The following is a 144,179-nucleotide window of genomic DNA, read 5'->3' on the forward strand; positions in this document are numbered from 1 at the left end:
TGTGTACACACCTTTAAATAGGTTGTATTAATGCATGTGCAAAGTGTCGTGCTCATTCGGTATGAGCACATTTGAATAACACACCTCATATACTATTCTTTAGCAGTTGTGCATAACACTTGGTGAAAAACGGGGTTTGTGGCGTGTTTAAACATCCAAAGCATATTCAATGGGCATGATGTTTTTCATTCACCTCAAAATAGGTTAGATTCACATGTATGAAAAGCATCATGCCCTTTGGGTATGACCACATTCGAATTATACACCTCAGATGCTATTTTTTGACAGTTGTGCATAACACTTTTTTTTGGCGGTTGTGCATAACACTTGGTGAAAAATGGATTTTGTGACGCATTTGACCAAATAATATGCGATGGGCATGATATTTTTCACATGCCTCAACATAGGTTTTATTAACATATGTGTAAAGTATCGTGACCATTGGGTATTAGCGCATATGAATGACACACCTTAGATACTATTTTTTTGCGGTTGTGTATAACAATTGGTGAAAAATGGGGTTTGTGGTGACTTTGACCATCTAGAGCATATGATTGGCATAATACTTTGCACACAGCTCAACATAGGTTGGATTTATACATGTGCAAAGTATCGTACCTAGCGGGCAAGTGTACATTTGAATAACACACCTCAGAGCATGTTTTTTGGCAGTTGTGCATAACACTTGGTGGAAAATGGGGTTTGTGGCAAGTTGGACCATCCAAAGCATATCCAATGGGAATGATACTTTGTATAGTCCTCAACATAGATTTTATTGACATGAGTGGAGTATCATGCCCAACGGGTATGTGCATGTTTGAATAACACACCTCGAATACTATTTTTTGGTGGTTGTGCAAACACTTGATGGAAAACGAGGTTTGTGGCGACTTTGACCATCCAAAGAATATACAATGGGTATGATAATTTCTATGTGCATAAACATAGGTTGGATTCATGTGTGTGCAAAGTATCACGCCCATTGATTATATGCCTATGGGCGAGTGTAGCTCAAACACATTTATGAACTCTTTATCTTTAACAATGATATAGGACATATGGAAAACCTTAATGGGAGTTAGTTGTGCAACCGCTGATGAGGCGCATATGTAAGTTAGTAAGCAACTACCATATGTAGAAAGTTAGTCATTCGGCTCATATACATGTCATGCAGTATTTCGAGTGCGGATACGATGCTTCTGATCGGACTTTGTTTTGTCCAGTTCTATGCCTATTCTATATATTCTGTTGTGATAGAAGCATTTACAATACAAGGAATATGCAGTTGTTTGCCTTAATCAACTATCTATGTTGCACTAAATCCTAAGTTGATGTGTTCTCTTTCAGAAGTTCTGAATGCATTCTTGAAGATGTTGTATTTCTACTAATAGGTAGATTTTGGGATTTAATCTCTACCTATTACACTGGTGATCCTACAAATAAATTGGGCATTTCAACCGAATGTGGCAAAGGAGTTGAAAGACAAAGAAGGCAGTCAAAATGTTGAAGCCACAGGCATTCTACCTACAATGGGATGGACAATCAAATCCAATGAATCGAATCCTGAAAGAGTTAATGATCAAAGCGGTTAAGTCAACACAATCCGCGCCTACAAGCAATCCGACCCTGCAAAGCAATTAGCCACTTTTGATTGTGAACATGAGAAGAGTGAGCATATGGCTCCTTTGTGCAAATTTTGTGGAAACGGAGCGCATGTGGTACAATACGCACACACAGTGTCCAATCTGTAGAATCCCGTAGGATAGAATAGATGCATCTTGGAAGAGGACTGAGAGCGCAATGAAATCAAAATGTAATTCTCTATTATGGATTGTGAGAGAGGTGACTCTCTCTTATAGAAAGGGGGAGAAGGTAACACCTTCCCTACATAAGTGGCAATCAGCCCCTACATTAGTGGGACTAGCCTAAATCAAAGGAGCCTTCCATGTGGGGGCCTTTGGCTTACATCATCACTTAGGTCACATACTAGACACATCATAGCACTTGATGTGCCTTTACAACACACACAAACACACATGTGACTCCCCTAAATGCACACATGCACCATAGAGCAAGCCCTTGATCACACTTATCCCAACATACCCTCCCTCAAGGGTTTGCCTCTTGCAGTGTCAAGGATACATCTAGTCTCATAGTTTCTCATGCCATCTTATGGAGGTCAAGGATAAATCTATGGCTAGGATCTCATGCTAGCAAGGGTTCCCAAGGGTGTGAGGTTCACAGAAATGGGATAGTCAAAACACATATCACATGGTCTACATCATATGGTGACCAGAAGTGATTTACAAAAGACATAACATATGATATTCTTTTTGGAGTACTACTCCAGGCAGAGAACCTCAAAATTTGACCAAGTGATGATAAACAAAAATTCAAAAGACAAAGTGCTTAAAAAGCATAGTCTTTATTTTCAAAGTTTGATTCGTCATTTGCTGATGGAGTTCTTCCTTCAGCTAGATTTGCTTTGTTGTTAAAGTAGTCCTTCTTCACAAGAAATGCTTGATTCTCTTTGTTGTTCTTCATGCAATAATTCCAATTGTAGGTAAAGGAGCAAGATATATTTGAAGCATTTTCCTTGTGCACCAAATACTGAGAGAAGATGATCCCAAGCTTCATGTGAAGTTTCAAAGCCATCAATGTGGTGAATGTATGAGTCTCTTAATCCCAAAGCAATGATAGCAAGAGCCTTCTTGTCTTTGATCAACCAATTAGCTTCTTCTTTTGTAGACTTCTTTTTCTTTCCATTCACAACATACCATATCTCCATAAACTTAGCTTTTGTTTGCCAAGTATGGAAACTAGTTCCAACAAACTTCTCTATTTGCTTGGGCTTAGTCATCTTTACAATTCAAGTACTCATTAAGAGAGAATCACATAGTCATCATTCTAAATGCAAAGTATAAGGACATGATTGAGTTCTACTACTCAAGTACAATCAAAGCAATGAAAGTCTGCAGTAAATAATGAAAGCCCCAAACTTATGGTGATTGCTCAACACCCTTTGACCAAAATATGCAAAATTCTATCAACAGAGACCATAATAGATTGGAGGGTGAAATTCTCATAGCTCATAGCTCTATTCAAGGGGATTTTTATGCAAAAAGAAAGGCTTATACTAGAGAAGGTCAGAAGGTCCTCCACCAAGGAAGAGCGCAATGTTGTGCCAGGTCACCATAGCCAAGCTTGAGAAAATTGACTTGTTTTTTGTCTATTGCGCCTCCAAGACTTGACCAAACTGGGTCAGATTTCATCAATAGCTTGCCTGTAGTGTCGTCCAGCTTGAGCTCAGAGGAATTTGTAAATGGGTAAGCACAGAGGCCACATTATGTGATATATCGGTGGACAGTCTTCATGTTGGCATTGCATGTATAGAAGAAATCTCCCTAATTGCTTGCAATTGGAAGGTTGCCCATACACGAGGAGTCTACAGCTCAAAGGGTTTCAACAATGGTCACGTATAATGGGAGAACTGAGCCCTCATAGATTTGGGAAAGAAAGAGGAAAATGGAGATGATGAAGAAGCTTTGAAAAAAACTAGTAGTTTATGCTAGAGAGAGCATCTAATGCTAGGCTAGGCTAGATCTAGAACCTAAAGCTCTGATACCAAGTGTAGAATCCCATAGGATAGAATAGATGCATCTTGGAAGAGGAGTGAGAGCACAATGAAATCAAAATATAGTTCTCTATTATGGATTGTGAGAGAGGTGACTCTCTCTTATAGAAAGGGGGAGAAGATAACACCTTCCCTATATAAGTGGCAATCAGCCCCTACATCAGTGGGAATCAGCCCCTACATCAGTAGGACTAGCCTAAGTCAAAGGAGCCTCCTATGTGGGGGCCTTTGGCTTACATCATCACTTAGGTCACACACTAGCCACATCATAGCACTTGATGTGCCTTTACAACACACACAAACACACATGTGACTCCGCTAGATGCACACATGCACCATAGAGCAAGCCCTTGATCACACTTATCCCAACACAATCTATGGAACGAGAACGTCCAACACTTGCAAAGAGAAATCAATATTCTCTACCGTGCTCTCCAAGTGCTAAGGAACCTCCAACAAGCAATGTTGAATGGTGGGGATTGTGAAGCACTTCAAGTGATCATCATCAATGTGCGGGAATTAATCCGTGATTTACACCAAAAGATGCAAGAATTCCTTGTAGGTGAAATCATGGATGGAAATGTCGGGGAGCATTGAGGTTGGCACAAACAATTCAATCTCAAGACCGAAAGGAGAAGGAGTCGAGCAATCTCATAGAATGTTCATGGAGAGAGTGGTAGCAGATGTGAAACACGGAGGAAACGGAGTCATCTCCTCGGTGTATCAATCATTTGTACTTTACAAGGGCCCAAGCAAGGAGTCATATTGATGCAAATGAGGAAGAACTTGTTGAGATAGTTGGAATGCAAGAAGAGGTAGGAGAACCATCCAGAATCCAACCAAAATTGGATGAAACTGCTCCGAGTTCGGGAGATGAAGACTGGGTTCTTGGTAACACAGTGTCTGATGAAGATCCTTCCACTAGTTCTAGAGGAAGTTCAGAATACCAAGATGTAGTTAATGCAAAAAATCTCACATGGTCTCCATCAGAAACATTCATTCGGTTGGGGAAAAAGCGGAAGGACCTACTTGTGCCTCATTCTCCCTGTGATGTCCGAGGGTTGTCACTTTAGTTGCAAACCTCATAGTTCTAGACTTCTAGGATAGAAACTGAGGTGTGCTACCTTCATCTTCAGGACTAGATTGAAATCTCTCCTAACACTCTTTACCACCTCCTTATACCTTAAAGGCATAGAGTGATCACCCAAAGATGAGGCACTTTGGAGTTTGTGGTAGACCTTAATAACTGTGTGCCCCTTCGAGATTATTTCTGAATCACTATCAGCAGCACAAGCAAGGGCGGTCTATTCTTGGGCATACTATGTACCTTGGAGGGGGAGAATGACCTTGGTGGGAGAACACTTGCCAAACTGATTGGTGCTAAGGTCTCCGGCATTGACTCTGAGTCATCCTTACATTTGTCACCTTTTGTTTGTGACCGTGTCACAACGCCCAACACTATGCCAATCAAATAAGGGTTGTTGCTCTCCCCCGCCACTACTACATCAACCATGTTCACTTGGGATGCAGGTTCTGCTCTTCCATTGGGACAATCTCTGGTGTAGTGGTTGTTTGTGTTGAACTGTGTACGAGAGGGTCCCCCAAATGGATGTGTACAATCATCTTGGTAGTGGCTGTACTTGCCACATCTATAACACATGATGGATCTTCAAAAGTTGGTGCCTCTGCCTGCACCTCCACGTCCACCTTGGTAACCAGCCCGTCAACCTCATTTTGAAAAGGGGGTCCATAGCCACCACTTGGCATAGGTGGTTGGTATGGTGCATAGTAAGGCTGAGGGTAGAAATAAGGGGCACCAACTAAATTGGGTACAGGAGCTTGGAGCAAAGGGGGAATCAAAAGTAATGGAGGCAGCATGACAGGAGAAGGTGGCTTAGATGCTCTTGCAAGAGGAGGAACATGAGGTACTAGTGCTGGGGCTAGAAGTTATTGGTACCACTTTTTGACTATAGTAGCTAGAGTTTCCCCTGAAGTATACTCCGGGAGAAGATTCCTTAATCCTTTGAGGTACCTACACTCAGAGGAATCATGTCCATGGATCTCACAAAATGTAGAAAATGAGGTAGAAGTAGGTACCTTATGCTTGGAGGGACACTCCCAATGACCGTGGTTAGAACTCTCGCATTCTGTGCACCAAAGACCACTTCAAATCTGGGCCTCAAAGGACGACTGGCCATCCACCTTTATTCTATCCTTCAGACCTTATTTGATTTCTTCTAACTCTTTCTTGTGTTGCTGCCATGCGGATGATCCCTCCTCTCTTGGGAGCTGGGTGGTCGTAGTCGATGATGAGGCAAAACTTCACTATGAATGTTCCATCTTGATGGCTTCCTTTAGGAAGTCTTGGAGTGAGGCATGTTTAGGGAGTATTTCAACTAGCCTTATAGCAATGGTAGGGGGTAATGCTTTCAAAAACCACCCCTTCATGACAGCATCATTAGGTGGCATAAACACCTTCGCTACCAAGACCCTCATCCTTGTGTACATCATAGAGATGCTTTCCCAAGCTGCATGGTGTCAGTGGTGGACAACTCTTGGACAATCATATGTTCAAACTTCTCCAATTTGAAAGTCTGCAGAGACTCCTCCCTTAGAGTTGTCCAAGTTTGAAAATGGTCAGCCAAAAATTGGCTATACCATACATCGACTGCATCCTCCAATGATGAAGCAAAGATGTGTAGAAAGGCATGCTCATTCTCCACACCCCTGACTTTGCATGCTATGAGAAATTTCCTCACATGAGCTTTCTCATCCTCATGTTCGTGACATTTGAACTTTTGAGTCTTCACATGACTTTGTTGAGTAACTCAAGAATTCTGACTTTTTCTCCAGGACTGAGAACCACTGCACTCACATCGGAAGCTGAGGTGGAAGGAAGAGTAGAAGAGCCTCTCGATGGAGCAATACTCAATGTGGGTACTATGGAGACATATGGTGGAGTGGTTGATGAGACAACACCCCGTGCAGGAGACCACATTGGTGCTAGTGATGTAGCCATAGTGGAGATAGATGGTACTGCATATGCTAGAGGCACTACCATTGCGAAAGTAGATGATGAAGACATGGGTAACATGGGGGTCAATGGGGATGCAGAGGCAATTGGGAAGGAGAAGGAAGGGGTCAAAACCATGTAGGATGGATAAGAAGCAATAGGGAAGGATACAGATAAAGGCAATGGTAGGGACATGATCGAAGCAAAAGGTGAACCCAGGGGTGTCACGGATGTAGAAACTAGACTCAAAGCACCTGTGTTATGCATGGCAGATCAAATGGCAGCTTGACCACTAGATGTCAAGTCTAGTGCTGAATTGGGTACTACACCGTTGAAGTGGTTGTAGTGGCTGTTGCTGAAGACATCGTTGCAACAAGAGATAAGGGGTTGTCTTGACCTTGATGCACATCTGAGGAGCCCTCATCCTTAGTACTTTCCTCTTTCACCCATTCCCCACTTTGTACTTCTTCTTCTCAGGAGTCGATATCTGACCACCACTGATCTTGTTGGTCCAAATCGATCAGAGTCTTGATGAAGTTACTTGCTTCCTCTCACACTCTCCTCTCCCTCGCTCCAATGCCGAACGCCAAATGCTGAATGCTGAATGTTGAATCCCCTTTCCCCCTCCTCCTTCATCCTCATCCCCTTGCCTTGGAGGGTCTCCTCGTCACTAAGAATCTCCCTCCTTTCTCTCGATTGGTCATCCTCATATCTCCTTAGGTGTTGAGGATAGTCGTTGTGCCATTGGCTCTCATGATGGCTCTGGCGACTTCCTCACTCCCTGACTTGCCAGCCTCTTCTAGTTAGGGTGGTGTAAATACTCCATGCGTAGGTGAGCTGGATCACCGCACCACTGCACCACTGTACACGTCTTCACCATGTGTAACTGTAATTACTCCCGACTGCTCCATGTGCTAAGCTCACTCTCCATGTGCACAACTCTTGATGAGATTGTTTTGGGCATGGTACTCCTAGTTGACATTTGTCCACTCTAAACTCACTCCTAATCTCCACAAACAAAGCCTAATGCGATGTGCAATGGGTGGTTTATGAAAGCAAGCAAATGCATCACAAAAGCATACCTCTATCTCCTCGGCAAACGGGGCCAAAGATGTGTACTCCACGTCACCATCGGAGCCACGTCATCAGCGCCACGTAAGCAGTCCACGTCATTCTGCCACGTCACCTCTGCCACGTCATCACTGCCACATCATCACTGCCACGTCAACTGCCACGTCATCACTGCCACATCAGCACTACCACGTCATCAGGCCACGTCATCTGCCACGTCATCTGTGCCACGTCATCACTGCCACGTCATCAGGCCACGTCATCTGCCACGTCACTTGTGCCACGTCATCTGTGCCACGTCATCATTGCCACGTCATCAGTGCCACGTCATCAGTGACACCTCAGCACTGCCACCTCAGCACAGAGCTTCACTGGCACACCTCTTGCTAAGCACAGTGCCACATCATCACTGCATGTGACTCACAGTGACACATCATCATAGACTTACCTGCATTCACATCCACAAATCCTAAAACTGAGAATCTTATTTCTTTTGTCCATTCATATTTTGGGAAACATTTCAAAGAATGCCGTCGGAGTCTCCACTCCCGAGCTACTCCTTGTGTCATGCAAGTGCCTAGTGGAATGTGTACAAGTAATTCCAGGAGAAGAGGAGGGAGGGAGAGGGAAGGGGATGAGAGGAGAGGGAGTGGTGATTTGTACGGTGTTTTTCAAGCATTAATAGAAGTCTCCTTTTTTTGGGGGGGGAGAGTGATTGCAAATGTTGCAACACTTGCCCAACTAACACTCATTTGTTGTATGGCCATCTAGCTTACAATTGTGGCACCATATTTTGCCTTTTTTGGGGTGCCTCTAATTCCCCTCTCTTTTAGAAGCTTATTTAGCTTCTGTTTTTCAAACTTGGTGTCCTTTTTTACCACCAATTTGTTTTCATCCTCTTCTTTGTTATCTACTTCTCAAAAAGCACTATCTTCTATATTTGGGATTCTACATTTTTGTCTTGACCACAATTGCTATGTGGAGTGATTTGTCATAGGTCTTCATTGGGTAGGTTAGCTCCATGTTGCACAACTTTCCATGGTTACTAAGGCCACTCATCAACTATGGTCGCAATGTCGTTTTATCTTGCGCATTGTTTTACTAATTGGTTAGCACCCTCATTTGTGCTGCAAAGCTGTACATAGATTTGCCCGCCCGTTGATTTAGTTTGTTGACATTTAGTACAATACATCTTCCTTACTAAATTCAAGCTACAACCTCTTCAAGAATGCAACTTTCAACTCATCCCATGTGGCAAATTTCTCATCCAGGTATTGTTCATACCACACATATTACTTTCTCCACAAATGTGGTGGGGAAGTCGATCAAGTGCTCTTCCTCCATATTGACTTGCAAAACTAATCTATGACCATCGCTCCCAAAAAACTCTACAGATAAGACTACAGATGAGATTGGGGATACTCTAGTCTCATCCCATGGATTTTTAGAATTTCATTTGTATATTTGGTCCTCTTGTTACCTCAACAAATCTTGGTGGGATTAGTGGTGCACTAACTCAAAATATATCCATTTTGGCTTATTCTATTGGATTTAGTTTTTTCCCTTGTCATAGATGAGAGGATCCACGTCGTTATTCTTCTTGAAAATTGCCCAAATTTGATGGAGGTTGGAATCCTTGACTCTCTTGGTCATCCCCTTCTTCCTCTCTTTGTTCAACATTGTTCTTGGTGATCTATTCAGCTTTCTCACGTCCTCTACTAGGGTTTCTTCTTTAGTCACCATCTATAGCCATCTTGCTTGAGCTTCAATTTTGGCAATCCACTATTCTCTGTTTTTGTTCATATCTTTGCCAACATCATGTCCTTGTACTTGTTGTCTCTACTCTTAGCACTACCTTTTCTAGTGCAAACTACTTCCTTTCCCTAGCAAGATTGCCTTAGGCTATTTTGTTTATAAGGATTTCAAGAAATAACTGGCAGTTCAATAGTACTATTATGTGTGCTCAGAAAGCTTTTTTGAAATGGCAAAACACCTGTGGCCTTTTAGTAGGTAGCTAGCCTATATGATAATCATGTTTAACACATCATTGTACTAATCTGGTCTGTGTATTATCTCAACAAGCCAAGTTGGACCTAGACATACTCGACTTCAATGAAGCTCTATTCTAGTTATACAAGGAGAAGGATGATCATGGTAAGCTGTACACCCAGTGCCCTGAATACATGGAAGAAGAACAAGATGAAATCCTCAAAGTCAAGCTAGAGGCCTTTGATGATTAGTTTTGCTTTTCATGCACTAATGCTACTGCTAAGCCTCTATGGTTTTGGAAGTTAAATTCTTATCTTGTTTTTAGACTAATCAGAGGATTTGTAGTGTAATAAAGCTACAATGTAAAATCTTTTATGACATATTAATATGATTATCCTTTTGTGCAAAAATAAAATAAAATTAGGCTAATGCTAACATCGAATCATGATACTATGTGCTAGTGCCTTGGGGTAGAAACAACTCTTCACTTTGCTCCGAGTATGAGGGTAAGTGTTCCTTTCCATGATGGTTAGCTTTGCAACACGTGTCATCCTATCACATTGATGTACCCATCAGGCCATGAATGAGTGGTGATAAGAGAACTTTGCACATTGATCATTGTGTCCTATAGGTCAAGTCGCATGCACTCACACCTTTTTGCAAGCCATTAAAAACATGGGTCCTGCTCCCTGAGGCACTTAATGGAGGCCAAATACCATCTCAATGCTCTCTCATGCACATTAAGGAGGTGGCACTAGTGAAGAGACCAAGACTGAAGCTTCTCGCTACTCCTCTAGATCGCATTTGGTGCGCACATGGTCCAACCTCCCTCTGGAATGGTCTCAAGCTGCTGCCAAATCTTTATGACCACCTCTTGTACCTCCTACTTTGTAGCAAAGCATATAGAATGCAAATCCTTCTCTAGGGAAGACCACGATGGGGTTGCTCAAGGTGAAGAACAATTGGGGAGTGGTCAGGCATTGTGGTACTTGCCAAAATGCCAGTGACTCCTCCCTATGCATCACCCAATCGCCCACATGGAACCTGACCAACGTCTCTAGAAGTCCATCATGCCGATGTTTGTAGGAGAAGTCAAGGCTACCCGAAAGTCTAGAAAACTCCACTTCCTACCAAGGGTCCCTACCATAAATCATGAAAATAAATTGCTCTCACATCCTCCTCTCAGGTACTGGCATCTCCGAGGATGCTCTGCCCTACTCGTCCTCCCCAAATTCTAAGTTGTTGAAGTCACCTCCAACAATCCAAGAATCCACATCTGGGAGGCTCTTAGTCAACCACGTCCAAAATGCACAATGCTACTATTTACAAGTTTGCCATTAAAAACATTCAACATGCCTATCCTAAAGTGACTTGTAACAAATGTCATCCAAACTTCCCTCCCTATGATCAACCCTCCTTTATCATACTCGTACATTGCCATTACCTGTGAAACCAAAATGCAGAGCCCTTCACTCCTACCTATTGCGGGGGACCACACCTCCAAGCCTGTCCTGGGAGAAGGTAATGCCGGCGTCTAATATCTGCTGCCAAAAACATACGTTTCTAGATCATGAGAAAAACCACTGCATGTCCAGCCATGGCTCTTGTAACTCTTGGCAAAGTATCAAATATTGTCGCTACTGCCATGCATGGTCGTGGAGCCAATGCACATTTCAACTTATGAGATAATCTAGATCATGGGGAGGAGGTGTGGGAATATAGAGCTTGCTTATGAGTGGGATCCTACACAACCATCTTGGACTTCTACATTTTTTAGGGGTTTTAGAGGGAGAGTAATTTGCATGTGTGCAGCATCGCACTAGAGGTATAACAAGTTCTGCACCTACCTTTAGAGCCCACTGTATCATGAATGAGATCTCTCTCCCAAGCTTGGCTGCATGCTAATGAAGAGTCCACTGCGTAGCCTGAGGGAGTTCCACCTTTGGCTTCAAATGGATTACACCCATTGCCATGCCTATGTTTGGCCTCTCTGCAAAGAAACCAAGCTAGAAAGTAGCTGTGCCTGGAAGGTTGAGACAAGGATCTATCCCTTGGGTGGCTATTCATTTCGCCATCGTGCGTCCAAGGTTGAGATAAGGATCTATCCCTTGGGCAGCCGTTCATTCTGCCATCATGGAAACATCTACTATTTTCATCATACACAATAAAATAAAGTGAGAGTCCACTCCTTTCTCTTGAAGGCAAAGTCAAAGTCCCAAAAAGGTCAAGTGTGAGAACCAACCACGCTAATGGAGACCCCTTTGCACGGCTATAACATGATTGTCATCTTTGAGGCAATGGGATACTCGTTTGGAATCTCAAGGTAGTTTTGTGGTCCAAGTCTCCAGAACTCCCTTGGCAAGGGTTGCCTAGGGTGGGGCCTCAATCCCATGCTTCTTTGAGGAGGTTGAGTCATAAAGATGAGAGGGAATGGATTACGATTGAGAAACTAAAGCCTCAGTCTAGGGGGCCGGTGGCTTGGACGCCCTTGTCCATGAGCTTTAGGGTCAGTGTCTATTCTTGGGAGATGAGAGAAGAAAGACACTATTTTAATGGGAGAAGGAGAAGAGGGAGGCAGAGAGGAGGCGGAGGGGGGGTGGTTGGTGAGATGACTATAATTGGGGGGTCGGCCGGGAAGAAGAAAATGTGTGTGTGTGGGGGGGGGGTGGACAAGAGGGAGGAGGAAGACATGGCAAGAGGGAGGGGTAAGCCATTAGGGTATAAGGGAAGGGGCGGTTGGGGCAACAACCACCAAGGCAGAGGGCCCCCCAGAGTCGTGCTACTATGTCAGCACTTGGGTGCTCTTAACCCCAACTGTTGGGGGGTCAACCTGGACATCGAAGAAGTCTCATCCTCCAAGGCATGGAGGTTGTCTGCTAGGGCATTCCTCTGACTACTTCCCCTGGGATTGGGATGCTTACTCACACTCTACCTCTCACATTCACGAAGTCTGGCATGCCGCACACAGTTCTTCAAAGCCTACTTGCTAGGCTTCTTACACCCCACCCTCGTCTAAAGGCTCTACCAAGGTGTTTGGGACTCCATGCACTAAGTGGACTCGTGTTGTGCTCTCTCTAGGGGAGTTTTCCTCTGCTACCAACAAGGGTGAACGAAATCCCTACCCCAACCCCTCCAGCAATCAAGGGCCAAATGTTCCATCTGTCTACATCGTAAGCACTATATCGGCAGACCCGAGATCTCAATGTGGTAGTTGAACTCTTTGCCATTAAGAGTCTCGAGAATGATCTCCTCAAGTAAGGTCTCTGGGCACTCCACGATCAATCTCAGATGGGGAACTCCATCATCTACTACCACTAACACTGCCATCTAAGGCAGAGACTCCATCACTAGGGTAACGTGTTGGCATGACAATAATGACAAGTTCCGATTATGTTAAGTGTCCTCTCACGTTAGCATGATTTATTCTTGAGTAGTAGAATAAAGTCTAGAGTAAACATTATGCTAGTCAACTATTGGATTACAACATTATAGGAGTTGGTGAATCAAAGAAATATAATCACTCAAGCAATACCTTGAGGAGCTTCTGAACCAAATTGCTATTTACTCTATTGGCATAATCAAGGTTAAAAGTCCTAAATACTCTATTCTGAGTTGTCTCAAGTGCTATTTACATTTAGAAACCACTTTCTCTTCATTACTCTTGTGATTCCATTTGTCCTACCTATTAAGCAATTGTATGCCCACCATAATTCTCATGTGAAAAGCCAATGATGTTATCAAAGAAGATTCAAAGCACTTACCTTAAATATCTGAGGCCCTTAAACATGCACTTGGAGGTTAGGATCACACTCGATGACCATCATCCCCCACTCTCTTCAATACACATAGGCGTTTTTCATACAGCTTCGAACACAATAGGCATAAATTGATTAACGTCCGTGACAGTTGATTCACACCTGCTCAAGAGCTTTTGAGTTGCCATTTTCTTGTGATTAAGTGCGAATACATGTTTTATCTCAACTTAAAACTCTTAGTTGATTTACACCTGCACAAGAGTTCTAGAGTTGAGACCATTTCTCCTGATAAAGTGTGAAGGCTTCATCTGAACTCATGCAAGAGTTCCCAGAAGCATGGAATGAGCTTGTCTTTTTGTTCTAGAGGGGAGAGTGAGAAGGAATATTCTCTGTTAGATTAAGAAATTAAAGGTATAATTAGGGTGTTTAGAGGCTAGAGCACCATACACAATACCAGCGGATCATGGAAAGGTAAAGTTGCATGCCCACGTCCAGCCCATGTCTCAGATGCATTCAACACACCATGGATGGGCATGGGTAGCTCTAGTCTTGCATCTAAGGCTGTTTACACACCACCAAAGGGTGCCCCAAGTACAACCCAACATGTGGGTGCCCAAAAAGAGTCCCGAGCAGAATTGAATGGGCATACCCCATTACACACTATCTGCCCATAGTGGGTTTTAAAAAATTGAGTGCCTACCCATGGGCACCCCTTTACACATCTCCCAACAATCGCCCAACAATGGTTTTGTAATTTGCAGGACCCTGTACACACACGTGATTGGCAGATTGGAAGAGCCAAGCTTGTTGGCTGCCCGTGGAAGAACTTTCCAAGGGCAGGACGTGGAGTCCAGGAAGTAACGAGATGCTTGTCCATTGTGCGCCCATGGTTTAACATCTCAAGTCGGGTTGGTTGGTTCGATCCAGTGTGTAAACACGCTTAGATCAGGTGTAATTAGGGGAGGGTACGTAAGTATGTGCATGTGTGCATGGCGAGATTTGTCGTGAGTTGGCGATTGGACGATTGTTACGAGGCGTGAACGACGAGCACTTACGACACATGATCTTCATCGCTCGAGGACTCTCCCAATTTGTAAAATCGTCGTTAATCACCTTCATCACTTGCCCTTCGCCTGCTGGATCATTAGCCGGCAGCAAGCCGCTCCAATTTGATTATTATTTTTCCGTCTCTAGCCCGCAGCTGCCTGGACACGACAAGCTCCGGGATCCAATTTGTACACTCACGAACTGTTTCACCAGCTCTTTCGGAAGAGCAGCAGCTGCATGGGCTCTTCTCGAATCAATGACGAGTGCCGGTGCATTCGAAGATAGTACCTAGTTGGTGCCTATGCATTCGAGCTTTCTTTCTGATCCGCTCCACAAGACCTTTCACTTCAGAAGTAATAGCCTTAATTTACATCTCAGATAGTAGTGCTCTATTCAACGTTACGAGGCAGTGATACTCCGGTATTGCAGAATTCTGAATCCTCAAGCTGTCATAGTGTTTGAGAGGCAAAACACAGGCTGCAAAGAGAATGACTGACAGGGACACGTCATGACGTAGCCGATAGACCAAGCGAGACCAACAGAAAAAGATCTGAACATTCTACAACAAGATTGTCGAGGCTTATAATGACATGGGCCAGTGTTGTTCCAACCACGTTAATACCGCCGATGCCATGCAGAAGAAGAATAAAATCGAGTCAGAACGCCCCTCAAGGTCCTCATCCAATGACGCAAGTTTGATCGAGAGGAGTAGCTTCTCCTTTCGGTTAACTCCTGCGCGAGGATTAACAAAACCATCGCCTTCCAAGCATATTCAATCCCTTCTAGCCGACAGACACAAGGAGAAGAATGGAATTGAACAAATGAAACTCCCAGAAATAAATTTCGGATTTGCAAGGAACTTTTCGGCCAAGTATGACGTGGGAGCTGAGGTAGGCCGTGGGCACTTTGGATACACATGCAGTGCTCTTCCGAAGTCTGGCGAATTTCAGGGACAGACAGTCGCTGTGAAAATTATGTCCAAAGCTGAGGTAAAACTGAACTCGTGTACCCCTTTTTAAGTTCTTCTGGGTAAGTATCTCTCAACTACATGGAAGCGATTTGAGAGTTTGAGATTGCCATTTATGCTTGCGATAGCAATGTTCAACAAAAGCATTCCCAAACAGTGTTGTTATGTGTTCAAAACTAAGTTATTCTCATCCCTGGCATCAATCCCCCCACGTAATTTTCCAGACAATCAAGTATGTTTGACTTCAGAAACCGATCAACTACGTCCTCATAGGTATGTATACAGGCATTCTCAGCATGCAGGCACAACTTTAAGGGTGTAAGTGCTTCCTACATTCAAATACCTGTTACTAGAAAGGACTGTTTCTTGTTTAGAACTTTATAAAAAGTGTATTACGTCTCAACAATGACAACGTAATAGGGGAGAGAAAACTACTCTTGTACGATAAGTTCCAACATGAGGGAAGGGGAGAATCCCTATTCTAAGCACGTAAAACCGCAAAAAAAGCATCTGGTCCAATACCCATAAAGAGCCAATGAGGAGGTGCATAATGCCAAACATACCCCAATAAATGAAAAAATGAAACCTCAATCCCACACTCTAAAAAAAAGCTTTTCTTTGACTCTGGGGATCTCAAAACACCTGTCTCATTGGACCCAAAGTGTGGATGATTTTGTGACCAAATCTGATTTGTGGCCAAATCTGAGATAAGGTCTCTCTCCATCTAGTGAACACCTCCCATCACCTAGGTACAAGGAGCACACTGTAGTTTGATCAGAGAAACTACTGAGAATTCCTCCAAAGCAAGATGCTGTAGCAAAAGGCTACAATCTTGGAGAAACTGGGGAGTCGCAGATTCGAATATGTGAATTAAGCCAGTAATGAAATAAAAGATCTTAGCTAAAGGTCTCTGAGGACCTGAGGTGGAGAATGTCCAGTTACATACTTCTACCTTACACAGGTATGCTTACAAATTGTCGCTGTATTATTAACTGGATGCTATACAAAAAATGGTGTAATGTGCCAGGCATGCTTATTCTTCAATCTACAGTAAATACAAAACCAACCTATACAAGTGAAGATGTTAAGCTGATGCCATAATATGATTTAAATCTTCCAAGAACTTACATTGAAGTCTGGTCTAACTTTGTTGAGTTAACTCCACCATCATGCTTCAACAAAACTTGATGCCCACATGCATTTGTAATTTGTTTTCCTAAAATGCACTTAGTGAAACTTACAAAGACTTGCATTTAAAACCCCCTCCCGACCCCACGATGCCTTCAATGGTGGGTACTGTGTATCATTGGAGACGAATGCTGCTTCAACAAAGTGGTGCATCTTTGTCAAGTTACAACTTTGTAGCACATTTTCTATATCAGATTATAGGGACTCCTATGAAAATCAAGTGCATTGTTTTTTTAGGCATAGTAACAATGCATTTTTTCACAGTCAGAGAAAATTTTCTCCTAAGCCCTGTCAGGGGACATTTACAGTGTAGTTCTGTTCCACTACCGAAGCAGCACAAAAACATGTAAAACATATATGTGATATGGAAATTTGTCTTCTATGTGAACAGGCTTAAGGTAAATCTCAAAGATTATGACATTTGAGGTGACCAGCTGACCTCTTGTAGATCTGAGTGACTAGATGAGCTCTCATAAATCTGAGGTGACTAGGTGACCCCTTCCTTATACATGTGGGGTGACCCCAGCGACCAAATGACATTTAGTAGATTTGATGTGACCAAGCAGCCCAGGGTATGGATAGTGACTAGGATGATTACCGTGAATTAGAGGTGATGATGATGCTGACTAGGAGGTGATGACAAAGAAGTTGGTGACATCCAAGGTGATTTGGCACAGATGCTACTTGCTCGGCCACAGGTCATCAAGCTGGCACTCTCCCAGCACCCTGAATCACCAATTGCAAGTCAGCATCTCCAGTCACGAGAAGACCGCTCATGGAGGAGTTATGACACCACCAAAAAGATAGAGCATCACTTAAAAGTGACAGGATTCCGGTGCACTCAAGGAATCCCAAGTTCATCGAGGACCGACCAATGGAATGCAACAGCTTTAAAATGGAGGAGGAGAGGAACCAATGAGAGCTACGGGTATTCTACAAATGGGAGAAAGCACTGATCATTGCCAAAGGACATTAGAGGGTCAAGGCGAGGAGAGGGAGATCACTAGGTTGATTGTAGGGAAAAACGCCAGACCTACAATCTCACCTGTGTAAGTGTTATAGAGTTCTTAGAGGAGTTTTGTTTCCTATTGTCTTATCACTGATGGTAGAACTAGCCTGTTGTGATTGTTTTTAGTTTTAGCAACGTGTAGGTGATCACAATCTACAAAACCAGAGGTTGTCGGTTTGATGCCCAGCAGGATCACCAAAAATGTACTAGACTAAGGCCTGAGTCCAAAAAAGATATGATGAGTTCACAACATGCAGAATGCAAAGAAAGTGGTGTTCATATCCCAAGACATTCCCTGATAACCACTTGCGTGGCCACCCATGCCTTTACTAGAAAAGGGGGAAAATTTGCAAGATCAGTGACCAATGACCCAGTATGGGAAGGGTTGGTCTGCTAAAAGAAAATGAGAGCATTGTTCATACCAATGAAAGCTATTCAATTCTCAAGCCCCATATTAAAGAATCTGAACCAAGGTTCTAGGTCGCCAGCCAGGGCATTAATCTACATGCAGACCCCAGACCCCTCCCTAGACATTCTGTATTGTGAGCAAGTCCAAAGATACTGCACAAAATCATCATCAAAACAACATCCCTGCACACATTCTTTGGCAACCCACAGCCCATACGAGAGTCTCGAGTGGTATTTTCTTCTTGTCACAACTTACACACTTCACCTTAAGAAATATATATCTGCACATACTCTTTAAGTAACATAATGGAATAGAGCCATGAGAAACCCTGCTGAGAGTTTCTAATGGTGTGAGATTGTGGATTTCTTCTCACAAAGTTTTTGCTAATTTCTCTTTTCTGGGCTTGACTATAATTTTCTCCTCATTAGGTCATCATGTATTGTTTAAAATATCTTTTGCAGGGTACCATCCAACCCAACACGGACATTTCAAACAATGTAGAAAATAGCCCAGTGCCTCTACTACTACAAAAAGGAAGAGGAAGGGAGCGAGGGGGCAACCCTACTGAGAAGAGTGAGAAAGAGAAAAGTCCTCATCCATGTGCCCCCCAATAATCATCTGCTGGAACTCCCTACGTAAAGGGCTCAGACCCTTCTGATCCACCTCTTCAAGAATTCTTGTCTCTGCATGGTGCACTCCAAAAGGACCACTCCACTCTATCATATGCCTTCTCAAAATCCAAGAGAAGAATGTCAAGAGGCTGCAACTCCTCCTTGGCCCAATCCATTGCCTCCCAAAACGTAAAGATGTTGTCCGAACAAATCCTGTCTATGTGTCATGAATGATGTCTGGCAGGTGGGGTCTCAACTGCAAGCTCAAGACCTTGGCAAAGATCTTATAAGCCATGTCTAGTAAGGTGATCGGTCTGCACTTCCTGATATCTGATCTATCTCCCTCCTTTGGAATCAGGCAAATCCAACCTCGGCTCAAGGATTGCGAGAGGGAGTCTGATTCAAAAATCTCCTTGCAAGCCAAATGAAGCAGAGCGCATATGTGCTCCAAAAACAACGAAATAAGGTCGAAGTCAAGCCGTCCTCTCCTGGGCACTTCTAAGGGAGAGCCTTGAGGGCCTCCCAAAGCTCTCCATCCGTGAATGGAGCCTCTAGTCAATCTCTGCGGGACACCGTCGGAACCTCCAAATTGCCTCTCGGACTATCAAAGTTGTGGGCCACTCCACCTCGGACTGAAATAACTATCGGTAGAAATCCATGGTCAGCTTAAGGGTCTCCTGAGGGTCCGTCTGCATCTGTCCGTGCTCATCCCGTAGTCTCTAAAGATGAACCCCAGCTGATCATGGCCGAGTGGTATGAAAGATCTACTTGGTCATCTTGTCTCCTTGTTGTACCCACATGACCTTGAAGGAGTGGTACATGAACTCAGCCTTGCAAATCTCCGTGGCCTAAAGTCAAGCAGTGCGCTCTCATATTTGTCTTTGAGCCATTGGGAACTTGGGTCTTGCTCTCTAAGTCTCTCAATGGAGGCCAGATCACGCCGCAATGCTCTCTTCTGCTGTTGAAGATCATGCCTCCGCCAAAGGGCTGAGGACTGCAGGTCCTAACTACGCTAGATCGTATCCGCCACCCATGACCCCCGACCCTCTCTGGGTCACCCTGCTGACTACCTCTAGATATCGGCTACTGCTTGCTGAACTGCAAGAGATCATATGGGATGCGAACCCCCTTTTGGGGTAGTCCATGGCAGGGCTGCTTTAGATACAATACAGTAGGAGTGTGAATCTGACATCGTTGTACCTGCTAGGATGCCCATGGAGTCTCCCCTATGCAGTGCCCACTCCCCAACATAGAATTTGTCGAGACGATCCAACAAGCTATCATGCCTCCTCTGCCCAAAAGAAAAATGAAGGCTGCCAAGAAACCTAGTAAACTCTGCCTCCCTCTGAGGACTCTACCATTGACCATGAAAATGAATTGCTCCCAGGTCCTCCTCTCTACTGTTGGCATCTCAGCAAAAGAGGCTCCTCCCTGCTTGTCCTTCGCAAACTCTAGATTGTTGAAGTCATCTCCAACTATCCATGAGTCTACATCTGGAAGATACTTTATCAATTGTCTCCAAAAAGAAGGGCGGTGCTGCCTGCAAGTGGGAGCATACATGTTTAGGATCTCGATCTTGATGATTTGGAACTTTAACCACGAAGTACTCATAAGTGGCTACACGACATCCCAGAATAGTACGAGTGTGTAGAGAAGAGCATGATGGAATAGACAGGGGCATTTGTGACATAAAATCTATTTTGTTATTTGGCATGTTTTAGGTATGTGTAGCTTTGTGGATATGTATGCTCAAGCAATTGGCCTCATAGGGATAAGGTTGCCGCCGTGATCTGACAAGAGGAGGAGCTGCTAGACTTAGAGTTTGCAGACGATATAGCCCTATATGTGGAGGGATCAGCAACAAGCCTTGAAACAATCAAGGGGGCCTTGGCTATCTATTGTGACGACATGGCCCACATCAATTGGACCAAATCTATTGGCTTCTTCAAGGACAGAGAGAAGATTTAGGAGGTTCGAGACTGGGGGGCTGATTTTGGCTTTTGTTGGATCCCATGGATATCTTAGCAAAGTAGCAGATTGCTCTGGTTTTAGAAAGTATTCCGTGCAAGCTCTTGTATTGGAGCTCGACCAAACTCTCCTTAGTCACAGCAGAGGACCGGTAGTCAGCCAGGCCCTTCTTGAATGGCCTGGTATATATCCTCCTGCCTTGCTTCCATCGAGGATCCTACCTTACTTCCTTTGGGTAGGATCGGTTGGCACACGAAATACTAGAGCTCGAGTGGCTTGGTAGACACCCCGCAAGCATGTGGAAGTCTAGGCATCATCGATTCGGAGATGCAGAGCAGAGCCCTCTTGGGCAAGCTGGTGGTATGTGGTCTCACCACAGGTGTGGTGCCCTGGAAGCTCCTCTTTTGGTGGGGGCTCCTTGGGAACACTCCTCGCAGAGGTGGATAGTGGCAGCATTCCCACAAGTGGACTTTTTCGATGGCCCTCCTCACGGGGACCCCTCATGAGGAGCCTTTTTAGGTTTTGCTGGTAGCAGTTGGTTGGGGGGGCTCATTCAGACCAACTCCTCCTGTAAGGAGAAATTCAAGATGCAACCAATCATATGGCACCCAGAGGTCCGAGACTCGGAGGGGCATATGCTAGGCTAACATGTGCATATTGGATGGGCGCAATGGGACAATGGCCCAGCTAGGTCCTTCGAGATGTGGAGACAGCTCCCTAGGGACGTAGAGACTAGAGGGTAGGCTCCACTCAGTAGGATGTCTTGTTACTGCAAGTTGACACTACCAAAGCATTTGACACAATTCAATGGGATTTTATATCGCAAACCATGCATGCATTGGGTTTTGGATAGAAATTGCAGCAGATTATTTATCGGCTTTATTGTGATAGCAAAGCCTCTTGCATACTCTCTGGGGCTATCTCTAAAGCATGGACCCTCTGCTGTTCAGTTCATCAAGGCTGTCCACTTAGTGCGCTTTTATATGCCATAGCCACACATACCATGCTTCAACACATGGATCATCCGGTAGCAACTAACATGCTTCATGGCTTGTGGCCGGGGGAAAATTGTTCAGCCCACTTACTTGGTTCGTCATCTTGGTTATCCTCTGGGTTGGACGATTATTTATTGCCAACAAGCTGACTAAAGAAAAAGCTTGAATATTGGAAGTTGGAAATTTGGCCTATGCATGCCCGGTTATGAATTGTCCAATCTATTTTGGTGGCTTATATTCAGTTCTACTTGCCTTTGATTATGTTCAGCAAGGAGGATCTTACATTTTTTATGTCTATTGTTCTAGAAACTTTCTAGCATTCAAAATATGGCAAGGAGAGCTTGAGATGCTCTCGGCACAGCATCTCTGTTCGCCAAAGATGAATGGAGGACTGAATATTCTGAACATTCAAGTCCATATTCTTGCCCACAAGGGGAAAATGATGCTGCACTTCTTGCAGGGTTCTCAACCTTGGGTTGCCATGATACACCATTTGCTTTTACAACTCACCACTCCTACTTTTGGATATTGGCAGCCTACACAATGGGATTTTCTTTTGGGTTGTGTTGATGGCAAGATCAAAGGTTGTACTCTGGTCTCAAATATGTTACTGGATTGGAAGCCTGTCCTCTTGCATTTGAAATGGAATGGTTGGGATTCATTGCAAGGAAATTATGTCGAAGCTAAGAGCATACATTGATCAAAGGCTTTGCCCTTCCGTTGGCATTACAGGAGCCTAGACATCATATTTCCTCAGTTTGAAAGGAATCCATCCAGTTGTGGATGTCATTCATGATGATGGAACTATCCTTCTTGTCCTCTAGCAGCTGCAAAATTTGGTCTTGGAATGCATTACCGTTTCATGTGGCAAACTGTTACTGATATGCTCCAATCTTTTCAACCAGTTTTGCCACTAGAGCTTGAGGACTGTCTTCAAGATTGGACTCTTTCTTTACCAAGGTCATCTTGCCGTCCTTTGGGGCTGTCACATATTACCGTCTCTTCTTTATATAAAGTACTTCTGCCTCCGCCATGGGTTTCTCAAAAGGCCAATCAGCTTTGGCAAATGAATCATCCTGCAAAGTGGTAAGAGATTGAGACAGATTTGGAATTCAAAAATTTCCCTCCGACAATGGGCTTTTTTGTGACAAGTTCTGCTGGGGTTCTTCCATCTGGGCAACTTTTGGCATGCAGAAACTATTTGCCGTAGATGTTTGGTTCCGCGGAAGTTTGTGCCTCATCTTATTTGGCATTGCCCCTATACTCGTGATTTCTTGAGCTTCCTTGGGTTTGAGAATTTGCTTTCCTAATGCTACCTTTGGGAAGTTTTTCTAGGTTTTCGAGATTCATCCACCCAGACAGGAATTTGATTTGTTTTTTCTTTGGGTTCGTTACTAGGCACTGTGGACTCTATGGAAGGATAGAAATCATAGTCTTTGGTGATCCTACATTTTCTACTTTCTCTTTGTTTAGGCACTCTTTGCAGAAATCTCTCTTTGATTGTCTACAAACTCATTATATAGAACGTGATGTATACTTGTCATATAGTGAGATTTTCTGTTGATGTAATTTAGCATATCTTGTTTTTTGGGATAGCCAAACTGTAATATAAAGTATCAAAATTTTCACCCAAAAAAAAAGTGTGGAGAGAGAGAGAGAGAGAGAGAGATGCCTCCCATCACCCAAGCTCCATGCTTAAGGCTGCCTCACCCTCTTCATCGTCAAAGTAGCAGACCAATATGACAACATGGCTCCGATCACATAAGTGCTAATGATACCACCATAGCTGATCCAATTCCAAACCCCTTTCCAATTTCTGCCATAGTGTTGCCAACGGCATCCAAACCACCAGTCCTTTCGAGAATATTGCAATTCTACTGATCTTGTCGTTGATTGGCCCATACACATCGATTCCCATGCACATGGCAATGGTGCACAACACACCCAATGCTCGTATTCCTAGTGAAATACTTAATAGTGTAGCCAATGATCTCAATAGTCTGGCTCCCATGCAGAAAAACAATTTCCACTACTGCACCAGCTTTGGGATGCCCCGATCGTATACGTGGAATGACGTTGGGAAGTGCAAGCCAGCAGATAAGAAGGATGTTGATGTCATCAATGTAGAAGAGATGATCAGCTGCCTCTTGAAAGCAGGCTCGATTGTTTGACGTCCTTGATTTTGTAGAAACTGGTAGCAAGCAAAGTCATGATCAAGCACACAATGATACCCATGGAGCTGATTAGTAGAGCTGTAGATCATGAGCGATGCCAAAAGAGATGGGAAAGGGACACCCACAAGATTTGGACAACCCTGTCCAAATCTGCTCCCTCAAAGAAGATCTAGGGACTCAACAATGTGAGGCAAGCCACAAATCCCCAAGTGATGTAACAAGTTCTTTTTTGCATTCTAGCGAACAAGTGCACAATGCCCTACTTGACGCTTTGGGGGCCTCTCCAACCCCAAATGCAATGATCACAAACTCTTAAGGCTATGAAGGATCTTGGGCATCTAGGATCCACACCACAAGTCTATCTCCACAAGTGTTGTGGCTGGAAGTCCACCATACTAGCAGAGCCAAAAGAATATAGAAATATGTCTCTTCTAGTAGGTTCTTTAAAGTTGTCTCCAAAAGTGTGCCTGCATGGGAAGAGTGATGCCATAGGTCTAGTGAGCTTTTCGGGTGCACTCTGAAACCGGCCTTGTCTGGCATTCTGAATGGTGTAATCAAACAAGGGAAGTGTCGTGTCACTCTTCAAAGTCCCATGGTCGTCCTCAAATGCTAGCCTTGGTATTTGTAAGATGACACCAATCTTTTTCCTTCAAATGCAAAGGAGACTTGTTTTTTGTCCCAATCATCATGACTGCAATCTTCATTTGAATACTTTGAGATTGCAAGTTGCCATTGTAGGCCAAGGAGGGAGAGAGAGACAGACAGAGAGAGATTATTAGATTCTTGAAAGACCAAAAAAATGAAGTTTATTATAGTCTGTGGAAGAACAAAGGATCTATGAGATTGAAGAAAACCAGTTACATTTAAAAACTAAATGATGGATCCACTAAAGCTGGCATCCACACTCCAAGACTGATACCTAAAACAAAAAAAAGAACAGGTAGGGTGTCTCTATAGGAGGCTATACATAGCATATCATGTCAATCCTCAAGGGAGCCATGGAATATTACTATTGACGAGCCGCTTTTGTCATCAAGTATTGAATCCTTTGTATACTCGCTGAGGGACCAAGGCCATAAATAGTAGAGGATACAGAATATGATCTTGGACTCACTAAAGCACGTGTCCACTCCCAAGAATGATATCTAAAACCAAAAAAAGAAAGTAGGGTGTCTCTAAAGGAGGCTATACATAGAATATCATGTTAGCCCACAAGAGAGCCATGGAAGATTGCTATTAAGAAGCCGGTTTTGTCATCAAGTATTGAATCCTTTGTATACTTGTTGTTGGGGGACCAAGGGCAAAATTTGGTAGAGGATAAAGAAAATAATCTTGGCATGCAATGGCTCTAGTGAAGGCTAGTATCGTTGATGAATGAAGTCAATGATAGGACATTGGCTATGATTAATGTGGGTAGCCTATCTGTGGCCCTCTCTCCTCCTCTGTGGTCTATGAGAGAGAGCTTGTTGCTTGCCAAGTGCCACAAGCATTCCCATTGTCTGTCTCCCCAAGTCAAACATAAGGAGGGGATATTACAATGTCATGCTCTCTAGGTCTCAGTTGTATATTCTCTTTAGTTACCTTTGGCCAATGTCTCTTGAGTGGATTATCATCATCTGGCGAGGATCAAGTACTTATGATCTCATCTTCGCACTCTAAGCAATCGATCTCTATGTTGTTAAGCCTAGTGTAGAAATTTTGCGACACGTCTCTAATCAAGGTGGACCAGGATGTGGGTTTCTATTGGTTAGCTTTCCTTTTCACGTCCTCATGTATTTTACGAGAGGCATGACTCTTCTTATGCTTTCTCAATTCGGCAACACTTAGTTGAGTCATGCCCTCTGGATGATGTACTAGTCTTACCTTTCAGAGTGGTACATGCTTTAGTGTATTCCTCTTGGGAGATTCTAGATAGCATTTCAGGTGGCAAATCTGGAGGGCTAGATGCACAGAGGCCTTAGACTATTCAAAAGTCTAAGGCCTCTCATACTTTGGCTAGTATTTGGACAGATACCATACATAGTCTGATAGCCACTTGGATGAGCTTGTAGGGATCTTCTCGAGCGGCCTCTACTAGGAGGGCTACTTACCTTAGCAAATGGAGAGGCTCCCCTTTCTTCTCAAAGTCCTCTATAGAATGGGTGGCATTTTGCAGCCTCAACCTTGTATTTTTTCTACCTCCTTTTGAGGAGTAATTTTGTCCATCTTGGAGCCTTATTTCATGCACTAAATATTTGAGTATGGAGAGATTGAGGCCTTATTTCTGCATGTTTGAGCATACTAACGTCTCCCTCTATTGCTAGTACCATACACAAGGTCAAAACCAACCGAGACATCAAATTCTGTCTTGATGTTGCGGTGTCAAAGTGCTTAACTCTATGGAGATATGTGGCTACCTGAAACGTTGCATCAAGTTGTGTAGGAGCGGCTTCAAACTCTGCCAAAAGAATCTGATGTGGAATCGATGGCTTGTTTTGATCATCATGTGCACAATAAAACTTGTAGCACTCTCTTAGAGACTAGTCTACCTCTGATAGGTTTGGGTGCTAGATGAGGCTGCCATTCATCCGAGCTAGGTAAATAAGGGAATCAAAGAGGAGATTTGGTTTTGGGATCCTAAAAATGGGACTAAAAAAATGATCGCTCAATTTTGGTGAGTGAGTGTAGCATACCCTTTGCTTGTTCGGCATGTATAGCTAGTCTTGTCACCAAGATTGGGCATGAAAAAAGAACCCCTAGGTTAGTAAAAGACAAAATTGTTGCCCAAATTATGTTGAAGATCATAGTCTTGGTTTTTCGAATCTTGACCTTCAAATCATGTGTCCCACAGAAAGTCTAGAGTGTGTCTAAATGTGAGAGGTCCTTAGGGAAAGAGAAAATAAGGCCACAAAATCTGCATATAGGAGAATCAAGATAGGGAATCTAGCTAAGAGTGAATTTATGCCGCCTAGTGTCACAATGAATGACTCAAGATCATCAATGTATACTCCAAACAAATTTAATGATAAGGGAATCCTTGCTTGACCCTTATCGTATTCATCACCTCCTTTTTCCAACCAACTATCTTCTAAAATCTTACCTGATACCCACTCATAGGGTGTCATGGCTATCCAAATAATATCTTGACTATACCCTAAGTCTATAGGATGTCAAAGACCTTGGCATTGTGTCAACAAGTCTTGTAGAAATCCACAAAGCAAAATTAAGTTCTCTATCTGAATACCTTGAGAGAGAGAGAGAGAGTTCTATGAACATTTCTTGAAGACCACAAGTGATCTATGGGACCAAAAATCTTACATATGTAGAGAAAATCCAATATCAGAGAAGACCATCTCCAAGTAAAAGATCTTAAGAAACATGAGAAGAGAAAAACCACCAAACCTAAATGGACTTACAAAGACTTCCAATGAGACACAAAAACATCAAACCTAAATATACCTACAAAGACTTCCAATGAGACACAAAAACATCAAACCTAAATATACCTACAAAAACTTCCAATGAGACACAAGAGTACAAACATTACATTAGTTTGAGTCTGAGAGTCAAGATTCTTTGGCTTGAAATCCTAGATAATAGTATTGCCATCTCTTTATATTGCCCATTTTTCCATCTTCCTTGTGAAGGAACATGTGGCCAGCTATCTCTAGAAAGGAAAGGAAAGATTGCAAGCATCATGGAAATGAACTCAAATGGAAGTAGGCAATAGCAATGAACCAAAATACTCACATGTAGATAGCTTGATGGTGACTAATATGAAAAGACTCAAGACAAGTACAACACTATATAGTGTGAGCCTCTAGACTCTATAAAGTCACAATGCATATGGGATAATCTTCCATATGACACATGGCACTGTCTAGGACTCACTAGACTATAAAATAAGTGCTAGGGACCTAGGACACACAAATACACTCACTTTGACTTCATATTCTAACATCCCCCATGAAGGAAAGGTGAGGGACTACTGGAATGAAGCCAAGAACAGAACATGACAATGATGGAGTCTACTACTCTGTGCACCCCAAATAGCTCAGAGGCTCAAATGAAGCATGGCTACTTGACCCAACAAATCGGTCTTGGGAAATGCACCAACATCCTGGAACTCGTCCAGGCCTGATAGAGAGACCCATCAAAGCCAATAGAAAGGCTTCCACAATACATCCCCCCTTGGCTTCATAGCAAGACTTGCTGGGAAGCCACACACCACTCATAAAGGAAATAAAACATCATTTGAGGAGGACTTTCCAAGGTTGAGAACCTTTATTGACTCAAGGACACAAGACTCATTATTACAAGCATTTTTTGGGAACTACCCAGCGCAGAGTACCAAGCACACATAGAATAGATCAGAAACAAAAGTCCTGATCATCAGGTACATAGACCTCTGAATGGAGAGAGGGATCTCTGATGTCGGAAGAGCATGAGTTAGTGTCGAAGCATCATCTTCTTCTTCGTCTTCACTTGTTGCAGCCCCAACCAAGTTAGCATGATCCTTGTGTTGTTGCTTGGCAAGCTTCTAGAAGCAACGAACCTTGGTGTGACCAAGCTTCCCATAGTGATTGCATTTGAAAGGCTTGAATTTGCCTTTGCCCTTGGAGTATAATGCAGTGGAGTCCAGAGTGTCTGCATACCGTCCTCATTATCAATGAGCATAGCAACCATATCATGATAACCCATTTGTGTCACACATAATGCTGGTATGATCTCCCAGTACTTAGAAAAATCCTCAATGCTCGAGAGGAGCACAGCAACTTTCATCTTCCCCTACAAGGGCCTTCAGACTAGCAAGCTGAGTTCCATATGATTCAAGAGAGTCTTCATGCTTCATTTGTAGCTTGAAGAATTCATACTTGAGGAATATCTTTGAATTGATGATTTTGTTGCGGAACAATTCTTCAAACTTAGCCCATAAGTCATGAGCAGTGGAGTCAAATTCAAAATGATGAATAACTTCATCACCCAACCCCAAACCAATGAGAGAAAGAGCTTTGTCATTCAGATTTTCCCAGTGTGCAATTTTCTTTTCATCTAATTGTGGCTTTTTCTCCTTGTCACGAACAACATGCTACACTCCGTACAAGATGCATCTTTGTTTGCCATTTAGGGAAGTTCTTACCACTTTAACGAAATGGAAGTTGATTTGGAAGACTCCATGGCTGAAAAAGAGTAGAAATGCAAGTGTAACTATGGAAAGATCACCTTGGTAAGTTATTCATGAGCTGGAGAAGGTCTGGAACTTCTTCATGGCAAACAGAAGTAGAAGGATAGAAACTGTAAAATCAACAACAGCTCCAAGAGAATGACAGGCAGAATACGGGCACCAACTTGCAAAAAGGAGGAGCAAATGGTGGCCTGGAGTAGAGGTTAACGATGAAGAGGATGGATAGCCCCACGTTGAGCTGGCTGCATCATGCTTGGGTTGTCAAATCATTGAGCTCAAGAACAAAATCCGTGCACAAAAACAAAATTCATCACTTCTTGCAGGAGTTATAACTTGTCACAAAAAACTCACATTGCAATGATGTAAAAACAAAATTTGTAGTACTCAAGGTCCTCTACAACTTTTCTGAAGACACAAAGCTGTGATTCTGCTTCCAGATCCGGATAGAAGCGTCACATAGTCTACAGGTCACAGAAAGAGCAACAGAAGGGAAGGAGAAGAGAGGTTGAAGATGCAAGACATGGAATGGAAAGGAAAGTAGAAAAGCATGACTAGGCAAACATAAAGAAATGAAAGAATGCTAGAAAGAAATGTACAACCAAAGAAAAGTACTTACATGACCAAGAAAGTATTGAGTCTTGATTTTCTGACATGAGAAAGTACAATGCCTTTATAGGATAGGCACACTCACTATGGGATAAGTCCCATAGTGACACGTGGCACTCTAGGATATAAATTAATATAGTACTACTCTAGAACTCAATAGAAACACACTAAAAGTCACTCAAATTGGCTCCATTTCCTAACAGAAGTGGTAGATCATGGCATGGTGAAGAGAGCCAATGGTCGATGTAGATCACCTTCTCCAAAAGCTCCAAACAATGGTGAGGCTAAGGGAGGGGAAAGTGGAAAGAAAGGAGGAGAACTAAGTGCCTTCCAAGGAGGAGAAGGGAGAGTAGCATCATTGGCCTTCCTCACCTCATCCTCTTGGAAGGGAAAGGGAAAGAGAGAGCAGGGCTAGGAACATGGCTCTAATACCACATGAAAGAACATGTGGCCAGCTATCTCTAGGAAAGGAAAGGAAAGATTGCAAGCATAGTGGAAATGAACTCAAATAGAAGTAGGCAATAGCAATGAACCAAAATACTCACATGTAGATAGCTTGATGTTGACTGATATGAAAAGACTCAAGACAAGTACAACACTATATAGTGTGAGCCTCTAGACTCTAGAAAGTCACAATGCATATGGGATAATCTTCCATATGACATGTGGCATTGTCTAGGACTCACTAGACTATAAAATAAGTCCTAGGGACCTAGGACACACAAGTACACTCACTTTGACTTCATATTCTAACACCTTGCTTCCTTCATTTTAGAAATCTCCCCATCCTAATTCTTCAAATGTGTGGGTGTGTGCGATTCTCCTGTGATCCGGATATTTGTGCCTTTGAGCTTATAGGACTGCCTTAGGAATCTTATCCTCACCCTTGTTGTTTTAGATGTAATGACTATGTGGGAGGTAGGCTTGCCATGTCATCCTCTTAAAATTTTAATTTTGAATAGAGATATGATTTTGGATATTCTCCTTAGCTATGGCAAGACATCGATCTAGTTCTAGGAGTGAGTCTAAGCAAAAAGGCCAAAGCGAGACAAGCTTGAGTGGAGTGGAAGGGGCTTGAGTGAAGAAGTGATAGTTGGAGAGAGAGAGAGAGAGAGAGAGAGAGAGAGAGAGAGAGAGGAAGGAGGGAGGGAGAAGATATAAGTTTATTAAATTCTTCAAAAGGCCAAAGGATCTATGAAAATTCAAAAAACCAAATACATAAAAGCTAAGAGATGAAGCCACTAAAGCAGGCATCCACTCGTTAGGCTGATGTTTGAGACAAAAATAATAGGGAGAGAAGTACACCACAATGTCTCTATAGGAGGGCTCACAGCCTGGCATAACTATCCTCATGAGAGTGATGGGCCATGAGGGATCCTTACAAGGGAACCAGCATTACCACCAAAGGTGTTGGAAGCTTTGTATGCTATCTGGGGGGATGTCTACTGACCAGATGAGGATAGAAGAGATGGTCTCAATTGAGAGCTCTGTTAGTGAATGCAAGTATTGTTGAGAGAAGAAGTTAGTGATAGGATGCAGTTGATGCTCAACTTGGCCAACCTACCTAAGTCCCTCCCTCCTCCTCTGTAGACTTCAAGAGATAGCTCACCGTCTGGGAAGCACTACCATCACTCCCATCATTTGTCTCCTCAAGTCAAAGAGTAAGTAGGAGATATCTATGGTCCTCATGTGTGGATCAACACGAAATGAGTGCATTGCATCATGCTCTTTGGATCCCGATTGCGTCGTGTCTCCTACGGCCTCTATTTACGGTATCCTAAGTGAAGGAATTTCTTATCATCCTTTGGTTTCTCCAATAGGCCGTCTTGGTCTCACAATAAGTTGTATCTATGTCATCCGGCCTCAAGTAAGAAATGTCACCACGCATCGTTGATCGAGATGGCTACAAAAACTGAGAGAGTCCAAATCTGCTCATGAATAGGCAATGGCGACATCCTCAAATCTAATAGGACATGGGGCATCTATATTCAAAGTGCTCTGTTGACTCAATCTATTGCAAGTCACATAAGATATAGATTCATTCCTCATCGGGATGCCCTCTACTCTCGATATGCAATTTGTGAGAGGATACTCAGAATTGCCATGTCAAGATCCTCAAGGCATGTGGGAGATGGGTCTGGGCATAGCTGGGGGATTGAATAAAACCCTTTTCCAAAATCTAAACTGTGTAGAAGCTCAGTTTTACCAAAAGCTCGTGGGGTGCTAGGTAGAACCTATATGTGTCGAGCTATAGGAGATCCTCTTTGATGACTTGCATGGATGAGGCCTCAAGGCTATAAAACGGTGGCAATTTATCCATATGGAGTACTAGGCCTACAAACCATCTGCATGTTCAAGCATACCAATTCCTCTAGCCTCCCTCTGCCACTAGAGAGAGAAGAAAGAAAGAAAAAAGAAAGAAAATTTACTTGCATCTTTGAGAGACCAAAGGTACTATGAGACTAAAAAAACAAGATACAATAAAAGCAAAGAGACACGGCCACTAAAGTGGGCATCCACACCCAAGGCTAATGTTTGAGATGAGAAAATAAATGGGGAGATACACCACACTTGTGGGAGAGTACACAAATGCAAAGGACAAAATGAAGAGAGCTCCCTCTCAATCGGCCATCCAATCAACTAACCACCTGAGTGATGGGACTTGTGTATATTGTTTGTGGGGAAAACTCTTAAGGATAGAAAAGATGATCGTAGCTGCAGATGCCTTTGGATCTGGTAGGGCTGGCAAAGAATGAAACCAATAATAGAGCGTGTTGATGCTCATCTCAATTATTCTTTCTGGGCTCCTCTCTCCTCTCTAATCTCCGAGAAGTAAAAGAAGTCTATGATCTTCCTCTGGATAGGCTTTGATGGGCCCTCCTGGACTCTCATCAACACTCATCTCTATGCCATTGGGTCTTGAGAAGGAAAGTCACCACACATCGTTGATAAAGATGGATCAAGAAATCTTTAAGTGGACCAAATGAGGTCATGAATAAACAATAGTGCCATCCAAGGATCTCATAGTACAAAGGGCATCTGGATGGTCATACGGTACCTCAACACCATGGGACCATCATTGTAGGGCTGTGCAATACCGGCCTCGTATACAATAGATCCATCATTGTATCCTATAGTACTATGAGCATCATTTTGACCAATATCCTCCATGTCGACCACTGGACAATCCTCAATGTTCACTGCAGTACCATCATTGTCCTCAGTACGATCAGTGGTGTCCACTGTAGTACCCCTAGTGACCATTCTCTTATACATGTGTGGACTATTGCAAAGTCCAAAGGGCATCCTTTCATAAACTAGTTCAGCTAGACCCTGTGCATGTGGTTCTAGGTGGATTTCTGATACTACAAGTAGATGTTCTTTGGGATCTTCTTGTTGGCATAGTTCCACCATGTTGACGGCTAAGGAACCCAGGGCTCCCATCCAATCCAAAATGACAGCTTCCTCGTCTTCTTGATCAGCCCGATCCAACAAGTAGGTCAAACTTTCGAATCCTTCCAAGGTTGTCTCCTCATTGATATCTTGGTCACCACCCATGAGCCAATCCCCACAAGCCCAATGCTCCTCTTCGGCTCCGGCTTGTTCTTCAAAATCCTCCTCTCCTAGTTCTATTGGTATGTGCCTTGCCTGTTCTGTGACCATATCTATTTCGAGGGATGTGGATCCCAGGGGCAATTGAACTTCATTAATTGACCAATCCTGAATGGCCTTTGTGGATCACAAACATGGCCTACCAAGAAGTAGAGGGTAAGTCTGTTCATTTTCGGTCATATTGACAAATCGAGGGATCGAGCTCTCCTAGTCATGAGACGACATCCTAATACAACACTAATCTAAGGAGGATGCAACCTAAGTGCAAACATGATGAAGAGAGTGCCCATGACATGTACCTCAAGTCAATTAGGTTCCAAGATAAATTAGCTTGGACTCATAAAGAGAACCTTGAGATAGTGCAAAGTGCTTGATTGATATTACTTCAAATGAACCTCCCTTTTATAGGTAAGGGTACTTACATCCATATGCTTGCTCACATGTGGGATATCTCCTCCATGCCATGTGGCAGCTTGCCCTTTACACATACCTTTGCTCTACATGTGCTCATGGCACCACAACTCTCAACATCTCCCCTTGGTGCCATGATCCTTTGGCTGCTGCAAGGTGGTCAGATGTGAGTTACAAGATCAAATCCTCCCGTGGGTGCTTACATAGCTACTCTCAGGTGGTCAGGTTTGATTTACAAAACATAGGCAAGGTTGGCAAGGTTTTTGTTTCTCAATACATGTTATTCCTGTCATTCTGCTCATGGCTTGATGACGATGGCGTTTGCTTCTTTGCTTGACGTAGCTGGATGCATGATGCTTTGTTCTTACATGTGCCTTGATGCTTTATGTGTGGATGCCATGCTTTTTACTATGGTCATCTCATGCACTTGTGCTTTTGGCATGCTTATGACAATGGTATGTGCATTCATGCTTTGATTTGTCATTTGTTGCAAAGGTCTTACCAATTGATTTCTTTCAATATTGGCAGTGTCTAATTGCATACAATGATTCTGAACTAACAGGTGTGTACAGCTCAAAAAAGTGATCACTTTTTTTTTTTGGAGCGTGTGCAAATTCTTCCTGGATTGGAAGTTACGCTTTATCGAAGTTTTTGTGAAGAAGAGGGGGCCTTGATGATGTGGCGCAGGGATTCACATGCTGAATTCCATACTGTGCTTAGCAAGAGGCTCTGTGTGCTTAGGTGGCACTGTGGTGACCTTTGAACCCAACTTGGTTAAACCCAAGGTTTACACAAACTTTACCATAGTTCAACTAACCCAAGTAGCTGAACCTAACCATAGTTAATTTTGACTACCTTATTTGCCACCTGGCATTTTTGCGTGGCCTAAGGTAAGCCTTGGAGAAAAAAAGAAAGAAGCTTGAAGCTTTCTCTACAACGCGGACGGCGAGATGCGACGACGACGGAGCTTGGAGCGCATTCTTTTTGGAGCATGTGAGGAGTTGGGCATGGATTGTATATGAGCATTATGCTACTTGAGCAGAGATGGTCGAAGGCAGTTGCTTGCTGCACTTGGGAGGCAGATGCATGGCTGTTGCAGGTCGTGCTACTGAGTGGGTCGTTGGCTGCCTTGTGCAGGGAAGTGTTATTGAGATGCGTTGTGGGAGCATAGCAGCCCATGGCTATGGCTACCTGATGGGGAAGCTTGTTTTGCAGAGGTAGCCGCTATCATTGTAGCTGTGAGGCACGCAGAGTCGCTTTGTTGCTTGCAATGAGGCAGCTGTTGATGTCGTAGCATTGCTCTATCCATGAAGGCTGGGTCGCTGGGAACTATGGATGCCGTAGCTGTGGTCGTTAAAGTGGCATTCATGCAGGCTCGTTGAGGTGCTACGAGCCACGGGCGTCGCTACTGGCGAAGCTTCCGTTCAGTCGAGGTAGTGGGCTGGCTTGTGTTGCTTGATGTGGCTGAAGGGCCGATGTTGGTTGCAGAGATGGACCTCGACGAGAGGCTATTTGAGGTGCCTTCGCTACTCAAGGAGCGTGCTATTCGAAGCTTTGTAGTTGGCCTCTCCTTTCGCATAGCCTGAGCTCGTCTCCCATTCCCTCGCAACCCATTGGTGTGCAGTCGCCTCTGTAAGGGAGTTCTCCACCTCAGTTTCTCCATCGCATCGTCAGAGGCCTGCAGGGAAGGTGGCTGTCATCACAGGGGAATAGGCAAGGCCACAGCCAAGCTTTTTGTGGAGGAGGGCGCTATGGTGGTTCTTTCTTTTCACAAAACCGAGGGACTAGATCTCTCTCCAAGATCTCTCTGCAAAGCTCTCTTTCCCTTAACAATGGAAATTTCCTCATCCGAGAAGAAGAAGAAGAAAGGGCACAATGGAAATGAACCCAAGAAATCTCTCTCTCAAAACTAGAACTGATAAACTCTCTAATCTTACATTCTGAAACTAATCTAGGAATGGAAGCAATCCTAGTGAACTACTAATAAGCTAAACTAGGAGAGCTAAACCTATGCTCTGATACCATGACAAATCGAGGGATCAAGCTCTCCTAGTCATGAGACAACATCCTAATACAACACTAATCTAAGGAGGATGCAACCTAAGTGCAAACATGATGAAGAGAGTGCTCATGATATGTACCTCAAGTCAATTAGGTTCCAAGATAGATTAGCTTGGACTCATAAAGAGAATCTTGAGATAGTGCAAAGTGCTTGATTGATATTACTTCAAATGAACCTCCCTTTTATAGGTGAGGGTACTTACATCCATATGCTTGCTCACATGTGGGATATCTCCTCCATGCCATGTGGCAGCTTGCCCTTTACTCATACCTTTGCTCTACATGTGCTCATGGCACCACAACTCTCGACACATATCAAGGACAACAAAATTGGAGAGAAAAGTTACTTTGCCAATCTTCGTGTGAACACCTTTGACTGCACCCATTGGTTTTACTCTACGTTGATCAACCATGCGTACTTGAAAGTGAACATCACTTGTCAACTTCAACCCCAGTTTTTGGAGTGTACCTTTTGGCATAATGTTCACAGCCGCCCCACCATCAAGGAAGATGTCCTTCAGCTCCACTCCATGAATCTCCACGATGAGCTTGGGACTTTGTTCACAAGTGAGGGCAACATAGGTAGAGAAGTGGTCCGGTGTAGACCCATGCTGAGCCAGTAATGTCTCTGGTGTTGGCTCACTTGGAGTAGATCCCTTCTGTCGACGTTTTGGGAGGTAATTAAGAAATGTAATGGTTTGATGCTTGATTTGGGGGGACAATAGACACAGTTTTCATAGAGTGAGATTGGGCTTGAAACTCGCAAAATCTTCAAACAAGGAGTAGTGGTGGACACTAGCATTAGCCTTCTGCAACCTCATCCTCCTAGCCTCTGGCCGAGGGTCGAAGCTTACACAAGGATGCGGATGTACGTCTGAACTGTGAGTCATTGTCTCCTGTGGTTTCTCTTCCATCAATCCTTTCCCTTTTGCCTGGGCAAGACTAGAGGTCTTGTCCCCATAGCCCCTTCTCTATTGAGTGATGTTGGGGACAAAGTGGAAGAACCTACTTGTGCCTCATTATCCCAGTGCTAAACCTCACAGTTCTGGACTTGCGGGATGGAAACTGAGGTGTGCTACCTTCATCTTCAGAACTTGTTTGAAGATCTCTCGTGACACTCTTTACCACCTCCTGATACCTCAAAGGCATAGAGTGATCACCCGAGGATGAGGCCCTTGTAGAGTTCGTGGTTGACATTAATGGCTGTGTGCCCTTCAAGTTTGTTTCTGAATCACTATCAGAAGCAAGCATGGGTGGTCTATTCCTAGGTGTACTGTGTACCTTGGAGGGGGAGAATGACCTTGGTGGGGGAACACTAGTCGAACTGATTGGTGCTGAGGTCTCCGATGTTGACTCTGAGTCATCCTTACATTTGTCACCTTTTGTATGTGACCGTGTCACAACGCCCTCCCCCACCACTACTACATCAACCATATTCACTTGGGATGCGGGTTCCACTCTTCCATTGGGACAATCTTTGGTGTAGTGGTCGTTTGTGTTGCACTGTGTACAAGAGGGTCCCCGAACGGCTGTGTACAATCATCTTGGTAGTGGCCATACTCGCCACATCTGTAATACATGATGGGTTTTCTAAAGTTTGTACCTCTTCCTGCACCTCCACATCCACCTCGATAAGGGGGTCCATAGCCACCTCCTGACATAGGTGGTTGGTACGGTGCATAGTAAGGCTAAGGATAGAAATAAGGGGAACCAATTGAATTGGGCGCAGGAGCTTGGAGCAAAGGGGGAGTCGGAAGCAATGGAGGCGACATGATAGGAGGAGGAGGTGGCTCAGATGCTCGTGCAAGAGGGGGAGCATGAGGTACTCCTGCTAGGCCAAAAGTTATGGGTACCGTTCTATTGACTGCAGCACAACTAGAGGTTCCCCCGAGGTATACTCTGGAAGAAGCTTCCTTAATCCTTTGAGGTACCTACACTCAAAGGCATCATTTCCATGGATCTCACAAAATGTACAAAATGGGGGAGAAGTAGGTACCTTACACTTGGAGGGGCACTCCCAGTAACCATGGTTAGAACCCTTGCATTCTGTGCACCAAAGACCACTTCGAATCTAGGCCTCAAAGGACAACTGTCCATCCACCTTTATTCTATCTTTCAGGGCTTCTTTGATTTCTTCTAACTCCTTGAGTTGCTGCCATGCGAATGATCCCTCCTCTCTTGGGAGTTGGGTGGTCGTAGTCGTTGATGAGGCAAAAATTAGTTGTGACCGTTCCATCTTGACAACTTCTTTTAGGAAGTCTTGAAGTGAGGCATGTTCAGGGATTTTATCAACCAACCTTATAGCAATGGTCTTTCAAAAACCATCTCAAAGATGCTTTCTCCAGGCTTCATGGTGTCAACGAATAACTCTTGGACAATCATGTGTTCGAATTTTTCCAACTTGAAAGTGCGTAAGAATTCTTCCCCTAGGTCTGTCCACATCTGGAAGTGGTTCGGGGAAAATTGGCTATACCATACATCCGCGGCATCCTCCAATGACAAGGGGAAGATGTGAAGGAACACATGCTCCTTCTCCACACCTTTAGCTCTACATGCTGTGAGGAATTTCCTCACATGAGCTTCCGCATCCTCATGGAGGTGGCCTTTGAACTTTTAAGTCTTGACGTGGACCTTCTTGAGTAGCTCGAGAAGTCTAGCTCTGTCTGGAGGACTGAGAATGGCCATGCCCACTGGAGAGGCTGGAGAAGATGCAAGAGTTGGAGGGAGTCCCGATGGGACTGTAATGAGTGTCGGTGTTCCAGAGGAGGAGACCACACCGACAACTCCTCCTGTGGAGGACCACAATGGGGAAGTCACTACTGATGTAGCCATAGAGGAACTGTACCCAGATGGTAGCACATATGCGGAGGGTCTCGGTGTTGCAAAGGGAAAGGGTGAGAACATAGAAGATGTGGGGTTTAAAGAGGATGGGAGAGCATTTGGCAAAGAGAGGGATGGAGTTGAAGTCATGGATGAGTAGGCAATAGGGAAGAAAGGAGGTGGTGGAAAAGGCAACACTAGTGTGGATGGAAAGGGAGATGAAACTATCATGGCAGATAAAGGCACGGCCGGAGCAAAAGTACCCCCTAGTGGGACAGATGTAGAAGATAGATTAGCTAGGAGCCCGGAGCTATGCATAACAGTATTGTAACAAGACCCATGCTAGCCTCATAAGAACCTGTAGCCACAATCTCATACCCTGTCTTTGGATCCTTGATCCGGCATTGATCATCCTGGAATTCCACAAGCATGTGCTGATCATGAGCCATGGATGGAACGAAAACAAGGTTTTTCCACAAGTTGGGAACATACCAAACATCACGGATATAATTTTTCTTTCTTGAATTCAGAAGGATGGGAACATCTCCCACTCATGTGATGTCCTAAGTAGCATCATTGGCACAAGTAACTTGTCTGCCATGAACATGTTTGATTTCTTCAAACCACTCTTTCATGTGAGTCATGTGCTTTGATGCACCACTATCTAGATACCAAGTATCTTTGGCAGCAAATGAAGGATACCCACTCTAGTCTAAATGATTGTCTCAACTTTTCGAGACATATCATGATAGGCTATCTTCCTTCTTGGAGTTCCATTTTTTGTAACCCTTTAAGGATCCTTGAAACTTCACAAGATTCTTGATTGAAAAGTCACATACTTATATAGCTTCCGATTAAGGCTACACTAATATCAACATCAATGCATAAGAGTTAAAAGGTAATGCTTGCCTTCCCATTGTAGTAAATATACGTATATGAATGGTTACGATCGTCCCATTTATAACCAAAATTATGATGGGAATTTCTCTATGGTTAATGAAAAACGTTCTTTCTTTAATGAAGATGAGTTAGCTTGGTTGCTTTACACGCAACTTATGTGACTACAAAGCCAACCAAAAAATTTCCTGTAGTCAACCCCTTCCATGCAGGGACCAAAGAGACACACTTTTTTTTGGTGAAATCTTTGATTGATTATATTATATGAGCAGCAACCTCAAAATAAGGTGCTACAATTACATCAACTGAAAATTTCAATATGTGCCAAAGAGTCACACACACACACACACACACACATAAAATTCCATAGTTCCAAATAGTTTGCAAACTATCTTGATGCTTTCATTACTTCATAACTTCTTTTCAACTTTGTTGTAGGGAAGCCAGGTGTACACAGAGAATTTCATATCAGGAACTTAGAATTACAGCACACATTTTGCATGAATCTGGAGTTCTGACAGCTGGGTTATGAATGCAGATGACTACAGAGATAGCAATTGAGGACGTACGACGGGAAGTAAAGATATTACGAGCATTATCAGGGCATGCAAACCTAGTGCAGCTTCACGACGTTTATGAGGACGTTGAAAATGTTTATATCGTTATGGAGTAAGAAGTTCTTGTCCTTCTTCATGTGTAATCTATTGCATTTCAATGATCCTCGTTTGCATCTTGGCATGGGAAGTCCGAAGCTGATATTATATGTTCTAAAAATGTTGGCGGAAATACATTTGCATTCACTTATTGAGCTTATATATGAATCTACAGTAAGTAGCTAGGAATCCTTGATGCTTTGGTACAATGATCTTGTAGATGTCTTAAGTCTTCCAAGTTTCCATAAGCTTATGTTTCACTTTAAAGGGATAAAACCTACATGTACTTTTTAAACCATAGAGAAATCTTGATTCACGGTTCAGAAAAAGAATGCTTGCTGGTTTATATTGAAAAGACATGTCTATCCAATGCCTTAAAATCATGAGATACGTTTAGAGACACAATTTCCCGCACATCGTAACATACTTGTTTCAAAGGAACTTAACCTTCGATGTCTTAAGTCTTCCAAGTTTCCATAAACCACAGGAAATAAGCCTACATTTATTTTTAAACCATAGAGGACTCTTGATTCATGGTTCTGAAAAGAACACTTGCTGGTTTATTTCGAAAAGACAAGTCTATTGAGCTTTAAAATCATGAGATATGTTTAGAGACAATTTCCTGCACATCATAAAATATTTTGTTTTATAGGAACTAATTCTTGCCACCATATAATACCAGTAGATCACCAAGAGAAGCTTTGCCATGGTTTCCTCTACAGATGTGGCATTGGATGCACAATCTCCAACTCCATCTTATTATCCATCCAGCACCTGTAACGGAGGACGATGGCGTACAGTAATGCTTTCCAGGATGTGAGAGCAATGTAAATTTCCTCTTCCCATACAATGAATCTACTGAGAATCCCACATATTGTCTCCCTGTTAGGTAGATAAGCAGGGTTTGCTCAGATATGTGACTTGCTTATCGAAGTGTGACAGATGGTCAGCTATAATGACTATTGCTCTGCTCTAAGGTCCCATGCTGAATATTTATAAGAAATGTTACCCCCGCCCCCCGAAGCAACCACGTGTAATTGTTTGTCCTTTGTCCCTTTTTTTAAAACTATGATTGCCAGAAACCCTTTCACTAAGTGCAGAAAACATCTTGATTGTGTCCCAATTCTAGAAGCCTAAGGAAGGCCTCTAATCTTGATTACGTGGCATGGTCTTAAATGCTTCCTGAAGTTCTTATGCCATTTGTGTGGGTAGCTTGGTACCTCTAGACATAGAAAAAGTTATAGAACATTAAGGGACTACACAACAGGATAAGACAATACAAGACAACAGGGCGGAGCTCCATAATGTATGCAAGAGATAGAACCATGAACCTAAGTTCTGTGCTCTTCGAAGGTGAAGCATGACCAAACAGCTAGTATAATTAGAACTCCAGAGGATTCCTCGTGAGATCTGGCTTCTCTACTCACCCTGTTCAAGCAATACTAAATCTCCTACCAGGTAATCCTCTTCTCCCTCAGGTCACACTACTTATAGCAAAAAGGTTTCTATACTTGCTCTCCACCAAAGTGAGCTCTCAACTACAATCTGTAGCTTGTCTTCTATCTAGTGTTCTCCTTATCATGTCATGTGCTGCTCACACCCTTCCTCTTCTCGACTCCTTGCAGATTTCCCCTTGTCATCCATGTCTCGCCTTTTTCCTCCACATGGTTGTAAATTCTCTCCCTCATAGACTACCATACGACTTTGGGCTGTTTTGTTGTTCTAGTTCAACTGGTACTTGCTACCATGGCTTTGAATGGACCTAACTTGGGTAGCACTAGTGGCTTCTAGATAGAGTATGGGAAATCCTCTCTTACAAACTTGAGCCTCTGCTATGGGTAATACTCTCTCTCTATCGTTAACATGGTCATCAGAGCCTATGGTGCACACACTCCCTTCATGAGTGATAAGTCCTTGCTTGTCAAGGCCTCAAGCCCTCCTTACGAGGCAACCTCCATCTCCTAGCTTTTGAGATCTTTGTGAGGGTGTTCTTGAGAGTTTGAGAGGGTTATTTGTTGAGGCCTCTTCTTGAAGTGAGTTTGTACATAGATTTCTTTAGACTATAAAATCTATCGTATTTGGAAGAATACTTCAACAAGCTACTCAACCACGGGACTCTTCAACAGTCTTCAGTGCATCTAAAGCGACAGCCACGACAAGCCACACAAAAACAACAACGCATGGAGGCAAAGTAGAACACAAGCGGTCAACAAGCACACATCCAACTATAGCATTCAACAACCACACAAGCATTCAACATAGAAGCATAGCCGCAAGACAAAACCTGCAGTTGATCGATACAGACAGGCAAAAGCAAGCACAACGACTCAGTCACACAGCAACGTCTAGCATGCCAAAGATGCAGATCTACACGAACTAATACTACGGCGACGCCAAGAAAAGATACTCAGCATCAAGCAGCTGACAGCTACGACTCTGCAACAGGCAAGGAATGCAAACACCAGCAAAATAGAAGCATAGCAAGCATCAAAGCACCGCATCGACGAGCGGTGGGCAAGCAGCAACATCAAGGCACAACGACAAGAGCAAGACTAGCCGCATAGCAATGCTTATAGCACTCAACGCAACAACAGCGACAAGCTCAACGGCAAACTACACTGACTCCATGCTAGAGTAAAGCAAAGACACTGATAGCATAGCAACGCAGCACATCCACAACAAACAAGCTCAAATGACAGACGTCTCAGACATACATCAATGAAGGCATAGACAACCAAACGCAAGACATCAGCATTCAAACATTCCAAGAAGCCAACGGGCTTCAGAGAAAATAAACATTCCATTCTGCATTGTCCGCCTTGCCATCGATGTTCTTTCTGCACAAAACCTCTAGAAATCTTCTCTCTCTAGTGTCTCTCTAAGCAATAAGCTCGTACCCTGGGCTTAGGTGAAGTTGACCTTGGGTTTCGTCATTTGGCCACATATTTGCCACGTCACCAGGGTATACTAGCCATGGTTACATTTGACTTAACCTCACTTGCCACATCATCTGATCTCATCAAATCTCCACATCATCAGTTGCCACCTCTACTAGCCACATCACCTCTCCATGTGGTAGTGCCACCTCATCTGCCTGCCACCTCACAGTGCTACCTCAGCATCAGTGCTTCATAAGCACACTGTGCTCCAGGACATGCACACTATATTCATATCATCAATGCTCAAGAACTTGAACACATCATTGCTTAGGGTGTCAAAAGGTTGGAAGAATGTTCAAGCTTTCTTCTATCATTATGATCCAAAGAGCCTTAGCAACTAAGTCAAGCTACTTATTTGAGCACATTGTGGCATAAGAGGTATGGTCATCTCAACTTCAGAAGCCTTGTATGCCTCAAGAAGATGAACATGGTACAGGGGCTTTCATTGGTGTACTTGTATGTGGATGGGTAAGCAACAAGGACAACCCTTTTGAATACCTTAAGTCTCAAAGAACAGAGTCCTTCATATCGTGCCTTCTAATCTATGGGGTTTAACTTTACAGAGTCTCTTGGCAAGGCTTTGTACTTCATCACCTGCAAAGATGGGTACTCGTGGAAGACTTGGATACACTTCCTGAAAACAGAAGTTTGATGCACTCAATATCTTTAAAGACGTCAAAGACTTGGTAGAAAATAGACTGGCAAGTACATATAGATTCTCCATTGTGACAATGGAGGTGAAAACAAGTCCACAGATTTCAATGCCTTTTGAAGGCATCATGGCATCAAACGTCAGTCCACATGCAGACAGACCCCTGAGCAACATGGAGTCTCTTAGTGCAAGGACAAGGTGATTGCAGATGCATGCTCAATGAGAAGAAGTTATAAGACAATACTAGGCTGAAGCATGTGACACAGCTGTGTACTTGATGAGCAGAAGCCCCAGTGCTTTGTGGCAGAACATGACAGTAGAAGAGACAATCACAGGAACTAAGCCCTCTGTTAACAACTTGAGAGTATTTGGCTCTCTTTCTTATGCCCATATTCCTGATGCACTCAAGGAATAAACTTGATATCAAGTCAATCAAGTGCATATTTCTAGGATATGGTACAGAATCGAAGGCATACTGTTAGAATATGAAGCCAAGTTGAGTCACTTTGGTGTGTTCTAGTGTGTTCTAGTGTGAGTTCTAGTCTAGTGTGTCCTATGAATGCCACGTATCACATTGGGAGCTATCCCATATGCATAGGTGTTCATATGTGTGTGTATGCTCTTATATAAGAGCTTTACTTGTCAGTGTCAAAAAAATCAAGTATCAAGCAACAAGCTCTTTGGTCTACATGTGAGTACTTTCATTTTGATTCATTGCTTAGACATTTCATTTCCAGTTCATTATGTCTCTCTTTGAGTATCACTATCTCTCTCCCTAGCCTACCCTCTCTCTCTCCCTTCTCCACCATGTGCCTTCATGTGGTATCAAAGCCTCGTTTTCACTTTCCCCTTCTTCTCACTCTACCTAGAGGATGAGAGCCCGCAAATGGAAGCTCTCCTCTCCTCAAAGGTAGAGCTCCCTTCCAACCCTTAGCCTCACCTTGGGTAGATGATTTGGAGCTGATCTACCTCGCCACCATCAACTACCCCTTCTTCAGTCCGAAATGCCTCGCCAATGGCCTCTTCTTTTGTCTCGCCATCAGCCGCCTTAGTAGCCTTGCCTCCAGCCACTTCAGTGACCTGCAAACAGGCCGTGGAAAAAGACCATTGCGACCCACTTTCCCATTTGAGAGAGAGGATTTGGAGGTGATACACAAGTACTTGGGCCTAGAATTCACAGATAACTACGAGTGGAACCTGTGTGTGGAGAAAAGATCCTAGGGTCGGGAGGTTTTTGTTGTGTTTCATTAAACCATTCCCCCAAGGCGAAACCTCTAAGGTTTGGTCGACATCACAACTATTGAATGAAGGCACTTTTCAACCTACAATGCGAATGTAAAAGTACCACATCTGGAATTGGGAAATGCAAAAATCTTATACACTTCACTAGTCCAGACCAAAATTCTTTATGGATACCAAGCCTAGGCTCCATGGCTCACCAGAGACTCATGGAAAAGAGTGCAAAAAAGGTGTTTAATCGAAGAATTGGGAATCAAGTTTCAAACTCCCTACGCCATCTTACTATATGAAATGGGCTTCCTGAAGCAACATGGTGGAGAGGGAGAGAGAAGATAATACTCAAATGGAAACATAATGAAAGTGAAAGGAAATGGAAATGAGCAATATACCAAAATGGAAAGACTCACATTGATAAAGCTTGATGAAGACTCCTTGATGTGTGTAGATGTGACACACAAGTACAATCATATATAGGATAGACACGCTAGAATAGCAAAGTGTATATGGGATATCTCCCAATATGACACGTGGCACTCACACATAAGACTCTACTAGAACTCCTAGTAGAACATACTAAAACACAATCAACTTGACTTCATGTTCTAACACCCCCCCATGAAGGAAAGGTGAGGGACTACTTGATGGAACCAAGAACTAAACATGACAATGACGGACTACTAATCTGTGCACCCCAAGTAACTCAGAACTAAAGTCTGAGCATGTTCAGAGGCTGATCCAAGCACTCTCATGGCCTAACACTCAACATGACTCAGAGGCTCATGTCTTAGCATGGCTACATGACCAGCTCATAGGTCTAGGAATACACCAACATCCTGGAACTCGGCCAGGCCTGATAAAGAGACCCTATCAAAGCCAATAACACACCATGGATAGCAAAACATCACTTTAGGAGGACTATCCAAGGCTAAGAATCTTTATTGACTCAAAGAGATTATTGCATTCAATTTTTAGGGGACCGCCTAGGGCAGAGTACCCATATACATCAAGCTCATGGACATATTTTAGAAGACATATTCATCATCCTCATCTACCTCCTGAGGGAAGGATAGATTTCAGAGATGAGCAGTGAGAGAAAAAGTTGGTGTCGAAGTGTCATCTTCTTCTTCTTCACTAGTGGCAGTTGCAGCCAAGTTAGCATGCTCCTTGGATTGTTGTTTGGCAAGCTTCTGAAAACAATGGTCCTCTGTGTGGCCAAGCTTCTTACAGTACGTACATTTGAAAGGTTTGAACGGCTTTTTACCCTTGGAATATAATGCCTACTCCTTATGGACATCTTTGTGCCTTCGTTTATGATCGAGAAGCATTGCAACCATTTCATCAAGTATATATCCCGTGCTACTCGAAGCATTGGTATGATATCACGAAACTGAGGAATATCCTCAATGCTGGAAAAGAGGACAGCCACCTGATCATCTTTCCCAACAGGGGCCTTCAAAGCAACAAGTCGGGTGATGAGGGATTCCATATCATTCAAATGAGCATTAAGAGAATCTTCATGCTTCATTGGTACTTAAAGAAAGAATTCTTGTCTGAGAAAAACTTTGGAATTGATAATTTTGTTGCCAAATAAGCGCTCTAGCTTGTCCCACAATTCATGTGCAGTGTCATCAAAATCCAAGTGATGAATAACGTCATTAGACAAACCCAAACCAATGATAGAAATACCTTTTTCATTGAGAGTTTCCCACGCTACAATTTTCTTATCATCAGATTCAAGTTTCTTTTCTTTGCCACTAACCACCTTCCACACACCTTCCTTCATAAGCAGAAGCCTCAGCTTGGTTTGCCAAGTTAGAAAGTTCTTACCAAAAAACTTTTCAATGACAATTCCCGCTTTGGAATACTCCATGTCTGCTTCAAATATTGCTGCAATACAGGCTGAAGTGCAAGTTCGGAGCAAAGGCTAGAATAATCTGGGCCGTAGCATCAGCTTAGCTTGGAGTCGGGGCAGTAAATGGCCAAGAAAAGACATCGGACCAGCTGGAATAGCGTAGGTAGCATCTCATGTTGCAGTCGGGGCAGATGGTGGCATTCTTGAGGCGTGAATAGCAGCAGCAGCAGCACTCTTCAAGTAGGTCATTTCTGGGCTCCAAATAAGGTCATTTTTAGGGTAACTAGTAGTAGGAATGTCTCCACAATAGTAAGCAACTATTTCTTTCACCTAAACGTCCCAAAAACAGCAAAAACGAGCTGTCTTTCAACAAAAAACGGGCTGCTTCTGAGCAAAAACAAGATGTCTTTTCCTCTACGAAGATGCCCACTAATGCCCACGAGAATGGTGACCAAGTTGCTCCAAATCTAAGCAAAAATCTGCAGCGAATTTGAGGCTGATAGTCGCAGCAGGAATCCACAGCAAATCATGTAGCAGCTCCACGAAAACAGCTCCAAAGTCGATGTAGATCAGCAGCTCATGGAGAGGCTAAGGGTGAAGGAAGAAGGACTACCTTCCAAGAGGAAAGAGGGAGAGTAGCTCCTCTTTTTGGGCCTCCCTTACCTCAATCCCTTGGAAGAGCAAGGAGCAAGAGGGAAAAGACTAGGAGAAGAATAGATGGGGGAAGAAATAAAGTGAGGAGGGATGATGGCTCTGATACCACATGAAGGAACATGGTGGAGAGGGAGAGGGATAGAGAGAGGGTAGGCTAGGGAGAGAGAAGATAATACTTAAATGGAAACATAATGAAAGTGAAAGAAAATGGAAACCAAAATGAAAAGACTCACATTGATAAAGCTTGATGTAGACTCCTTGATGTGTATAGATGTGACACACAAGTTACAATCATATATAGGATAGACACACACTAGAATACCAAAGTGTATATGGGATATCTCCTATGACACATGGCACTCACACATAATACTCTACTAGAACTCCTAGTAGAACACACTAAAACACATTCAACTTGACTTCATGTTCTAACACATGCTACCACTAGAAAGGGAAGTCGTATGCCAACTCATCTGATATCTCAATATAGTAGCAAAAATGCACAAAGAAAAGCTCCCCCCCCAAAGCCAAGGAAGCAACCAAACACAAGGGCTTAAACAAAACAAGAATAGAGTGGCCGGGATATTGGGTGATCGATGCAGCAATACTCTCGGACACTGACATGGACATTAGAGAGTTGAATAACTGAAAAAATCATCGGCAAACTATGGCAAGGTCCAAAGAGAAGATGGCCTTCTACAAAAGAGAAATCAATCCAACGCTGCCCTATTGGGGACAAGATTATCTCAATGAGAACATATCTCTCTTTAAGAGGAAACTAATAAGCCAGCTATGAATGAGCTCCCACGAACTCCAAGTAGAGACTGGTAGATGAAAAAATGTGCCACAAGAGAATTGGATTTGTAGCCTATGTCCATCATGGGACATAGAGGATGTTAGGAAATGGAGTCAATTTGAGTGACTTTTAGTGTGTTTCTATTGAGTTCTAGAGTAGTACTATACTACTTTATATCCTAGAGTGCCATGTCACATGTGTCACTATGGGACTTATCATATATAGTGTGTGTGCCTATCCTATAAAGGCATTGTACTTTCTCATGTCAAATCAATAAAACCTCAATCCTTTCTTGGTCATGTAGTACTTTTCTTTGGTTGTACATTTCTTTCTAGCATTCATTCATTTCTTTATGTTTGCCTAGTCATGCTTTCCTACTTTCCTTCCCATTGCATGTCTTGCATCTTCATATGGTATCAGAGCTAGGCTAACTTCCAAGAGGTTGAGGACATTGAAGCCTCTCTCCCTCATTCCCCTTGGATGGCTGCTTTCTCTATTCCACTTTAAGCTCAACTCCTTCACCACCCGAGCCTCACCAACAATGGCTTCATCAAGCAAAGAAGGTGACTGTCCAGTTCGTGATGACTGAAGCTCATGCTGCTCCATTGCCTCTACTCAGCCTGCTGCATTCCCCTCTGTTCTGCCCGCCATCTACCTGCCATTCTCTGCCATGTGATCTGCTCACCATTCTACCACCTCTTTGCCCGCCATTGCACCAGCAGTAACTCCGTCTACTGTCATCATCATCCGTTCTATAGCAGCAAACATTCAAGCTCTTCTAGCTGTATTATAGAGCTACCCGCCATTCACAAGCTTGTATATTCATAATGGGTTCACTATCTGCAAGTTCCTTGCTAGTGGACAAGTTCACGGGGGAAGGATTCCCCACATGGCAAATGAAGGTCCAACTCCTTCTCATGAAGGAGAATGTTTGGGATGCCATTGAAGATGATGAAGATATTACTACATCAACGGAGTCTCCAACACACAAAATTTGAAAGCAACACAACTCGAGAACCATCACAATCATCGGGCTTTGCCTAGATGATTCTTTGATTCATCACATCAACTTCAAGTCAATGGCCAAGGAGATTTAGGCACGCCTCAAGAATATATTTGGTAATAAAATCACCTACTCCAAGGTTTTTTTTAAAATGCAATTTTATAAGTTGAAAATGGAAGAGTGCGATACCTTGAGTGCACATATAGCAAAAATTCAATCTTTAGTTCAACAACTCTCCAACTTGAAGTGTCCCCCGGATGACGAGGACAAAATGGCTGTCCTCATGACGAGTATGGAAGGGATCTCTCGCTTTGAGAATGCCCTTGAGGTACTTCGAATTGCATCGACTACCTTCGAAGATATGGTGTCTCTTCTTCTTGAAAAGGATCGCCGCAACAAAGAATCTCCATCCTACTCATCGGATACTACACAGGCTCTTGGCTCCACTAGCAAATGGAGACCTAGGCCATCGCCTCCACCAACACGAGGAAAGACATTCAAACCGTTCAAGTGCACATATTGCAACAAGCTTGGTCATACGGAGGACAAGTGCTACGAGAAGCTTGCCCAGCAACAATCGAAGGATCATGCCAGTTGGGTGGCATCCACCACCACTAGTGATGATGCAGACAAAGATGACCATCCGACACAGAATCATGCTCTCACTACTCAAATCCGACATGTCTACCTCCAACATCTAGAGGATGATGGAGATGATGATTCATTTGCTTTTTGAGCATGATGTGTTTGGGTACTCTACCCTAGGGGTATTTCCCAAAAATGAATGCAATAAATCAAGTGTGTTGAGTCAATAAAGGTACTCTGCCCTGGATAGTCCTCCCAAAATGATGTATTTCTTTTCTATTTTTGGTATGTGGCTCTATGTTCCTCATTAGTCTTTGGAGCCAGGGGGGGATGTACTGTGGGAGTCATATGTTTTGGCTTTGATAGATCTATTTGTTGGTGCATTGGTCTCCTAGACCTATGAGTTGATCATGTATCCATGCATGATGAGCCTCTGAGCCATGCTAGATGAGCTTTCTACGTTATGCTCACTAGCCTCTGAGCCATGCTCACTTGCCTCTGAGATTGTGTGGGAACCATGTCTAGTTCTAGACCGGCATGCACAGTTTTCATGACCGTCATTATCATGACTTTGGTTCCATTCCTGTAGTCCCTCACCTTCCCTCCATAGGGGGGCGTTAGGAAATGGAGTCAATTTGAGTGACTTTTAGTGTGTTTCTATTGAGTTCTAGTGTAGTACTATACTAGTTTATATCCTAGAGTGTCACGTGTCACTATGGGACTTATCCCATATACATTTGACACTTAAGAGTGTGTGTGTGCCTATCCTATAAAGGCATTGTACTTTCTCATGTCAAATCAATCAAGCCTCAATCCTTTCTTGGTCATGGGAGTACTTTTCTTTGGTTGTACATTTCTTTCTAGCATTCATTCATTTCTTTATGTTTGCCTAGTCATGCTTTTCTACTTTCCTTTCCATTCCATGTCTTGCATCTTCAAAGGACGAATGCCACACACTCCTCACTTGTCAACCCTATTCATCACATCAGGGAGAAGTATAAAATAAAGATGTCCACACACATAAACTTGCACATTCTCTGCAACCAGCCACCAAAGAGGATAGGAGATGACATCAAGCAGATATTGGCACATCGCGATAAAGCCTTGGACCAAGCACACATGCTTGCAAGCATGCTCTAGGAGGCAAACACATGAACTATTGTAGTTGACAGCTATTTTTAGGGCTGCAACATGCAATTTTTTCATGGAGGCACCTTTGTCCTATAGATCCAATTGGATCTTCAATGAACATTAATGATATCGTATCCTCTCTCTCTCTCTCTCTCTCTCTCTCTCTCTCTCTCTCTCTCTCTCAAGTGCTCTCACTAACAAGTTGTGCTTGGCTGTACATAGTTGGTGGGCGCACAGTGTAGGCAATCCATGTGTGTAACATGCATCAAATCTTTGGTTTGTGAGAAGTAAATATCCTTAATGAAGTCCAATAGTCCGGACTCCGATTATTAGCTCCATATTGTCCAGATCCTATAGCAGGTGAAATGAAGTGTGTTTGAATTTATTGATTTTAACACTGGTGTTTCAAAATATTTCTTCTCCTATGCTAATGTAAATGTTATACTATGGACAGTCACATTTTTGTTTGCTTAAGGGATCACATTTTTTATAAAAGAAATTAGTGCTGCCTAAACAGCCATATAGTATCATAGATAGTTCCTCTTGTGTTCCTTCTGAAAATCTTCAGGTTGAAATGTATGATATGGCTCAGACAATCTTCAGCGGACTGAGACATTGTATGAGAACTCCTATAGACATCTGAAATTTATCACTCAAAACTATAGATGGGTGGTAATTGCAGCACATACAAGGGATATCCTCTTTATGAGGTTCTATATTGCTAAAATATTGCATTTATATTGATGCACAAATTTTATTTATTTTTGCTCCATGATAACTGACCAGTCTACCAGAAGGATATAAATCATGTTCGCCTGCATGGAAGTTTGGATCAGGTTCACGTCATGACTGCTAAACAATGTTAACCCATAGTCTCATTTAAATTTATTTATATTCTAATTCAGCTGATGTTTGCTTAAATGAACAGGTTTTGTGCAGGAGGGGAGTTATTAGATCACATTATTGCGAGGTAAATTAAAGTTTGCTTGTAGACTAAAGAAACAAAATAGGTTTGATTCTTTTGGAGATCCAATTTTACTGTCCTTCATTTGGTTTTAATTGAAGTTTCAAAAATTTGCCCTTTTCTTGGCAGGGGAGGTAAGTATGAAGCGGAGGATGCAAAAGCAATAGTCATGCAGATGTTGAAAGCAGTCTCCTTTATTCATTTACAAGGAGTTGTTCACCGTGACTTGAAGCCAGAGGTATGTGCTTCTGTTGAACCTTGTGATATGATGCTTGCATTCGCATCATGAACTTCCAAGTCACCTTTCACAACATGACACCTCAATGTGTTACCGATTCTTGTTTACTTCTTATCATGAGTGATTAAATCTTATAAATATCAATGGATTCTCTAAACAGCCTATACAATTTAATCTTCAGAAATTTGCATGCTTTGTACCTTGGGAAGGTGCAACATATATACACACAACTCTAGAATAGTAGGGTTGTACACAACTCTGGAATAGTGGTTCTTTCATACCAGGGTTGGGGCAGGGTTGCTTTCTTATTGGATGTACACTCATATTAGCACACTTTTCTAAGTTCAATATTTAAGACAGCACATCTTTGTTGACAGAATTTCCTTTTCAGCACCCAGGATGAAGGTTCTCTTATAAAAGCAATAGATTTTGGCCTGTCAGATTTTGTTAAACCAGGTATGATTTTTGAACTTTCATGTTCAAAATACTTTTTGAGACGAGTACACTGTCTAGGATGTTTTTGTTCTTTTTTAACTCTTTCAGCACCCAAAATATCTTAGAATCATAATTAAATGATTACTGGAATCTGGACACAGTTCTTACAGTGTCCAATATTCCAGCCAGACTGATAATATTTACTGTCCAGCTATTTTCAGCTTACTAAAACTGTGAAAAGGCTCAAAAACCACACGTAAGTTATCAGACAGAAAGACTGACTTGATAAATGGGATCTTGACTATTATGTGAAGTGCAGATGGGAAACTGAATGATATTGTCGGAAGTGCATATTATGTTGCACCGGAAGTTCTCCAGAAATCATATGGTACAGAAGCAGACATTTGGAGCATAGGTGTAATTGTTTATATCCTTCTCAGTGGCAGCCGTCCATTCTGGGCACGCACGGAATCTGGAATATTTCGTGAAGTCAAGCAAGCAGAGCCAAGTTACGATGAGATACCATGGCCATCTATTTCTCCAGAGGCAAAAGATTTTGTTAAGAAATTGCTGTGCAAAGACCCACGCAAAAGATGGACGGCTGCTCAAGCCTTAAGTGAGAATCCGTTTCCTTTTTATATTGTTTCCTCCAATGTCATTCCAAATTCTCAGATTTGCTTATACACCACATTTACAATTAACTGAGAAAATACATTTGCAGCTCATCCATGGCTTCGCGGAAAGCAGAAAATCCCACTGGACATGCTGACATTTAAACAAGTGAAGTCATACCTTGAAAGTTCATCACTAAGGCGGTCAGCACTAAAGGTAATCAGGCTATTTGATTTCAGAGGATGCCTTCTAATTTGTCTTTTGAGATTGAATGCCGCAGCTACATGCTCTTCCATGTCCTTAATGCGACATAAAATACTATTTCTTCCCCATGTGTGTTGACCATATTCTTTCACAACCTCCTAACCATTTGAGTCTTGTATCATCGAAAACATACTCCCTAAGCATATACCGCAAAATTTTAAAACCATACTTGTTGTAGGCCTTGTGGAGAATGGAGTAGAAGAGACCTAAATGGGGATTAAGGAGGAGAGTTCCATGTGGCATAGGAGTTCTCCCACATATGATGGGTTGTAAAGAGGCCTTGGGGAAGTGGCCATACTCATATTTGAAAGGGATCTTTGATTGGGGAATATCTATAAAGAAAGTTCTTGGAGACAAATAAAACAATACTGAAGACTAATGATAGCTGAAGAAGAAATATATATCACAAAAGGAACTCAATACAAGAGAAGATATGAGAGAGAAGCTTTGGAGGGAGCAAACATCAATCCTCCAGGGAAGGCAACTGTAGTGGACTTCTGCACTAGCTCCACAAGTTGGAACTGAACCAGATCTGAGACAGCAAACTGATGCAAGGGTTGCTGCAGATCTGGAATAAAAAGAACAGTATCTGGAGCAGAAGTTGGGGGCAGATCTGGAGCAGAAGTTGGGGACAGATCTGGAGCTGGAAGGAGGGACAGATCTGGAGCAAGAAGGAGGGACAGATCTGGTGCAGGAAGAAGGCAGATCTGGAGCTGGAAGAGGAGGCAGAAGAGGAGGCAGCCAGGAGGCAGAAGAGAAGACAGAAGAGAAGGCAGAAGAGGAGGCAGCCAGGAGGCAGAAGAGGAGGCAGCAGCTCAGGGTGTACAGGGACCTCAGGAGCACAAGATGTGAAGGAGCACCTAGGCCCCCCCCTTTAAATAGGGAAGGGCCAGTCGGTCAACCAGCTGGTCGGCCAGCTGGTCGGCCCAGATCTGGCCAATCTGGCCAGTCTGGTCGGCCAGATTTTGACCGACCAGGTCAGTCTGGTCGGCCAGTTTTTGGTCGGCCAGAATGTGGCCAGTTGTGGCCTCCGATCCTAGGCTCTTCAGGAGCCTGTTTTTGACAGGGTTTTGGTTTTGATTTTTGTCCTGACGGAGATTCACCTGTGGCGTTTTTTTTTACCTGTAATTTATCAGACCTTTGCGCCAGTTTGGCCTTTGATTATCCTGTCCTCTAGAGTTGGAGATTGCCTGGCTTAACAATATCATCTCCATTTTTTAGCCTTATCTCGTTGGTGTCTCTTTTATCAAGTAGAGTTCATGCTTTGTAGGTTGCTTTACCCTAGGGCCTATGACAGTTTGGCAATCTTGTTGGGGAGGGGTTGAGTTCTTACTCCCCCTCACCATTTCTCCTCATGCATCTCTATTCGTTTCCCCTCCACGGCGTGTTGGTTGACCTTATCCTCCTCTCCTTCTCCATGTGAACCTGCAATTCCCCCCTCTTTTTCGGCTCTCTTCTCCCCTCTGCTACATTCTCCTTCCTCTTTCTTGAATCCTAGAAATGGTGTCTAGCTTGGTTGGGGATGTTATAGATGGTGGGAAGGAGAAGTCCTTCTTGGTTTGGTTGATGTAGAGGGGCTGATAGGGCAGGAGCACTTCCCCCATCTGGTGGCAATGTCCTTGGAGTGGAGGGATGGCAGGGGCAGCCCCCTCTGTGTCGTGACTGTAGCAAGCATGTTCCTGCTGGAAGATCACATGAAGACTCGCCTTGGGAGTTGAGAGTTGTACGACATGCTGTTGCCTGCTATTGATGATACGCCATCACTCCTGAACTTGCACTTGGAGAATTCTGCCATCGCTTAGATCTGTGTGGTCATTTGGAGGAGGATATCCCATCGTTTTTTCTTGCACCTGGGATGAACATTGTTTAGCCGATCGATACCATTTGAACGTTGTTTCAAGGGGCCAGTTCATAGATAGTTGTGGTGCTTCAAAATAAACGTCGGTGGATTCAAGCGTGTTGCCTCTGGCGATGAGAAGAATATAGGTGATGATCTTGTGAACACCCAAGCGTGCTGCCTCTGGCGATGAGAAGGAAATAGGCGATGATCTTGTAAACACCCGGGCGACAAAATTCAGATATCATGGCTACCCTATCATCTCCAGTTAGTCGTCTCCTCCAACGTTTCATTTCTGAGAAAATGTTGCTCTTGACAAGTTGACCCGTTCCTGAAGTACTCTCTACTTGCTTCGGCTTCTTATTTTCTGAAATTTCCCTTTCTCCTCTACAAAATCGATAGTGAGGACAAATTTGATGCACTAGCTCCTCACTTTTTGGGGCTTTTTTCAATTTCATTCTCTTCTCGACTAGTCTCGTCTACTACCCCCTGCTCTCTCTGCTACCCCCTCCGTATCCGTACCCCCTCGCTACTCCCTCTACTACCCCCTGCTCTCTCTCCCGCTACCCCCTGCTCTCTCTGCTACCCCCTCGCTACCCCCTCCACTACCCCCTCGCTACCCCTCTCTCTCCCCTGCTACGCCCCCACTACCCCTCCCCCTCCGCTACCCCCCCCCGGGCCGGCTACCCCCTCTGCTACCCCCGCTACCCCCTCGTTACCCCTCGCTCAGCCCCCCCCCCCTTCTCGTTTTTTATTTATTTTTTAAAAAGGTCGGAGCTGCAAGCGGGGGTTCTCCAACAGCTCCGACCTGCTGCAATCCCTTGTTTGCCCGCTGCTGCCTCCCCCATAATGAAGGGAACATGGGGATGAGGACAGGAGACTAGGCGGGAGACCCTTTGGTCCAAATTTGCATACGCGTGGAGATGGGGAAGGGGAATGGTGACAAGGTGAAAACACAAAAGCAACTCAATCTGGAGGACTTCAACAAACGCAGCAACCGGAGCGGTTTGACAGTAGACAACACTGCGGCCCAGAAGAAAGGGGCCCACCCAAAGCCCATGCCGCTCACCACATCCTCGACCTCCATGGTTACCACCACTATTTCACCACCATCATCCGCCTTATCATCTATGCCACCTCTCTCCTCCCCCTCTCCTGCATCATCATCACAGGTCTCCTCGCCAATAGCCTCACCATTGGCCCCACCGACCACGGCTCCACATTACTTTCCCCTCGTATCACCTCTACCTCTCAGTCAACCACCCTTCATCACCTCATCTAGCCTCGCTACTCCTACATACCACTCCCCTGCCCAAATCATGCTGTCCCCACCCTCAATACAACCTCAACAGCCCACCTTCATTCCAACCCCTCTCGAGATCCAATTCCCACCTGGACCAGGACATCTTAGGCCCCCACCAGATGCTTGGGACTCCCTATTGGCTGAGATACATAGCATCCGGGCCCGTCAGGCAGAGCTGACACATTACACCCAGGAGCAGGCCCAATACACCTAGGAGCAGGCCCGCATTATACACGAGCAGGGCACCCTTATCCAGGGACTCAGGCACGACATCACACAACTTCGAGAGGAGCTCGGGACCCTCAGAGCAGCGCTTGGAGAGACCCCAGTCATAGAGATGGAGGCACAGATAGCTACGATACAGCCGGCTATAGCAGAGACGACTAGATGGGTAGACGTGGCGAAACGGGAGCCCGCAAAGGCAACCGTTTCAGCCGCTATATAGGAGCAGCAGCAGAGGGCTTCGAAGCCCCTCAACATCCGGGTACGAGGGATCACGCGAGACAGCACCAACACCACTATGACGCCCATGGAGGAGGTGATCACCTTTGTGACCACTACCATGGGGGTCCTCGACCATGGCATAGAGGGAGCATGGCGTGTTGGGAGAGATCCCAACCGAGAGCAGCCCCTAGTCATTCGCTTCAGAGATTCACATGCTCGACTAGCGCCACTCCGACACCGAGCCGCTCTACGAGAGCATCCCACCTTGTCCATGGACTTGACACCACTATAGATCGAGGAGCAACAAGTTCTTCTACAGCAGCGGGATGTTGCCCACAAGGAGGGGAAATGGGCCATGGTCCGAGATGGTAGGTTGTTGACCGGCACCCATCGGGCTCCCACCCGTATCCCCTAGAGGGACAGGGCCTATGAGACTCAGCTTTCCGAGACCCTAGATTGCACCATTTGGAACTGTAATGGTACCTTATGGTCAGACCCAGGGAACTTCTCGGAGTCTTATACAGGACGAGACATAGTCTTTTACACGGAGACACACTAGAGCCTAGAGCGTCCACTACCGATGGTCAGTGGCTACACATGGGAGTCAACCTTCAGGGACGAGACGAGGGATACAAGAGGAGTCGGAGGATCGGCGTGGTCGCAGTATTGTACAGGTCTTCCCTTGCTGGAGCCATCTCCATTGAGAGGAAAGATGCACACTCTCGATTCATGTGGATCTGGATCCGCACACACCCGTGACCTTTTCATAGCAATATGCTACTTCCCGCAAGGCACATCACACTTCGCCAAAGTGGCACGAGAGGAGCGTGAGACATCGCCATATCCACCCTTACATCAAGATATCCCAGACATTTCAGCCCGCGGGGAAGTTCTCCTTGTTGGGGACTTCAAATCAGGACGAGCATGCGTCACGCACCACTCCTGGACTTCCGAGACGACTCTATCATGCTACCAGACATGGACCTAGACAGAGCAGGTATGACCAGGATCTCATCGGACCGACACGGGCCTGTTACACCATATGGACACGCGCTCTTTGATCTGGGCAGGATGCATGATCTCATCATCTACAACGGGCTTGACCTATGGCCCTCCTCAAGTGGCTTTACTTGCTTCCCACACAGGGGGGACACTAGTGTAGTAGATTACATCACGGGATCCCCTACCTTCACTTCATGTATCACCAACTTCACCATAGCACCACTCCCTCCACGAGCTGATCACACATACCTATTCTTCACTATCGCCACCCCATGCTTAGCCACACCACACACACCACATAGGAAGCACAACACCTACCACAACATACACTTTGATCACAGCCTCTCACCGGCCTACTCTAGACACCTAAACAGACTCCTAACCTACATCGATCACATACCACTCATAGAGGACCGTGCTGCCTTGATTAGTCCACGAGGCTGTCCTCCAAATCCTTCCCCACACCACACGGTCCACTAGACCACCACCTCTTGGTTCTGTACCCTGCAACAATTGGTACGATGCGGAGTGCAAGGCTTATCGCCGACAGCTCCGACTTGAAACCAAATGTCACCTCCCGAACACACCAGACACGGTACGTAAGTACCGACGTCTCGTACGTTTGAAGAAGCAGGTATTTCTTCGTCGAAATGAGGAGGAGCTGCTACACATAGAGTCTGGCACACGTATGCACACCATCTTTATGATGTCCCACACCAGCCCACCACTCCAGATCTCATACACACACGTCGCCCCACCACTTGCACGTTGTTCACTAGAGGGGGAGTCAAGGACGCAACATTGAAACTGCACAATGGCCGAGCTAAGGATCACAATGGGCTATGCACTGAGTTTCTCGCATATGGGATCGACATGTTAGCCCCGATCCTAGCAAAGCTATTCAATGACGCTGTTCGCCTTAGCTTCCCCCGCACCTGGACACTGAACGCCATCACCCCCATCCACAAGGCAGGGGATCCCATGGACCCGAGTAACTACACGATTATTATGATTGGACATGTGATGTCCAAGATCTATGCAGATGTATTGGATGTGTCGGTCAGCCTGTTCGCAGAGATGAGAGGGCTCAAAGCAGAGGGTCAGGCTGGTTTCAGGCGAGACCATGGGACTATGGATCACATACTCACACTCAGGAGTGTCATTGAGGAGGCCAGACCATGGAAGGAGAGGGTATATTGCTGCTTTGTGGATTTCCGCAAAGCCTTTGACACAATACCTCGAGCTCATCTCATCACACACCTACAGCCACTGGGATTTGATCAGGAGATCATCTGGGCAATCATGGCACTGTATGAGAGAGTCTCAAGCCGAGTTCGGACAGGCGCAGGTTGGACAAATGAGATCTTGAGTACCATAGGAGTCAAACAGGGTTGTCCCTTATCACCGACCCTGTTTGGCCTCTACATCGATGAGCTTGAGACTTTCATGGGGGCGTTCGGAGGGACCGGTTGCTCACTTGCCGGGATGATCATCAGGATTCTTCTTTATGCAAATGACATGGCACTCTTGTCGTCCACACCCGAGGGGCTCCAACGACACCTGGATGCACTACCTGGATGCACTGTAGGCTTTTTGTTTATCCCATGATTTGGAGGTCAACCTTGGCAAGACCAAGGTCATGATTTTTAACACCTCTCGAGCAAACATGCAACGGAAGCAGTTTACTTTTACTTTCGGTGGGTCACTAGTTGAGATCGTATCCTCATACACTTACTTGGGGGTCATCTTCTCCGGCCCAATCTTCACGATGAGAACAGCGATGCAAGCCAAACTGAGCAGGGAATACGCCTCACTGGCTCAACTAGAGAGAAAATGCTTCCACTCCCACTTCCAGGACCCACGGACCAAGGCTCTTCTCTTCGACTCCTTGGTCCGACCAGCCGGTATGTATGGCAGCCCTTGTTGGGGGCATGACATGTCAGAGATAGTGTGGACACGGGTGGAGCGCCTGCAGATCCTCATGCTCTCATGGATGATCCAGGGGAAACCGTCTATACCACATCACATCATTCAGGCCGAGTTTGGTGCTTCTCCACTCCAACTAGATGCAGCCTTTCACGCCATTATATATCTACACCGGGTTAGATCATATGGGGACTGCACATCAGGGAGACAGAGGTTGCCATGATTGGCTCATGAGGTTGGCAGCAGAGGGATACGAGCAATGCTGGTATGCACGGACTCACAGATGGTTTGTGAGACTAGGGTTCCACATCGATAGGATACCTCCTTTTCAATATAGTTTAGATGCCCCTCCGGTACTCCCATCCACCATCCCGATTGGGCCACACACCAACCATGTCATTCATGAGGATCTCCTGCAGCTACACACCTTTAGGACCTGGTTGGCGCCGAGGGAGCTTCCAATGAAGCTGAGTTTCTACAGAGATTACTGTCTCCGTATTTCGGAGGAGGGATTCATCACACCACCGAGGTACACTGAGCTTCATATGCCTCACTCACTATGGATCTCCATCGGACAGTTTCGGGTATCATCACATCGCCTTCGCATAGAGAGCGGCAGAGCAGAGGGGATCCCTAGGGAGCATCGCTTATGCATATTGTACGACTGTCAGGAGGTCGAGTCGGAGGAGCATTTTATTTTCAGGTGCCCAGTATACTACGAGATCCGAGGTCGCTACCATTGCCTCTTCAGAGGCTCCTTTCCAGATTCCTTGCCTACCCAGATCAGAGATGCCTCGCGGCCTTCATTCACGAGGGGTCCGACACAAAGAGTACTTACTCAGGCGATGGGGCTTGGCCACATCATCAGACACCTCTCAGAGCAAGATCACAGAGTTCTTCCCATCGAGTGACATTGATCGTCTAGTCTCTAGCCACAAACGTGATAGAGACCCCGACCCGACGATCGCAGCACGACACACGAGACATCAAGGGGACACACAGATCACTCTGGGGGACCTCCCGTCATTGTTAGACCCGAGATACGTCCCATGGGAGTCACAATGGCTCTGGTCTTGGGTCGAGCCTCGTCCAGGAGACCGAGACGTATAGCACCCCTTGACGGCCACCAGCGTCCCATCACCGGCTATGCACCAGCTAGGGCGACATGACATACGGAGGATTCTGCTCTACTCCAATCCTTTTCTTTTCATTGTTACATCCAGATGTATTTGATTTGATTATGTATGATCAAACTTAGGATTCAACATGGGTTGTTTCAGTAGCTCCACTCTTACTGTGATTTGTATCAGGTTTTCTTTTAGTCTCATAGACCCATTGGTCTTCCGAAGACTCTAATAAAATTTCTTTCTTTCTTTTCTTTCTTTCTCTACAAACATAATCGAAGCATCCAGCCTATGAAAAATTGGGGCTTTTGTGAAATTAGTACACATTCTTCTCTGAATTGTACAATTGTTTGGGGATTTTGCTGCATAAAGCAAAATTCACCACATTTAAGGCCACTTACTCAACATTGGTAGCCACCAGCCTGACGTTTTGAGAGTCATGCTGTGATTGCCCTTGGTAGCTGCTCCCATGGACGTCATCGACTTTATCTTTGCGGGCCATTCTCGTCATGCGCTACATCAACATACTTCATCGACACAGGGATGTGCACACTTATGCAGGCAGCTACTCGGGGAACATCTCTCATCCCTAGGACTCTACTTTTTTAATTCCTTTATTTGCTCTGTGTGATTTGGGTTCTCTGCCCGGGTTGTCCCCCAAAATGAATGTAATGAGATGTTATTGAGTCATTGAGTCAATAAGGTTCTCATTCTTGGATTGTCCTCCTAAAATGATGTAATCTTTGCTATTTTTTCATGTCTAACTCCCTGTCATTCTGTTCTGGAGTCAGGAGGGGGATGTACTGTGGGAGCCATGTATTGGAATTGATGGGTCTTTTTATCAAGTCTAGCATATGAGTTGGATCCAGGATGTTGGTGCATGCATCCATGCTAAGACATGAGCCTCTGAGTTATGTTGGGACGTAAAGCCATAAGAGTACTCAGTCCGACCTCTGAACCATGCTCAAACTTCAGCCTCTGAGTTAGCATGGGAGCCATGTCTAGTTAGACTCGGTCATTGTCATGTTCTATTCTTGGTTCCATTCCAGTAGTCTCTCACCTTTCCTTCATGGGGGGGTGTTAGAACATGAAGTCAAGTGTGAGTGTGTCCTAGAGTCCTAGTGTCTCCTACAATTGTGTGGGTGTGAATGTGTCTAGTAGGTGAGCAATTAGTGCCACCTCCTAGTGTTAGGAGTGTGAAGATAAAACTGCCCAGCCTATAAATGAGGCTCTTGTACTTGCTTATGAAAATCTCAATCTCAATCTTGTGCATTGTGCCTCATCCCATCTCCATCATGTGATTGCCTATCTCTCTCCATGTTCCTGGTTCCCTCATGTGTTCCTAATTCCTTCACATTCAGTATAATGATGCGTTGGAGCTATGATGGAGATTCGTAGTTTGCTACAAGCTATGGTGGCACAGATGCAATATGTTGTTAGAGGCGGCTGTGAGCTTGAGAGTTTGTTGGCTAGTGATAGCATCGTGATGGGCTCTGAAGAAACTATGGTAATAAATGTGACGATAGGCTGTGAGCATCCAAGCGGGCAAGCTAGTGTATGCTGATGAAGAGTTGAAGAATGGAAACGTTGTTGGCTACAACGATGGCAAGCGTAGCTAGCTGCAAGAAGGCTTGGAGTATGGTGGGCTGAAAAGGTGTAGTATGAAGATTGAAAGCACAATGACAGAAGCTTTGGCTTTTACGTTATGGATTGGTCACTGCCACAGACAAAAGCTTAATGTGCAATTTGTTAACAGTCTCGTCATTGGATCTTTTGGAGACTAACCTCATAGGGAAGGAGTCGCTATTGATGGAGAGCTTACATAGGTGTGGCAACGTTTAGTTGGTGCACTCATCCGAGCCATCCCTCAGTGTCAATAGGAGTTTTGAGTGCCATCCCCTTCTTTGGCATCCAGAGGTCCGCGATTAGGAGGGATGTAAGCTGGGTTGCGCACACATCAATTGGGCATGGTAAAACAAAGACCCGGCTAGATCCATTGGATCATGGAGTTGGCTTCCTTGGGGGCACAGGTGAGAGCCCTCGTGCACTTGAGATGGTCACGTGGGAGATACGGAGCCTAGAGGGATGGGGGTTGCGCAAAGCCTCAAATCCCCAAGCTGGTATGAACAATCCTCTAGTATAGGGGTGCCTCAAAGGATCCTTTTCATGCATCAATCCCTCGACGCTTCCTGTTCCATGCACTATAGAGTGGGGCCAAGGGACTTACTTCAGCCAGAGGCAAAGGAAGACCCAAGGTTGGACAAGGCCATGGATATGCTCGAGTGGCAGCGGATCGTGGACCATTGACCCAGTATCAGTTACCTTGGGGCAGGATTGCTAGCAGCTTTGGTTGTGGGAGAGGTACACTAGGACCAGGGTGGGTGTTTTAGTCTCGTAGAGTAGAACCACTCAAAGAGGATTATAGAGTAGGCCAACAACTATAGTTGGACACAAATGCCTAGACCCCTTTTAGAGAGCGGAATTGGGTTGAGCAGCAGGTGCCCCTAGGGGTCATAACCAGATTCTGGTCCCACCTATGGACTAGGCTCAGTCCATGGAAGATTATGTATTTCTTCTAAATGGTGGGAAATGGGGGCTGCCCATTGGTCTGTGTATGGGCACTATCTTTGTGGACCTTTCCCGCAGCACATGGATCTGGCAAGGGGCCCTCCAGATTGTGTCTCTAACACATAGGATGGAGTGGGACTTACTTTCTTTGGGTCATGGCATCTTGGTTTGCAAAGAGAGGTCATGCCTATTCCAGATAGATAGTTTCACCAGCCTATGAGATTGCTGGACTGAGGGTCATTCGGATCAAAGTATAGGAGTCGATTCCTCATCGCATCAACGGCCTGCACCCTCACCCAAGGATAGAGTTTGGGAGATGGTATCAAGCACCATTGCTTGGAACATCTGGGTTTCATTGTAGTTTGATGATGGGAGGCTAGTAGGTACGTCCAACAACCACCCTCGTTGCCATTTGGCAAGAAATCACTACACCATGTGGGAGCAAGGAACGATGGATGCTTGGACAACCCCACCCAAAGGCACTTGCACGTTTTTGCAAGGCTTGGCTTGCAATTTTATTCTCGTTGGCTGTATAGCCCCCCACTCTGGTCGTTGGTTCTTGTTTCTGATAGAAGCACATTGGACAACAACCAATAATTCCTTTTACATTCTTCCACAACCAGCACCACACGGACAGCTGATTTGTGTGGTTTGTTTTCTCTCAAGCATTAATAAAAGGTCCTTTTCTTGCAGTGGGACCCAGGGGAGTGGGATTGGATTGATGAGGGGCACCGAGAAGAGCTTTCCCTTCTTTCTCTATACAGTTAGAAATGCCCGGAGGTTTCAGTTCAGCAATAAAGGTTGGAGGCCCTCTAGAGCGTCACATTAGGATAGTTTTCAAATTTTCGCAGCTATGCGAAAAAACTTTTGGCATAGGCTTTGGAAATCCCTCGAGAATAGAAAGATCACTTGTTATGCTCAAGTCGAGGTAACATGACCTCGGAAGGGTCAGTCGACATTTTCCTTTAAAGGATCAATGTTTGTATTATAGTTGTTTGGACTTCATGTAAATGATCAAAAAAGGAATAAAGGTCAAGGTCGACATGGCACTAGACTAGGTGGATCTAAGGCTAAGGGACCTAAATGCATGAAATGTGCCTAGGGGCAAATGTTTCAAAGATATCCCAAGAGAGGGGTAAATAATGCATTAAGGAAGGACCCTAAATTTAAGACATGTGGCATACTAGATCCATCTAGGGAGTTTTGGGGCTCGTTGGAATTAAGCAAGCAGAAAGCCTTCACGAAATGTATTCTTTAGGATTCAGCAGAGAAGCTTGCTACCACCGAGGTTGGCTGGGAGGATAAACTAAGTACATGTGCCCGTGATTCAACGTAAAGCTAGAAGAAACCAGATTGGGATGTTTCATTTGGTATCAGAGCGCAGGTTATATTGCAAGCGGTCTGGGACTGGTTGGGCGTTTGACGACGAACAATACGGAGCCCAAACTCTATGTAGATGGTAATTTGATGGTTTGTAAGTCTGGGTAGCATGGATGAACAGCACGCCACGAGGACTACTGGCTGGTCATGGAATTAGTTACCGCAGGTGATGGCGCAACTGTGGGTTCACGGACGTCATCGCAGTGCTGGTCATGACACTAGCTGTCGCAGGAGGGTTGGGTTCACGTAAGCTGGTGACGAATTAGGGGACGGACGACGGTACGGTTCACGTAAGCTGGTGATGAAATAGGAGACGGACGACGATACAGCTAAACCGCGGGTTCATACCTTGGTATCTCGGAAGGTAGATGTGAAGCAATTTTTGGACACCCGCTGGTTTACAACTAGCTTAGGGCCAAGGAACTTTGGCCCTTGATACTTGCGTTACATGGAGGTCCTTCAACGTGATAATTGATGCTGGGTGAAAGACCTGTGGACGTGATAAACAATCACTTTTTTTTTTTGTTCGCAATAGATCATTAACGTTGGGGCTGCGTGGAAAAATTCGATCGATAAAGGACCCGTTGATTAAGGTCTTTGGCCAAAATCAGTTATGTAGGACAGATTACGAATGCAAATTGGATCTCCGACAAGGATGTAGCTGAGCCACAGCAAGAACAACATGATCTCTCTATGCTACGTGAATGACCAGGGAGCTTTCTATGCCTTCTAAGTTTGTTGCTTTCGTGTTTGAGTTAATTTGGGTTGCAGAAGTTTCCCTAGTATAGGGAAAAGTGGTTTTTAGTTATGGTGTGATATATACTTGGTTAGCTGTAAAATTGGAGGTTGGACTTTCAATTTGTAATTACAGTTGCAAGCGGTATTTTTATTTATAAAATATTTAGATTGAAAAAAAAAAACCACACATACATACACCCATTGACCTGAATGGAGGTAGAAGAAGAAGCTTTGAGGATGGATCCCGTAGAGTTGGGCGGCCGACCCAGCAGGTATCGCGCCCAGCAAGTCATACACTGCCAGAATTGCAATGTTAGAGGATGCCTTGCAACAGATTTTTGCGCAGCAGTTACAAACAAATGTAAGGCAGTCTGAGCTCGGGAAAATGGTGCATAGTATGTCTGCCAAACCATCTCGTGAGGAGAAAGGTAAATCTCCAATGGAACCGGAGTCTAGTGTTTGTACGGTCGAGCCTAGGAGGGCTAAGGTGCCTAATATTACCAATTATAGGCCAGAAAAGTATTCTGGTCGGATGTCTGACCGTAGTTCCGATATCATTGACACCTGGTTACACAAATGGGACAAACCATTCGCCATTTGTGAAATCAGGAATGATATGAAGAAAATCCGCGAGGCCACCCATATGTTTAATGAGGCAGCGGATAGGTGGTGGATAAAACAGCAGAAAGATGGAGTAGCATCCACTACCTAGAAGGGGTTTAAAAACAAATTTAGAAAACACTTCCTACCTCCTGACAAAGCAGAGCTTGGGATCAGTATCGAAACCTTCGTCAGAGAAATTGATCTGTGGCAGAATACACTAATAAGTTTAGAGAAAGTGTAATGAAGGTTGATGAACCCCTACCTCAGTCAATCCAAGTAAAAGATTTTATCTTTGGATTGAATGATCGGATAAAGATGGAAGTTCGAGCTAAGTATGCGAACACGCTAGATGAAGCAACTGCCATAGCCCTGAACTATGAGGATGCAAAAGGGAACAGACCAAGTGGGTTTGTGCAGGTTGGGACTCAGTACGAGTACCGGAGGAAAACTGGGTTTAAGAAGAAGTGGATTAGCAAAGGGAGTGCCTCACAGCCTAGTGGTCATGGAAAGATTATCCACGAAACAAAGATCGTCGGATGGCTGAGATGGTGGTCTCAGAATGCGACATGGAAATGGAGGGAAGTCCCAGAGCAGAACAGATGCAGATTCAGCTAGCAGGATCTTCTCAAAGGTCAGTATCTTTTTTGTTATGTGTGTTTGTTGCTAAGTTAGTAACTAGTGCACCTGATAATATCCTGTCAAAGCCCGCAGCAACGGGGTATACAGCCTTTAATGATACGGAGTTAATTAAGATGAAAGGGCAAGTAGCTAATCATCCGGTCATTGTGTTGTTTGACTCAGTGTCAACGCACAATGTAATTAACTCCAAGCTCGTAAAGAGGCTGAAACTAAATGCTAGCCCATCTGACTATGCATATACAGTCAGGATGGCATACGGAAGTTCAACTGAAGTATGGGACCAAAGGGTTACCCAGTTGGAGCTTCGAATTCAGGACTATGCTGAGAAGCTTGACTTTGAAATGACTAAGCTTGCTCATGCAGACATAGCCCTGGGTAAGGGTTGGCATTCTAGGAAGAATCCAGCCATAGATTGGAAAAAGCACATTTATCAATTCAAGATGAATGATGTGTTGTATGTCTTATGAGGTGAAAGGGATATACCTCAAGGACCGTTGGTTTCCGTGATAGAAATTCAAAAAGCTCAAGAAGAGTTTTTGTTTCTTTGTACAGCATTGGTAGAGCCGATTGATGATTCTTCGACTAGCATTGATGTTGCTCAAAATGGAGAGATGGCCAAGCTGGCTGATCAAATAACAGAGGAGTTCTCTTATTGTTTTAGGGATGAGCTACCTTATGGGTTACCTCCAAAGCAGAATGTTCAGCATAAGATTGAACTAATCTCGGGAGCAGAACCTGTAAATAGACCTCCCTATAGGTTGAGTTTTACTGAAGAGGCGGAGGTGCGAAGACCTCAAGTTGGGACAGATTCAACTAAGTTTTTCACCTTTTGCTTTGCCAGCGATATTAAAGAAAAAGAAAGATGATACTTTTCGTCTCTGTATAGATTACAGAGCATTGAATAATATCACTATTAAGCACAGGTATCCAATGGCTCGGATCAATGATTTGCTAGATGCATTACATGGAGCCGTAATTTTCAGTAAGATAGATCTTAAGTGTGGCTACCATCAGATCCGTATTAGAGCCAAGGATGTGCATAAAACCGCTTTTAGAAGCAGGTTTGGACATTATGAGTTTTTGGTAATGCCCTTAGAACTTACCAATGCTCCAGCTACATTCGTCATGCTTATGAACGATTTACTACGTCCGTATATCAAAAAGTTTGTAGTACACTTTATTGACGATATTCTGGTATTCAGTAAGAGTATTACTGAGCATTATGAACACTTAGGAATAGTGTTCAGTGCTTTGAGAAAAGCCAGTCTTTATGTAAATAAAAAGAAAACTATACTGTGTATGGTAAGACTTGAATATTTAGGATTCATAATTACTCCTGAGGGGGTAGAAATGGATCCAAAGAAAGTGGCTGCGATGCTGACTTGGCCAATCCCTCACTGACCGCTTTGCGATCATTCTTGGGATTTGTCCAATTTTATCGAAGGCATATCAAAGGATATTCCGAAATAGTATCGCCATTGATTGATCTAACCTCAGATAAAGTACCTTTTATATGGGGACAGAATCAACAGGAAAGTTTTAACACCATAAAACAAGCTGTGATCTCAAGACCGGTGTTAAAAATAGTTGATCCCCAGAAACCGTTTTTCCTTGAAACCGATGCAAGTGGCATTGCAGTAGGAGCAGTTCTCCTCCAAGAGGGAAGGCCAGTAGCCTTTGAAAGCAAGAAGCTTTCTCCCTCTCAACGGAGTTGGCCAACTCATGAATTAGAGTTGTATGTTGTTGTCCATGCTCTGAAAACATGGAGACATTATTTGTATGGATCAGAGTTCTATGTGGATGTTGATGATAATACTCTGAAACATTTTTGTAAACAACCTGACTTGAGAGGCCGCCAAGCTAGGTGGGCAGAACTCATGCAGGAATTTAATTTGACGATTTAGAATCAACAGGAAAGTTTTAACACCATAAAACAAGCTGTGATCTCAAGACCGGTGTTAAAAATAGTTGATCCCCAGAAACCATTTTTCCATGAAACCGATGCAAGTGGCATTGTAGTAGCAGCAGTTCTCCTCCAAGAGGGAAGGCCAGTAGCCTTTGAAAGCAAGAAGCTTTCTTCCTCTCAACGGAGTTGGCCAACTCATAAATTAGAGTTGTATGTTGTTGTCCATGCTCTGAAAACATGGAGACATTATTTGTATGGATCAGAGTTCTATGTGGATGTTGATCATAATACTCTGAAACATTTTTGTAAACAACCTGACTTGAGAGGCCGCCAAGCTAGGTGGGCAGAACTCATGCAGGAATTTAATTTGACGATTCAGTACCGAAGAGGAAAGGATAATAAAGTTGTTGATGCGTTGTCACGCATTATGCATAATATGAGTTTCACGGTATTAGAGAGTGCTCTAATGAGCGAGATTAGAGAAACTCAAAAGGTGGACGAGTTCGTCCAGAGCCTTTGGCCTAAGGCTCATGTATTAAAACCCGAGGAAAAGGATGACCTGGCATCCAGAAAAGACCAAACTTATGCGAGATATGCCATAAGGGATGGTATGCTGAAAAGAAATGGCAAGGTAGTAGTACCTAATCAAAATGATCTCAGGCAGAGAGTCATTCGACAATGCCATGATAGCCCATGTGCGAGATAGCATTTCCATGGACTTTATTGTAAGTCTGCCTATGACACAAGGTGGATATGATTCTATCCTTGTGGTGGTTGATCGTCTTACTAAGATGGCTCACTACATTCCAACTAGAGAGTCTGTTAGTGCCCCGCAAGTGGCGGATTTGTTTATTAGACATATATTTCGTTTGCATGGATTACCCAAGTCCATAGTGTCAGACAGAGATGTCAAATTTACCGATCATTTTTGGACTGCGGTATTTGAGACACTAAGGACTGAGTTGGGAATGAGTAGTGGGGATCATCCAGAAACACATGGTCAGACGGAAAGAATCAACCAAATTTTAGAGGATATGCTTAGAGCATATGTGTCATTGAGGCAACATACATGGGACAAGTGGTTGCCATTGTTAGAGTCTGCCTACAATGATAGAAAATATTCCTCTACAAGGTTCAGTCCGTTTGAGCTGAACTATGGTTATAGGCAGCAAATCCAACTATAGTTGGAATACCAGAAAGTGCCTAGTGCCGCGAACTTTGTGGTTCAGATGTGGGAGATGCTAGCACTTGCGAGAGCTAACATCCGCCAAGCTATGGATAGAGCTAAGAACGTATGCGGATGAAAACCGATCCGCTAGAGAATTTAAGGAATGAGAAAAAGTTTTTCTCAGAGTTCCTTCGCACTCTAAGTCTTTGACTGCAGGAGAGTGTGCTAAGTTATCACCTCGATATTGTGGGCCATGGTTAATTCTAAAAAGAGTAGGCAAGGTAGCCTATAAATTAGAATTGCCACAGGGTTGTAAGGTGTACCCAGTGTTTCATGTTTCTCGTTTAAAGAAATTTTTGCATACATGTGACTCACTAATTGAGGGTGTTGTTTTGTTTCAGGAGATAGAGGATAATGCAAGACGCGAACCAACAGGAATCCTGGACTGAGGAACAATGCAAGTGCGCAATCGGAAGATACCCATGGTGTTGATTGCATGGCATGGTCTACCTCTATCAGAAGCTACTTGAGAATCCGTATACCAGTTACGAAGAGTGTTCCCAGACTTTATCATCGAGGATGCTGATGCTGAAGAGGGAAGGAATGTTACGCTCAAGTCGAGGTAACATGACCTCAAAAGCGTCAGTCGACATTTTCCTTTAAAGGATCGATGTTTGTATTATATTTGTTTGGACTTCATGTAAATGATCAAAGAAGAAATAAAGGTCAAGGTCCTTGGTGTGGGTGACATGGCACTAGACTAGGTGGATCTAAGGCTAAGGGACCTAAATGCATGAAATGTGCCTAGGGGCAAATGTTTCAAAGATATCCCAAGAGAGGGGTAAATAATGCATTAAGGAAGGACCCTAAATTTAAGACATGTGGCATACTAGATCCATCTAGGGAGTTTTAGCGCTCGTTGGAATTAAGCAAGCAAAAAGCATTCACGAAATGTATTCTTCTGGATTCAACAGAGAAGCTTGCTACCACCAAGGTTGGCTGGGAGGATAATCATGGAGGGATTGCGATGAACTTGTGGAGATCCAGGTTCGTCCTCGCTGTCACAAGGCAGTTGAGTCAATGCAACATTGCCTTTGGGAGTGCAGACAGGCAAGGACGATCTAGAAAGGTGTTGCTAGGATTTTCAGCATCTTTCATACAGCACCTTTCTATATGACCTAGGGTTCAGTGGCTTGGTTATCTCTTATTAGCCCCACACGTGTTTTTCGAGGGACATGATCCAAATCCAACTTTCATTGTACGGCAACATTCAGTGGAGTCTTGTTCCCTCCAGGATGTTCCCCTCAATCCTTTCAGAGCTGCTCATGCCTTAGTAGACATGTCTTGGGAGATTTTTGCTAGCATTGCAGCTTGGCATATTTGGAGAGCCAAGTGTACAGAGGCGATGGAGGGTATCCAAGTTCACCCTTCCCAGACCATGGCCAGTATTTGGATTGACGCAGTATACACTCTGATGGCCATTTGGGCGAGTATGCAGGGATCCTCCGGAGCAGCCACTGCCAAGAGAGTTACTTTTTTTAGAGTTTGGAGGGGATCTCCTTTCTTCTCTGAGTTTCCTTCAGGGTTAAGATGGCATTTTCAGCCTCCGCCTTGGTTCTTTATTAGCTCTCACTTTGAGCTGTTTTTTCCTCATGCATTGCATGATGTACTCCTGCATTTGAGCTCGCTCTCGCGGTTTTGATTCATACTTAATGAAGTAATTTTCTTGAAAAAAAAAAAAAGGTCCTTTTCTTTGGATTTAAGGAGCAATTCCTTGCATTCATTGCTTGCATTAGTTCAATATATGCATGATTGCTGCGTTGACTCTATCTTAAGGTGCCCTAGTATCAAGAATCAAAATTCTCTCTTTTGCAGGCTTTGGCAAAGGCATTGACAGAGGATGACTTCTTTTATCTCGGAGCTCAATTTATGCATTTAAGACCGGACAAAGATGGAGCGATTTGCTTAGAGAACTTTAAAGGGGTGAGTTTCTCAAGCATTGGAACTTACCTATTAGATATGACTTGCATAGAGTAACGAGTCAAGTCATCCAAGCACTCTATTGATGCATGCAATCCAAATTAAACAAAATGTAATTGATGTGTGGAGCAGGCACTTTTAAAATTTGCAACTGATGCAATGAATGACTCTCAGGCTTATAGCATACTTAAATCGGTAAGGAACTATCCCATTAGTAACTCTTGTATTTTTTATGCCTTGCAAAATGTCCCTTCTTAGTTTTTCCAAGTTCGTACTACATAGTGTTCCTTAATTCATAAAAGATTTGGATTTTTTATGCCTATAAACAGACTCACATCGGGAAATAGAGCACATAGCTAAGCACAATAGAGGCTTTGGAAAAGCTCAGGTTTAGAAACTTTAAATATTGGTGTCCCTAGTTAAAACCAGACTCAATAGAATAAATACATGAAAATAATAAATTGTTCTTCCAAAGTGAAATTTCAGTTTCACAATATACAAATAAAAGAACTCTTAATTTTCAAAAGAGGGCCATTGGAACTTCTAATTTCTCCCCTTTGCAACTAAAATGGCAATATTTTCCTTCTCAATAAATGTAAAGGATCAGAGATCCCGAGTCCAATTCCCATGTGAGATACATCAAGTAGAAAGATTTTAAATAGATTTAACCAAACATGGCCAAAAAACCTCCATTCCATTTAGTCTGCAGAATTTTGGCCTTCCAGGAGCACACTAAACAGAGGCATATTTACACAGGCAGAAGGGCCATAAAGGGCTCTCAAAAGGGGAGCAGGGACTCAAATTGGTAGCTATTGAAGCCCACCAGAAGGTACATGGCACAAAGGATTTGTCTACAGCAGTCTTTGCAACATATAGAGCCACCTTTGGTACCTTACCTCATCGCTTGTATGCTGCAGGTGTTGGTACATGTATCGGCAAAATTTGTACTTGGATTTCTACATCTATATACCTATTCTTTTGGCTGTACATTGATTGTTCTATCTTCGAACCCTGAAGTGTTTGTTTCACATGCATGAATACAGACTGAGTTGTTGTCTCATGTGACATTGTGTGATCTTAAGGAAGTTCTCTGCTGCTGCAGGGCTCTTCTCATTCTCTATATCTATATAAAGGGTTGTAGGCTCAACCCTTAGTCATTATTGTGACCATCTCTCTATCTCTGTCTCTGTCTCTCTCTCTCTCTCTCTCTCTTCTCCTCCGCTCCACCTTTGCTCACACGTCCCTCGTAAGTCAGCTTTAGGTTATTGTTAGTGTTGTCATAAACAGCATCAATGTTAGAGTAAATCCTCTCGAGCACACCATACAACTCTGCTCCAATCCGTGTAACTCCTTTTCCCTAGCCCATACAGCTCCGCCGCTCCAGACCATATAGCTTCGCTCCCCCCCTATTGTATACAGTGTTGCTCCCAGCCCTTACAGCTCCTCCGCTCAATTTCTCTTTAATTAAAATAGCATCAAACTCTAACCCTAAACAAGGCACAGGGTGGTATACCCCTTTTTTCCTCATTCAGTTTGAGTTGGGCTGAACCCCCAGCCTAACTCAGAGGTTAGTTTCAGCCACGGGCTACCTAGGAAGGGACAACATGGAGCCAATGGAATTTCCCATTGTTTGAACAATCAAATGGATATTCAATGAAGAAGGCTATACAAAAGACAATCTTTTTTTTTCCCCAAGAAAATTACTTCATTAAGTATGAATGAAAACTACGAGAGCGAGCTCAAATGTGGGAGTACATCATGCAATGCATGAGGGAAAAAAAACAGCTCAAAATGAGCTAATGGAAAACCAAGGCGGAGGCTGAAAATGCCACCTCAACCCTGAGGGAGACTCAGAGAAGAAAGGAGATCCTCTCCAAACTTTGAAAAAAGTACCTCTCCTGGTAGTAGCTGCTCTAGAGGATCCATGCATGCTTGCCCATATGGACATCAAGTACGTACTGTGTCGGTCCAAATACTAGCCATAACCTAGGAAGGGTGAACTTGAATACCCTCCATCGCCTTTGTACACTTGGCTCTCCAAATATGCCAAGCTGCAATGCTAGCCAGAATCTCCCAAGACGTGTCTACTGAGGCATGAGCAGCTCTGAAAGGAGTGAAGGGAACATTCTGGAGGGAACAAGACTCCACTGAGTGTCCCCATACAATGAGAGCTGGATTTGGATCATGTCCCTCGAAAAACACCTGAGGGCCAATAAGAGATAACCAAGCCATTGAACCCCAAGTCATATAGAAAGGTGTTGTATGAAAGATACTGAAAATCCTAGCAACCAACACCTTTCCAAATCGTCCTCACCTATCTGCACTCCCAAAGGCAATGTTGTACTAACTCAACTACAATGTGACAACAAGGACAAGTAGGGTCAACCCCGAACCTGGATCTCCACAAGTTCACTGCAATCCCTCCATGAATAGAAAGCCAAAAGAAAAGAGCAATCCATTCCCACTCCCCTGGGTCCCACTGCAAGAAGCTAATAGGGGAACCTCCATATAACCAAAGTCTCCAAGACCCTGGTGCAAGGAGAAGAGGATCGAGGTCAAGATACCGCTCTGAAACCTGCAATCTTGATAGGCTGAAAGACAACCTCCAAAAGAATATCATTAGAAGATCTTAGAAGTCTGCCTCCCGACTGAACGTCAAAGACTAGGATATCCTCATGTGCATCCTGCAGGGCAATAATCTGTAACGGAATGCTCATCCCTGAAAACGCTCCCCACCAAGTGGACTCTGTGTCAGCATGTCATCTGTATCAATCCACTCTAGCAGAATGGCTTCCTGTAGCTACTGTATCCTGACTGCACTCCCTCTGAGGTGGTCAATTGCTATAAGTCTCTGATCCTCTGGAAGTCTCATAAAGACCTGCCAGGCGCCTACTGTAGAAGTAGGTCCCCTCTCCCATCTAGACCATTGCATATAATGTGACACTTCAAGTGGCTTGCCATGGTTCAAAATCGAGTCATTACACATGACTGGCTGCCTGTGAATTTCTTCACGAGAGGTGGGTGGAACTCCGCGAAGAGTGTTTCTGAAACATCCCCAAGCTTTCTGAATAGCAGCCATGAGAGGGGAAGGGGGAGATTTGAGATGGGCTGAAGTAAAGATCCATCTGATACTATCCATCCAATCTCCCCCATGAGATGGGGTACAAGAAAGAATGCTGCGTGATAAAAAATCTTTTCAGGACTCCTGTCCAGGCATCAATCCACGTGCTACGAAGGTGCAGAGCAAGTTCATACACTGCAAGTTCGGATCAATGATATTGAGACCTCTTGTGGGGAGAATGAGGGTCTCCCGAGCCACCCTGACTACAACATCTAAGGTGCCATCTAAAACGATCCATAGGAAGTTCCTGATAGGTCTCATGAGTTGAGCGATACAACCTCTAGATCTGCACCAACATGAGCAAACGAACCAGGCAGTGGCCAATAATACCTGGTTCACAACCACAACTCTGGATGCAAGGTCAAGTCTGGCAGAACTCCAAAAGATGAGTTTCCTCATGATACTCTCCAACATGGGAGCAAACTGCTGTGCCAGAGAGATGCCGACCCCAACCTGGCATCCCAGATATCTGACGGAAACTCCCCTCTGAATCCAGGTGAACCCTATGTCATTTCCCCAGTCTGGAGTGTCCTCATCACTGATCCAAAAGCCATTGGATTTGTTCCAGTTAATGTGTGAACTTGCTGCAATGCAAAACAAATCCAATGCCGTCCTTAATGAAGTCAGTGTCTGTGAAGTGGCATCCAAAAAAACAGCCGTATCATCTACCAACTGACTATCTAAGAGCTCATCCTCCTGTCTCAAAGAAAACCTGAGCCCTACAATACCAGCTTAAGCTCTAATGTAATAGCTTATAGCTTCAGCCAACCACAAATAGGAATAGAAAGGAGGCTAAGGGGCATCCCTGGCGGACTGATCTCGTAATCTCAAACCTATCTCCCCTGACTCTCCCATTAAGAACATGGCTGTGGGCTGAGCTGTAGAGGGCTGCCATCCCTCTGATCCATGCATCTAAGAAACCAAAGCGAGTAAGTGTGCCCTCCAGAAAGCCCCAGAGCTTTCTCAAAGTCTAAGAGTAGAATGGACAGCCTCTCGCCATTATGCATGGCCCAATCCATAGCCTCCCAAAATGAGAAAATGTTATCAAAGATGCTCCTGCCATGCACAAATCCCGTCTGCGTATCATGGATAAGATCTGGGAAAAAGGGCTGCAGACGAAGGCTAATAGCTTTAGCTAGGATTTTACACAAGGTAATCAGTATCCACTGAGACACTAAATTCCTGCAACTCCCTTTCGGAATCAAATTAATGAGGCCCTCTATAAGTGAGTCTGGCATCTCACCCGAGTTCCATACACCCTGCAGGGCTGAAGTATCCCCAATCTGATCCCAAAAATTAATAAAAGATAAGGGGGTAAGTCCATCTAAACCAAGACACTTGCAATTGTGAAGGGCACAGAGAGCAATCCTTAACTCTATGTTGGTGCAGGGTGCATCAAGTGAGACAGTCATATCCCCTGTCACCAACCCAGGTAAGTGTCGCCAGATAACCACTCTAGCATCATTTGTAGCCTGAGCGTCAGGATCTGTTGTAAGAAGGGAGGCATAGAAATCAGTGGCAACTTGAAAGACGACATCTGGATGTGTCTGAAGAAATCCGCCTGATTCACCAAGCTGTGAGACGCTCTCCCTACCATGTCTGGGGCCAAGAGCAAAGAAGAACTGCTTGTTGATCCTACCTCCCATCTGAGTCGAAAATGACTCTCTGGCATGAAAGGCATACTCTGCTCTCTGATCTAAAAGTGACTACTGTTGCTGGGCCCTTGCTGCAGCAAGGCACTCCTGAATCCAAGCATCTGTAGGCCTCTTCTGCTCCTCTCTCTAGAGGGAAGCCAACTGCTAGTGGATACCTATCTGACACCTTAGGATCTCACCCCTCTTGATATGAGCAACTAAAGGATAAAAGTCGCTAATATCAGATAGGGCTGTGGCTAAATCTAACAAAGAAAGCTACCCATCATGCATATGAGATACCCATGTCCTCAACACTGTCTCTGTAAGGCCCTCCTCTACATAAAAGGCATATGGAATCCTAACACTGGCAGAGCGGCCCCTCACATGAGGATCTGAAACCATCACAATAACTGAAAAATGATCCGAAGTGGACACCCCAACTGCAATGCATTGATGTTGATATTAGTGTAGCCTTAATCGGAAGCTATATAAGTATGTGACTTCTCAATCAAGAATCTTGTGAAGTTTCAGGGCTAACAGTACCACCTCTGTCAAGAGCCCAATCATCCACATAAAATCTATCAATCCGTGCATGGATAGGCATCTGTAATCTCCTGTTCGACCAAGAAAACAGGAGAGATGTGGTTGAGTGTGAAAAGCATCATCGTGCCAAGTATCCCTACAGCTGCACTGAAAAAGAAAGGCCTCCCAAGCTGATCTCTCTAGGGAGTGAATACCACCTTTCCTACCACCGCTTTTGTCTGAGGGCATTTCAACCATGTTGAAATCGCCCCCTATAATCCAAGCATCTGCAATCTGTGACCAAAAGAGCAGTTCCTTCCAAAGAAGGACACGATCCCCTCTAGAATTGGAAGCATAAAGGTTTAAAAGACCAACCTTATGTCCACCAATCAAAAGTATAATCCACTGAGCCCTCGAAGGGACTATGATCTCGTGTCCAATCACCAAGGGGAGTATAGAAGAAGAAATAGAGATGCAAGTACCTCCCTCTGTGTGTGTGTGTGTGTGTGTGTGTGTGTGTGTGTGTGTGTGTGTGTGAGAGAGAGAGAGAGAGAGAGAGAGAGAGAGAAAGAAAGAAAGAAAGAAAGAAAGAAAGTTTATGAAAGTCTTTGGAAGACCGATGGGTCTATGAGACTGTGAAAAACCTGATACAATGAGATGTGGTAGTGGAGCTACTAAACGAGCATCCACGCCAATGCAAAATGCAAAAAATGCAAAATGGCAGTACTAAGTCCTAAGTACAACATAGTCATGTCAGTAGTGGACTATATATCACTCTCAGCATATCATCAACATCATCATCATCATCAACCCGCAAGACGTCAGGATGGATGAGGCAGTGGAGGTGTGAGGTCGGTAATAGAGTGTTGTCGCCCCCTTAAAGGTGCAGTCCTGGCACGTCTCCTAGTCGTAGCTCTGCATCTAACCAAGGCCACTTTGACCCCCGTCGGTCGAGCTCCGACTCTAAACAAGGAGATGTCCCCCAGTGTGATCTGTGTGTCAATCCTCTGTCTGAGCTGTTGGGTCACCGGCTCCGGGTCACGATCATGTCGAGGCCTCATCCCGCGGGGATCTACGTGGTCTGGCTGAGAGAACTCCGTGATAGAGCTCTGAGAGGGATCAACCGAGGAAGAAGTCTGATCTTGGCTTTGTGCTCGGAGTATCCTCTTGCGGTGTCTAAATGTCTCATGAATGAAACCTGCTAAACATCGCTGGTCTGGGTAGGAGAGGAAACGGGCCAAAATCCCATAGCTATCTCTGAAGAGGCAGTAGAAACGCCCTCAGATCTCATAGTAAACAAGACACCTAAAGATGAAATGCTCCTCTGTCTCAACCTCCTACATGTCACACAATGTGCATATGCGCCTCTCCCTGGGTAGTCGCTCTACTCTGTCGCTCTCGATACAGAGTCTGTGTGAGGAAACCTGGAACTGCCTAAGAGAGATCCTCAGCGAGTGGGGTAGGTGAATCTGCGTATATCCTAGTGGATCAATGAAACCCTCCGCTGTGATATGTAAGAAGTGATCTCTATAGAAGCCCAGCTTTACTGGAAGATCACTCGGGCCCAACCAGGTCCGGAATGTGTGTAGCTATAGTAGATTCTCATGGATAACCTGGTTGACCTCGTGTGATAGGAGGGGAGAAAACAAAGCATCCATACTGTACTGGAATGGAGGTAGTCTGTCCATGTGGAGCCCCAACCCCCCAAACCATCTCTCTGTACGTGCATACCAACACCTCTGGTCTCCCCCTGCTGCAAGTGCCATAGAAGAGGACAGTGCTAGCCATGGTAGCCTGCTACGCCTAGAGGTGTAATCCCCATACTTCCTGACTCGGTACAGATACGTGATGACCTGAAATGCAGTATCTAACTGTAATGGGGGTGACCCAAACTCTGCCTGAATGATCTAGTGAGGAATGAATGGCTTACCACGGAGCATCCGTGATAACATGAGAACCTGTAGCCGCTCCACCCTGGCCCACTCTGTATCCGATAAGTCTGGCCCCCAACATAGACTGCCATACATCCCCACTGGATGGACCAAGGAGTCAAAAAGCAACCCTTTGATCCATGGATCCTGAAAGTGAGAGCGGAAGCACTGCCTCTCTAGTCTAGCCAATGAAGCATATCCTCTGCCCAAGCATGCCTCCATCGCGGGTCTCATAGTGAAGTTGGTCCAGAAAAGACGACCCCAAGATAAGTGTATGATGCAACTACCTCAACAGGTGACCCATCAAATGCGAACTGCTCCTGGCACATAACGCCTCGAGATGTATTGAAGATCATAACCTTGGTTTTACCCAGAGAGATTAACATCTATATACATAGAAATTATTACATACATATGTTATTATGCCATGCTCCCGTATCCAATCACCAAGGGAAGTATAGAAGAAGAAACAGAGATACAAAAGACAATCTCAACAGTATCAAAGAGAAAATACCCAATAGTGAATGGAATTTTGTTGATGGCATATGCAGAGTCTATCACATGCTCTAGTCACTTGTAGAAACTAAGCAGCAAAGGCAAAATTGCAAGTTGAAAGGCACTCGGATTTGGATACAAGAAAAGCTTACTCCACATCAGCTTAAACAAAGAGCCATGGAACTCACCAAAGTAAAGGAATCCAAGAAGGAGGCTAACGGTTTACAGAGAAGGAAAGCACTTAGCAAGGAATTCAAATCTAAGCTTAAAGGCTGATGTAATGAAATTCATAGTATATTAGCATTAGAAAATAGTTACACTTTAAAACAACAGTGGAAACACTTAATGCACTCTCATTTCGAAATTTGATGTACGAGCTACTTCTTGGTCCCATAGATCTTTTTGGTATTCCGCAAACATTAATAGATCTTTCTTACTTTCTTTCTTCTCACTATTGCAGCCCCTGCCCTAACCTTTTTTTTTCCCCCCCAAAAAGATCACTTCATTAAGTATGATTGAAAACCGCAAGAGCAAGCTCTAATCGGGAGTACAACATGCCATGCATGAGAAGAAAATAAACAGCTCAAAAAGAGCTAACAAAATCGAAGGTGGAGGCTGAAAATGCCACCTCAACCCTGAAGAAGACTCAAAGAAGAAGGGAGATCCTCTCCAAACTCTGAAGAAGATAGCCCTCCTGGCAATAGCCACTCTGGAGGATCCCTGCATGCTCGACCAGATGGACATCAGAGTATGTATAGTATCAGTCCATATACTGGCCATAGACTGGAAGGGATGAACCTGTGAACCCTCTATCGCCTCCGTACATCTGGCTCTCCACATATGTCATGCTGTAATGCTAGCCGAAATCTCCCATCATGTATCTACCGAGGCATGAGCAGCTTTGAAAGGAGTGAAAGGAACATCCTGAAGGGAACACGAGTCCACAGAGTGTCATGGTATAATGAAGGCTGAATCTCAGTCATGTCCCTCGAAAAACACCTGAGGGTCATTGAGAGAACACTGATCCCCAGGTCATGAAGAAGGTTGCTCTATGAAAAATACAAAGAATCCTAGCAACACCCTTCTCTTTCTATTCCTGAGGGATTTCCAGAGCCTCCTCCAAAAGTTCCTCTGCATCTCTACAGGAATCCGAAAAGAGTCCCAATGTGGAGCTCTGGAAGGCTGCCAACCTCTGCTGTTGAGCTGAAGTCTTCTGGAATTTTTGACTGTGTAACGAAAGAAGGGGATGCTCTTCTCTCGGTGCCCTTCGTCAATCCATTCCCATTCCCCAGGGTCCCACTGCAAGAACCTAATGAACCCGAGTCTCCAAGACCCAAGTGCCAAGAGAAGAGGGTAGGCATCAAGATACCCCTGTGAATCCGTGCCCCATTCCATGTGACCTGCAATCCTAATAAGCTGGAAGGCAACCTCGAAAAGAATATCACCTGAAGATCTGAGTTGTCTGCCTTCTTGACTAAACATCAAAGAATAGGGTCTCCTCAAGTGCATCCCACAAGGCTATAACTATAGGAATACCTGTCCTCGTGAAAGCTCCCAACCAAGTGGACTCTGTGATCGACAAATCATCTGTTTCTATCCAATCTGTTGGTATGGCTGCCTCTATCTGCTGCATCCTGACTCCACTCCCTCTGAGATGGCCAACAGAAGTGAATCTCTGATCCTCTGGAAGCTGGCTAAACGTCTTCCAGACACCTACTATAGAAGCAGGTCCCCTCTCCCATCTAGACCACTGCATATAATGTGATGCTCCTAGTCATCTGCCATGCTCATCCAATATCGAGTCATTCCACATGACTGGCTGTCTGTCTATCTCTTCTGGAGAGGACGGTGGAACTCACCGAAGAGTGATTCTGAAGCTGCCCCAAGCTTTCAGAATGGCAGCCATGAGAGGGAAAGAGGGAGATCTAAGATGGGCTGAAGTAAAAGTCCATCTGGAGTTGTCCATCCAATCTCCCCCATGTGATGGTATACGATACTAAATGTTGTGTAAGAAAAAATTCTTCCAAGGCTCTTGTCTAGGCATCAATCCTCGTACTACAAACTTGCAGAGCAAGGCCATACACTGCAAGTTCGGATCAATAATATTGAGGCCTCCTTCCCCTGTGGGGAGAATGAGAGTCTCCCAAGCTGCCCTGGCCAAAGCATCTCAGGTGCCATCTAACCCACTCCAAAGGAAATTCCAGATAGGTCTCATGAGCTGAGCGATACAACCTCTAGATCTGCACTTGCAAGAGCAGACAAACCAGGCAGTAGCCAATAGTACCTGGTTCACAACCACCACCCTGAATGCGAGGTCAAGTCTGGCAGAACTCCAAAAAACGAGTTTCCTCCTGATACTCTCTAACACGGGAGCAAATTGTTGTGCTAGAGAGATCCCTAACCCGACCTGGCATCCTAAGTACCTGATGGGAACACCCCTCTGAATCCAAGTGAACCCTACAGTTTGGAGTGTCCTCATCACTAATCCAGAAACCATTGGATTTATTCCAATTAATGTGAGCCCCTACCTATCCTGAATGAAGTGAGTGTCTGTGCGTCGCATCCAAAAAAACAGCCGTGTCAACTGCCAACTCACTCTCCAAGAGCTCATCCTCCTATGTCAATGGAAGCCTCAGCCCTGTAATATCAACTTGAGCTCTAATGTAGTAGTTCATAGCTTCAGCCACAAATAAAGAGAAAAGGAGCTAAAGGGCATCCTTGATGGACTGATCTGGTAATCTGAAACCTGTCTCCCCTGACTCCACCAATAAGCATCTAGCTATGGGCTGATCTGTAGAGAGCTGACACCCCTCTGATCCATGCATCCGAAAATCCGAAACGAGCAAGGGTACCCTCTAAGAACCTCCAGTCTACCATGTCATAAGCTTTCTCAAAGTCCAGGAGTAGAATGGCAAGCCTATGACGATTATGCATGGCCCAGTCAGAAGCCTCCCAAAATGAGAAGATGTTATCGAAAATGCTCCTGCCGTGCACAAAGCCCGTTTGCGTATCATGTATAAGATCTGGAAGAAAAGGCTGCAAACGAAGGCTGATTGCTTTTGCTAAGATTTTGTACAAGGTGCCCAAAAGAGTGATTGGTCTCCACTGAGACACTAAATTCCTGCAGCCCCCTTTTGGAATAAGATGAATGAGACGCTCCATAAGCGAGTCTGGCATCTCATCCGAGTCCCAAACTCCTTGTAGGGCTGAGGTAATGTGATCCCCAATCTGATCCCAAAAAGTGATAAAGAAAGAGGGGTTAAGTCCATCTGATCCTAGACACTTGCCCTTATGAGGGGCGGATAAAGCAATCCTAAACTCTATGTTGGTGAAGGGTGCATCCAGTGAGACTTTTATATCCCCTATGCGGATTGTCTATAGAGCCAACAGTTACGGGCACGCACACACACACACTCTTTTTTTTTGGGTGAAACCATATATTTTTTGTGTGGGAAACCTCAAAAGAGGAGAAAAGCCACTACCATGAAGTACAAAGTAAAAAGATTAGAAGTGAAACTCTTGGGAGAAAGCTTCCCAAAGATCACCAGAAAGTAAAAAAATATACATTAACCAAGGGGAGGATCAAGCAGTATATCCTCCATCTTAAGATTATTCACTTCCAGAAAATGAGATAAGGGAGAAGTGGCCCCATCAATGAAACAAAGTTGCTTTTGCCCTTATGGTTTCTCTTGAGATAAGCCGGTATCCTGAACTTCTGAACCAAAGGGTCAAAAACCTGCCTCAACCATGGATGAAAAGAATCCAAACAACAAGGAACCTCAATATCCTGAATACAACCAGTCTCCAAAGTCCTGCACTGCAGCCACTGTCTGAACAGAAGTATCTGGAAAGGAGCAAGACTCCATATCATTATTTCCAACAATATCATCCTGAGCAGACGGCAGGAAGTGTCTGAAGAACAGGAGGATGAACCAAAGAGGAATCCATTACATCTTGCATAACATCAGAAGTTTGCAGCAGTGAAGAAGCATCAGACATAACAACTTCAATCTTTGAAATAGGAGCCAGATCAGGATCACAGGGAACACCAAAATCAAGCACTGTAGTTATTGGATCCAGGCCTGCCAAAACAGCAAAAGGATTGGATTCTGTAACTGCTGGAACTCCCTGAACTTTTCTCCAAACTTTAGAGGTTTTAACAAAATGCCTGACTTCCGGTATGCTAGAAGAAGAGATAGGAACAGTATGAGACTGAGTAGGAATAGCAGAAGGTGTGGGAACAGAAGCTGGAGAAGGGCATGCTCTAGCAAAATGTCCCAGTTGCAACATTTATAACAGGCATTTGGAAATGAAGAAAAACCAAGTGGAATCCGAAAAGGATGAGAAAAACCAAAATCAACTTCCAAACACGGAGGGACCAACTGCTCCATTTCCTAAAGAACACACACCCGTAAATGTCTACTAGTGACCAGAAAATCTTGCTTAGGAATAAAGAGAACACGGCCTAGCAGAGCTGCAATAGAAGAGACATGCAGGATAAGTGGAACCGGTAAATCTTTCAAGGTAATCCAAACAGGACAAAAGCTGAGTGAACAGGCTGGATCAAATAAAGGATCCCAAGGCATAGCAACCGCAAAATGACCGGCCCCATGTACACCCCCCAAGGTAAGCAAATGAAAAACAATGTCCACAGAAGTACAGTGAGAAAAATAAAATCCCTCGCCTAAAAAGACAAGGATGTAATCTTGCCAGCACCCACTGCAGCTGAGGACTAGGCTTGTAAGTTGTTCACGGACAAGACTCTTCCCATAAAGTAGAGGCAAACACCAAGCTGCTGCTCCTGGCAAATACTGTGAAGCAAAGGCTCAAGAGAAAGAGATCTTCGTAATGAAAAGCCAGCAGGGGAAGGCGAAAACACCGAGTCAACACACAATTGACGAAGCAAATCCTTCTGAAGCGAGGAAGAGGGGAAGTTGGAGGAATCAAACTTGGCTGTCTTCACCCCTTCCGAAACTGTTGAAGATGTGAGCAGGAAGCACATGGCTCTCAAAAGGAGAACCAACAGGAGAAGAGAAGGGGAAGGGCGCTGCAGAAAAAGGAGCTGGGGTGAATTCGAGGACAGACGGGGGAGAACCTAGGGCTGACAAGGTGGAGACGGGGACTGACGAAGTTGAAGCGGAGACGGGATGGAAACAAGGTGGAGACAAGATGGAAACAAGGGAGGCATGGGCTGACGAAGTTGAAGCGGAGGCAGACGGGATGGAAACAAAGAAGGTAGGGGCTGACGAGGTAGAAACAGACAGAGCAAAGGAAGACAAGGCTGAACAGGGCGAGGGAGCAGAGGAGCTCACCATCGCTCACACACACACACACACAAGACAGGACATCATTTGTTTAAATGCATGTTGTATTCTATTGTTTGGAACTATTGGAGCGCGCGCACACACACACACACACAGTCTATTGATGCCCACGGGAGACCAACAGGTCTATGGGACAGCAAAAAAACCATTTAGTACATCTACTTTAGGGAGGGCACATGGCAGCTCCCAGGGAGTGCAAAAGTAACCCCAATTATTTAGAGTACCTACATAATAGTCTGAAAGAGTAATCAGACATACATCAGTTTAAGACTGAGAGTCTTTTGGTTTGAATTTAAACTCTTTGATTAGCGTGCCTTCACGGTAAACTGCCCATTTTCCATCCTTCCTAGCAGCCCTGGCTTTAGCTAATTCTATTGCCTTATTCTTCAATTGAGCTTGTGAAAGTTCCTCAGCTATCCATATCTTGGTCCCTTCCAACTCGTAAGATTGTCGAAGAAGCTTGATCCATGAATCTCACGACTTAAGTGTAAGGATAGCATGTCCTCTGGAGTGCCGTATATTAATTGCTCCATCATCATCATCATCATCATCATCATTATCATCATCAACCTTTCATTGAATATTATGAAACGATGTTTCTCTAATTCTCTCTTGGATTTCGTCAATCACGGGCAAGGAAAAATCACAGGCGATGGCATCACGTATATCCTCCCAGCCACTCTCTGAATAGCATGCACACAAAGGTACGTAACTTTTCATTCCTCATGCCTATCCACAAGCCCACAACTCCCTAGATGGTTCACTCTGCCACATGTCATCATTTTAGACCTTTTACTTGGTACACCATTTACCCCTCTCTTGGGGCACAATTTAAAACATTTGCCCCTTGGCATTATTACACATTTAGGTGCACCTAGGCCTTAGCACTCAGAACCACCTAGTCGATGCCAATACACCCTCACCTAGGACCTTGGCAGTTACTTCCCTTGACCATTATATTTACGCACATAAACTATTACAGAAGTCGGTCCTCTGAGGGAAAATGCCCACCGATCTTTCCGAGGTCATGCTATCTCGGCTAGAGCATAACATTCCTTCCCTCTTCAAGCATCAGCGTCCTCGATGATGAAATCTGGGAACACTCTCCGTAACTGGTATACGGATTCCCAGGTAGCTTTCGATAGAGGTAGACCATGCCATGCAACCAACGCCGTGGGTATCTTCCGATTGTGCACTTGCATTGTTCCTCGGTCCAGGATTCTTATTGGCTTGCGTCTTGCATTATCCTCTATCTCCTGAAACAAAACCACACCTTCGATTAGTGAGTCACCAGTATGCAAAAATTTCGTTAAACGAGAAACATGAAACACTGGGTGCACCTTACACCCCGGTGGTAATTCTAATTTATAGGCTACCTTGCCTATTCTTTTTAGAATTGACCATGGCCCACAATATCGAGGTGATAACTTAGCACACTCTCCTACAGTCAAAGACTTAGAGTGCGAAGGAAATCTGAGAAAAACTTTTTCTCCTTCCTTAAATTCTCTAGTGGATCGGTTTTCATCCGCATACACCTTAGCTCTATCCATAGCTTGGCGGATGTTAGCTCTCGCAAGTGCCAGCATCTCCCGCATGTGAACCACAAAGTTCGCGGCACTAGGCACTCTCTGAGGTACTCCAACTATAGTTGGATTCACTGGTCTCTATAACCATAGTTCAGTTCAAACGGACTGAACCCTGTAGAGGAATGTTTCCTATCATTGTAGGCAAACTCCAACAATGGCAACCACTTGTCCCATGTATGTTACTTCAATGACACATATACTCTAAGCATATCCTCTAAAATTTGGTTGACTCTTTCTGTCTGACCATCCGTTTCTGGATGATCCCCACTACTCATTTCCAACTCAATCCTTAGTGTCTCAAATACCGCAATCCAAAAATGACCGGTAAATTTGACATCTCTGTCTGACACTATGGATCTGGGTAATCCATGCAGACGAAATATATGTCTAATGAACAAATCCGCCACTTGCGGGGCACTAACAGACTCCCTAGTTGGAATGAAGTGAGCCATCTTGATAAGACGATCAACCACCACAAGGATAGAATCATATCCACCTTGTGTCGTAGGCAGCCCTACAATAAAGTCCATGGAAATGCTCTCCCACTTACTTAGTGGTATATCCAAGGGCTGTAAAAGGCCGGGTGGCTTCACCCGCTCTGCCTTACTTACCTGACAGGAAAAACAACGTGTCACATATTCATGAATATGTTTTTTCATCTTTGGCCAAAAGAAATCTCGCTTCACGAGATCATATGTCTTCTCGACCCCTGGATGTCCCACACATGGGCTATCATGGCACTGTCGAATGACTCTCTGTCGGAGATCATTCTAATTAGGTACTACTACCTTGCCATTTCTTTTTAGCATACCATCCCTTATGGCATATCTTGCATATGTTTGGTCTTTTCTAGATACCAGGTCATCTTTTCGTTTTCCCCGGGTTTTAACACATGAGCCTTAGGCCATAGACTCTGGACAAACTCGTCCACCTTTTGAGTTTCTGTTATCTCGGTCATTAGAGCACTCTCTAATACCGTGAAACTCATGTTATGCATAATGTGTGACAACGCATCAGCAACTTTATTATCTTTTCCTCTTCGGTACCGAATCGTCAAATTAAACTCCTGCATGAGTTCTACCCACCTAGCTTGGCAGCCTCTCAAGTCAGGCTGTTTACAAAAATGTTTCAAAGTATCATGATCACATCCACATAAAACTCTGATCCATACAAATAATGTCGCCATGTTTTCAAAGCATGGACAACAGCATACAACTCCAATTCATGAGTTGGCCAATTCATTTGAGAGGGAGAAAGCTTCTTGCTTTCAAAGGCTACTGGCCTTCCCTCTTGGAGGAGAACTGCTCCTACCGCAATGCCACTTGCATCGGTTTCCAGGAACAACGGTTTCTGGGGATCAACTATTTTTAACACCGGTCCTGTGACCACAACTTGTTTTATGGTGTTAAAACTTTCTTGTTGATTCTGTCCCCATATAAAAGATACTTTATCTGAGGTCAGATCAGTCAATGGCGATACTATTTCGGAATATCCTTTAATATGCCTTCGATAAAATTGGACAAATCCCAAGAATGATCGCAAAGCGGTCAGACTCTGAGGGATTGGCCAAGTCAGTATCGCAGCCACTTTCTTTGGATCCATTTCTACCCCTCAAGAGTAATTATGAATCCTAAATATTCAAGTCTAACCATACACAGTATAGTTTTCTTCTTATTTACATAAAGACTGGCTTTCCTCAAAGTACTGAATACTATTCTTAAGTGTTCGCGATGCTCAGTAATACTTTTACTGAATACCAAAATATCGTCAATAAAATGTACTACAAACTTTCCGATATACGGACGTAGTAAATCGTTCATAAGCATGACGAATGTAGCTGGAGCATTGGTAAGTCCAAAGGGCATTACCAAAAACTCAAAATGACCAAACCTGCTTCTAAAAGCGGTCTTATGCACATCCTCGGCTCTAATATGGATCTGATGGTAGCCACACTTAAGATCTATCTTACTGAAAATTACGGCCCCATGCAATGCATCTAGCAAATCATCGATCCGAGCCATCGGATACCTGTGCTTAATAGTGATATTATTCAATGCTCTGTAATCTATACAGAGACGAAAAGTATCATCTTTCTTCCTCTTTAATATCACTGGGGAAGCAAAAGGTGAAAAACTGGGTTGAATCTGCCCCAGCTTGAGGTATTCTTCTAGTTGTCTTTGCACCTCAGCTTCCTCTGTAAAGCTTAATCTATAGGGAGGTCTATTTACAGGTTCTGCCCCCGGGATAAGCTCAATTTTATGTTGAACATTCCGCTCTGGAGGTGACCCATAAGGTAACTCATCCCTAAAACAATCAGAGAACTTCTCCGATATCTCTTTAGCCAACTCGGCCATTTCCCCATCTTGGGTAGCCTCAGTGCTAGTCGACGCATCATCAATCGACTCTACCGATGCTATATACAGACACACAAACTCTTTCGGAGTCTTCCGAATTTCCATGGCTGAAATCAATGGTCCTCGAGGTAAATCCTTTTCACCTCGCAAAACATATTCTACCCCGTTCATCTTGAACTGGTAAATATGCTTTTTCCAATCAATGGCTGGATTTTTCCAAAAATGCCAAGCCATACCTAGGGCTATATCTACGTGAGCAAGCCTGGTCAACTCAAAGTCCAGCTTCTCAACATAGTCCTGAATTCGAAGTTCCAACTGGATAACCCTCTGGTCCCATACTTCAGTTGAACTTCCGTCCGCCATCCTCACCGTATAAGCATAGTCAAACAGATTAGTTTTCAACTTGAGCCTCTTAATAAGCTTCGAGTTAATTACATTGTGTGTTGACGTTGAGTCAAACAACACAATCACATTATGATTGGCTACTTGCCCTTTCATTTTAATTAACTCGGGCTCATCGAAAACTGCTGCGGGCTTTGAAAGGATGTTATCAGGTGCACCACTTACTAACTTAGTAACAGACACACTTAACAACACAGGTACTAACCTCTGAGTAGGTCCCGCCAATTGCATCTGCATATGTTCCGCATTGGGACTCTCCTGCATTTCCCCGTCGCATTCAGATATTATCATATTGGCCGTGCGACGGTCTTTGTTCAGTGAACAATCTTTCCACTGATGTCGCTGAAGGCAGCCGAAGCACAATCCTTCTTTTCTAGCTTTCTCTTTTTGCTCAGGGGTCAACGAGGACTTTGACCAAGCCCGGGCTGCCATTGGAGTTACTTTCCTTTTCACCCCAACAGTGGTACTTGTCTTTGCTTGTCCCTCAACCAGCTTCACCTGCTTGGTTTGGCCACTTGGCTGCGAGACACTTGTCTTTGAAGTCCATTTCCTTTGAAATCCCCCTTTTCTCGGGTACTCATGCTGAGTCCCTGCCTGCACAAACCCACTAGGTCTGCCTCTGGCATCCTCATAGTTCAGGGCTACTGCAATAGATTCATCTAATGTAGTCACATATTTAGCCCGAACTTCCATTTTAATCTTGTCGTTCAGTCCATAAATATAGTCTTTCAATTGAACCGACATAGGGAGAGGGACTGTTATTTTCATAACACATTCCCTGAATTTGTCAGCGTACTTTGCCACTGACAAATTCCTCTGGCGAAGGTTTCTGTAAGCATCCCAAGCTCGGAACTCTTCGTCAGGTGGAAGAAAGTGTTTCTTAAATTCAAATTTAAACCCTTCCCAGGTGGTAGAAACAGCTTGATCTTTCTGCTGCTTAATCCACCATCTATCCGCTTCCTCAATAAATAGGTGAGTGGTCTCGCAGATTTTCTTTAGATCAGATCTAATTTCACAAATGGCGAAGGCTTCTTTCCACTTGTGTAACCAAACCTCGATCACATCAGAACTGCGCTCGATCATCCGACCAGCGTACTTCTCCAGTCTATAATTAGCAATATTAGGTACTTTGACCTTTGCACTTTCTGATGAGTGTATACTGGGCTCTGGCTCTACAGGAGCTTTGCCCTTATCATTCCTAGATGGTCTAGCTGACAAGGCTTGCACCATCTCCCTAATTTCATTTTGACCAGCATTCACTTGAAGCTGCTGGTTCATGATCTGCTGTAAAGCATCTTCTAATACAGAAATCCTACCCACCAAAGTAGGCGTTGTGTGATGGGACACTTCTTGCGTAGATCGTGCTCTAGATTCACCAGGATTTACCTTGGAATCTTGTCCCTCTGTCTCCATTCATTCAAAAGGAAAAATAGTTTTTTTTTTCTTTTCTTTTCTCACTTCAGATTCCCCTTTGCTGTACAGGAATAAATCGACTGCAAACTCTGCTGTACAGGAATAATAAACTGCAAACTCTGCTGTACGGGAACAAATCGACTGCAAACTGGAAACTAAAATTTTATACAGAAGGAAAAATTGATGCTCCCTGGAAGCTCCACGAATCGGAGATGTCCGAACTTCCCTCTTCTGCCAAAGCCTTACAAGTCTCGAAAATCCCAGCTATTCGCTTCTCCAACCCGCTCTCTGTATCAAGCTATTTGTGTACCAATGAAACGAACATTTTGTAATCTGTCTCTCTCGTCAGTGGCTCTTTTAATTCCAAATCTTCAAGCGACAAGCTGGCATCCCTGATTCCACAAAGTAAGCTCGAACGCCAGCTCCTCACTTATCGCTTATCGCTTCTTTCTTCGAATCTGTCTGGTTTTTTTTTTCGATTTACAGGAAAGACAAACTCACAGGCGTAGGCTAACCGCAGCCTCTGTCATACATCACCCATCCGTCGATGAGGCCACTGCCACGCTTGACACCGCCACCTCACTCACGGGCTATTCGCATCAAAGGGCCTCCCCGTTCACGAGCCACTGTTAAGCCCACGAACAGTCACACATCCCATGCCTACGCTCTGGTCTTTTGAGGACTGTCCGTGCCACCCTGCGCTTCAAGTCTGCAGCTGTACCCGCTCCTGCTCTCCTATAGCAAATCCATCAACGGCTCAGCCTCACGAACAGAGCCACCTAACACACACGTCGTTCGCCTTCTTGATACGTGACTAGTCCCCTCGTCCAGCCTAAATGCTCACCTGCTCTGATACCAAATGAAACGATCTTTCTCTAATTCTCTCTTGGATTTCGTCAATCACGGGCAAGGAAAAATCACAGGCGATGGCATCACATATATCCTCCCAACCACTCTCTGGATAGCATGCACACAAAGATATGTAACTTTTCATTCCTCATGCCTATCCACAAGCCCACAACTCCCTAGATGGTTCCCTCTGCCACATGTCATTATTTTAGACCTTTTACTTGGTACACCATTTATCCCTCTCTTGGGGCACAATTTAAAACATTTGCCCCTTGGCATTATTACACATTTAGGTGCACCTAGGCCTTAGCACTCAGAACCACCTAGTCGATGCCAATCCACCCTCACCTAGGACCTTGGCAGTTACTTCCCTTGACCATTATATTTACGCACATAAACTATTACAGAAGTCGGTCCTCTAAGGGAAAATGCCCACCGATCTTTTCGAGGTCATGCTATCTCGGCTAGAGCATAACATATTAGGCATGGCTATTTTGACATTAAGGTCTCACTGAAAGAGTCATCATCTTTGAACCATCCTTCAGGGAGCCCCCCACTCTAATCTTCAATGCATTATCCCGTCTGGCTTTGTGTTCTTTGATCTCTTCTCGGATATCAGTCTTGTTTGCCTTTGTGTCACACTCCTCAATCACTTCTTTCTTGATTGATTATACTTCAGTATGAACCATATCTTTGATTGTAGAGACTAGTTGAGGAGTAGGAGGAGAATTCCTACATGACTTCACAACCTCAGTAATTACTACTTGCTTGCCAGGTTCCTCTAGAACTTGAAGTCGGGCTTTTACTTCTGCCAGCTCAAGCCTTAACTCTCTGACTACTTGCTGCAAATAATAAATCTGTTCATGTTGCCCAATAATGGGTCATTTGGACCCTTCTTGTTGGTAATTGTGTGCATATGGAGAGGGTGTCATGGCTGCAACTGTAGAGTACCGAGTCCTGATAGTTGAGTCTGATGGAGTTAAGGGGAGAATTGGAGGAGAGGGTAGGTCATTCCATATTGGCTATTTCTGTAGAATCCCCTAGCTGAACCTAATCCTCAGGTTGGGCTGTGGGTTTAGCCCAACTCAGGGTTAGAGAACCTAGGAGCTTGCTGCGAGGGAGCACGGAGTAGAGAACAAGTGATCAACGAGAGACTGTCGAAGATGTGAAGTGACGGAGCTGTTGTTTTGGTGGCAATGATGTTGGTGGCGGTTCTGTTGTTGGCAGCATTGTTGGCTGGCTACTAGCAACACAGCTAGCTAGCTAGCTAGCTACGTTGCTAGTTGCAACTAAGGTGAAAGGGCAGGCGAGCCTACGTTGCTAGCTGTAATTAAGGTGAAAGCGTAGGCGAGCAGGCGACGGGAGTGACCGACGGAAGCAGTGGGTAGAGTAGGCAAAGCGACAGGCGACGAACGGACAAACAAAGCGACATGCGGGCAAAGCAAGTGGAAGAGAGAGAGAGAGAGAGAGAGAGAGAGAGAGAGAGATGTGTTAACCTCCTCAAGAGGCCGTGTGGGCCTATGAGACAAGGTACAAAGTACACCAAAAAGGAAAATCTCATACAAGCCTCAAGGGGCTGGAGCGAAGGGTGCGCTAGGGCCCTTGCTGAGCGCTAAACTAATCTACGGAGTTCAATAGCTCGAACAAAAACAGATGCAAATTATATGAATCCGGGTCAAAGACTAGATGAAGTAGGCTGAAAGCTGGGACTCAGAAGCCAAAACCCGGCACCGTGGTGGCACGTCTATGGGCAGCGAAAATGTCTTGGATCTGTGTCTGTCAGGCTATCTCACGCTGTGGTGGTGGGGGAGGGCGTGGTCTCCTCAATCTCTGAACCCGCTGGGCTATGTTCAAAGTGATCCCCCATCTCGGGTGTCTCCTCTAAGAAAAGCTATGATAGATCGGACCTCAATAGAGTGAACTCTAGTCGCTCTCCGTGCTGTAGGTGGTCTCTGCGTCCCTCTATCAACGATCCAGGCTGCCCGCATATCAGCTATCTCCTCCTCCTCTACCCCAATGTGCCCTGGAGCCAGTGTTGCAATGAAACACGTTTTTTATTTTTTGAAACATTGCCAAACGTTTGGAAATAAAAAACATGTTTTTTTGGCAGTGGTTTTTGGGGCACAAGGTCCCCTATTTTTTGTTACAACAGTCAAAGGAGCTATCGCCATAACGCTTTGTTGGAAAACGCCTTCCCGGGCTCACTTCTAAGTGTATAAACATATTAGATTGCTGAAATGTTTTCCTCTATGTTCCTCAGTGTTCTGGGTGCCATTAGTGCATAAAATCATGCATTTTGGGTCTCAAGAATGTGTACTTATATAGTAGGCATATAATTTTTGGTAAAACAGGCACCTGGGGAAAATTTTGAATTGAAACACGTTTGGAAAAACTTCCAAACGTCTGGCAACTATGCCTGGAGCTGGCTCAAATGCATAGAAGTCTGTGATGTGTCGCTGTGATCTGCTAGCCTCTATATCCTGTGGTTTGGTCGCCTCCTGCTTCTCTCTAATCTATCGTAGTAGAGTCTCCATGTGTCTGCGCATCTCCATTAGGTATAGGCCAATGCAAACCTGGTCATGGAAGTAGATCAGTCGTGAGAAGCCGCTCCCCTCCTGGAAGAGGCAATGGTATCATCCCCTGATCTCATAGTTGGCTGGGCAAGTACATAAAAAGTGCTCCTCTGTCTCAACCACTCCTACTGTGCATAGCATACAAATCCGCTACTCTCTAGGTATGCCTGGTGCTCTCCCGGTCTCAATCCTCAACTGATGAGAAGGAACACGCATCTGTCCAATGGCGATCCTCAATGCATGCGAGACTCCTCTATCCTCGAGATACTGGGGCCTGATGATGAAACCCTCCTCTGACACTCTCGGGAAGTAGTGGGGAGCTCCTGGTCCCCCCTCCCCCAAGTCCGAGAAGTGTGGAGTTGAAGGAGATCTAGCTGTATGATATGGTTAATCTCGTCTCGCGGGATCGACTCAGGGTGCGTCCATGCGGTGCGTCCATGCTGTACTGAAAGGGGGGGAGCATGCCCATCTAAATACCATGCCTTGCAAACCATGTGGATATCCATGCATACCATGTGTCTGCTCCACTCTTTGCTAGTCGTCTGGATGACTCCAGGTCCAACCTCAGTAGTCTCCATCGAGGTAAGTCCCAGACTCTGTGGATGAAAGTCACTGTCTGAAAGATGGCATCAACCTGTAGGGGAGTCATGATGAACTTTTACTGCGTTATCTCATGTGGGACTGAGGGCTTACTCCGAATCATCATGGACCCCATAATTACCTGTAGCCGCTCAAATTTATTCCACTCGGTCTTCGGTAGATCACATCCCCTAATGGGTGTTGCAAACATGGTAGTTGGTCGCACGAGTGTGTCGAAGAGCCAACTCTTTGTCAGTGAGTCCTGGAAGTGTGCCTAGAAGCACTGTCTCTCAGGCCAAAGCATTCCGCCCTCACATGAGTCGTGCCTGGGCTGCATGTGACATCGTGAAGAGGGGTCCTGTAAAGACTGCTCCCAAATATGTATAGAACTGCACTATCTCCACTAGCTCACCACAGTAAGTGAAGGTAAGACGACGAGCCATTGCATGTGAGGTGTTGAAGACCATAACCTTGGTCTTCCCATGGTTGACTGTCAAGTCTCTCTCTCTATAGAACACCTCTAGAGCCTCCAGATGTCTCCGTAGCAATTCCGCTAAGGATGATATAAGGACTATGTCATCAGCGTATAGCAATATCTGTATTATGAGATCAGCCAAATAGTGACCCCTCGTTGTATATGAAGGATGTGATCTCATCAATGTAAAGCCCAAAAAGGGCCGGTGAGAGTGGACAGCCCTACTTCACTTCGATTGTGCTCTCGACCCAATCCGATAAACCACTTGGGACACGGACTCTGCCTCTAACTGACTCATATAGGCTCATGACACCCCAAGTCAACATCTTTGGGATCTGCAGCTGCTGTAGTCTCTTGATCATGCGGGATTGCGGGACAGTGGAGAGAGAGAGAGAGAAAGAGAGAGAGAGAGAGAGAGATAGAGAGAGTTGCACTTGAGGGAGAGGTGTAGGAAGAGAGAGAGAGAGAGAGAGAGAGAGACCTTATATTAATTTGGCCACCCTCTTTTAACAAACCTGCCCCCTCTCCCCCTGCTCCACTCTATAAATGTTAGCTCAATGTCGATCTTTTTAAAGTAGGGAGACATACTTGATGACACAATTGACTTGATGTGGATTAGTTGATCATCTAGACAAAGTGGAGTTGAAACAAATTTGGGTAGTTGAATTTGATGCTTTCAATAACTTCCATATAATTCTTAAATAATGTTCAAAAGATTTGAGAAACGTTATCATTGATGTGACGGACCTGTAGTCGAACAGGGCGTTAAAAGCCAATGAAAATATCTCAAAACGTGCGGATTACCTTAAAGTTTTTAAAAGGGACCTTTATACGTTCCCAGACAAGTTGTCAAAAAATTCACAAGTGTGCTTCAAAATGATGCCCAACATTTGCTCTAGCTTATCAGTGAAATCTGGTTTATTGTTTAGCTTGAAGTAACTTTCAAAACCCACCTTTGAGGTCAAGTAAAAAATGAGTTCTACAATGCCCTTCAAGGCTTGATTTTAAAGCGTATGACAGAAACTTAGTTCAAATCAGACCTTCCTAGAGTTGATTCACATTTATGACCTAATTGAGATTTAGGCTAATTGAAGTTAAGAAAAGTCAAGCTTTGATTTGCCAATTTAACAAATTGGTCATATTATAGTTATAGTTAAGTTGGTTGATGATACAACGTGTGAGGGATAAAATCTCTTAAACTTGAATGTCCTTGCAAATGCAATTGAAACTTGATTTAGGTCCCACGAAAAACATCCCAAGTACACATGACAATCTTGACCGACTCTTGCACCAAGGTGAAGGATTCATGTTGGAGGTGGGCATCATTGGTCCTGACCTTGGTCTCACCAAGGTCGACCTTCATGTTACAACAATCACAAAATGTTTGTAGAGCTGATACGTGTCCCTCCAAGCCCTCTATTCTATCTGAGATCAACACCGCGTCACCTACATAACGAAATGGAAATGAGGGTCTTTGTCAATACTGAGCCCCGCCCAATCTATTGTGCCTATAAATGGAACCAGCTCATCAATATAGAGCCCAATAACAATGGGAGATAGAGGACATTCCTGATTCATCCCAATGGTGCTATGAACCTCCTCTGACATCCTTTATGCAATACAGGCTCAACCTATCACTCTCTCGTAGAAGGCCATGATGCCCCAAATGACATCATTTCTAAACTAGTGTCTTGAGTCGTGAAATGAGGTCAGCCCATGGGACTGAATCAAAGGCCTTTCAAAAATTAACAAAGTAGTAGTATATCTTCTGTTTAAGTTGCATGGCCCGCTCTATGAGGGATCGGAGTGTGAAGATGTGATCCAAGGTCGAGTGGTCCCTCCTGAAATCTACATGTCCCATTGCTCTCATCCATGTTGCCTGCTCATTAATGTGTGTAAATACACCTTGGCCATAAGGTGGCCTACCATAATGGTTTGATAATTACCAATATCCATAGGGTCTCTTGCTTTGTGGACTGGGATGATGGTGTTGATGGTCCATGCTGTAGGAAAGCCCTTGCAGAAAGGTCTCATTGAGGAACCTGGCTATGATCGGTGCAGAGTACTTCCCAACCATGGGAGGAGTTCTGCTTAAAGGCCCTCATGATAGTCAGTTCCACCATGCTCTAGCTTTTTATGGTTTCTTTCCACTATGCATCTGAAAAACATTCATGTACTTTGCAACTCTCATGCTCCCTTGCCATGCTCCTCTCCGACCCCACCACTTTCCCTCACCAAGAAAATACAAGGAAAAAAAAGAAAGCACTTTAGTCTTGTGCTAACTCAAAACTCCACGGGCTTGTTTGGTGATACAGATGAATGCTCTTGCTTCCCAAAAGATGTACTTTCCTGAGTTTTGTGCCGCTGTAATCAGTGCTCATCAACTAGAGCTGTCAGAACACTGGGAACAAACTGCAAGGAAAGCATATGAGCACTTTGACAGAAAGGGAAATCGTTTACTTTCTGTGGAAGAACTAGCTGAGGTAGCTTCATTGGACCTCCGGGGTTTTTGAATTCTCTAGTATATTGCCAGAATTGATGCATTCTGACAATACCTGCACATAAGCTGTATGTATATTGAGACATGATGTATCTCTTGTGTGGCTTTTGCCTTTCAGGAAATGGGCGACCTTGAAACAATCCCTGCAAGTACATTTTTACATGATTGGGTCAGACTTGAAGATGGAAAGCTGAGTTTTACTGGATACATCAAGTTTTTACTTGCTTGACATGTTCCACTACAAAATATCAGCAATCTAAGCTTTTCTCAAATTCATCGTAATTTCATATTCACTTACCAGGAGCTCTTCTCGTAGTATCCAATCTAACAGCCTGGTTGCATATATCATATATTTTTAAACCATTTGTTCGGTGGTGAGGGGGGACACGCTCCATGTATATATTTGGTAACTCTTAGACAGAAATCTGTTGGTGATGGAAACAAAGTTTTGCAATAAAGGCAGACAGGGCCTTTTAAATATTTCTCAACGAATGCGCTCATGCAAGGTCTGGGCTATGATACCTGCATCCTTTTAAGGGTTTGCTTCAGATACTTAACTAGCAACTTTTTGGACCAACTGTGGTCTTGCAAAAGAGAGATCCTGCTCTGTTTGTTCCTTTAAGAAGAATCCCTGTAAGCACAAAGCGCTGTAGACATAAAGATGATTTGGACTTGTCTGAGTAAATGTAAGCACCTGCAAAGCACGCCCAGAGGTAAGAACTTTACATGCTTAATAGTGCTGTAGACATAAAGATGAATATGGTCTAAGTAAATGACACCCCCAGGTAAGAACGTTACATGTGTAATAGTGCTGTTAGACCAAACTAAAATGAGTAGCCCAAAAGATACACAAGTTAAGTATCTCATGTGGACAACTTGAAAGACCCCAAATTACAAGGTGATGTATACCAATGGAAGCCAGCCATAAACGTGACACAACATTCCAAATGGGTAAATTTGAAATTTACGCTCTCTCAACATGGATCTTACATTATCAACCTCATGCATGCTAAGGTTTTGCAACATATGGCACTCCTTGCAAGTAGATAGCCTAGAGTCTAATAAATGGTGGTGATTTTCCACGTGAGCATGGGCATTGATGGTTGATTTCAAAGTAAGATTGTATATTATGGCTTCTTAGTTTGAGTCATATGATCGATTCTCTTTATATCTACTAAAAACAAGGTCAGTATTGTGTACATTTGGATATGGGTTTAACATATTTGTGGCATGTATAAGCCATCATATAGATAAACCTTGTTTGTACTCTGCTATGTACCCTGCGAAAGGCTAACTGAACCATATGAAAGGATGAATAAAGGCACAATATCCACTACTTAAACAATCTGTTCATGTGAGTCTTTGCATCAAATAAGCAATGTGTGTATAGTGGCTAGCTATCTTTATGGGAAGCATCATACATTTGTAAACCCGCTAGCATTTTCTATGTGTCAAGCATATACAAACATTCTTTGAGTACTATTGAAATTCATGCATTTAGCACAATAATGCAACAAAACAAAAATTAACCAAATGGAATTTACATTTAACCTCAGAATTTGCCATATGCACGGTCATGCAAGCACACTATGCACGTCCACACACAGGCATGCATATTTACACACACTCTCACACACCCTCCAACCAAAAAACACTGAACATACACATATTGTGACATAAAACATTGGACAAAAGCATGTGCAAGTGAACACGTGGTGTGATAAGGGCGACTGCAAAAGGCCTCGATTGCTTGTAAGGACAAAAGTATGGCTAAAAAAGCTCCAAGGTAAAAGGTGGTATCCCTCACACAATGTCAACTTCAGAAAGCTCCCAAAATTGAGGTTTTAAAAAAACGAAGAAATTGCAAGTTGTAGGAGGAGAGACGAATGAACGTGCGGTAGCCATATGCAATTTAGCTGTGCACAAGGACCAAAGCAGAGAAGGCAGCCGAGCGCCCACCACATTGGTGCACGTAAATTTAAATCGTTGTGCACACCTTCTAGGATTGAACCCAGGAGTCTTGACCACTAGGCTAACAAGCCACTCTCCTCTGCCACCTAAACTATAATCTAAGACTATTCCTTCATTTTGTACAAACTTGCCAAGAACTCCACTCGCAATCATGTTGTGCCGCACAAAGCGCCGGTCCCTACAAGTATGAATTGAATCTCAACATGGTGATACCCATAAGTAATGCCACATGTATTGGAATCAATGCTTTGACCCACTCATAGGTTTAAGATGGGGATCTAGAGATGCCATCTTAACTTGATGCTCATCAATGTTTTACTTTGAGTTGACCTTCCTTAAGCTGAAAGAAAAGTCACCTTTCTCGAGCTTCACAATCAAAATTGGAATACCTTAAAGAGGGAACGATCGCTTGAATGTATGAAAAGTGCCCAACATGCCCAACTCTAGTAAAGATATGCATAAATGAAGCAAATCACAATAAGGTAGCACGATTTTGAAGTGACATATGAATGCAAAGGTTGAAAATAAACCCATCTATAGCTCTTGTAAATTGCACTCAAGATGCATCATAAATCGCAAGCGCACGAGAGAGAGAGAGAGAGAGAGAGAGAGAGAGAGAGAGAAGTTTATTAAAAGTCTTCAAAATAGAGAGGATGTATTAAAGTCCTTGAGAACCTTCAAGATCTATGGGACTACTACATTCAAAAATTGAAGAAGGCCTTGCTATGTTGTGAGTATTTGCCTAGCTAATTGGCGTGCCATGTCAAGGACTTTGTTATAGTGTCCGAAAACTTCCTTTAGGTTGGCCCTCAGCTGTTTGGTTGGTTGTTTCAAACAGTCTTTTCAAGTTGTTAGTGTTGGTGTAATTTTTCCCCCTGATATGAGGCTCAACACTGTAAGAGCTTGTGCTGCTAATTTTCTCTCTCCCCTTGGCGGCATATTTTTTAGATTCTTGCATCCCTTGGTTGGTGTTGCCCATCTAACCCTTTCCACCTACCTCTAGGTCTTGGGAGATGCTCCGTATTTTATAGATTAAACGCCTTTTGAACAGTGACATATCCTCCCCGATATATTTTTTCATTTCATATCTGCCATTGGGTTAAAAATCTTGTTTATAGAACTGTGTTTTTTGCCCCCAGATCTTGCCATAGCTTCTCTAGCATTTTTTGCACGAACAAATTACCGTATCTTCTTGGATATCAGCAGCGTGTATGCCCCATATATCCATTCATCCCCGAGCCTCCATTGCTTTGCGTGGGGTCTTGCTCGCAACCAGCTTCTCAAGCTCAGTCTTGCATCTAAAAGCTCCTCCTTGAATGTGAGGGTAATTTGTTTATTTCAACTTCCAATAACTGCTACTTTTGTCTTTGCAAGGTTGACATACCTCGTGACCCGAACTCCCCCTCTCCTATGTGATCTCATCCGATCTTCTAGTTCATTGATAAAGAGACCAAAGAGAGTTAGTGAGAGGGAGCAGCCTGGCCTGATCCTTGTGTTGGTGAGAGGGAGCAGCCTTGCTTGGCCCCTATGTTGGTGCTTTTTCTGGAGCATGACCCAATCTACTAAATGTTACGCTAGCTTAACTAGCACCCTTTTGTATATTCAGACTAGGACTTCTTTGAGTACTAGGGGGACTTGGAGCTATTCTAGTCTCTCCCATAGCTTTTTATGGGGAACTATGTCAAAAGCTTTCTTGAAGTGTACAAAGCAGCAATAGACAACCTTTTCTTATTCTTAGCTCGGCTCTTACTGTGGGAACCTTGTCTCGAATGGTGCCCTAGTCCCTTGTATTTCCGCCCATTTGCTGATTTTTGCTCAATGATGGTGCCATGCAGTCATTATGGCCATTAGGCTACGTCCATGATTGTTTTGAAGTTTTTTGCCACCTTGCTACCAAAAACCTGTCATCCGAAACCAAGAACACGGGAACCGCAATCAGCATCCAGAATACAGATCGAGGAAACTGAGACCTTGTCATCACCAACAAATTCTAAATCCTCTAAACTCGGAACGAAGATCATTAGGATTCAGTTTTAACTCCCAAACTCTTTCATCGAACACAATGCGGGCTGGAATTCAGGAGCCGAAACCCATAACTTTCATATCAAAACAGCCCTCCAGTAAATATGGACCTGGAAACCCGAGTCAAGATCCTTGGAGTACACGAACCGAAACATTAGATCCATAACATGAGAACCGAAGCTAATCGTTCTGAATACAGCCCTCTCACAGATTCTAAACCAGAACTCAACATTTGGCCCTTCTCATACACTAACGCCCAAAATGACAAGGAGGATCCTATCTCCCGAACATGCAAACAAGGGTAAGTTCATCCAAGACCTGATAGAACTAATACCAAATATGGCATAGGGCAATAATACCAAAATCTAAAGGTTCGCAAGTAACCGAATGTCTAAAAATCTAGAGATCCACAATCCAAAGATCTACTAATCAAGCATTCCGTTAGTCCTTGTATGTTTGGGGCCTTCCCCTTTGCTAGCTTCTTCAACATCATCGTCTGTGATGATGTCATCTTTAGCCTTTTATAGAGAATTTATTATTGTCCCTCTTGTCCCCATCTCTTTTGGAGAGTTCTTTGAAAAACTCAGGATGCTTTCCTCACCTAATATATTTGCTGCCTTGTAGCTTCTAAAAAAACTTTGTAACCTTCTGTATGCTCTAGGTTGGGACTCTTTTTTCGCCGTGTCTACTATTTTCCAAGCATTATTTGTTGTTTTGCATTTATGCTCCTCCCTTTACTTTTTATAAAGCATTTATGGCATGCTTCCTATAGTATTACTCCCGTGCATAATTTCCAAGCATTATTTGTTGTTTTGCATTTATGCTCCTCCCTTTACTTTTTATAAAGCATTTATGGCATGCTTCCTATAGTATTACTCCCATGCATTTATTCATATGCGTGGTAGGTAGGAGGCATTGGATAATATGATATTTTTGTTCCCAATTCCCTCTCATAGATGTGAGACTTTTTATAATCCATGCTCACCTTGGGGATGCTATAGCTTTCTATTTTTCTAGAGCAAATTTTGTTCCTTTGAGCCCTAGCAACATTGCTTTGTGGTTGGATTCCAGGGTCTCTTCATCAATCAGGAGGTATTGCCTCGCAGCCAGGATTATGATCATGTAGTTGATCACCATTGACGCTTGGGGTACCCATATCTATAATCCAAAGCATTCACATAGGGTGAGGAGCTGTCTCCGTGATTCCTGTGTCCTCTAATGCCATTTTCCAACCCCTTCTTTCCTTATTGTCCTCTTCCATTTCTACCACCCATATGGGGTCTCTCCCCTCCATTGTCATGAAGCCTTGCTTTGATCCTATTACTAAATTGAAATCTCTTACCAAAATAACTGTGGGGTCTTTAGAGAACCTAGATATGTCCTCTCCCAAACATAAGAGCATCTTCCTTGATATGTGGCTATTAGTTGTAGATGGGTGATTGAGGAGGTGCAAAATAACATTCTTCTAGATAAGTGCTCCCTTCTTCTACCGTTATCTCTAACCAAATATATTGTTTATGTGGTCTTCCCTTATGATCTTAACTACTTTTTCCCATGCTTTACTGATGTAATATGCTATTCCACGAAAGCCTTGCCCTCTAATATTTTTTTTAAAGTTCCATATTAATGTTTTTTAAAACAAACTTGTATTTCTAGGTCATCATTCCTTTAAATAAATATGCATGTGTTTGATGTTTCCTCTTCTAGTGCGATGACCTTGTCTAAGGACCATGTCCCCATGTTCTATATTTTGATCTTGAATGTCTCGAAACCTTACATTTTATTGCCTCTTTCTATGATGATAACTTTTCCATTTCTCATGTAGGTGTTCTTTCCCCTCCTTTTCTTGAGTACCTCAATTTTTGGAAGTATTGACTCCTTGCAAGGCCCTCTTTTACCCATATTGAGTGCCACTTGAGGTGATGCTTATGGTTGAACAGTTGGTGTCCTTGAATGTGATAATTGTATTGACTCCTTACAAGGCCCTCTTTTACCCATATTGAGTGCCACTTGAGGTGATGCTTATGGTTGAACAATTGGTGTCCTTGAATGTGATAATTGTTGTCTTGACTTCTTCCCCTTCTTCTCCACTCTAACGGCATCCTTCCATTTCCTTGTTGAGATGCTCATTACCTTTTGGAAGACATGGGTGAGACTTGTTTCATGTCCTTATCCTCACTATCTTCTACCCCCACAATTTGATGGTTAAGGGCTTTGAAAGAGATGGGTGAGGATTTCTTCTATATCCTCATCTTCACTCCCTTCTACCCCAAAATTCCAAGGTTGTGGGTTTGCATACTCCTTTTGTCCTCTTAATGTAAAGGTTAGCTCATCCATTTTGTTGTTGACTAAACCATCAATGGTGGTGATGACATCTTGTGTTTTTGGCACCTGTGAATCTTGCATCTTAGCTGTTCCCCCATGCACCATTTTCTCAAGCATTTTTTGTTCCAAATTTTTGGTTTCCTTGCTAACCTTTGCTAACCTTGGAATACTCAACATTTTGTTTTCCATTGCCAACATCTTTTGGGATATCTCTCATGCTCCTTTAACTAATTAACCTCTTTGCTCTGATATTATGTTCGATTACATGGTTGAGAGAAGAAGATTATTTTTAAAAAAGTACTTCAATGTATTTCATAATCAATCCATACATCATTCCTTTTGAGGACTTGTGGAAATTGGGGTTGGGGTTTGAACTATACTTTGGATTCAAAGAGCTTTCCTATGGGTAAAGAATTTTGGGCCATTATTTTATCATAAACTAGAACACACACACACACAAATATATATATATATATATATATAAGTGCAAATGAGGATAAAAAGCTTGTAGCCATCAACCAAGTACATATGAGGGGGAAATGAGAGCATTAATAAAACATAGAACTATTTGGGTTTCTTTTTGAAATGATTTTAGAAGAGGATGAGCCCCTGTTCCCAAAGCTAGTGTGAATTTTTTGCACTTCCTCTTTGGAGGGTTCCTTCATGTTTTTAACAAAGGCCCTTTCAGACACTTGGGGAACCATTGCAAAACACACCAAACTGTAAAGCAAATACAAGCTGCTCCAAAGCTAACTACAAAGGAAAGGAGAGGAAGATCCTTGGTGCAAATATGTGATATATATGTATGTGTGTGTGCACACACACACGTGTGTGTGTGTGTGTGCGCGCGCGCATGCGCGTGCGCGTGTGTGTGTGTAGTAGACATTTACAACACCCCTTTCCATAGTAAAGAGTAGACAATTTTGGAGAAGGAAAGAGAAATGTTTAATAGACAAACATTGCAATAGACATTAAAAAAAAGGAGTAGCATCATTAAAGGATGAACAATTTTCTAAAAAAGAAAATGTGAGCAGTAGAGCTTTGATAAGTTATTGGCAGCATCACTTTTATTGAAGAGGGGAGTTTGCCTACCTGTCACCATTCAACAAGCAAACATGATAAGAACCAGCTTAACTTGGGAAGACATTTGTCATAGACACCCCTTCCTTGTTATCGGGGTCACAAAATAATATAGAAGCTTTGCCATATACTTAACATGCTCAAAGTTAAAAAATTGTGGTGTGAAAAAGGGTTAATTTAGGAGGGTAATTTATTGTAAGGGACTTATAGACAAGTGGCAGAAGGAAGGGGGAGAAACAAGGGGGGGAAATTTTTTTAAGGAAGAAAGAAAAAGGGTCTTGGGTATAGAAAAAACCAGAAAGAAAATAAGGTAACAAATAGAAGGGGTAGATGGGAGAAATATATAGGAGAGGTTTTAAACAAAATCTTGGGAACTAACAACAAAGAACCAAATGGGGGGGGGGGGGGGGGTGAAACATTCTAATAGGGGAGGGAAAGGTAAAAAGACAAACTAAGCAAGGGGGATTTTGCTTGTGTGAGATGATGAAAAGAGGGAGAAGTGAAGGGGTGTGGGAGGAGTGAGGAATTGGGTCTTTATTGATGCAAATAATCTGAAAAAAATTGGCCAACTGAAAGAATGATAGAATAGAGGGAAAAGGGACATGACTGAGAGGGAGAGGGAGAAAGAGTCTTCAAATGAAAAGAGATGGGAAAAATGAAAGAGGGGGAGAGAGGATGAAAAAGATTGGTGAAGTGAGGGGGTGTTTTTTTTTTAAATTTAAGGAGAAGGGGAAAGAGGTGAAGTGAGGGGGGGTTTAAAGTTAAAAAGAGAAGGGGGGATTAAAAGAGAAAACATAAGGGGGGAAGACTTTAATGAAGGAAGAGAACAAAAGGGGGTTGTAAATAAAACATTGAAAGAAAGAACCTAAGAGAGTCGAGGAGCAAGGCAATTGACAGGTATGCCAAGGAGGAGAGCTAAGTGAAGAGCCGGGCATGTAAGATGACAACAATGCAGCGCTTAACATGGACAGTCCATGAATTCCACATCCGTGAAGAGAAGGCCGTGCACAGTAGCCGAGGGGGTAGAGAAATAGCAGCAGACTCAGCAGAGTATGTTTGACATGCAAATTGGAATTGTGGAGAGGCGGGTTTGCGTCAGTAAGTACGCCAATGTCAGTAAGGTAGGTGCTGGTACAGGGGTAGAGTTATAGAGGGGAGTGGCAGCCCAATTGAGAGATTGGAAAGGTCACCAAAAGTAGTGGCGAGGCGGGTAGGATAGAAGGAGAGTTGCTTTTAAATATGTAGTAGGGTGGGCAGTCGGGGAGTCGAGAAGATAGAGAGAAAGCTAAAAAAGGCTAAGAACATAGAATGGCGGGTAAGCACGAGGAAGGGGTTTAAAGGTTGGTAAAAAAATTAAAAGAATAGCTCAATTGGCTAACAAGGGGTTTATTAAGAGTAGGAAATTTTATTAAATAGAGGGATAAAATTTTAAGGATAAATTTAGGAAAAAATTAGGTGTAGTTGAGGAAAAGAAAGTGGGAGAAATGAGATAATTAGAAAATAGGAAAAATTTAAGGAGATAGGGTCAGGAATCCAAACATGGAGCGAGGGTGAGTCAAGGTTTGAGTAGGTAAGGTTTTGAGAGGGAGTCGGGTCTTGTTAAGGGGTAGTTAGGGTTAGATAAAGGAGTAAATTAAAGAAAAAATGTGGAAAAAACCTTTGAATAGCTCGAAAATAATTTTGGGAAAAAAGGAGGAACTTAGGGGGCGGGGGGGGGGATTAAGGGAGATTGAGGAAAACTGGGTGTAGTAAGGGAAATTAGGTGTGGTAGGGATAAATTAAAAATGTAAAAAAATGGCAAATAAAGAAACAATAAGAGAAAACATAATAAACAAATTTTTTTAAGAAATAAGGTAAACTAGGTACAAGAATGGGGCAAATAAATATATAGGGAGAGAGAGAGAGAGAGAGAGAGTAGTGCTTAAATAGGTGAGGGAGTTACGTCAAGGAAGGGGGATTGGGAAAGAGAATCGGGCGAGAGAGAGAGAGAGAGAGAGAGAGAGAGAGAGAAAGGGGGGGAGGGAGATAGATAGATACATAGGTAGAGAGAGAGAGAGAGAGAGAGAGAGAGAGAGAGAGGGGGGGGGGTTCTTGAATGGTCAAGTATCATGTGAGCCTATGTAGATCTTATTCCCTTAGCCTTCTTGGGAAGATGATTTTGATAATCTTTAAAGGGCCATATATTAGATGCGAACTTGGAGTTGGTATTATCATTTAAACCAAGTAGAGTCTGGAATCAAAAGTGGATCTTATTGATGGATTTTAACTTGAATTTTTTTCTTTTTAGCAATCCAAAGGATTCTCACTTATTGTCATTTAAACCAAGTGGACTCTATATGTTTTTCCCCCCCATTAAAAAGACTTCTACTAAGTATGAAAAATGCCCATGTGAGCAAGCTCAAAGTGGAAATAATCATGCTCTACATGAGGAGACCCCCCTAAAATAGGGAACAAAAAACTCAAAATGAGCTAGAAAGAAACGAAGGTTGAGGCTAAAAGTGCCACCTCAACCCTGCTGTAGTCTCTAATAAAAAGGTGGAACCCCTCCATTCCTTAAGGAATATAACCCTCCTAGCTGAGGCTGCCCAGGAAGAACCCTACATGCTCGCCCAATAGGCCAAGGTGTACGAGGGATGGACATGAGATCCGTCTAAGGCCTCTGTGCATCTAGACCTCCAAATCTGCCAAGCAGTGATGCTAGCAAGTATCTCCCAAGCAATATCCCCATCAGTATGTACTGGTCTATAGTGAGAGATAGGCACATCCTACATCCCATGACCATGTCTCAACTAGGTGGCATCGAATCAATATGGCCCAAGAAGCATCCTACCACTCATAGAAGATTTGAGGCCCTAATGGGGAGAGCCAAGCCATTGATCCCTACACCATGAAGAAACAAGCAGGAGCAAAAGTACTAAGGGCCTTGGCAATTTCCATCCAAATGGATCTCCCATGTCTGCAGTCCCATAGATAATGATGAATTGACTCATCAGTAGATGAGCACCTAGGACAAGTGGGATCTGCCCCAAATCTAGACCTCCACCTATTCATTGCAAGCCCTCCATGAATAGAAAGAAAACAAAGTGACCTTTCTATTTCTTCAGGATCTCCAAATCCTTTGCCAGAAGACCCTTTGCAAATCAGTGGAAACCTGATAACTCTCCCAATGAGGGGCCCTAGAAGGTCTCGAACCTCTATAGCTGCTGATCTAGAACTTCCTCGCATTATTGACCATGTAACCAAAAAAAGGAAGGCTCTTCTCTTGGTTCCCTGCAACAATCCATTCCCACTCTCCAGGGTCCCATTGAAGAAATTTTATGGGGACTCCTCCAAAGAGCCACAACCTCCAAGAACCCAAAAGAGAAAGACAATGGCTCAGATCAATATGGCATGCAGAGTCCTTGCCTTGATCCAAAAAGCCTATGATTCGGACAGGCTGAAAAGGCATGCCCAAAAGAATATCGTCTGAAGAAATAACTAGCCTGCCACTTGCATGTATAGAAAAAACAAAGGCATCCTCGTGTGCTCCCAAAAAAGCTATTACTTGGAGAGGAATGCCTGTCCTCAAGAAATCCTCCATCCATATGGAATAAAAAATGGGCTTGTCATTTGTATCCACCCTATATGCTTTGAATCACATGGTTAGAGGATTTTGGCTTGAATATTTACCTTTTTGGCAATCCAAAGGCCTCTCACTTATTGATTCAAGGTAGATGTAGTGAGTAAATCAAGGCATCTTGTGCTAAAAATGAAAGTTAATGATCTATCATTCAAGATTGATGCAATGAGGAGCCCAATCTTTTAGAGTAAGTTAACAAACACTAAGGAACCCAAGATTTCAACGTAAAAGGAAAAATGAAGTTTGTAATATTTTTCTTGTTTTTGCCATGTCCTTGTTACTTTCCTACATACTATTACCCAGAATAAAGTTCTTGCACTCTTAAGAGTTTTTTCCAAAAAGTGGTGAGTTGAATTGGATTTAGAGGAGGACCAACCCTCATTCTCAACCTATTTAAACATATATTTAGAAAAGATGAAAATTTCCACATTAGGGGATTTTTGTTTCTCTTCGTGCCTTTGCCTCTTGTTGCATATAATATCTCATAATAAAGCTTCTTTGCATCTCCTATGCCTTAAAATTGAGCTAAATAATAAAGCTATAATTGTTTAGGGTATAAAATGAAATAAGCCACATGGATTTTGATGCATGTACAATTAATTGGAGTGACCTTAGTCCCACATAGAAAAGTGTATGCACAATATGAAGGCATATAATGCATAAATTTCATTGGTCATATAATCCCCTTTATCCTTTTTCAATGAGCTAACAAATTTTGTTGGTCATATAGCTCTTCCTTCTTCTCTCAGACCCTTCCTCTTATACTTAGCTTGTCTTTCTTCCAATATCTCTCAACATTTTATGCTCATTATTTCTTACTCTCTCCCTCGTCCATTATATTATCCTCTTTGCTCATTTGTTTGACTTACCATTTTCTCTCCATCTCACCCTATTTTATTTTTTGGGGGGGGGAAACTTATAGCTACATACAAAAGTATCAAAATATTTGTGTTTGTGCACTAGACCGAGCATATTGATAGTTTCTACTATTAGAACGTGAACCAAAAGCCAAAGAAATACAGATTCTAAATGTCAATGAAGGCTCCATGGCAATGGCTTCGGTAGAGGCATCCGCATTAACTCTTTAGGTTCTAGGTTGGCCATGGATTTCGACACTTGCCAGTGCCATGATGCATCACTTAAAAAATTTCAAGTCTATTTAAGCACTCCTATGGTTTGATGTAACCTTTAGTCTATCCCCAACAAACCTTATCGATCTAGTTTGTAAATGTTAACCCAAGCTTGGGGAGCATCCTTGTCAAATATATTTGACTTAAGTTTGGTTCCATGATAGCCACTTGCTAGTATCTTCATCCTAGATGTCATCCCACTCTTTAATGGATTTCTTATTAAAACATGTGTAGTTTTTAGGTCCTCTTTAGAAAGGTTTTCTATTGATCATATAATAAAAATTCAAAGAAATCCATTTGCTATAAAGGTATTCGTCTTTCTTGTGAAAATTTTCATTTGAGTCCTTCCACAATTTACTTTCAGGGTATCACTCTTTCTTGTGAAATATTTCCATTTGATTCCTTCCACAATTGACTCCCAAGCATTCCATCTTGATTTGAACCATGAAAAACATTTAATATTTCACTCCTCAAGGTGTCATTCATTTTTAGGGTTTTAGAGAGTGAACCATAAAACCCTATGTATATAATTTAATTAATTAATGAACATCCTAGATTCCTTGATTTTCAATGATCCTATTAACTTAATTTCATTTAATTATGTTCATGATATTGATACTATAGCTTCAAGTCTTTTCTCTTGCTCAATGACTATGTTTGAACAAATATTTAGTTGGGATGTCTTAATGAGTTGTTATCTAATTTGCTATTTAGATCCGATAATATAATGTCATCATGAGATTTTATCATTTTCTTTTAGGTCTTATTGAGCATTATGATTTTTCTAAAGGTTTTAACCTATATGTCCAATGTTGGGAACCTATCTTCAAAAACAAAATTGAGTTTTGAAAAGAATGATAAAGATATTTTAAAAATAGTGTCAAAAACTAGTACAAGAGTTATATTTTGCAAAATGTGCCAAATTTCTCACATGTTGAACTTGATGGGAGGAGCATACTCGATCCTAATGTGTTTTGATCAAGTTACATTTATTTTTCTAAAATATATGGCCTAAAATATCCTAATGTGCCCATTGGTAGACCCATTAGTAGTCTACTAATGGGTCTACTATTTCTAAAAATTCTATAACTTTGTGCTTGAGCATCGGATTTGCATCAAACTTTTTGCATTGGGTTTGTAAATTTTTTTTTCAATTGTCTTGGCATTCATAATTTGGATAAGACTGACAAAAGTTAGAAAATTTGCATGGTTCATTGAACAAATTCATTGGTGATTTAATTTAAACATTAACCTAAGCTAAACCCCTAATGTAAATTAATTTAAATTTATCTAATCCAATCAACTTCCAACCTGCCCCTCCCTTGCCCCTTCCCCTCTGGCTCGTGGCTTGCAACCTCTCCCCTCTGATTCACTAGAGCTACAATGGCTACTTCCTTGCCCTGCTGCTCCTCATCGCAATCTCTTCGAGCTAGCTCAAGCCCTATAGTTGGTAGCTCTACTCCTTCGCGCCCTCCCGTCCCTCATCCCTGGATGCGTGTCCTTCCACCCTAAATCCTAGAAATGGATTGAGACCTAAGCTATGACATGCTCCTCCTTGACTGCTCGGTTGCCTCCATCGTCATGGGCCTTATCCCTTTGCTCCTCCACTATCTACGAATAGAAGCCCAACTGTAGCAACAGACTTTAGTGTATCAGAGTTTGTTGCTTGATTGCAGGATACCGATGGTGATCTGGAAGATTTGGATGCAAAGTCCATCGAAGGTAGTGTTGCATGGAGATTCAGACCATGACACAAATTTAGGGAAGAGCGAGGGTACTTTAGGGACACCATGATCGTCACCTGTGCCAGTTGATTGCCACCAGCATACGATGCAGAGAAGCCATAGGAAGCATGGAGGCTTGTGCAGGGGAGGTGGATCATGGAGGCTGGTGCAGGGAGCTGGGCACATGCTCTCTTTATACTGCTTCAATGGCAGTTCAAAGAGTTTTAGAAGGTCATCTCTAGGGACATGTGGCATTTTTCTCTCCCCCCATTCATCCCTCTCCCTAACCCCCCTCCCCCAATGGCTAATTTAATTTTTTCTCTCATAGCCCCCCTATTGTGCCCAAAAATGATATTTTTGCCTTAAAAAATGTGCCAAATCATTGGACTTTTGATGCTTGAAATGTGGGACCAGATGGGTTCAATTTAGGACCTAAAATGGATAAGATATCGGCCCTTTAACTTGTGGTGAAAACTAAGGTCTTCTGGGGCTTTAAGGACAATCCCTTGAGTGTGAATAAACTTAAACCTTGAGAACTGACCAAATGATATTACTAGATAAAAATCACTTGGTTATACTATTTTAGGAAATTTGGGATTTAACGATTGAGATTACAAAATGTACACATCGAAGCTGAGAATTACATAGGATATATTCTACCCAGCATATGCACGCATTAGGTAGATGTTTCCTCGATTTGTGGAGGGTTCCATCGGCCTTATAGAAACACGCTAGAATGCATTACATTCAATAGCCATGGGCTCCTTTTTTCGCATAGATACTCCCACACTAAGACCACCTACTCAATCTAAATATGAAGGAGTGAGTAGCACAACAAGCAATGATCTCCTAAGTTTTGGGTAGATAGAATTAGAGCTAGCACAATAAGTAGTGAGCTCCTAAGTTTTGGGAAGATAGAACTAGAGCTCAATTTCACGTTTCGATGTTCAAATGTTGTGGGCTCTAGTTCTAAGTTGTGGGTCCAATGTCACAAATAAAGCTGTAGTTCCAATATATGAGATATTAGCGTTTTGCATTTTAAATTGCTAGAATCTGGATCCAGTTTTTTTTTTTTGAATTTTTGGTTTTCAGTGCGAGTTGAGGATCCATATTTTTGTGAGTCTTGAATCCAATTTTCATATTATTCCTAGGTTGGGATTCAAGATTTTAAGAGTGCCAAATTCAAGTTCTTTATTGTTCATGAGTTTAGGATCTAAATGTGAGTGTCCTTGGATCCAACACTTCCCCTTGGGGACCCTTGTTTCTTGAGTGGGAATACCATGACAAGATCAAAGTCAAAATACTTTGCCTCTAAGATCAATGTTGGGGTTAAAATGTTAACTTTGTTATTCCTTGAGAAATTCATCTTGGTTTATTATTAGGGACATACTATCTTTTTCTCATGGTTTGGTCAGTCTCTCTGATTTGTAAGACTGGATTTACTATGTTTCTAACCCCCTTGGATGTACCATGTCATTTGTAATATGGTTGAATGGACATGTGCATTTATACACCCATGGTGGCCTTGAAATGGTAGAGATGGCCCATATTTTCAAATGGAACTCACTTGGTGCTTGGAACATATACCTCCCTTAATGGCAAGAGGGTGAGAGAAAGGATTTTGGACACCTTTAGTTATTGGGGGATCTTCAGCGAGTTAATGGAGCTTGCACCCACTTGCACATTCAAAAGATAGAGATTGTTTTGTGCTCACACAATGCTCAAAGAAATTTGTAATAACCACTCCCTTAATGCCCTTGGGAAGCCCCCTTTGGAAGAAATTAAACATTGAGTATGATACTAGAGGGAAAGAGGAGATTTGGGATGTTGGCACAAAGGTAGGCAAGCGATAAACTCTATCTAAGGAGAGTTTTTGCATTAACAAAGCCCAAGTATTTATAGGCAAAGATCAAGGAGAGGTTGCATATGGCTCTTGGCATGGAGAGACAACGGAATTTTGCTCAAGGGATCTTGATGCGCTATTTGAAGGCCAGAATAGCATCTACACTCACTCTAGGAAAGCCACGTCATTAGACTACGGATTCATTCAGTTATGTTGGTTCTCTCTATCTACTTGCTAGTTTACCTGGTAATTTATTGCCAAAAAGTACCGATTGGAACTATTCTTATGTGAGATAGTTCGAGCTATGATATGTGGTGCCTCTCACATTAGGTTTTGATTGGCTCGGCCATCTGTGAGCATCCATCGACATTTCTTTACTATGAAGTAGCTTGAAGGCTACACATCCAATAGTTTGGTAGAAAAAGCTCAACCCTACGCATGGTTTTTAGAGTAGGGATTCATGTGGAACAGTGAACTTTTTGAGTACTATGTTTTCTATGGGTGTGATGGCATGGGAAACTTGATAGCATAAGGGGTAGGATTCTCTACCCCCAACTACTTCTCTACCTTGTACTCTTGAAAAAGATTTGCAACTTTCGAGGGAAGCATTCGTAACTACACCTGTCTAAGGCACTCAAATGGACAAGGTAGGTTTTGAGAGAGGTTTAGGGAGGATGAGCTGCCAATGCTTGGAAACCATCCAAAGGTCTGTCTGACACTCTACATAGTTGCATAGCTTTGCCTTTCTAAAATAGATCCTGGCTCTAAGGAAAATTTGGGATGCAATTACCTTGTTTCCCCAAAAATTGGAGGCTGTGATCACAGCCCATGACCCAACCAGGGAGATATGGGGTATACATATTTTAGCTTGAAATGAATTACCAATTGCCATGGAAATTTTACTATATTGTTTTACTTTTTAGATGATCTTTGTTTATGTGACCTTGACAATTTATTTCATGGTCTTGGGCAACCCCTTTATTAATTATTTGGAGTTATGGTACATTAAAATAACAAGATATAATGATATGTTAATGGCTGAAAGGTCCTTTTAAGGTTTCTTTCAATGGCAATCATGCCCAACCAAGTGGCATCAATGCTGCCAGGCCAAAAGATGGGCATCAAAACTCTCTTTGGGATGGTATGTGGAGCTACAACCAAGCCCAATAGATGGACATTAGAACTCCCTGTGAATGTAGACAAAGGAATTTACAAGGTCATAGATCATATAACTATCTCCCAAAGAATATATACATCTCTATGAAAACATTCCAAGACCTAAAATCAAGATCATATCATGGGATTCAAACCTCAAGAGAACATGCATCTTAGAAAAGCCCTCATTAGTCAGATGTTTGACAATATGTTAGTGTTCCATATCTGATGATAATTCTAAGTGGTTTGGTACAAACCAAAAAATAAATAAATAAATAAATAAATATTGGAGATGGACAATAAATAAATAGTGCAGATTGCCCATGGAGATCTAGGTTAGCAATTGGAGACACTACCTAGCTCTATAACAGCATCTACTGTGCAGCAGTAGTAGAATCTCCGAAAGGCAAAAAGAAGCACACTTTTATAAATACCCTGCCTCCAATTCATCTAGATACATCTTAATCAAGTGTTCATTGTTTCATCAATACATGGTATTAAACAAATGCTGACATTTTTAAAATGGATAATTTTGTTTCCATACCTTCACTTTTGGTAAGATTTTAATGGAGAGTACCCACCTTCCAAGAATGGCCTTAAAGTTCATCACATCCTTATGTGTATACCAATTCTCATCCATCTAGAGAAAATAAAACCATCACATGGTTTCCTTGTGAGGAGACTTTTGATTAACTAATTTTATAAGAATTGGGAAACAATATTATTCTAAATGATGAGGATATGTAAAAATGTATAGTTAATAGAAGTGGAGAACCATGAAGTTAGGAAAAAGCTTACCTTTATCATGTCTTGCATCTCATTTTGTATCTCTTGTACCGTTGTATGAGATGTATTTATCAAATAACAACCACAATTACTATGATTTAATTGTTATGGAGTTGATTGTATCATTTAGAGAACATATTCAAACATGGGGGTGCTAGAACCAGGTCGAGCAATGGTTCAATTGGTTCAATGGTGGCACAGGCATATTGAAATAAGAGCAGCTGCAACACTAGCATTCAAAGAGTCCTCAGTATCCCATGTAGTGCAAGCCGTCAATGCTGAATGCAAAAGAAAAATATACAATTGATCAAATGCAAGACAAAATCATGCAAGGTGGCATGCAACCCATCATAGAGAAGGGCACATATGGGTGGAGTCAGATGAAATTGATGGTGTAGACTCTTCCAATGTGGATGACATCCATAAATTTTAGAATTTATTTGTAATTTTAGATCTATGAAATGCAGTAAAGTTAGTGTATCATGCTATGAAAAAAAGGAAAATTTTGAGTTGTCCCATGTTAATTATAGGTTTCTAGCTCTAGGTTGATTCTATGCTTTTGGAGTCTATGTTGTTGAAAACAAGTATATTTTGTAAATTAGGGTTTTTGGCCTATATAAAGCAAAGGAATTGCAATAAAGAAAGAAAAATTTGAGTTGTTGGATGTTGATTATAAGTTTTCAGCTCAACGTTGCACTCGGTTTATGTTAAAAACAAGTATTTTTAAAAATCAGGGTTTTAGGCCCTATATAGAGGAATTGGTGCCCATTTTCATTTCATTGTTTTAAGAGCTCCCACACTCTCACACTCGCACACACTCCTAGTTGCCCCTAATCCCCCATCCACCTCTCTTCCTCTCGCACCCTCTCTGCCTCTCTCTCCATCCCCCATGGCCAAGAAAGAGCAGAAGGCGAGGAAGGTAGGAACACCAGTATTCCCTGACGAGGATCTACTTCATTGCCTCACCACCCCGCCCACCCGCCTCAAGACAATAATCCCAATGCAAGAAGCATTCAGTGCGGAAGTCCGCCAGAGAGGTGAGAAGGAGAGCAAGAATCGAACACATAGATGGAAGAAGAAAGGAGAGGGGTGTTGCAACAACATCAGGAGTAGAGGTCAAAGAACAACCAAGAGTAGAAATGTCATCCTCAGTAGCCATGCACTCCTCCATAGGCACATGGTCCACGCACACCCTAAGGGAGAGCACAGTAGCACCTCTACATCCAGGCCAAAGAGGTCCTCCTCCAGGGAGACAATATAGGTTCAAATCAAGAACCATGGCAGTTTAGAAGATGTGTAGGTATCAGAAGTTCGTCGATCCCCTCATCTTGAAGGTGAGCTTTGCCAAAGTCATTTGTGAGGTCTTGCAAGACATTAACCAGGGCCCTACAAATAGGTGGTTTCATAGTCTAGTAGGGGTTAGGGAGGCCCCTTGGCGTATTGCATCAGATGCCCTTCTTGCCTTACAGCATGCAGCTGAGGCCTACTTGTTGATAGACCTCATGGGATGATGTCTAGTTGGCTGCCATCCATAAGAGCAGGGTGACTGTTACCATGAAGGATATGCAATTCATCATACGGCTTATGAGAACCTAGAATAGTTAGTTTTTTTTTTGTACTAAGCCTTGGGCGATGGTTAGAGATGGTGTATGTACTGCACCTTGGACAATTCTCAATGTTGTACTTTGCTCCTATAATTGTAATAAAGTGTCAAGGGTATGGCAGACATGAGGGATTCTATTTTTGGAGGCATGACAGGAGATGGGGATGAGATGTCTGCCTTTGTCTTTGCAACTTCAATTTGAATTACATGCAATTCAAAGAAAGAAAAAAATAACATAAGATAATATTTTTCCTTTATATTTGCAACCTCAATTTAAATTACATGCAATTCAAAGAAAGAAAATAATAAAAAAGAAAGAAATTTGTAGTCTTTATTGATTCAGAGTGCGTTTACAAGGATCAACCCTTTAGGGCACATTTCACTCTAGCCTACACTTCTTTTTACTGGGTCCCGCACCCTCTTTGGCTTGCCTAAAAAGAGAGGATTGAATGATTTCATTGTCAATTACTTGGAGATCAGTGACACCAACTAGCCCTACAATGGCCATGATGCTATGGAGGCGCCTGGATTATGTGTTTGAGAACAAAAGAGAGCAATACTATACTTTATCAAAACAACACGATCTACAATATGATGGATAGGCTTCAGCTTCACCATTCGACTATGGACCCTGACCTTCATAAAGTTTAATTTTCCGTTTGGCGATAGTTGCTAATGGAAGATCAAAATATGCTGAGCCACTTTGTTAATATAGTGAGAGATTGAAGCCATTCCCCCCATGTTCCACCCTTGTGTATAGCATACTCATCAATCCACAAAACATCCTGGAATGATCATGTTACATCAACACCCTAAACCTTGATTTGTAATTATAATAACATATTTATGGAAGGAAAAACTTAGGAATCTGATGAAATTTGCTTAAAAATCAATTTAGGGCTTAAAGAAAACAATTTTATTTTTTGTTTTCCTTTCACCCATGTGCCCTAATAGTAGAGAAAATGCACATGAATTTTTAGCCCCAAAAATGTCAAAGAAGAGAAAAAAGTGGGCTCTGGTTGCATGCTGTATTTTTTCAAAAAGTGGGCTTTGTTCACATGATGTCGGAGTTCCCTCTTCCTGTGACATTTTTGGGGCCGAAAATTCACCATGTGCATTTTCTCTGCTATTGGAGCACATGGGTGAAAGGAAAACCAAAAATAAAATTATTTGCTTCAAACCCTAATTTTTTTGTGTAAGAATACATTCTTCTAGTTTTGGGGTCCCTAAACTCACAATATTCTTTAGATGTGTTGAATGATCACATGGATATTTTAAAAATGAGGTTTTTTTGGTGTTTGGATGCTAAACCAAAAACCCTAGTTTGATTCCTTGAACCCTAAACCATGGTTCAATCTAGAATAGTGGCTTTTTTGCATAATTTTTATCAATGTTGCACAAAAAGCTTAAACATTGATGTATTCTATATGGTGGAATAATATTTTGGTGGAAAACTAGAAGACAATATTCCAACCTAAAAATTTTAAGTTCCAAGTGAACAATTTCCTTTTGGATTTTCCTTGAACCCAATTGCTCCAATGGCCATGCTTGTGCATAGGGCGAATTCCCAACACCAAAAAAGCCTTGGAAGCATGAAATTCGACATTATACAACCAAGGTGCAAAAAGTAGGCCTTGGTGGCATGATGTCAGATTTCATGCTTCCAAGGTTGGTGCTGGAAATGAACCCCATGCACTAGCAAGGAAAATCCAAAAAGACATTGCTCACTTGGAACCCTAAATTTTTGGGTTGGAATTTGATCTTCCAAGTTTTCATCAAAATATTTATGAGTTGTTGGGTTTTGCTATGCTAAGCCCCAAACCCTATTCTTAATTCCCTACTGATTGAAGATAGAGCATGCATTTGGCATTTAAAATAGAATCTACCAAAGTATCATCTACAAATAATGAAAATAAACCCTAAACCCTAAGCTATTTCTACCTCATCGTCTTGCAAAGGGTATCAACCATAGTGTCCAATTGGAATTCCTTTTTTGATGGATCTTATACTTCTTGTTGACTTGAGGTGCTAGATTCTTCATATGTGTCCTTGAACAACAACATATGCAAATCCAAGAATTCCTCCTCTGACATTTGGTACTCTAGCTCTGCATCCTCGATCGCTTTCTATGTGAGACGGATGGCCTCTAAATCACTGAGGCCAGAGTCATTAAGTGTGCTATCTCATTGACTTTTGGATTGATGGGAGCACTTAAGGACCCCTGGTGGATGTAGGACCCCTCAACATCCTCATCAAACTTGCTAGTTGTGAAGAGAATAGCAAGGGCTGCATCTTTCTCTATCAAATGAATGGGAGGAGATGCAACATCCCCGTGGGGAGTAGTGTGCTCACACGAAGAGATAGAGGGACATTTTCCATGGCCCTACCAAGAGTCTTTTTGAAGTTAGCAGTCTAGTCAAGAGAGCTCCAAATATCCACTGGGACCCATTGGTGAGGGGAGTTAGCAAATCATGACAGATTGCCCATCGAGAAGTCCATCAATAAACTGAAGAAAGGGATTATGGGTAGGAAGGCAAGATCTCAAAGATAGGGTAAATCTGGTCTGCTAAGGCATGAGAATGAGTAGATGAAATCCAACAGTGAAAGGCTTCTTTAGGGGAAGCCATGAGTGTGGGAGCATGCTTGGGAGGACAAAAAAGAAGGATGCTTGGGATAACAAAGAAGGTTGTGAGAAGTAGGAGTGTGAATAGTGAATATGAAAATGACATTTAGTAATGCACTTTATTATGAGGAGCCACCGCCCTAAAAATAAAAATAAAATTCTCCCCCCCACCTCTTCTCTCTCTCCCTTCCTCTCTACCTCTCCCTCTCTTTCTATCTTTCTCTCCCTACCTCTCCCTCTCTTTTTGTCTCCCTCTTACTCTTCCTATCCATATGCTTCTCCCTCTCTTTCTGTCTTTTATACTTATCTAGTGGTTGAAGCTTACTCTAGGCTCTAAGGCCAAACCTTATGTGTGTGTTCTTATTATTTCCTTGGAAAATATTGCAATAGAAAGGTACTAAGTATTTACTTTATTCTCTTTGCCATTTATTTTCATGGCTACAAATAGCTATACATCTACAATGAATCAAGGATATTGCTCTCAAGGGTACCTATGACTCCATCCTTGACAAATATTTTACCTTGTGTTGAGTAAAGTTGAACTCTTGAAGTAGCAACATCCACCTTGTCATCACCATCAACATAGGACAGTACTGTCTAGTACTTTTGCATGTTGTATAGCATGCCCAAAGGTCCGCTTTTAGTGGTGATGTACTTTTTTAACTGATTGAACATCCTACTTGCATAGAAAATACAATTCCTTTCCCTCTCTCCCTCTCCCTCTCCCTCTCCCTCTTCCTCTCTTTCTATCTCCATCTCCATATCGCTCTCCCTCAACCTCTCCCTTTGCCTCTCCCTCTACTTCTCCCTCTCCCTTTTCCTCTCCCTCTCCCTCTCTTTCTATCTCCTTCTACTTCTCCCTCTCCATACAGATTTAAAATTACAAACATTCGCATAGATTGAAAATTACAAAGATTTATAGATTTGTCCCATGTACACCATAGAGAGCCATCAATTCAAAGTTTTAAATGATTTAACACAATGAATGAAACATCACTTTGTATTATTTGTTCTATTCGTATACCTAACAATGCCTCATGGCCAAGTGCATTATTGAAACAATGAGAATCCAAACACTTGATCTCAAATCTTTGGAACAAAAAATATGAGCCCCTGCCATCATGTTTCTATTATTTCAAGAGTATGTGGGGGACAACAATTCTTACAAAGGATGTTTGTCTCATCCCTATATCTAACTTTGTGATTGTCAAGTCTAAAATAGTAGTCCTGGAAACATCACTTTGTATTATTTGTTCTATTCATACACCTAACAATGCCTCATGGCCAAGTGCATTGTTGAAGCACTGAGAATCCAAACAGTTGATCTTAAATCTCTGGAACAAAAAATGTGAGCCCTCACCATCATGTTTCTATGATTTCAAGAGTATGTGGGGACAACAATTTTTACAAAGGATATTTGTCTCATCCCTATATCTAACTTTGCAATTCTCAAGTCTGAAATAGTAGTCCTGAGGAGGGCTTGCTATTACCAACTGCATCTCTTCTTTGATGAACCATATGGTCCACTCCTCTTCCAATTCCAACATTAGATCAGCTTGTCCTTGTTGAGAAGTACATACTTCAACTACAAGACTGTGAGTCCCATCATGCAAATCATCATCCATTGCTTCCCATTGCAAATTTTTCCATCTAAACCTTCTATATGTGAAAGACATGCAAAGATTTTGCCTTCCAATGAAATACCTACAAAAATTGGAATGTGTTTGAAATACATACTATCTTGTAACATTATAAAGAATTATTAGACTCTTCTTACCGACATGTCACATTTGAAGTATTCAATCGACATTGTACCAAGTCTTCACAATGACATGTCTTAGATTAGTGCTTTATTACATGACGCATAACGAGATTGCATTATTTGATCACCATGGGACTACATAAAATGTCAGGAATACTCATGATCAATTGAAATGAGGTGTTGTAATCAGAATTCACAAAATCTAAGAGACTAATAAAGAGATGCGACAATTAAGAACATCAAAACTCCTATTATGGTGAGACAAGAGTGACTCAAAACATGAACTAAGGGCACCTCATCTCTACTGAGCTTGTCGCTGCATTATAAGACCATGGGCTCAAACTAAGGACTCTACATGTGATAGAGCTAACTCGAGAGCATCTACTCTACATGACAAAGGTACCTCTACTACAAGACAATTCTCATCTGGGGCTGGAAAAAAGGAGGGAACAAGTCGCTCTGAATGCTCATATACTTGTTGATCATGTTGGTTGTCGCCTATGCGAAGGATCACGATCCCATGCAACACGTACAGGCAAAGCGGGAGCTGATTGATCCATCAACGAAGGTAAGTGCCACGTAGTTGCCATGTACTAGCCAGCCTCCCATTACTTGCATGGTCCAATCAACAATCATCATCTAGCCTAGTCTAATCATGTCGACCAATAGAAACCCCCCCATGAGAGATCAACAAACACGATATCTCCTCCACAAATTGAATTCTCCACAACACAGGATCCCCTTTAGAATTTGCTGCACTTCCCATCATTCTGGTTCTCACTGTAGCAGTAGCTACTTTTCATTGAATTGCTAGCACCTCTAGAGCTTCTTCAAATCACGAGAGGCATGTTGAAGACTTTGCCATCTTTTGTAGGCCATCACCCAAGATGTTAAAAAAGCTCTTAAACTCAGCCTTTGTTGAGAAAAAAGAAAACTCAAAGAATGCATGCTACTGGCCGCTTCAATTGTCATGTTCAATGATTAAGCAATGAAGCCTTTCAAGGAAAACCACAAAGACCATATGCCAAAACACTCAAAGAATGCCTGCTACTGGCCGCTTCAATTGTCATGTTCAATGATTAAGCAATGAAGCCTTTCAAGGAAAAACACAAAGACCATATGCCAAAACACTGATAGCAATAAGAAAACACATTAACTATTGGCACCCCTTTTTATCAGTCAAGTCCACCGCTAAGCTTTCTTGTAATAAGAGCAACTCGCATATTCGAGGCGAGATGGTTTATAGAACATCCAACCAAGACCAAAGCCTGAAGAATAATTTGCAAAATGAATCCAGGATAAATACTTTTTTGATTCTCACAGACTCTCACGACCAGCTCTGACGATAATAGCTTGGTCCCTCATGCAATGCAATCGCAGGTCCTCATGATTGCTCCAAATTGTCACAAGCCCTTTGAACCGAATTGCTCTGATACCACGGTTAGATTAGTGCTTTATTACATGGATAACATGATTGCATAATTTGATCACCGCGGGACTACATAAAATGTCAGGAATACTCATGATCAATCGAAACGAGGTGTTGTAATCAAAATTCACAAAATCTAAGAGATTGATAAAGAGATGCGACAATTAAGAACATCAAAACTCCTATTATGGCGAGACAAGACTGACTCAAAACATGGACTAAGGGCAGCTCATCTCTATTGAGCTTGTCACTACATTACAAGACCATGGACTCAAACTAAGGACTCTACATGATAGAGCTAACTCTGGAGTAGCTGCTCTAAATGACAAAGGTACCTCTACTACAAGAAAGACAACTCTGATTGAGATGGAGATGGGCTGAACAAAAGGAGAGAACAAGTTGCTCTAAATGCTCATATACTTTTGCTGATCATGTAGAAAAGAGTCGATTGCCACCTATGCTTCGATCACGACCCCATGCAACACGTAGAGGCAAATCGGGAGGTGATTGATCCATCAACGAAGGTAAGCGCCATGTAGCTATCATATATTGGCTAGTCTCCCATTACTTGCATGGCCCAATCAACAATCATCATCCAGCCTAGTCTAATCATGGCGACCAATAGAAACCTCCCCATGAGAATGACTTTCCAACAACATGTTATTGTTGTCCATCCATTGCCAAATAATTCAACAGCCAGGTCTAAGCTCTTGCAAGTATATGTTATCGTTGTTTTTCTCAATTGCATACAGCTAACGCGAAGAAATCAAGAAAACATGGGAATGGAAGAAACCAGCTCAGCCTACATAAGTAATTGGCTTCATAGCACTTCTACATAATTGAACATTCTATTTCTATATGATTCGCTGATATCTATGCTTGGAAGCGGCCACTCTGGACTGTTAAAGAAGTCAAGGGAAGTGATTTTAATCTTCCATACTGGCCTTCTTGATCCGACACTATGAACATTGAGTCATAAAAGAAGGTCCTGTCCTATGATGGTGTGGGACCTTTGTACTGAAGACTCCTGATCTCAACATGGAGGACATGCAACACCCCAATTATGCATGCTGCAGGCTCCCACTCTTTGTAAGTAGATGGATACAAATTTGCAAAACAAGTACAACACATAAGAAAGTCCCTAGACAAATGCAAATACTTTGAAGCATTACACTAGTTTACTTTGGAATACTTACAATTGGGCCTATGATATGGAAGGCCTACATGTGGATGACATATACATCTATGTGGGTAAAGACAAGTTGAATATATACTCAGGTTATTGTTTTGTTACTATGAGACATCTCAAAGTCCAATATCCGTTATCGATGTCACAACTAAGTATAGCAAAATTCACAATTAACGATGTTTTGTCTAGTGAACATCTATTTGATTTTTGTCTTGTCATGTGATTTGACTTTGTAACAAAATAATACTAGGTATGCCCACTTCTATGCATCATCGAATGTACCTTGTTCAATGCCATTTTGTTGTTTGATTTGATGTAGAATTTGTCAATGTGCGTAATGGCATCACTGGATAACATGTATTTTGCAATATGAAATCACATATGTTTCTCAGTATGTTTCTTGAATGTCCAAAATGTTACATACTCATGTTTAGTCATGTTTAGTCATGGCTATGAATTTGGGAAGATCAAGGCAAGCAAACCGAAACTAAAAACCCAGGAGAAAAAAAATATCGCTACCACCCAGTAGAGCAAAGAAGCTAAGAAAATCCAAAGAGTAAGAAAAATTCTAACTTTCAACATATATCTATATTTATTTGAGTAAATCCAAATAATAAGGAATAAAAACATCTATATGTAAAGACATATAAGTAATGTTTTTCCAAAAATCCTTTTTGGCCTGCCGTGGGTGCAAGTCATAGTGAAGGCCACATCCAAACAAGTGAAAAATAATTTCGGGGGATTTTTAATTCTCCTTTTATTGACGTGGCTATCTGCCGTTGGGGCAACCATCGCCTGGACCGCATGGCTGTACCATGTGACCACCTCATGTTGGACAGCCATTGTTTGGACCGGATGGCTTGCATGGGGGGACACGTGCACCAAGTTCTTATAGCCACATCACACGTGCACCTAGTTCTTGCAGCCACATCAAAGGCGCTCCCCCTCACCTGCCCTCTTCACACGGGTGCTAGGCTGTTGGGCTTCTCCATCCTTGTGCTGCTATTGGGCTTTGTCACACCACCTTGTCCGTTGATTTTTGTGTTGGCGAGGATTTTTTGGTGTTTGTATGCTTGCTAAGTATAAATCGCTTGCTCTGATTTCTCAACCGATCGCTCCTCTTCATCAACCAATGTCTGGTGGCCCATGAACGTTCTTTGCCTTGCTCGTCTACCTTGTTTGTTAAATTTATTCTCTAAGCTAATTCACTGTTGTGCGAGCAAACAATGGGGTTTGTACCTAGGGTGCTTGTGCTTTTTGGTTTTGGAGCACTGCTAAACTATCTCAAAGAAGCTTTTTTTCCCTTTCGGGCCTTGCATGTTGGTAGTTTCCCTTTTCCCTGGCAAATAGATAATTATTCTCATTGTGCATATATGTGTTGGCTCAGATTCAGCCTCGATTCATGCAGTGATTGTCCCCGAAGACGTCCGTGCTCTTGCCAACAAAGGCTATGTTTCGGTTTTCGGAGGTTGCCTGCTAAAAACTACAGCATCTGGCCCACCGTGTTTGATTGATGTCCCTCTTGTGTTAACATTAAGCAAAGGTGTTCCCAAAGACGGAAGTCTTCTTAAAAATTCAAAGATAAATAAGAACACCCCGAAAAGTTTGGAAACTATTTTTCACGCTGCAGCAGAACAAGCGTATGCAGAAGGTGAATACTTATTATCGTAGCTCTTTGGTATTTGGTTAATTATTATTTCACCATGCTTATAGTCAGTTTGTGCTTCTGTTTAGCCCAAAAAGAGATTAGGAAAGGTTGTGTTTTGAAGATGCATTGCAAGATTGAAACGGACATTGGGCCACCTTGGCTTGAAAGTTGAAATTTACAGCCACAACTCATCACAGGCTTTCTATCTTTTATAATACATGTTTTTGTTACCACCTTTGAAACTAATAAGGATTTTCTTTTCGGTTTTCATTTGCAAAGTTATAAAGGGATGATCTTGCAAACCTATGGAACCATAGTTGAGCAATCTTATGCTAAGTGTGCAACTTACTTAAGAAACATACACTAGCGAGGGTAAACATAATCGTTGGTTGTTCCTCCGTCTTTGTAGATCCCCTTTTTTAAACTGAACTACCACACAATGTCAAGAATAAAAAAGAAAACTTGAAAATTTAGGCTTTTGAACAAGCTTTGCTCACATCAATTTCTACTTACTTTTTTCCAGCTAGTTCAACCTTGCCGCCTGGGATCGACCAAATCAAAGGCAAAGGCCCCCTTAACATAGAAAACATTGCAACTTTTCAAGCACAAAATATCAAAGCGGTAGTCCTCACAGATCCAAGCATGTTGCACTCAAATAGTCTCCTAAGCCGTCGATGTGGTAGTGGTAAGTTCGAACAATATTTTTTATTTTGATGTTCGTTTGGTATAATTTGTTTTCTCGGTCTTCTAATGTTTGTTAAATTATTGCAGGACGCGTTTGAGCTTGATCACTTCTCATCTCAACGGGGTAATGTTCAGAGCGCATTTGGGCGAGATCATTCTCTGGCCCATTACCTTGTCAAAGTCACAAAGCACCTCATGGTCTTTCACATCAAATTTTCTCCTCGAGGTCCTTCGGAGCTGCTGAAGTGCAAGGCATTGTCGCGCGCTATCAAATAATCCAACATTACTCGGAATGCTGACAAAGTGATTTTGGTACACTGCCTAGCTCTGTTGATGCTATCAATGCTTTTGGATTGAACATTCATGACAGGGCATTGACGGTAACATCTATGTCTTTGGCAGCAGGAGAGGAGGATGTTAGTGCTATTGCGGCTAGGTTTATATCTAGGAGTCCACTAGGGGATTCAAAGATCCCTATTCTCAATGTACTCAAACTAGCCAAGAAGAAAGATGGCGTGTGAGGCCTTTTGTAAATATAAACATATATTTCAATGGATACATGACTTTAATGACTGTTGTCCATAGAAGCTTTGTCTGAGTATGTGGCATACAGTTTTGCCTTTGAGGGGAAAGTTTTAGCCAAGTATGGCACATTCAAAGCGAAGGATGTATCCTACCCAATCTTCATGCGACCGGACTTAATAGACTCGCAATCCAGTGAAACTCTCACACTCCATGTTCCACACGCATTTGTTTTGCAACTAAAGGATGTTCTCCAAGTCGTCAGTTTCTTCTTTGTTTCATTAATGGATACTGTGGCATTTGTGGTTGTTAATGTGGGCCTCGATGGCCCACTATAAGATCAAATCATTGTTGCTAATGGGTTGAACGCCGAAGATCTAGCCACGGTAAGCACAAGCATGAGCACGTTAAAACTGTGGGATGCTTTGGCGATAAGCTTTGCCTCATTCTAACTCTGGTTGGGGCAGTTGACATTTGTGGTGGAGAGAAGACACATGGTGCAAGAGTTTAAAGATGATGGTGTTGTCATGTACGTTGCAAAAAACATATCCTATATGCGCGTCAAGCATACGTTGAGAGTCTTTGACTTCACCATATTGGCACCTGTTCCAGAGGGCTACCTTCGAACATCATTGGAGGAGGCTTTTGCCCAGCTAAGCATCTCAATTAGGCTACGGGAAGAAGGTACCAAAGCTGAGCATAGCTTATTCCATCCACACAGACATTGTCGTTTACGAAATCTTTTTCTTCTTTGTAGGTCAATGGTGTCCTGCACTTTGTGAGCCTAAATAGCCCGCTTGTCGAGTTCTAGTGTGGCAGTTGTAGTGGTGCAAAAGCTAGCAAAGACCTGCAATATTCTTTTTGCTATAGCTGTGACAATGTGTAGCCTATCTTGCATGTGCCATGTTTGAAAGGTTGTGTTGTTAATCGCCGACGAACTTCAAGTGGCTATACAAATCCACGGTAGCCATGTTGATGACGTGTTATCCATTCATTGAGTTTCACAATTGAAGCATTGTTGCTACTAGGAACTTGCTGTTTGAGAAGAAACTGTCAAGAGAGTTCACTGTAAACAATGCCAAATATGTGACAGCATTCATAGCCAGCACTTGACACTACCAGTGCAATGTGCGTTCTTGCCTATGAATGTTTGTTTTTTAATGTTTTGTATATATTTATCCCTCTTTTGAGTACCACTTCTACGAAGTGCATGCCCTTTGCAAAACAACACCCCACCTTGTAAGTAAATCCGATAATAAGCAAAGCCGTCCACTCTACTTCATTCTGCTTATCCATTTCACATTGCAAAGATTGTTCCAATGGCTTGCAATTTTGTTTTTTCCCATGTTTTGGGTTTTCCTTCCGTGTGAATTTTTGGGTCAGACCACTGCGCATGCCTTCCTTGCTTGCAAAACTTTGCGATCTCGCAAGCACGACCAGCCTAGCTTCTCAAGCTGTGCAAAAAAAATGGACACCCTCCCAAACCGTTTCTCAAACGACCTGCAACCCGACCCTACCCTTCGAGGTCGCATGGCCTTTCAACACTAACATCCTCAGATGCTTGGTTCTTTATCCAACACTCAATTTTCTAGTGTTGCTAGACACGATAGAACAACACGTTGCGTGTGGTATGGACAACTTCCAAGAAAATCTTGATGGCCTCCAAGCCCTGGCAAAAAGAAACGAAGAGGTTGCAGGAGGTAGAGAGTCCATCGCCGCACTATTCAAAAACTCATCATGCGCGTGCCCTATGGCCATCAACTGTTTGAAAATTTTCCATGAGAAGTTTGGTGATTGTTTCAAGCTACTTGTACTTACCAGCTCTGGAACCTATGATACTATCAACGTTGGAAACACAGGTTGTGGGAAAACCCATTTATTGTTGTTGGACGAGACAAGTAGCCCCAGCAAAATTGTTCCGTTGCTTGGTCAAGAGTAAAAAAGAGCGTACAAAACGTGGACAGCGGAAGATGAGCAAAGACTACTTGTGCTAATGTTTGCAAACCCCAACAAGCCTGCAAGACAGATTGCATCGTTGTTCCAAAACAAGCTACCCCCCGAGAAGCACAACACAAAGAGTATCCATAGAAAAATTTATAGGATTCACTCAAGGCTTGCCGAAGGTGCCCGTGCAATGAACCCATGAAACCATTTGCAACAAACAAGGCGCAAAAGCATTTTCTATAGAAAATTAAAGACACACCTTCCTTTGAGTTTGCTTGTTGCGGATGCTTAACCTTCAAGTCCAAAACAAAGCTTGCTAAGGACAAACACGAGACATTCATGAAAGAACATGAACTATGCTTGGAACACATGTCCATCAAAGACCAGCACATATGTACCCTATGCTATGATCATATCAACAAAGGACTTCATCCCAAATTTTCATGCCACGGCATGCCATTATCCAGAGAGACAAAATATACTGCTTCCTTAAATAAGCAACAGGTCTCAGGCAGAATACCATTTGCACAAATTTGGGAATCGACATATGAAGGCCAGCTTGGGTTGCATGGCAGCATTGTAAATGTGTTCGTGAATACTAACAGAGCACAAACTCTGTTGCCACGGTTCATAGATGACAGCGCTACAGTGGTGGTTGTGACAAAGCGATGCTTGCAATATAGCCACTACTACGTTAGTGGGTTGGTGCGCCCCACAGCAACAATGCATGCACTACAAGAACTATTAAGCACTCCTTTGTACAAGGAAAACAACGTCAGGGTCAACACACTATGGAATCAGCATATTGTGAACCTTCAAAACAATGAAATCTTGAACAATCGATCATTCGAAGAAACATGTGGCAATGTTGAAGAGGAGGAAAGATGCACAGACACTTTGGTGCATGGGATTTACACAAGCCAGCAAGTTGTCGACTTCGAAGACAAGCCAATTGTAGAGGCTCCATCAGAAGGATTTAGGCCCCTCAGCCTCTTCTACGATGAGTATTGCGAAGAGCTAGGCTTCCCTACTCTATTTTACGGCCAAAAAAGACCATACAACAAAATGTTGGAACGAGCTTACCAAGACATTGTAAAGTGGGAAATAAGACACAAAGATCGATGGTTTGCTTTTAACAGAGAAAACCTATTCTTCAAGTGCATCAAAGTGCTGATCCGGCAGGTTCTTTCGTCAAGTTGGGTGCGAATGAGGAAAGCAAAACTGCAAGGAACAAATTTGGATGCACAATTTGCAGTCGAGGACACTAATATCAAAAGTCGGATGCAATCAAGGATAGGAGACAGGGACTTTGTTTGCTTATGAACATCAGCGGGGGCACAAATACGTAAAAAAAAAAAAATGTATATATATCTATACCTTCAGAAACCCTACAAAAAATGTGCCGAGGGGGGAAGTGAGAGCGAAGATGGCAAAGACTCGGCATCCCGAAGTTCACCGCTTGGCCTCCATCCTCGCCAGCCACCAGCGATGGACTCCCACCTTGGCGTCCGCCCTCACCCCTCTCGCCCCCCTCCTCACCCCCTCTTTGCTCTCCTCCCTCCTCACCACCTCCCACATCGCTCGCCCCCTCGCCTCCTGCCTCTCCCATTGGGCCTCCCTCCAAACCCACTTCTCTCATTCCGCCGCAAATGAGCCCCACGCTGTCTGGCTTCTCCTCCATTCCTTGAAAAAGGCCCGAGTCCACCCTCCTCCCCGATTCTTCGCCTCCCTGGTCGCGATCTTCGGAAGGGTTGGCATGGTCGGAGACGCGGAGAAGGTATTCTTGTCCATGAAGGATTTCCACTGCCAGCCCGATGTGTTTGTTTACAACGCACTCTTGAATGCCCTCCTCCATATCAAGGTGAAGAGAATCAGCGAAGCTATGGCATTGTTGGAGCAAATGGCCTCCACGGGCTGCCAGCCACACACCATAAATTATAATACAGTCATATCTGGCCTGCACAAGGCAGGCCGAGGCCACATGGCTCTCTTTACATTCTCTCGAATGATGGAGCAGGGCTGCAGTCCCGACACTGGGACTTTCAATATCTTCATCGATTGGTTTGGGAAGGAGGGAAAGATAGATGAAGCTCTCGAATTGTTCGAGATAATGACAGCTATGGGGTGCCTTCCAAACACTAGTACTTATAACACAATCATATACGTTTTGCTGAGGGCAGGCCGAGGTGACGTAGCCCTCTCCACGTTCACACGAATGATGGAGGAGCGCTGCAGTCCGGACACTCGCACTTGCAATACTCTCCTCGCTTGGCTAGGCAACGAGCGAAAGACAAATGAAGCTCTCCAACTGTTCGAGACAATGACCGCTATGGGATGTCAGCCGAACACAGTGACTTATAACACAGTAATATCTGGCCTGCTCAAGGCAGGCCGGGGCCACATGGCTCTCTCCTTATTCTCTCGAATGATGAAGAAGAGGTACAGTCCTGATACTTGGACTTTCAATACTCTGATAGCTTGGTTTGGCAAGAATGGAAAGACCCATGAAGCTCTCGAACTACTAGAGAAGATGACCTCAATGGGGTGCCTGCCAGACACAGTGACTTTTAATACAGTCATCTCTGGTCTGCTCAAGGCAGGCCAAGGCAACATGGCCCTCTCCTTGTTCACTCGAATGATGGAGAAGGGGTACAGTCCGAATACTGTGACTTTCAATACTCTCATCGCTTGGCTGGGCAAGAAAGGAGAGACCTATCAAGCTCTCGAACTGCTCCAGAAGATGACCGCAATAGGGTGTGTGCCAGACACAGTGACTTTTAACACGGTCATTGCTGGCCTGCTCAAGGCGGGCCGAGGCAACATGGCCCTCTCCTTGTTCGCTCAAATGATGGAGAAGGGGTGCAGTCCAGATACAGTGACTTTCAATATCCTCATCGCTTGGCTGGGCAAGGAAGGAAAGACCCATGAAGCTCTTGAACTGCTCCAGAAGATGACCTCAATGGGGTGCTTGCCAGACACTGTGACTTATAATAGTTTCATATCTGGCCTGCTGAAGGCAGGCCAAGGCAGGAAGGCTCTCTCCACGTTCACTCGAATGATGGAGGAGGGTTGCAGTCCAGACTCTGTGACTTTGAATAGTTGGCTTGGCAATAACGGAAAGACAGATGAAGTGGGGTGCCTGCCAGATGCTCTCATTGATTGGCTTGGCAAAAGGAAAGAAAAATGAAGATTTCACACTGCTGGAGAAAAAGGACCGCAATGGGGTGCCTGCCAGGGTCCGTGTCATATACTAGTGTCATCCTCCAGCCTGCTGGAGACAAGATGAGGCGATGTGGCCCTCTCCATGTTCACTCGAATTATGGAGGAGAGGTCCAGTCCAGATATTGTGACTTTCAGTATTCATCGGTTGGCTTGGTGAAAAGGGAATGACAGATGAAGAACTTGCACTGCTATAGGGTGCCTGCCAGGCACAACATGTCATATACGGTACTACCCTCATCAATTGGCTTGGCAAGGAGGGCAAAACAGATGAAGCTCTGGAACTGCCTGAGAAAAATGGGGTGCCTATCAAACACTGTGACTTATACCTGTGTTGTATTCTGCCTGCCTTCAGCAGGCCAAGGTGACATGGCCCTCTCCACGTTCACTTGAATGGAAAAGAAGGGGTGCAATCCAGATACTGTGACTTTCAATACTCATCATTTGGTTTGGTAAGGACGGCAAGCCAGATGAAGCTTTGGAATGGCTGGAAAAAATGACCACTATGTGTGCCAGCTGCAACACAGTTGCTCTATAGCAGGAGGACTTATGGCGTGGCTCGCAATTTGTCCATCGTTTACTATGGGGTGCTAGTCAGATGCTGTGAATTATACATATAGCATGATATCTAGCCTGCCGAAGGTGCACGATGGCTTTTGTCCACTGACTTGAATAATGCATGCAGGATGCAGTCCAATTACTTTCAACTTCACTCTACAATACAGTGATTGGGTTGTTAAACATGGCATGATAGAGGGAGTCCTGGAATGACAGCCATAGGGTGCCTGCTGCATACACGACTTGAAAACCATAATACCTATTTCAGTCAAAGCAGGTCAATGTAACATGGCACACTCCTTTCTCAATAATAGTGGAGGAAGAATACATGACTTCAAATATGCTACAACGCACAACTGCTAGAGAAAATGACAGCAAGGAAGTGTAAGCCAGTCTGTGACCTAATAACAAGATCAGTGATGTTACCCTTTCCATGTTAGATTGAGTAGTGCAGTGATTTGGAACTCACCAGCATGCAGACATGGTGACTATGGTGGCTTATCTGGGTTGGTGGAGGGAGGAAACAACATGGCTCTTTCCAGCTGCCTGAGTGCACACATTGGTTGATGTGTCCTTTTCAATTCAAAGCCCGAATTAAATTATCTTGTTACACTTTTGATGGGCACAGATTTCATTGTGGCAGAATGAATGTTCGTTAGGCGACATTTTCCAAGCGAGTTTACATCTGAGTGATAAACACTGCTACATGGTCTGTAAAATAATCCAAGGACTTGTAAGCTGCCCTCATTTGCAGAGTGATTCTGGATGTGAACAAATATACTTGTAACTCTTTCAAGCATGAAGTTTTGATTACATGGGTGCCATTATTGCTGCTGTTTTTCTGCAAAAAATAATAATTGCTGCTGTCGTGTGTAACAGATTGGGAAGAAGAAAGGGGCTCTTGTCTAGAGGCATGGAATGTTGGAAATATTATAACATCTAAGGCAGTGGCCAATGTAGTAATTACTTAGGAGGGTTAGGGCACTAAGGTTTTCCCCCTAACCACAGTTAGTGATTGAGTTCAGGTTTGTGTGAGTTTTAAACCTAGTGTGGATTTTAGTGTTTCGTCATGTTGATGGTCCCTTGTACTCTCATTCATGCATCTTTGTTTCAATAGGGCTCCACGTTTTTGCTTTCTCTACCATCTCCATCTCTCACATGCATTGCGGGTGTGCCTCCCCAGAAAGATAGGATAAACCCGTTCAAATGGAAAGTTGCGGCCTGTTGGTATTGCGATAATTCTTTCGATCTTAAATGGTGCGTTGCCCTATCAACTAGATTTAGATTTAGATGCTTTTTTGGGAGAGACTAAAATGAAATCGTTTAGACTTCACAAGCAGTTGTAGCTTGAATGAAGAGATTTGGACTACTTTTTGATTAGCCTTCTCCTTTAGTGCTAGCCTTCGTCATGGCTGAGTTGGCCCTTCACCTCCGGAGTGCCCAAAGAAACTCAGTACGAAGACTTTGTATAAATGGATGCTCAAGTATGTGTGAGAGCATACTTTTATACTATGGTCTACACCCACTGTTGGGCGTTGATGACGTTAGTGGGGATGCCATAGTAGCTAGTCCTTGCTATGCGTGATGGAGTTTATGGTTTTCAATCTTATGAGTGACTCTCGTGGGATTGAAACTGCACTATGTTGTGTTTTTAGAGGATGAGTTTGGGAATGTTCCTGGATTCATCTAGGTATATGCTTCTGTCGTATTAGAGGACATGCTCCAGTCTGCCAAAGATTCACAAATTTGCTTTTTTGGAAGGAGTTTAACAAGACCTCTCTTCCATGTGTTTGGCATTTTCTGATTTGGCCATGCAGCATTCACCATATGTAGCAATGCATGCTTCAAAAGAGGCCAATATTCTAGAAAAAACTCGACTGTAAGACCATCCCATCCTGGAGATTTGCATCTGCCACAGGATTTGATTGCATCTAATAGTTCCCTCTCAGTAAAAGGTTCCTCCAATTCCAAAGCTTGAGTAGTGGAAATAATAGGAGAAACATGCTGCAACAGTAAATTTCGTGCAAGCAAAACCTGCTATGAGGGAGGAACTGGGGAACCAAATTGTTGAGAGAAATGATGCACGCAAACAGAAGCAAGCTGTGATCGTGGGTGTGCAAGTTGAAGAAGATGATTCGAAGGCGGTATTGTTGTCCAGCCGTCCTCCTAATTATGATGAGATATACAAAATTTTCCGAGTGAATGTAGGCATGTTGCCGGACGAGATGATAGTGACTCTACTAGACGATGAGTGACATCGTAACTCCGACATCAGCGAAGAATGAGTGTGCGCAGCGACCAACAAGAGGGAGGGATGAAAGAAACCTGTGCCCTATGCTGCAATTGACCAGGGCACATAGAGGATTATTGTTTCAAGAAGCGAGATGCCATAGCGTCAAAAGAAAAGGTGAGCAAAGAATCTACACATGGTGGAAGAATTCGCAGGCTTGGTGATTGGCAGTCCAAGCTTAGTCGGGGACAGCTAGGCATTTTAGGTTAGCATCTTTTCTTGCAAATATGAATAAGGCAGCTCCTCGTGGTATTTCTGGAGACAGCTATATTTTGGTTCTAGTTTATCTCTCCATCTTTGGCCATGAGCAACGAGTTTTTTCCTGGACTGTTCCTCTTCCATTTGTTTTGATGGACTCCTCTTTAGGTTCGGTTTACTCTACCTTTTGTTTGGGGAAGCTTTTTGTTTTTGTGACCCCCTGTTGGTGGATTCTGCCCCCAGCCTTGGTTTGAGGGAGGTGTCGGAGATACAAACCTTGTGGTGGCTTACCTCTTTGCATGGTGATCTACGTGTGGTCGGCTGCCATATGGCATGCATGGCGGTGGCTATATTCGGGATGGCAGGTCCATGATAGACGAGATGCTCTCATGGCGGTTTCAGCTCACTCTGCAGCTTTTATATATGATGGTTCGTCCCAACAAGGTTTTGAGGGTGATCTGCAAGTTGTAGTTCTTGCCGCCTTCTATGGAATGAATGTAGGTCCTCCAATAAGCCCCGTAGAGATGAGGAGGACCCAGAATGTCATTTGTCTCTGAGTATTTTCTTAAGTCTTCTTTTCTTTCATGTTCTCGGTTTAGTCTTAGATGCTGGTATACTTGTGTATGTAGATAATTTTCAACTCTTCATTATGCACCTAGTACATTGCACAGGGGCTTAGCACCTGTGGCCAGATCTTGGCAAAGCTATTCAATGAGGCGGTTTGCACCATCTTTCCTCAAGCTTTGGAACTGTGATTGCTATGGGGTTGACAGTAAGACACAGTGACTATTGGAGCAGCAGAAGCTGTCAATTCTTCACTGGAGGATGCACCGAGTGTGGGGGTCCCAAACTCTGTCCCATAGCCATGCATAGCCTTTCAGGGCTCGCAAAAAGTTCCAGGACAGGATGCTATCGAGAGTCTTCACTAGCCCAATATATTCAAGGGTCTCACAATTATTGTGGGACAATTAATCCACGTGTTGCCATGAGAAGTGAAGGCCATCAATTCTTTCTCCAACCCCACCCCAGGTGCATTCTGGTCAACTCCACGTGTACACGACTGCTGCTAGGATCACATTACACGGACTATCAACAGGTATAAAAGTGGCTGCCAGTCTCTGCCCAACAAAAGTCACCTGTCAGAAACAGTCCACAGGTGTTAGGAGCCGCCGCTGCAGTTCGTGTGATCAGCACACATAGTCTGTCAGGCACACGACCTCTGCCACTGCAGCATCAGCCAGGCTGCCACGGGTTGCCACATCCTGTGACAGTCAGCCCATATTTCAGTCTGCCAATACAGTACAGCCCTCTACACGTCAGCTGTGAGTGGCTGCAAAGCAGCCAAATGCAGTCCAGCTCTGATACCAATTGTTGGATCTGATACCAATTGTTGGAGCAGCAGAAGCTGCCACTTGTCAACCACAGGGTGCACGTCCCACAGCCTCTCAGAGCCCCCAAAATGTCCCAGGAGGGATGCTCTGGAGGGTCTTCACTTGCCCATGTTCAAGGCTACAATCTAGCAGGTTGCCACAATAGCTTCGATAAAGGAAAGCAGGGTAGTCCTGGTACGCATACCATACTGAAATTTTCGTATGGAATGGTACTGTATGTGTACCAAAAAGGTTAAAAGAAGTAAAAATAAAATTTTAAAATTGGGGGGGGAGTCGGATGTGTCCCCTTTTCTTTAAATGTATACTCGTAATTTCAAGACGTACCTGAAAATCCTACTGTTGCTTCAAATCAGGCTGATTTTGCATTCACTTGCCACCTCATTCTATCCACTGCTTCTCAAGGTGAAAGTTGAAACCAATTACTAGATCAAATTGTAGAACATACTAGAGTAATGACTCATGACTCTACACCTTCGGTCTAAGGTGCTGTATGGACCATGGAATTGACTATTGCTTGGACGAGGAGACATGCAGCCGAAGAGAGCTGCAGTTAGAAGGGACTAAGGGTGATTGGCAACAAGGACGTGTATCAAGAAAGCTAAAGAAGGGCTACCAAGTGAGAAAGGGACAGCAGGGACTTGAGAAGGCTGGACAATGCTCTATAATTCGAAGTGGATAGGAGCACATTCTTTTAAATGCGAAGGACAGGTGGGGCATGCAATCTCCTTGACAAATCAACTGCAAACACTCTCTCCTTTGCTCTCTCTCTCTCTCTCTCTCTCTCTCTCTCTCTCCAAACACACTAGGGCCTAGGACAATTGTCGGGCTGGACCCCCAGAAGGTTTTTATTCATGAAGAGAGGATTCGAATACATAGTTTAGCGTAGAGTTGTCTGTTACAAATTTCAAACGTGAATCCATTTTACAAGAGCTTCAAGCTCAATCCAAAATGGCAACATGCCACTTGTAAATTATCTGGACTAAATCCTATTACATGTCTCTAAGGGCAATTTCTGGGGTCTTCGTAGCACTTGGTCACGCGGGTGGCCTTCAAAATGCTTGCTACTCTCCAAATTGCTTGGGTCTTTAGCCCCTCATAGTACCTGTAACAATTAGTTAAAGCGCACCACCATGGCCCCCATTAATTGTTAGTGCTTTTTCATGCAAATAATAGACTGTGGACTAATCCTAGTCATGGTGGGCGTCCCCATTGAACACGTGTGAACAAAATATAGAACACAATTTTTGGTCGATCAAAGTCAACCCTCTTGGTTGTAATTAGGGGCTTGATCATCAGTCAGAGCGCCTTAATTATGGCCAAGTCTCTCCAACCAAAGTCAACGCACCTTGGTTAACGAGGTTAACCCTCTTGGCGTGAGCCAAGTCTTGTTGATCAAAGTCAACACTCTTTGATCGTAGTGAGCTCTATGGTTCTCTTATTAACCGCAGTTAATCCTCTTGGTAATGAACTAAGTCTCCTCGATCGAAATTAGGCTTACTTGACCAGAGTCAAGTATCTTTGACCGTAGTTAATTCTTTGATCATTAAAAGAACTCTTTTGACCATAATTAACCTAGATGGAAAACTCTTTAATTATGATCAAATAAATGTTCAATTGAACTTTGACTTAGGATATTTACATTGTGGTGACATCCCCTCGGCTTTTATTCAGTTGACCTTAAGTGAAAAGCTTCCTTGTAAGCATCCAAAAGCTGTGGATGATTGGACAACATGTATCATCCATCCACTTGGCGTCCAATGCCATATAGTTCTTGAATTTTACAAGATACTTGTAAAACTCCTTGCCCTGAGGGCCTTTGCGTATAGTACGGTACACAATCTGCTATTGCAACATGTTTTAAAAATGATTTGGTCTTGGAATTAAAACACTATATTATCGAGAGAAATTGTGAGTGCTTCCTTACTATATTGGTTAAAGAACCTCCTCTAGATCCATCCACTTCTGGTGGATCCTCTACTATTGGCTCTGTAGGCTTTGGCTTGTGGAATTTCTTTAGAAGACTCACATGGAAAGCATTGTGAATCCTCCAATGCGCTGGCAATGCCAACTTGTATGCAACCTCATTTATTCCTTCTGTAATCCTGAAAGGGCCATAGTACTTGGGAGATAACTTTGCATACACTTTTTGCTTGCCTTTAAACTTGCGGAGCCTAGCTTTCTTGAACTTCAAAAGTACCCAATCCCCTTCTGATTAGTTGCAAATATTTTATCTTTGGTCCTTAGGATAGGTGGCAGAATCACCTTCCCATAGATGACCTCAAAGGGGGCTTTGCTTGTAGAGTTGTGAATTGTATTATTGTAAGCAAACTCTACCAATGGTAGGTACTTTTTCCAGTTTGAACCTTGGTCACCCACATAGCATTTCAGCATATCCAATGCTGTAGAATTTGCTACTTCACTTTGACCATCTGTCTAGGGATGGAAAGAATTCAGATTCGTCCCTATGTTATCAAATAAAGCTCTCCAGAATAGAGTGGTCATTCTGGGATCTTGATCACTGACAATGGACTTAGGCATACCATGGTGCTTAAAGACCTGTGCCATGAAAAGCTTAGCCATATGATCTGCCTTTATGGTTTTACGAATCGGAATGAAATGAGCTTGCTTGCTGAATCTATCAATGATAGTCCAAATCCCATCATTCCTTGACTTCAATCTTGGCAAATAAAAAATGAAGTCCATTGCAATACTCTCTCATGGTGCCTGAGGCACGGGAAGAGGCATAAGTAAGCCAGGTGCCTTTCGTATATCATACTTCACTTTCTGATAAAAAGATCTAACTGAAAATACGTTTGTTGAATGAGAACAAGTGAATGTTGACATAAACGTATTTGGCAGGATGCTCTCTTTACGTCATAAATATGCGAAGCTTTAGAAGATGCATTTACAATAGCTTTACTTTTTCCCCATCCATTCTACAAGGGCAAGCAAGCAAAACCACCAAGGGAGGTGTCCGCAACCATGATATTGTAAATTTGTTAAGTGGATTAAAGAATGCAATTTCTTGATTTCTTCGAAAAGGAACATAAAAACGAAACAATATAAGGTATTCAGTAACAAACTGATGTATATCTTTCTGCATCCCTGGCCAAAAGTAATACCTCTCTAGTGCTTGAGTTATTGTTGTAATTCCCCTATGCCCAGCATAGGGAGGTGCATGGCATTCTTCCAAAATCTTTATCCTCATCTCTTGGGTGATGCATAGGCAGTCATCTTTCATTAGATACTCATCTTTTAGGGAATAGTGACTAGTGGACTGCCCCTCTTGCATTTGCTGTAAAATCTCACCAAAATATGCATCATTAGTATATTGCTCCCTCGTGTCTTCTAGGTCTTGATGATAAGCAATAGTCACATTGTTGACCTGGGGTCTTCGGGACAAGGCATCTGCCACTGTGTTTCGAACTCCTAGAGTACGGACAATCTTAAAATGGTATATTGATAGCATGTTTGCCCATTTCATATGCTTCTTGAAAAGCTTTGTCTGAGTAAAAAAGTATCTCAGACTTTGATGATCTGTTTTGAAATATGCACCCAAAAGATAATGCTTCCATGTATGGATGGCATGAATTACGGCCAATAACTCTTTCTCATAGATTTCCAAATATCTCTTTGCATCTCGGAGTCTCTTGCTCTCATAGGCCACTACATGACCATTCTGATGCAACGCAGCCCCAACACATTCCCCACAAGCATCACAATCCACATCAAATGGCTGATACAAATCTGGAACTATTAAGATTGGCTCTATGGTTAGCCTCTCTTTGAGTGTGGTGAAGGCTTTCTTCTGAGGAATTTCCCATCTGAAAGCTGCATTTTTCTTAGTAAGATCGTGGAGTGGAGATATCTGCAAAATGCCAGATACATCTTCGGTAGTAAGAACACAGGCCTAGGAAACTTCGAACTTCATGCACAGTTTTTAGCTCTAGCCATTCTTGAATGGCTCGGATCTTTGCCGGATCCATCCGTATCCCATCTTTGGATATTATATGCCCCAAGTAATGGATCTCTTATAGAAAGAATTCACTTTTCTTGCTGTTTGCATAGAGCTGATGATTTCTTAGCTCTTGAAACACTGTAGCAAGATGTTCCTTGTGCTCTTCTTCGGACTTAGAAAAGACAATTATGTCATTGAAGAAGGTACCAATGAACTGTCTGTACGGTCGGAAGATCCGATCCATCATCTTATTGAATGTAGATGGGGCATTAGTCAACCCAAAAGGCATCACCCGATACTCATATAACCCAAAAGTAGTGCGGAACGCTATCTTGTGCACATCCTAAGGTTGTATCCTCACTTGGTGATAGCCACTCCTTAACTCTATCCTGTTGAAAACTGAAGCTCCATTTAACTGATCCAACACATCATCAATGCGCGGAATAGGGAATCTATTCTTGATGGTCATTTTGTTCAGTGCGCGCGGTAATCGATGCACATACAGAATGAGCCATCTTTCTTCTATACTAGCAGTACATGGGAACAAAAAGGAGAAGAACTGGGTTGAATTAGCCCCTTGGACAACAAGTCCTGCACCTGAGTCATAATCTCCTCTTGCTGAGTCGCACTAACTTTGTATGGGGGTCTATTGGGTGGCTCATTGCTAGGAATGAGTTTTATGCCATGATCCTCAAGTCTCTTAGGGCTAACTCCCTTGGCAAAGCGTTGAAATTTATTCTGATCTATCTCACTTATTTTAGCATGCATTTCCACATCTCTCTCTTTTACAAAAAGCATGTAAGGTGAAACTACAGACTTTATTTCTTTTCCAATAGAACTATTTGATACAATGGGAATAGTTTCCTCTCTATTCCTAGCAACCACACGATGTACTTTGCCCCTATGTATAAACTCTAGCACTCTTTCAGGAAGAGTTAACCTTACTGCCTTGCGATGGAACCAAGGCATACCCAAGACTACATCATGATGTTTTAGTGGAGAAATGAAGAAGTCTTCCTGATCCACATAACTCTGTACATGAAGATGGAGCTTCCCTATCAAGGGAGTGACTGTCACAGGGTTCCCACAGAACATCTGGTCGGCATCCAGAGCCCTGTCCAACTCCTCCGTCTTTATTCCCATCCTCAGAGCGATATCCTCTGATATAAAGTTAGCAGTAGCCCTTGGATCAAATAAAATCAGCGCTTGCTGGTCTCTGACTTTGCCCCATGATAGCAGCAATTCTCATTCCTCTGGGTTTGAAACATGACCCAATATGTCAGGAGTTCCTCCTGCCGTTGGCTTGTGTGGTCCTTGTGGCTTCTTTGCCTCTTTTCCCTTCGGGGTTGAAGGCTTTTTTGGGCACTCAGCAGCCACATACCCCTCTTTGCTGCATCTGAAGCATTTATCCTCTTTCTTGAAAGTTTCAATCTATTTAGGGGTCAACTGTGGTCTTACCTTATAGGGCCTTTGTATCTAGTTTCCCCTCAGCTTATGAGGATAAAAGCCCCTCTTCTGAGCCTTAGGAAACTCTCTTATTTCAAACTTGGGGGGGGTCACTGACTTTTTATCCCTCGGTAACCCTGCCTATAGTGAAGGCACACTAGTAGGATCTTGCATGTATATGAGACTAGCCACATTGGCTGAATGCATAAGATCTGATATTTCTTTAATATCTTTAGTGTTTACTTGGGCCTGTATCTTTGGAGTGAGTCCGGCCCAGTACTTCCTGAGTTGTCTTGTCAGAAATTTTCTTGAAAGGTGAAACCTTTAAGTATGCGTCCCAAAATTTCTGGTTGTAAGACTCAACTATATCTTGTGCTTCCATATGAATGCTCTCCCAACCAAGAAGGACATGATACCGAAACAGTTTGGGAATAAACTATTTATAGTAAGCTTTCTTAAAGTCCTTCCATTTCTCAGGGGCTACATAGTTGGCTGTTTTAGCTATCCACCATGCATTGGATGTACTAGTCAAGTGTAAACCAACCATACGAAGCTTTGAGGACTCACAGAAATTTTCCAGGCTGAAGGCAGCATCAAACTACCTTATGAACTGCATTGCCTTTTCAGTTGGCCATACTGGCCATTGTAAGTGGCAAATCTTACTGACTTCCCACTGTCTTTGAATTCTTTAGTCTCTGCCTTCCTGCTGGACTTCTTCTTCTTCTTCTTCTTTGGCTTTGAAGATCCAGAAGAAGGAGATGATGTTGATGAATTGGATGAACTATGATGATGCTTCGTCTTTTTCTTCTTGGGAAGAGGATCTTCTCTTTTCCTCTTTTTACCCACCACCACTTCTTCCTGATCTTCTCCAGAGGGAGACTTCTTTGGCTTTTCCTCAAAAAGAGGTTGTACCATCTTGCGAAACAAGGGATCACTTGTTGCCTCTCCTATTGCATAATCAACTCTCTGTAGGGCATTCTCTTTATAAATATGTATAGCCTCAGCCTGCTATACCTGGTTAGATTCTACCATTCGCTCATGGGATGATTGGGCATGTTGCTATGAAGCCATCTCTACAACTTGTCTGAGATCTACAACTCTCACACACTGTGTATGCAACTGATGCAATCAGCCTTTGCTTTTCAAAGAGAAAAATACCTCAGCAAGAGGTGTCTTGCATTCACAACTTGTGCTAGTGCTGGGCTGTTAACTCAACGCATAAACTCAAAGCGGTGTGCCCCTTTTCTGGCTATTGCAAATGACATTCAAAAAAAGCATCTCTTTTCCCCTTTTTCACTACTCAAAGGCATGCATATTCTTTTTCTGCAAATCTCTGATTTTATTGTGTTTCTGCTGCTTTTCTGATAGTAAAAGTCTAACAGGTAGGTGGAAAACTGATGGCAGAAATTGTCTCTATAACTTATTTTTTCTTTTTTTGGGACAATAACTGGATGAGTAACCGGTTGCTTACACTAACCAAACTAACTTTCTCTAGTCTGGTTAGGTGAGCAAGCCAATTAGTCTGTAATTGAACCTCTAACCAAAGTAACTAAATTGGTCACAATTTGGTTACTCTAACCAGACTGGTCTAGTTACTCTAACAAGATTGGTTTGGTTTGGTTAGGCTAATTGGACCTCTAACCAAACTGGACATTTTAACCCAGTTCACTAACCAAGGTTAGGTTAGTTGTGTGTCAGTGCCACATCATCTCACGCATGTACTGCCACATCAACGTCTCCTAGCCATCTTGCATTTCTACATACATGAAGGTGCAAAATATGGAATGGGTCAATAGAATTTGCATGTCCATGTGTTGGATTGCACTCAAACTTTGCACAGGAATTAAACCCTATGGCCTCCATGTTCTTCCAAAGTTTTAGTTGCATATGACACTGAATGTCAGCCCTGGGAGGTGAAACGACCCATTATCACCCTATGCACCTTGTTACATATGTGAAGGTGCAAAATATGGTATGGGTCAGTAGGATTTGCATGTCCACTTGTTAGATTGGACTCAAAATTTGCACAGGACTTAAAATCTATGGTCTCCATGTTCTCTTAAAGTTTGAGTCCCATTTTACACCAAAGGTATGCACTGGGAGGTGAAGGGGCCAATTTTCACCCTGTGTGCCTCGTTGTGCCTATGCGAAGGTTTCAGCGCACGTGAAGGTCTATATGCGAGAAGATATTTCTTGTGGGATGGGTGTCGGTTGCTTTTCTAAAAGCCCACAAGACCCATCCCTACTAAAATGCTCATGACCCCCA

The 144,179-nt window shown here is 43.3% G+C and overlaps 1 protein-coding gene and 1 pseudogene across 2 annotated transcripts; both read left to right on the forward strand.

Annotated features, from left to right (window-relative positions):
• Window positions 1-15,099: 15,099 nt before the first annotated feature.
• LOC147905680 (CDPK-related protein kinase-like) lies at window positions 15,100-98,250 on the forward strand (annotated as a pseudogene). The gene is made up of 10 exons (XR_015540903.1): window positions 15,100-15,498; window positions 39,940-40,070; window positions 51,834-51,875; window positions 51,999-52,107; window positions 52,485-52,563; window positions 52,862-53,370; window positions 71,932-72,039; window positions 72,169-72,231; window positions 97,610-97,777; window positions 97,913-98,250. The product of XR_015540903.1 is annotated as a CDPK-related protein kinase-like (transcript).
• A 32,029-nt stretch (window positions 98,251-130,279) lies between these two features.
• LOC147905681 (uncharacterized) lies at window positions 130,280-133,445 on the forward strand. Its single transcript, XM_087373932.1, has 2 exons — window positions 130,280-132,034; window positions 132,270-133,445. The coding sequence occupies exons 1-2, from the start codon at window positions 130,280-130,282 to the stop codon at window positions 132,438-132,440; spliced, it is 1,926 nt and encodes a 641-aa protein (XP_087230058.1). The 3' UTR covers window positions 132,441-133,445.
• Window positions 133,446-144,179: the final 10,734 nt, after the last annotated feature.

The sequence above is a fragment of the Dipteris shenzhenensis genome, chromosome 1, assembly GCF_047967505.1.
Source record: "Dipteris shenzhenensis isolate YYH24624 ecotype China chromosome 1, Dip_SZ_1.0, whole genome shotgun sequence".
Classification (NCBI taxonomy): Eukaryota; Viridiplantae; Streptophyta; class Polypodiopsida; order Gleicheniales; family Dipteridaceae; genus Dipteris; species Dipteris shenzhenensis.

Coding starts and splice junctions, on each gene's coding strand:
- LOC147905681 (XM_087373932.1), top strand. CDS start 130,280: ATGGCAAAGACTCGGCATCCCGAAGTTCACCGCTTGGCCTCCATCCTC. Junction 132,035..132,269: donor GGCTTGGCAAAAGGAAAGAA/AAATGAAGATTT, acceptor GCACTGCTATAG/GGTGCCTGCCAGGCACAACA.